Raw genomic sequence first — 144,179 nt, forward strand, 5'->3', positions numbered from 1 at the left:
CTACCTCAACGCGATCCAGTAGACGAGATGATCGCTCTCCGGCCAGCCGACCCTAACATACCTCAACGCGATCCAGCAGACGAGGTGCACCTCCCCAGCCGGCCGACCCTAGCCTACCTCAGTGCGATCCAATAGACAAGCTGCCGCTCCCTGGCCAGTCGACCCTAGCCTAGACTAGACACAGGATGCCAAATTCATGGTTTAATTTAAAGCTCGCTCCTTGATAAGCAAGATCGGCTCGCTCCCTGATAAGCAGGAACGACTGACTCTGCCTGATAAGCAAGAACGACTTGCTCCCTGATAAGCAAGAAGAATTCGCTCCTTGATAAGCAAGACCAACTGACTCCCTGATAAGCAAGAACGACTCAATTCCTGATAAGCAAGAATGACCCGCTCCCTGATAAGCAAGAACGGCTCGCTTCCTGATAAGCAAGAACGATTCACTCCCTGATAAGCAAGAACTACTCCATTCCTGATAAACAAGAACGAGTCACTCCCTGATAAGCAAGAAGAATTCGCTCCCTGATAAGCAAGAAGAATTCGATCCCCAATAAGAAGACCAACTGACTCCCTGATAAGCAAGAAAGGCTCACTCCCTGATAAGCAAGAACAACTCTCTCTCTGATAAGCAAGAACGACTCACTCCCTGATAAGCAAGAACGACTCACTCCCTGATAAGCAAGAACGGCTCACTCCCTGATAAGCAAGAACGGCTCACTCCCTGATAAGCAAGAACAACTCTCTCTCTGATAAGCAAGAACGACTCACTCCCTGGTAAGCAAGAACGACTCACTCCCTGATAAGCAAGAACGGCTCACTCCCTGATAAGCAAGAACGGCTCACTCCCTGATAAGCAAGAACAACTCTCTCCCTGATAAGCAAGAACGGCTCACTCCCTGATAAGCAAGAACGACTTACTCCTTGATAAGCAAGAACGGCTCGCTCTCTGATAAGCAAGAATGGCTCATTCCCTGATAAGCAAGAACGACTCAAACCCTGATAAGCAAGACCGACTCACTCCCTGATAAGCAAGAACGACACACACCGATAAGCAAGAACGACTCACTCCCTGATAAGCAAGAACGACACTCCCTGATACGAAGGAACGACTCGCTCCCTGATAAGCAAGAACGACTCGCACCCTGATAAGCAAGACCAACTGACTCTCTGATAAGCAAGAACGGCTCGCTTCCTGATAAGCAAGAATGGCTCACTCCCTGATAAGCAAGAATGGCTCTGCCTGATAAGCAAGAATGGCTCTCCCTGATAAGCAAGAACGACATACTCCCTGATACGAAGGAACGACTCGCTCCCTGATAAGCAAGAATGGCTCATTCCCTGATAAGCAAGAACGACTCGCTCCCTGATAAGCAAGACCAACTGACTCCCTGATAAGCAAGAATGGCTCGCTTCCTGATAAGCAAGAATGGCTCACTCCCTGATAAGCAAGAATGGCTCACTCCCTGATAAGGAAGAACGACTCGCTCCCTGATAATAAAGAACGGTTCGCTCTCTGACAAGCAAGAACGGCTCGCTCCCTGATAAGCAAGAACGGCTCGCTCTCTGACGAGCAAGAATGGCTCATTCCCTGATAAGCAAGAACGACTCGCTCTCTGATAAGCAATAGCTGCTCGCACCCTGATATGCAAGAACGGCTTGCACCCTGATAAGCAAGAACGACTCGCTCTTTGATAAGCAAGAACGACTCGTTCCCTGATAAGTAAGAACGCTTCTCTCTTTGATAAGCAAGATCGGCTCGCTCTCAGATAAGCAAGAACGGCTCGCTCTCTGATAAGCAAGAACGGCTCGCTCCCTGATAAGCAAGAAGGACTCGCTCTCTGATAAGCAAGAACCGCTCGCTCACTTATAAGCAAGAACGACTCGCTCCCTTATAAGCAAGAACGACTCGCTCCCTGATAAGCAAGAACGGCTTGCTCCCTGATAAGCAAAAACGGCTCGCTCCCTGATAAGCAAGAAAGACTCGCTCTCTGCAGCATCAAAGTCGCTCTTTCCAATGATGTCTCACCAGCTGACATACGTCAGCACCTCAGCCTGGCGCATATTGGAACGTCTCCTCCTGACACAGGACGTCAGCGCACGCACTCCAAGACTGACGACGACGCCAGACACATGTCGGCGCGATCCCTTCACTGACAGCTGTGTGTCAGCCACTGCCACAAGCTCGGTGCTGTATACTCCCTGACTCCCTACAGTGGTCCTCTCCCCCTCCCTGGGAGTCTACGGTAACTGGCTCCCTCTCACACAACCTCCCTCAAGATCGTATCACTCCCTGATAACCAACGCCCCGCCCCGCCCCGCCCCGCTCCGCTCCCTGACACAAGTGGGTAGCTCACGCCTCGACCCATCCAAGGTTTTCCCCCCCTCGTCAAACTTACCCCCTGACGTATGAAGGAGGGGCACGTGTCCTGACAGGCGACGGACGGCGGGCAGGTGGGGTGGGTCGCTCCTCCTTCCTCCTGACGGAGTGCTGTCATACTGGCTGACTGTCTCTGATGAAGCCAGCTGACAACGGAGGCTGACTGGTCTGTGGGCAGTTAGTGACTACCTACTCCCAACTCCGGAGTTTCACTGGAACTCAGCAAATGACCATCGTGCTAGTTTCCTACATTAATAGAAATATTTCATATAGGCATATTTATCTGTTGACGTTATATTTAGTTAAATTAACCTATTTTGTATTTAATATTTACCAGCGTTTCTGTGTTGGAAATAAGAGATCTTAAGTCATGGGTGTATTACACCTCTTCACTTTACTACTTTTGAAAATTATTCTTAAAATTAGCTGCATATTACAATATAAAATTACTCAATAACAATTCTAGTCTATCCATTTCTGTTAATCTATCCTTCCGTTTTCTTCCAATAGCACAAGGAGCATCAAAAGTTACCCATTGGTCTGCTACTGTATGTATATTGCAAACCCTAAACAAAATTAGCCATTTCGATGGTGAGCTAAACTGATAATTTATCCAAACAACTGTGTAATTGTAATAACCTGTGTGGCTGGTCACACGCTCCAGGACGACCAATCACGAGCTGTCACTTGAACGAATGATATACACTAAAAATGTCTGCCTAGTGACGTCATACATTTTCTATGTTCTGCCTGTGGTAACTACAAAATGAAACGTCATCTCTTCCCAGGACACCTAAAGTGAAACAGTTCATCAATCATTCAACAACTGGTTACAACCATTACAAATGGGACTCACAAACCTGGCTACAAGTACAACCTTTTGTTTATAGAAATATCAAGCATCTCCTAGCCGAGAACACGAAGCTAGCTGGGAGCTACCTAGCAAGCTGGGAGCTACCAATCCCGGCAGATAGCTAGGTAGGAGCTACCAAGCTGGCTGAGAGCTACATAGCTTGGCTGACAGCTAGCAAAGAGCTACCTAGCTGGTTGACAGCGACATAGCTTGGCTAAAAGCTAGGTAGGAGCTACCTAGCTAGCTGACAGCTATATAGCTTGGCTGGCAGCTACATGCTAACCGTCTGAAAGCTAAAGGTCAGGTTTACAGTCTCCAGTGGCCACTCCTACTAACCTTCTAACCGGTTACTCACTAGTCTCACTCACCTGAGTGGCTCAGTGACCAGCGCCGTACCTCTGTAGTTCCCTGGGTGACGGCTCCACCATGAGTCTTGCCGGACCACACAACCCTAACTCTCCACCACAACCGAACAAATAAAGACGCAGGAGCCAACAACGTAGTCACTATCACGGTTCCGAACATCGTAATGAACATAAGCGTTGTCTCAATCCGCCAAAATGACTTGCATACCCTTTATGTAACGTTCGTTTTGCACTACATACTACCCAATGAGGCCAACATAGTGGCCTGCAGGCATCCAAAAATATAGAGGGAAACTGAAGGTTTTATTCAAATCCCCTTTGGCGGCGCCGAACGCCATTACAGGGGAATAGCGGCATCCAAAGGGAAAGAGACAAATTGAAGGTTTACTTAAAAGACCCTTTGGGGGTGCCAAAGTCCAACAGAGTGGCATGGCGGCATCCAAAAATAAAAAGAGAAATTAAAGATTTAATTCAAATCCCCTTTGGAGGCGCCAAAGGCAATTAGAGGGGCATAGCGGCATCCAAAGGCAAAGAGATAAATGGAAGGTTTACTTTAATGGCCCTTTGGGAGTGCCAAAGGCCAATACAGTGGCGTGGAGGCATCCAAAAATATAAAGGGAAATTTAAGGTTTAATTTAAATCCCCTTTGGCGGCGCCAAACGCCATTACAGGGTAATAACGGCATCTAAAGGGAAAGAGATAAATTGAAAGTTTACTTTAAAGCCCCTTTGGAATTGCCAAAGGCCAACAGAGTGGCATGGTGGTATCCAAAAAATATAGAGAAAAATTGAAGGTCTAATCTAAATCTCCTTTGGCGGCGCCAAAGGGCATTACAGGGGCATCGGCATCCAAAAGCAAAGAGACAAATCGAAGGTTTATCATAAATCCCCCCTGGGGCTGCCGAAGGCCAATAGAGTGGCTTGAAGTTATCCAAAAATAAAGAGGGAAATTGAAGGTTTAATCTAAATCCCCTTTGGCGGCGCCAAAGGCCATTAAAGTAGCAAAGTGGCATCCAAAGGGAAAGAAACAGATTGAAAGTTTACCTTAAAGCCCCTTTGGGGATGGCAAAGGCCAGTAGTGGTGTGGCGGCATCCAAAAATAATGAGGGAAATTGAAGGTTTGATATAAATCCCCTTTGGCGGCGCCGAAGGCTATTACAGGGGCATAGCGGCGTCCAAAGGGAAAGATACAGATTGAAGGTTTACCATAAAGCCCCTTTCGGGGTGCCAAAGGCTAACAGAGTGGCGTGGCGGAATCCAAAAATAAAGAGAGAAGTTGAAGATTTAATTCAAATCCCCTTTGGCGGCACCAAAGGCCATTACAGGGGCATAGCGGTAGCCAAAGGGAAAGAGACAAATGGAAGGTTTACCTTAAAGCACCTTTTGGATGGTGGCAATGGCCAACAGAGTGGCGTGGCGGCATCAAAAAAAGAAAAAAAAAAACGAACGAAACTCAAGGTTTAATATAAATCTCTTTTGGCTTCGCCAGAGACCAATATAGGGACTGAGCGGCGTCAAAGGGGAATGAAACAGATTGAAGTTTACCTTACAGCTCCTATGGGGATGGGAAAGGCCAATAGAGTGGCGTGACGGCATCCAATGATAAAGAGGAAAATTGAAGGTTTGATATAAATCCCCTTTGGCGGCGCCATAGGCCATTACAGTGGCATAGCGGCGTAAAAAGTGAAAGAAAGAGATTGAAGGTTTACCTTAAAACTCCTATGGGGCTGCCAAAGGTCAGTAGAGTGGCGTAACGGCATCCAAAAATGAAGAGACAAATGAAAGGTTTACTTTAATGCCCCTTTGGGGGTGCCAAAGCATAATAGAGTGGCGTGGCGGCATCCAAAAATAAAGAAGCAATTTGAAGGTTAAAAAAAAAAGAAAAGAAATGCAGCAGAAACTCTGGAGGTGCATCAAACAACCTACAGGTGCGGCAGAAGGCAACCTAAAGGTACAGAAGAAGATAATCTGGAGGAGGAGGAAACAGGTTGGAGGTACAGCAGAAGACAACTTGGAGGTACAGAAGAGGACAACCTGGAAGTGCAGCAGAAGACAACCTGGAGGTACAGCAGAAGACAACCTGGAGGTGCAGCAGAAGACAACCTGGAGGTGCAGCAGAAGACAACCTGGAGGTGCATCAGAAGATAACCTGGAGATACAGCAGAAGACAACCTGGAGGTGCTGCAGAAGACAACCTGGAGGTGCAGTAGAAGAAAACCTGAAGATGGAGCAGAAGACAACTTAGAGGTACAGCAGAAGACAACCTGAAGGTACAGCAGAGGACAACCTGGAGGTACAGCACAAGACAACCTGAAGGTACAGTAGAAGACAACCTGGAGGTGCTGCAGAAGACAACCTGGAGGTGCTGCAGAAGACAACCTGGAGGTACAGCACAAGACAACCTGAAGGTACAGTAGAAGACAACCTGGAGGTGCTGCAGAAGATAACCTGGAGGTACAGCAGAAGACAACCTGGAGGTGCTGCAAAAGACAACCTGGAGGTACAGCACAAGACACCTGAAGGTGTGGCAGAAGACAACCTGGAGGTACGACAGAAGACAATCTGGAAGTGCAGCAGACAAATTGGAGATTCAGCAGAATACAACATGGAGGTACAGCAGAAGACAATCTGGAGGTGCTGCAGAAGACAACCTGGAGGTGCTGCAGAAGACAACCTGGAGGTGCTGCAGAAGACAACCTGAAGGTACAGCAGAAGATAACCTGGAGGTACAGCAGAAGACAACCTGGAGGTACAACAGAAGACAACCTGGAGGTGCTGCAGAAGACAGCCTGGAGGTGCTGCAGAAGATAACCTGGAGGTACAGCAGAAGACAACCTGGAGGTGCTGCAGAAAACAACCTGGAGGTACAGCAGAGGACAACGTGGAGGTACAGCAGAAGACAACCTGGAGGTACAGCAGAAGACAGCCTGGAGGTGCTGCAGAAGACAACCTGGAGGTGCTGCAGAGGACAACGTGGAGGTACAGCAGAAGACAACCTGGAGGTGCTGCAGAAGACAACCTGGAGGTAGAGTAGAGGACAACCTGGAGGTACAGCAGAAGACAATCTGGAAGTGCTTCAGAAGACAACCTGGAGGTACAGCAGAAGACAACCTGGAGGTACAGCAGAGGACATCCTGGAGGTACAGCAGAGGACAACCTGGAGGTACAGCAGAAGACAACCTGGAGGTACAGCAGAAGACAACCTGGAGGCACAGCAGAAGACAACCTGGAGGTACAGCAGAAGACAACCTGGAGGTACAGCACAGGACAACGTGGAGGTGCTGCAGAAGACAACCTGGAGGTGCTGCAGAAGACAACCTGGAGGTGCTGCAGAAGACAACCGGAGGTTCTGCAGAAGACAACCTGGAGGTACAGCAGAAGACAACCTGGAGGTACAGCAGAAGCCAACCTGGAGGTACAGTAGAAGACAACCTGGAGGTACAGCAGAGGACAACGTGGAGGTACAGCACAAGACAACGTGGAGGTGCTGCAGAAAACAACCTGGAGGTACTGCAGAAGTCAACGTGGAGGTACAGCAGAGGACAACCTGGAGGTACAGCAGAGGACAACCTGAAGGTGCTGCAGAAGACAACCTGGAGGTACAGCAGAAGACAGCCTGGAGGTGCTGCAGAAGACAACCTGGAGGTACAGCAGAAGACAACCTGGAGGTGCTGCAGAAGATAACCTGGAGGTACAGCAGAAGACAACCTGGAGGTGCTGCAGAAAACAACCTGGAGGTACAGCAGAGGACAACCTGGAGGTACAGCAGAAGACAACCTGGAGGTGCTGCAGAAGACAACCTGGAGATACAGCAGAAAACAGCCTGGAGGTACAGCAGAAGACAACCTGGAGGTACAGCAGAGGACAACCTGGAGGTACAGCAGAAGACAACCTGGAGGTGCTGCAGAAGACAATCTGGAGGTACAGCAGAAGACAATCTGGAGGTACAGCAGAAGACAATCTGGAGGTACAGCAGAGGACAACCTGGGGGTACAGCGGAAGACAATCTGGAGGTACAGCAGAAGATAACCTGGAGGTACAGCAGAAGACAACGTTGAGGTACAGCACAAGACAACCTGGAGGTGCTGCAGAAGACAACCTGGAGGTGCTGCAGAAGACAACCTGGAGGTGCTGCAAAAGACAACCTGGAGGTACAGCACAAGACACCTGAAGGTGTGGCAGAAGACAACCTGGAGGTACGACAGAAGACAATCTGGAAGTGCAGCAGACAAATTGGAGATTCAGCAGAATACAACATGGAGGTACAGCAGAAGACAATCTGGAGGTGCTGCAGAAGACAACCTGGAGGTGCTGCAGAAGACAACCTGGAGGTGCTGCAGAAGACAACCTGAAGGTACAGCAGAAGATAACCTGGAGGTGCTGCAGAAGATAACCTGGAGGTGCTGCAGAAGACAACCTGAAGGTACAGCAGAAGACAACCTGGAGGTGCTGCAGAAGACAACCTGGAGGTGCTGCAGAAGACAACCTGAAGGTACAGCAGAAGACAACTTGGAGGTACAGCAGAAGACAACCTGGAGGTGCTGCAAAAGACAACCTGAAGGTACAGCAGAAGACAACCTGGAGGTGCTGCAAAAGACAACCTGGAGGTACAGCAGAAGACAACCTGGAGGTGCTGCAGAAGACAACCTGAAGGTACAGCAGAAGACAACCTGGAGGTGCTGCAAAAGACAACCTGGAGGTACAGCACAAGACACCTGAAGGTGTGGCAGAAGACAACGTGGAGGTACGACAGAAGACAATCTGGAAGTGCAGCAGACAAATTGGAGATTCAGCAGAATACAACATGGAGGTACAGCAGAAGACAATCTGGAGGTGCTGCAGAAGACAACCTGGAGGTGCTGCAGAAGACAACCTGAAGGTACAGCAGAAGATAACCTGGAGGTGCTGCAGAAGATAACCTGGAGGTGCTGCAGAAGACAACCTGAAGGTACAGCAGAAGACAACCTGGAGGTACAGCACAAGACACCTGAAGGTGTGGCAGAAGACAACGTGGAGGTACGACAGAAGACAATCTGGAAGTGCAGCAGCCAAATTGGAGATTCAGCAGAATACAATATGGAGGTACAGCAGAGGACAATCTAGAGGTGCTGCAGAAGATAACCTGGAGGTGCTGCAGAAGATAACCTGGGGGTACAGCAGAGGACAACCTGGAGGTACAGCAGAGGACAATCTAGAGGTGCTGCAGAAGATAACCTGGGGGTACAGCAGAGGACAACCTGGTGTTGCTGCGGTGGCATTAGGGTCGAACACTGATACTACGATTCGCACGCGCACGGCCAAGCGACATGATGCATGTACTTGCCGAGGCATAGGTCTCCCCGTACCGTCGTCTCACAAACCAACAACACTTACCTTCTTTTAAGCAAACGACCTCAAACATAAAGGCCATGCTTTTTCTGCATTGTCATGTTCCAGGGCTCTCACACGGCACTCACGTTCTATCCACATTTTCATGTTCCAGGGCTCACACGGCACTCACGTTCTCTCCGCACTGGGACGTTCCGCGGCACTCACGTTCTCCGCATTATCGTGTTCCAGGGCTCTCACACGGTACTCACGTTCTCTCATTATCGTGTTCCAGGGCTCTCACACGGTACTCACGTTCTCTCATTATCGTGTTCCAGGGCTCTCACACGGCACTCACATTCTCTCCGCATCATCGTGTTCCAGGCCTTTCACACCGCACTCACATTCTCTCCGCATCATCGTGTTCCGGGCTCTCACACCGCACTCACGTTCTCTTATTATCGTGTTCCAGGCCTCTCACACGACACTCATGTTCTCTCCGCATTGTCATGTTCGTGGGTTCTCACACGACACTCACGTTCTCTCCGCATTGTCATGTTCGTGGGTTCTCACACGACACTCACGTTCTCTCCGCATTGTCATGTTCGTGGGTTCTCACACGACACCACGTTCTCTCCGCATTGTCATGTTCGTGGGTTCTCACACGACACTCATGTTCTTCGCATTAGCATGCTCCATGGCTCTCACGCGGCACTCACGTTCTCTCCGCATCACTCACATGCAGCCGTATATTAACAAAAACTTTCCACCAATCTGTCAACAATGCTAAGAAATCTTAACAATAGAACATTTACTCCTCTGATGCCACACTTTCAATCAACACAGGAAAAATATAATAACAGGAAAGGAAAAATATAACAACAGATAAAACATGTTTTAACATTGTCAATGTACTCGGGGACAACTCGTAGTACTATCGGCAAATTGAGTTCCAGAGAAATATATGAATTCTGAGTATGTTAATAGAGTAAATGATGAAAATTTGAAAATTCAGAAATTCTGGATATTTTCATTTTGTTTTGCCTTGTTACGAGCGATACATGCTATCTCTTGTAGGCTTTGCCAGTGGTAACTTTTCTGTATTTATTATTAATGGCGTAGTAGATATGCAACCATGTAAACTGAAGTTAATATCAAATTATGAGTAACATAATTCGTGTTAATAATATACAATTTAACGAATTCCACTCCTATCAGCTGTAGAAAAATTTAGTTTAAGCATTATACAGCAGTTTACCTCTCTCTCTCTCTCTCTCTCTCTCTCTCTCTCTCTCTCTCTCTATATATATATATATATATATATATATATATATATATATATATATATATATATATATATATATATATATATATCTTTCTTTTAAACTATTCGCCATTTCCCGCGTTAGCGAGGTAGCGTTAAGAACAGAGGACTGGGCCTTTTTAGGAATATCCTCACCTGGCCCCACTCTCTTCCTACTTTTGGAAAATTAAAAAAAAAAAGAGAGGGGAGGATTTCCAGCCCCCCGCTCCCTCCCCTTTTAGTCGCCTTCTACGACACGCAGGGAATACGTGGGAAGTATTCTTAATCCCCTATCCCCAGGGATATATATATATATATATATATATATATATATATATATATATATATATATATATATATATATATATATATATATATATTTTATACTTTGTCGCTGTCTCCCGCGTTTGCGAGGTAGCGCAAGGAAACAGACGAAAGAAATGGCCCAACCCCCCCCCCCATACACATGTATATACATACGTCCACACACGCAAATATACATACCTACACAGCTTTCCATGGTTTACCCCAGACGCTTCACATGCCTTGATTCAATCCACTGACAGCACGTCAACCCCGGTATACCACATCGCTCCAATTCACTCTATTCCTTGCCCTCCTTTCACCCTCCTGCATGTTCAGGCCCCGATCACACAAAATCTTTTTCACTCCATCTTTCCACCTCCAATTTGGTCTCCCTCTTCTCCTCGTTCCCTCCACCTCCGACACATATATCCTCTTGGTCAATCTTTCCTCACTCATTCTCTCCATGTGCCCAAACCACTTCAAAACACCCTCTTCTGCTCTCTCAACCACGCTCTTTTTATTTCCACACATCTCTCTTACCCTTACGTTACTCACTCGATCAAACCACCTCACACCACACATTGTCCTCAAACATCTCATTTCCAGCACATCCATCCTCCTGCGCACAACTCTATCCATGGCCCACGCCTCGCAACCATACAACATTGTTGGAACCACTATTCCTTCAAACATACCCATTTTTGCTTTCCGAGATAATGTTCTCGACTTCCACACATTCTTCAAGGCCCCCTGAATTTTCGCCCCCTCCCCCACCCTATGATCCACTTCCGCTTCCATGGTTCCATCCGCTGCCAGATCCACTCCCAGATATCTAAAACACTTCACTTCCTCCAGTTTTTCTCCATTCAAACTCACCTCCCAATTGACTTGACCCTCAACCCTACTGTACCTAATAACCTTGCTCTTATTCACATTTACTCTTAACTTTCTTCTTCCACACACTTTACCAAACTCAGTCACCAGCTTCTGCAGTTTCTCACATGAATCAGCCACCAGCGCTGTATCATCAGCGAACAACAACTGACTCACTTCCCAAGCTCTCTCATCCCCAACAGACTTCATACTTGCCCCTCTTTCCAAAACTCTTGCATTTACCTCCCTAACAACCCCATCCATAAACAAATTAAACAACCATGGAGACATCACACACCCCTGCCGCAAACCTACATTCACTGAGAACCAATCACTTTCCTCTCTTCCTACACGTACAAATGCCTTACATCCTCGATAAAAACTTTTCACTGCTTCTAACAACTTTCCTCCCACACCATATATTCTTAATACCTTCCACAGAGCATCTCTATCAAGTCTATCATATGCCTTCTCCAGATCCATAAATGCTACATACAAATCCATTTGCTTTTCTAAGTATTTCTCACATATATTCTTCAAAGCAAACACCTGATCCACACATCCTCTACCACTTCTGAAACCACACTGCTCTTCCCCAATCTGATGCTCTGTACATGCCTTCACCCTCTCAATCAATACCCTCCCATATAATTTACCAGGAATACTCAACAAACTTATACATCTGTAATTTGAGCACTCACTCTTATCCCCTTTGCCTTTGTACAATGGCACTATGCACGCATTCCGCCAATCCTCAGGCACCTCACCATGAGTCATACATACATTAAATAACCTTACCAACCAGTCAACAATACAGAGAAAACTTTGCCATTTTCTATGGTTGTCATATGAAGTTAGGGCTGCCTAACGTTGCTAGCAGCGCCCCCTGGCATCTGATAATAAACGTATTAATATAATTCTTGTATAACTTACTTTTCTTAGTTTATCATCCTTGTCCAGTGGCCAGCTGAAAGGCAAATAATAAACAAACTATTGACGAATGGGATTCCTGTAACCTTGCAGATTGTATTTGAATTTAGTGATTATTTTTCAGTCATATCTGTGAAGTGGATATGGAGGAGGAGAGTCATTTGAGCCCCTTTGTGTACTGGGCTCAGACTGATTTATCCATAACACTAAGAATTGAGCTCAGAAATGTTCAGGTGAGTCTCGTTCGGAGATTACTTAAAATAGCAACATACTGCCACAATTGTGCTGAACTAGGATTATTTGGGAACTGAATTTCTATATTTCATTGTATTTATTGCCCCATATTTGAAGTGGTACGTATGTTTTGGGGGTAGCAGAGATGTAAGGGGAAAAGTGTATCATATTTAGCTCCTCATCGTTATTTGCCTAAGGTATTGAATATTTTTTTCCATAATGACAGTGCAATGTTTAGAGGATAAAATAACATTTGCATAACATGAATTTGAACAATACATTTTTAGGTTTTATTTAGCAATTTTGTATAAAGTTATAATAGTGTATGAGGGAAAATGTGGAGTTGCACAAGTTTAAAGTAAATAATACACATGTTAAAATCAAAAGACTGTGAAAGGTTTAAATTACCTACTGACCAAGAATACTGATCTTAATATCTGATGTCCTAGTGGAATTGTAGTAGTCACGATCATGACTGATTACAGACAGATAGCACTGGATGTGAAACAAGCCATCAATCATTGTTTTATTATCGCCTAATTACTATTATAGTAATCCTAAGGATGGGCAGACACATATTAATAACAAACTAATACATGTAAATATACACATATAGATGTACCACATCAAACTTTACCATGACTATAAACATCTTCAAAGACAATGGAGATGTGGAATAAGATAGAATTTATGGTAATGCAAAAAGGAAGCAAGTGAATCACAACGCTAAGTAAACAAGATGACAACATCAGAGGGGGAACCTCACTAGACTAAGTAGCACTCCCCATTATCTTAGATATTTGCTCCCACCACAAATTTATTTCTCTCAGTTAGGTAAGACTTTTATCACTTGTTTCTGATTGTTTTATTGGCTTTGCTAACCAAAAAAATCTTAGATTGTTGCAGTAGGGTTTCTGAAATACACTTATGAAATTGTAAGAAACCCAGGAGACAAATTAACTTAGTTTTATGTTAGTTGGTTTAGGTTAGGTTTTGTTGATTCAATTAGGTTGGTTTGGTTAGGTTGTGTGGTGCTTAACACTGCACGGTAGGAAGTTTGGCATTGCATTATTGAAATATAGACCACAAAACAAAATCATGAAAACATACAAAAAAACAAAAACCTCGTATGGATCTAGTATGGTATTACAGGTGTACATATTGCACCAACTAAACTGCAATCTTCATGGATTTAGATGGATTTTGTTGTTTAGGGAGATACTTGTTTTACTGGCCTTATGTGATCTTCTTGTTTCTTAAGAGAGAAATATTTTTCATTTACCTATTGTAGTATATACACTGAATTTGGTGTTTAGGGAGACTGATCTGTTGAGAGCAGTAATGCAAAATAATTCCTTTTTTTTTCCATTACTTAAGAATCTCATTTTTTACACTAAGTTCTGCAAGCTTACAACTTCAGCAATGCAAATGGCATGTACTGTAATTCTGTTGTATTTTAGCATATTTCAGCACATATCTGGGTTTTCTCAAACCAAGATGTTACAGCAAGTGGTCACGCAATCCTCAGCAGTTGAACAATTTATCGTTGATATATATCTACTATCATTTCGGCTACTAGGTGAGCTTTTTATAGATTCTGTTGAATTTTTGCAAGTGTATTTCTTACTTTTCCATTAGATAATTCCACACTTTCCTAATACACATATCCCTCATAACCATCAAATTATATCATTTACTGAGATGTAAAGATTTACTCTGCAGTTGTGACTGTTTTCCCTGAAGGCTAAACTAGCATAGTAGAACAAAATCATTGAATAACCAAAGCCAAAAGCAATGCATTTGACCTTTGCTAAAGTAACATGAATTTAGAAAGAATGCATTTTCGTTGATCTCTTTGACATAGCTGTAGCAGAGGTGATTGATAATTTTCTAGAATAGTTCTGAATTGCAGTTAGTTTTGATTAATGACTGATTGTTTTTTGCATTGCTAATAGTGTAGTGTTTAGAGAATGCAGTAACATTCACACTAGCTGGATTTAGACCATTACATGTTATTGAACGTGTAAAATGAGGCGATATGTATTTGACCATCAAGGAAAATGTAGGGTTGATTTATGTAAAAGTTGGTAATACAATCATACAGTGTCAACAGAACATATGAAAACCTTAACTGATAGCTAGAATGATAGTAGAAATATACCACTATTACATTAGTCTCCTGTTGGGGATCATATGGCTGCTAGCTGTATCGTCTATTGATATCGGGTGCCATGTTGACAAAGCTTTTTCAAGAGTGTGAATGCTGCATTATGAATTGACTGTCATACACTTGGATCGTGGCTACTGGGCAGTTAGGTGAGGTTTTCATAGCTTCTTTCGAATTTTTATGTTTATTGTTATGCCTACTTTTACACTAATTAACCTCACAGTTTCTTAGGTATATTACTGTCAGCTTATTGAATATTGTTCTGCACAAAAGAATGTAGAGACACACTCTGGAAATATATTTGTTATCACAATGAACTACCTATGTAAAGGACCATAAACTCCAGTAGCCATTTAACCATGCTAATTTCAATGTGGAGTTGTAGTGTTTTAACCAAAGTTTTTTAAACCATTCTCACTTAATTTGGAGCATTGATTTCTTATCTTTTGATAAATGTGATTGGGGGGGTTATGAAAATCCGGGAAAATTGGGGCTGATTATCAGTAATTTATCAGCATAGCTCAACCACTCTAATGGCTTTGGATACTGAGAGATTTTACACTGGAAATGAAATGTTCAGATTAACAGAATAAGAGTAGTAGAGTGTGATTTGGAGTATTAGACTTAATGAGTTATGTTGCCAATGAGTTAGCACCAGTGTCGAATCTCATTTTCCCTTAAAAGTTTATTATTGATGTCATTTTCCCTGGCATCATCTCTGGGTCTTATTAAGGTAGGCTAGGGTTGTGGGGCTGGGTGGCAGAGCCTCCTGGTTGGGGGTTAGGTAAAGTTGATTGCTTTTGACTGTTTTAACCCATTCATGTTCTGTTATTTTCAAGATGGCCATGGGTATGAGTTCTCCTATGACCCCAGAGGACTTGGTGCAGCTGAAGTTGATATTTCTATGAAACATTGTATTTGCAAAAATGTTTAGAGGGAAGACAATAGATTAACTGCAAAAATGCAAATACAAGAAATTTCATTAGTCACCGAAATTTTGTTTGATACATTTAACCCTTTGTCTGCATCATTTTTATAAGTCCTACCAATCACCTGAACCCTCAATTGCAAAATTTGAATTTGTCTTGAGGCTACCAAAAAATTTTATGTATTTCTTTTTTTTTTTTTTTTTTTTTTTTTTTTTTTTTGCTTTATCGCTGTCTCCCGCGTTTGCGAGGTAGCGCAAGGAAACAGACGAAAGAAATGGCCCAACCCACCCCCATACACATGCCTTGATTCAATCCACTGACAGCACGTCAACCCCGGTATACCACATCGCTCCAATTCACTCTATTCTTTGCCCTCCTTTCACCCTCCTGCATGTTCAGGCCCCGATCACACAAAATCTTTTCACTCCATCTTTCCACCTCCAATTTGGTCTCCCTCTTCTCCTCGTTCCCTCCACCTCCGACACATATATCCTCTTGGTCAATCTTTCCTCACTCATTCTCTCCATGTGACCAAACCACTTCAAAACACCCTCTTCTGCTCTCTCAACCACGCTCTTTTTATTTCCACACATCTCTCTTACCCTTACGTTACTTACTCGATCAAACCACCTCACACCACACATTGTCCTCAAACATCTCATTTCCAGCACATCCATCCTCCTGCGCACAACTCTATCCATAGCCCACGCCTCGCAACCATACAACATTGTTGGAACCACTATTCCTTCAAACATACCCATTTTTGCTTTCCGAGATAATGTTCTCGACTTCCACACATTCTTCAAGGCTCCCAGAATTTTCGCCCCCTCCCCCACCCTATGATCCACTTCCGCTTCCATGGTTCCATCCGCTGCCAGATCCACTCCCAGATATCTAAAACACTTCACTTCCTCCAGTTTTTCTCCATTCAAACTCACCTCCCAATTGAATTGACCCTCAACCCTACTGTACCTAATAACCTTGCTCTTATTCACATTTACTCTTAACTTTCTTCTTTCACACACTTTACCAAACTCAGTCACCAGCTTCTGCAGTTTCTCACATGAATCAGCCACCAGCGCTGTATCATCAGTGAACAACAACTGACTCACTTCCCAAGCTCTCTCATCCCCAACAGACTTCATACTTGCCCCTCTTTCCAAAACTCTTGCATTCACCTCCCTAACAACCCCATCCATAAACAAATTAAACAACCATGGAGACATCACACACCCCTGCCGCAAACCTACATTCACTGAGAACCAATCACTTTCCTCTCTTCCTACACGTACACATGCCTTACATCCTCGATAAAAACTTTTCACTGCTTCGAACAACTTGCCTCCCACACCATATATTCTTAATACCTTCCACAGAGCATCTCTATCAACTCTATCATATGCCTTCTCCAGATCCATAAATGCTACATACAAATCCATTTGCTTTTCTAAGTATTTCTCACATACATTCTTCAAAGCAAACACCTGATCCACACATCCTCTACCACTTCTGAAACCACACTGCTCTTCCCCAATCTGATGCTCTGTACATGCCTTCACCCTCTCAATCAATACCCTCCCATATAATTTGCCAGGAATACTCAAGAAACTTATACCTCTGTAATTTGAGCACTCACTCTTATCCCCTTTGCCTTTGTACAATGGCACTATGCACGCATTCCGCCAATCCTCAGGCACCTCACCATGAGTCATACATACATTAAATAACCTTACCAACCAGTCAACAATACAGTCACCCCCTTTTTTAATAAATTCCACTGCAATACCATCCAAACCTGCTGCCTTGCCGGCTTTCATCTTCCGCAAAGCTTTTACTACCTCTTCTCTGTTTACCAACTCATTTTCCCTAACCCTCGCACTTTGCACACCACCTCGACCAAAACACCCTATATCTGCCACTCTATCATCAAACACATTCAACAAACCTTCAAAATACTCACTCCATCTCCTTCTCACATCACCACTACTTATTATCACCTCCCCATTTGCGCCCTTCACTGAAGTTCCCATTTGCTCCCTTGTCTTATGCACTTTATTTACCTCCTTCCAGAACATCTTTTTATTCTCCCTAAAATTTAATGATACTCTCTCACCCCAAGTCTCATTTGCCCTTTTTTTCACCTCTTGCACCTTTCTCTTGACCTCCTGTCTCTTTCTTTTATACATCTCCCACTCAATTTCATTATATATATATATATATATATATATATATATATATATATATATATATATATATATATATATATATATATATATATATATTTTTTTCATACTATTTGCCATTTCCCGCGTTAGCGAGGTAGCGTTAAGAACAGAGAACTGGGCCTTAGAGGGAATATCCTCACCTGACCCCCTTCTCTGTTCCTTCTTTTGGAAAATTAAAAAAAAAAACAAGAAAGGGGAGGATTTCCAGCCACCCGCTCCCTCCCCTTTTAGTCGCCTTCTACGACACGCAGGCAATACGTGGGAAGTATTCTTTCTCCCCTATCCCCAGGGATAATATATATATATATATATGTATATATATATATATATATATATATATATATATATATATATATATATATATATATATATAATGTTCACAGTGTAGCACAGTAAAAAAGAAAAAAGTGTATTAGCGTCACCATTTATGACGACTGGAGTTTAAGTATCAAAGCTATTACCATCTGTCTGGGCAGCCACTAGCCCAGTGACCACGGCGACCACAACTGAAACAACGCCCATAACCCAGATAGAAAGCATCGTCCTCCCCAGACACTGAAGAAGAATCTGAATTCATGGTTGTATCAGTGGTTTCAGTGTTGCTGCTCAGTGTAATTATTTCTGTGTTCTCAGTTTCACTTGTATGGAAGGCAGAGGCCAGATTATTAGTGCCTAGGTACTGATGATCAACTCTCTGGTGTTGAGGGTTTCCAGCATGGGGAGGAGCTTGATATTCATATCCCCAAGTCCTATTCCGTCCAGTCTGTGATCGCTCATGTCTTTGCCTCAAGCCTCTTCTGCCCTGATACCCTCGTCTTCCTCTTCTTCCTCTGTGTGCAGCTTCTACTGCTGCTTGAGCCTGTGCTAAAGCAGCAGCTTCCATTTCAGCTTTTCTCTCTGTAACAATTTCTGCTCTTCTCTTCTTCATTTCATCTGATAAAGTGGGTATAAGCTTTTCAATAAAGTTATCTATGACAAGAGATCTCGTCTCAGATGATATGGGTTTGCGACAGCTTGGACAGTCCTTCTTGTTCTTCTTCCACCGGTCAATGCAGTATCTACAGAATGTATGGCTGCAGCTCAACATCACAGCAGTGATAAAGAGTTCATTGCAGATGGGACACTGAAACTCATTTTCCAGGACATGAGAGACAGATTCCACTACTTCCTTCCTTGCATGTTCTGTAGCTACTGCTGTTGATGCAAGTTCCTGCTCTAGGGACATTTTCTGGGCTTCCACTACTTGAAGGGCTTCTTGTAAGTTACTCAATTCTGAATATATATATGTATACATATGTATATATATATATATATATATATATATATATATATATATATATATATATATATATATATTTATTTATATATTTATTATACTTTGTCGCTGTCTCCCACGTTTGCGAGGTAGCACAAGGAAACAGACGAAAGAAATGGCCCAACCCCCCCCATACACATGTATATACATACGTCCACACACGCAAATATACATACCTACACAGCTTTCCATGGCTTACCCCAGACGCTTCACATGCCTTGATTCAATCCACTGACAGCACGTCAACCCCGGTATACCACATCGCTCCAATTCACTCTATTCCTTGCCCTCCTTTCACCCTCCTGCATGTTCAGGCCCCGATCACACAAAATCTTTTTCACTCCATCTTTCCACCTCCAATTTGGTCTTCCTCTTCTCCTTGTTCCCTCCACCTCCGACACATATATCCTCTTGGTCAATCTTTCCTCACTCATCCTCTCCATGTGCCCAAGCCACTTCAAAACACCCTCTTCTGCTCTCTCAACCACGCTCTTTTTATTTCCACACATCTCTCTTACCCTTACGTTACTCACTCGATCAAACCACCTCACACCACACATTGTCCTCAAATATCTCATTTCCAGCACATCCATCCTCCTGCGCACAACTCTATCCATAGCCCACGCCTCGCAACCATACAACATTGTTGGAACCACTATTCCTTCAAACATACCCATTTTTGCTTTCCGAGATAATGTTCTCGACTTCCACACATTCTTCAAGGCCCCCAGAATTTTCGCCCCCTCCCCCACCCTATGATCCACTTCCGCTTCCATGGTTCCATCCGCTGCCAGATCCACTCCCAGATATCTAAAACACTTCACTTCCTCCAGTTTTTCTCCATTCAAACTCACCTCCCAATTGACTTGACCCTCAACCCTACTGTACCTAATAACCTTGCTCTTATTCACATTTACTCTTAACTTTCTTCTTCCACACACTTTACCAAACTCAGTCACCAGCTTCTGCAGTTTCTCACATGAATCAGCCACCAGCGCTGTATCATCAGCGAACAACAACTGACTCACTTCCCAAGCTCTCTCATCCCCAACAGACTTCATACTTGCCCCTCTTTCCAAAACTCTTGCATTTACCTCCCTAACAACCCCATCCATAAACAAATTAAACAACCATGGAGACATCACACACCCCTGCCGCAAACCTACATTCACTGAGAACCAATCACTTTCCTCTCTTCCTACACGTACACATGCCTTACATCCTCGATCAAAACTTTTCACTGCTTCTAACAACTTTCCTCCCACACCATATATTCTTAATACCTTCCACAGAGCATCTCTATCAACTCTATCATATGCCTTCTCCAGATCCATAAATGCTACATACAAATCCATTTGCTTTTCTAAGTATTTCTCACATACATTCTTCAAAGCAAACACCTGATCCACACATCCTCTACCACTTCTGAAACCACACTGCTCTTCCCCAATCTGATGCTCTGTACATGCCTTCACCCTCTCAATCAATACCCTCCCATATAATTTACCAGGAATACTCAACAAACTTATACCTCTGTAATTTGAGCACTCACTCTTATCCCCTTTGCCTTTGTACAATGGCACTATGCACGCATTCCGCCAATCCTCAGGCACCTCACCATGAGTCATACATACATTAAATAACCTTACCAACCAGTCAACAATACAGTCACCCCCTTTTTTAATAAATTCCACTGCAATACCATCCAAACCTGCTGCCTTGCCGGCTTTCATCTTCCGCAAAGCTTTCACTACCTCTTCTCTGTTTACCAAATCATTTTCCCTAACCCTCTCACTTTGCACACCACCTCGACCAAAACACCCTATATCTGCCACTCTATCATCAAACACATTCAACAAACCTTCAAAATACTCACTCCACCTCCTTCTCACATCACCACTACTTGTTATCACCTCCCCATTTGCGCCCTTCACTGAAGTTCCCATTTGCTCCCTTGTCTTACGCACTTTATTTACCTCCTTCCAGAACATCTTTTTATTCTCCCTAAAATTTAATGATACTCTCTCACCCCAACTCTCATTTGCCCTTTTTTTCACCTCTTGCACCTTTCTCTTGACCTCCTGTCTCTTTCTTTTATACATCTCCCACTCTATTGCATATATATATATATATATATATATATATATATATATATATATATATATATATATATATATATATATTTTGTCTCCCGCGTTTGCGAGGTAGCGCAAGGAAACAGACGAAAGAAATGGCTCAACCCACCCCCATACACATGTATATACATACGTCCACACACGCAAATATACATACCTACACAGCTTTCCATGGTTTACCCCAGACGCTTCACATGCCCTGATTCAATCCACTGACAGCACCTCAACCCCGGTATACCACATCGATCCAATTCACTCTATTCCTTGCCCTCCTTTCACCCTCCTGCATGTTCAGGCCCCGATCACACAAAATCTTTTTCACTCCATCTTTCCACCTCCAATTTGGTCTCCCACTTCTCCTCGTTCCCTCCACCTCCGACACATATATCCTCTTGGTCAATCTTTCCTCATTCATTCTCTCCATGTGCCCAAACCATTTCAAAACACCCTCTTCTGCTCTCTCAACCACACTCTTTTTATTTCCACACATCTCTCTTACCCTTACGTTACTTACTCGATCAAACCACCTCACACCACACATTGTCCTCAAACATCTCATTTCCAGCACATCCATCCTCCTGCGCACAACTCTATCCATAGCCCATGCCTCGCAACCGTACAACATTGTTGGAACCACTGTTCCTTCAAACATACCCATTTTTGCTTTCCGAGATAATGTTCTCGACTTCCACACATTCTTCAAGGCTCCCAGGATTTTTGCCCCCTCCCCCACTCTGTGACTCACTTCTGCTTCCATGGTTCCATCCGCTGCTAAATCCACTCCCGGATATCTAAAAACTTCACTTCCTCCAGTTTTTCTCCATTCAAACTTACATCCCAGTTGACTCGTCCCTCAACACTACTGAACCTGATAACCTTGCTCTTATTCACATTTACTCTCAGCTTTCTTCTCTCACACACTTTACCAAACTCAGTCACCAGCTTCTGCAGTTTCTCATCCGAATTAGCCACCAGCGCTGTATCATCAGCGAACAACAACGGACTCACTTCCCAAGCCCTCTCATCCACAACAGACTGCATACTTGCCCTTCTCTCCAAAACTCTTGCATTCACCTCCCTAACAACCCCATCCATAAACAAATTAAACAACCATGGAGACATCACACACCCCTGCCGCAAACCGACATTCAGTGGGAACCAATCACTTTCCTCTCTTCCTACTTGTACACATGCCTTACAGCCTTGATAAAAATTTTTCACTGCTTCTAGCAATGTACCTCCCACACCATATACTCTTAATACCTTCCACACAGCATCTCTATCAACTCTATCATATTCCCTCCTCAGATCCATAAATGCTACATACAAATCCTTTTGTTTTTCTAAGTATATCTCACATACATTCTTCAAAGTAAACACCTGATCCACACATCTACTACCACTTCTGAAACCGCACTGCTCTTCCCCAGTCTGATGCTCTGTACATGCCTTCACCCTATCAATCAATACCCTCCCATATAATTTCCCAGGAATACTCAACATACTTATACCTCTGTAATTTGAACACTCACCTTTAGCCCCTTTGCCTTTGTACAATGGCACTATGTATGCATTTCGCCAATCCTCAAGCACTTCACTATGAACCATACATACATTGAATATCCTCACAACCAGTCAACAACACAATCACCCCCTTTTTTTGATAAATTCCACTGCACTACCATCCAAACCTACCACCTTGCCGGCTTTCATTATCTGCAAAGCTTTCACTACCTCTTCTCTGTTTACCAAATCATTCTCCCTGACCCCTCACACTTCACACACCACCTCGAACAAAACTTCCTATATCTGCCACTCTGTCATCAAATACATTCAACAAACCTTCAAAATACTCACTCCATCTCCTCCTCACTTCACCACTACTTGTTATTACCTCCCCATTAGCCCCCTTCACCGATGTTCCCATTTGTTCTCTTGTCTTACGCACTTTATTTACCTCCTTCCAAAACATCTTTTTATTCTCCCTAAAATTTAATGATACTCTCACCCCAATTCTCATTTGCCCTCTTTTTCACCTCTTGCACCTTTCTCTTGACCTCGTGCCTCTTTCTTTTCTACATCTCCCAGTCATTTGCACTACCAAAAAATATTTTCCTTTAATGTGATGTGCAGAAATATTTGTAGGACCTTGAAACAACCACCATACAAGCACTTATGCAATCTTTGGTACTCTCATATTGTGATGGTTTACATTGAATGTATCCTGAGAATAACGTTGCTGATAAGTATATGTATTATACTTGGGTATGTGCTATCCTCAGTGAATTTGATACATATACAGTACCACAAATAAACAAATCTGCAGTGTTTCACTCTTCATGTGGCAATTGATGATCATTGTTTTTGATAGGTGTTCCATGTTCAACATCTACATCTGTATAAAGATATAAGTGATTTTGGTCTCTGTGATTTAAGAATACCCATATCTAGAACATTTATTGGAGAATACTTAGTCTTTTCTTTTCTTATTGAATAGTTATATCTAGAGCTTTTATTAGAGAATACCTAGTCTTTTCGTATTAAATAGTTCTTTTCCCTTATATAATATGGTGCGAGGTTTTTCTCTGCAGTAGCAAAAATGGATATGTTTGAAAGTATAGTAGTCCCAATAATATTATATGGATGCAAGGCATGGGCAGTAGATGAGAATTTGTAGGGATGATGGACATGTGAGGTGATAGTAGTGAGGGGTATGTATATTTGGAACAGTGTGAGGTTTAATGTAAACTTAGGCATATTACCTGTGAAATGGATATAGACATGATAAAGACCTCATCTAGCTGTTAAAATGATGGGAAAAATATTCTAAGTTATGTTCATTTGCTGCCAGGGATCACTTGGCCACTCACTGTGTCATTTGTTTGTTGACAAAGTAGTTTTTCAGTGCACTGAGTTATGGGTGTGACTGGTGTATATCAGGTAGAATGTGGGACATTAAGAATTTTTCTTGAGTGATAGAGAGGTTAGATTAGTTTTCTTAGGTTTTGATGATTTATTTTTTAGAAGTGTGTTAACATTTTTACTTTAATGAACTCCACATTTTCCTGTATACTGCTATTACCATATTTGATATAGTTCAATAAACTATAAAGCTTTAAGTATGCTCAGCAACTATTATTGTATTCTCTAAACACTTTACCAGCACTCAATATCCAATGTAAAGTGAATTTAGAATTTTACTAATTCATGTAACTGTAGGTGAAACATGAAAATTCAACCTATGAAATTAAAACAGCCAAACTTCCCATAGCAGTCAAGATTTATCTGTTTCCAGCATTTTAAGTGAAGTATGACAGACACCTATGACTGAGCACTTAAGCAAATGCCAACAAGCATATACAAATAGACCAAGTGGGTGTCTGTGCAACTCCCCAACATTCCCACAAGCAGCCATTCCTTAGGGTGTTAGTATATTTCTGCAATAAATCTCAACTCTTAGTGGAAGATAGGAGAGGATTTCAAAGTCCTATTGGTTTTCTTCTTAACTCATATTACCTACTTTTACATTAATTAACCCTGGATTTTCCCATGTATGTATATGCATCACCATTATGGTCATATTCAATATCCTAAGATGAAATACAATGCTCTAAATTATGATCTTACAATCTTAATCTAAACACCACATTACCTTTGCAAGACCAACATTCAACATCCAAAGCTATTAGAGTGGCAATACTTATTTAAAGGAAGGTCAGTAAAGAAACTCCAGAGGGATGACTGCTGAGCACTCCCAAAATGCCAGAGTTGGCATTTTCAAGAGGAGCAAGAGGATAAAAGATAGATGTGCTCGATTAAAAGTAATAGAAAGAAGATTGTGGTTGGAGGACCTTCAGTGGGTAGAAGTGTGTATGAATAGTGGGAGGGTTTGGAGGAAAAACAGAATGCAAATTTGATTCATGACATGTGGAAGCTCATGTAGTTTGTTTAATTATTTGTTTCAGATCGTTAACCCCTTAACATGTAACTGAGTTTTCCATTCCAGTCCCCAAAATTCACATTTTTTTCAAGTTTTTCAAAAATGTTTTAAAACATACAATATCAAAGATATTCATTTAACACTAAAAAAATCAGTAGAGTAAATTTTTGTAGCTGTTTCAGGACAAAATGAGCAGAAAGCATTGGAGTAAGGCCTGAGTGTATAGTGAGTTGCATTGTGCATATTCTATCATTGATTTCACTTACACTGCAAACTCGATCTCTGATTATTGTTTCACCTTATAAATCTTTTCTTGCTACACTCACTGTGATTCATTGTTCATTTATTCCTAATTGCAAACTTGTACAAGTTTGTAAAATTATCAGTTGCACCAGTCAGATCCAGGTTGTCAAGGTCTGGTGGGGGCTTGCAACATTGCCTCCACTTTTGCTAAAAGAAAAACCTTGTCCTGCTTCATCTTGGTCAACTTTTAATGCTGATAGTATCAATATCCATTAAACCATTCTCTACACCATGTCATCATATGATTTAGGGTCACCTGTTTGGTCCTCTTAATCCAGTCAAAAGCCACATATTATCCTATTTAGAAAACTCACAAACATTGGCATGGCAAGAGAATGACTGAATTTGGGGAGAAATTATCATGCACTGCCACCTCAGTTACCACCCAGACTCGGTGCACATTCTTGAAACAGAGGTGCTAAACTCGATGCATAAATATTTGTATAGAGGCATCTCTCATCTCCCATAAATATCTGTATGGATGTATTAAGCGGTTAAGAAGGGAAAAAGAAAAGACCTTAGCTCCAGCAAGATCTCCCTGGTTTGATCTCAACCAGTCTTTGTGGTGTGCATTGAAATCCCCTGCAATGAGGAGTTCTGCATGTGGATGCAAAGAGAACAGTGCTTTGTGGCAAGAGGTCAAATAGGTGAAGAGTTGTATGTAGTGTGAGGAATTGTGGGGAATGGGAGAGAAATAAATGAAACATAAAAGCAAGATGATGGAGAGTAGAAAGATTTTGAGCTAGATGACCTCAGTCTTAGGAGACACAAAATCTATTGAGCCGTAGGTGTTTCTGTAACACATTAGACACAAAAACCCATCCTTGAAGTAGAAACAACGTTATTTTCAATGAAAATCTTATAATGCAGAGGAGAAGCAGCCCTGGACAGTTGAGCTTTAGAGAAAAGATCAGAAGTACATATTTGCTGTTATACATGGGGGAGGTTAGATTAAGACTACAGTTGTTGCAGAAATGAAGAAAGAATGATCCAGGTCCAGGAGCTGTAGTTATGAAATGGGGATGAGTCTCGGATGCATGTTTGCAGTGAAGGAGGTCCTGGGTATTGCCTAGTCCTTTTCAACTTTTAGTGCCATTTCAGCTCAGTCTGGGGCGTTGTCAGATTTTATGAACGAAGGAAGAAAAAGAATAGGAAATGAGAATGTGTTGAGCTGTTATGTTGTTCATGAAATAAAGAGAGAAGTAGTTGGTAAGCCAGTGATCAGAGGTATATTACTAGTACTACCCACCTGGGTATTGGGAGAGTTAGTGACAGCTGTGTAGTGAACCAGCACTCCAGTGGATGTCAAGTTGCACTCCTCTGACCCAGATAGCTGTATTTTCTTTTTGCGTCACCTACATGTGGATGTCTGGCAGTCTGTCCAGAAACATACAATCTCTCCCTGTCCTACATAACACTTGCCATTACTGAACCCACACAGTTTTGTAACTCTATTTTCTTGAATTGAGCACTATGCACTAGCCTTGCCTTTTGACAAAATGGTAGGAGCAATAGATAGAAGTAGTAGGTAGGAACATTTAAGCTTGAGCATTAAGTAGAAGTTGTAAGTAGGAGCATTAGGTAAAAGTAGTAAGAAGGAACATTAGGTAGGAGCCTCTGCAAACACTGCCTTAGAGTTGCCCTCTGTCAGTGGCCTGTTAAGGGTGAGGCATTAAAGGCTAAGAAGGGGCAGTGGAGTTCATTAGTTCTGGAGACTTTTGACAGAATGGTAGTAGTACTAGATAGATGTAGTGGGTAGGAACATTTAGGCTTGAGCCTTAAGTAGAAGTTGTAAATAGGAGCATTAGATAGAAGTAGTCAGTAGGAACATTAGGTAGGAGCCTCTGCAAACACTGCCTTAGAGTTGCCCTCTGCAAGTGGCCTGTTAAGGGTGAGGCATTAAAGACTAAGAAGGGGTAGTGGAGTTCATTAGTTGTGGAGACTATTGCCTTTAATCCCTGCTCAAATCCCTGAGCTGACCCATAGTATTTTATATGCATCTTTATGTTTCCAGTTAGCACTGTTAGGATATAAAGTGTTTACAATCCTCCTTATCCATATTTATCTGATTTCATTTCCTAAATATTTTAGTTCCTTTTGCATAAAACTTGTTATTTAACAGTTTTTTTATGACTGTCCCTGTTTCTTTTGACTAAATAGTTATTTCATTTATTTCAGTCACCCTATGTGGATCTGCAGGAACAGAGCCTGATCTTCTGTGCTATTGGCCATGGTGCTCAAGGGGAAAAAAAATATGGATTTAATCTTAAACTTTTAAAAGAAATAGATACAGAGGTAGGTCTGCATTTAATTTTCTTTCGTAAATTTTTATTTATAAAGATTATGTGCAATTGATATAATTATTTTTTGGTTTGTTTATAAAGTATCCTTACCATTATTAAATGATTTGCATATTCTTTCAGAACAGTAGATACAGAGTGCTTGACCGCAGTGTTGAATTTAGTCTTATCAAAGTTAATGTTGAATTTTGGCCACGACTGCTTCAAGACACCAAAAAACCTGCCTGGCTCAAAGTAAGGAAATATAAACTCTATATTTCATGTGTCACTGCTACTTCTTTGCAGTGGCAGTAAGCTCTTCCCATCCAAACCATTCTATAACTAACCACCACCACCCAAGAAAAAATAAAATGCTTATACTCCTGCTTCATATGTCAGCAACCTTTGCTCACGGATCCTCTCCACCCATCCCCAGCCAACAGAACACATGCATACCAAAATGACCCAAAAAGCACCAAAATAGCTGCTTTCCCAACACAGTCAAATATGTAATCCCACCAAACATACACCCACCTATTTGAAACAAAACTTCCCTGAAATACCCAAATCATTATTCGATGTCACATTCTTAGATTCATGGGTAGGGTTTTCAAATTTAAGTCTAGGAAAATCATCCTTTATCTTTACAGTTCATTGGTGCATTCTCATCTTCTATACTGTGTTCAGCTTTGGTCTCCCTACTTGAAAAAAAAAGAGTAGAGAGTACAGCATAGACTTAAAAAGATGATTCTTGGACTGAGAAACAAATTCTGTGAAAGCCAACTAAACGACCTAAATCTCTTTAGCTTAGAAAGATGGTTAAGAGAGAATTTAGTACAGGTACACAGAATTATCAAAGGCATTGACATTATCAATATGAAGATGTACTTAAGATTTTAATTCATCTATTTCACTCATAGTAATGGATACAAACTTCTGGGTCAACATTATACCTTGAATGAGGCACAATACCTTTGCTTCAATAGGGTTGTTAAGATATGGAATGATTTACCAGTTAGTGTGGTTGAAAGCAGTACTATAGATACATTTAACAATAGACTTGATAAATATTTTCCTTAAAGTCCATGACTAGCATTATTTGCACCGATTTAGTCATATGAACAATTTACAGGCTTTTCTCTTTGAATTATCTCTGTGCCCTTTTATGTTTGTCACTCTTAAGCTGTGAGTTTTTAGTATCTTCCACAATCACAAACGTCCCCTAAAGGTTGCTTCTTGTCCAATCCATCTATCTCTGTCTTTGATGCCCATTCCTTGAGAACTCCCTTAAGACAGCTACCTTGCCTTGGCCAGTATACCAGTGACCTACTAACTGATCTTTTGGTGCTGGTGGGCTAATCCTGCAAGATTGAGGGATATTACATCCAAGGAGGATTCTAGGAAAAAAAGTGTTAAGCATCAGCATTACTAGCTTATGATAGATCATGATACAGGTACAGATACAGGTAGAGGACAAAATCACTTCATATCCCAGAGTCATCATTTGGGGATAGAGAAATCATCATTCCTTTAAGTACCATGTCTCATGTCCTATGGTGCGGCAGTTAGCGTTTCTGACAATGAAGCATTTCTAGACTGACCAGGATCAAGTTGATAGTTTTGAATCCTGTTTGTGGTACGTGGTTCACAGTTGACCCAGGTGTACATCCATCCCTAGGGGTTGGTCAATAAACTGGGTACCTAGCTCAGCAGAAGCAGAAGCTGGTGACTGAGTTTGGTAAAGTGTGAAAGAAGAAATCTGAGAGTAAATGTGAATAAGAGCAAGGTTATTAGGTACAGTAGGGTTGATAGACAAGTCAGTTAGGAGGTAAGTTTGAATGGAGAAAAACTGGAGAAAGTGAAGTGTTTTAGATATCTGGGAGTGGATTTGGCAGCAGATGGAACCATGGAAGTGGGAGTGAGTCACAGGTTGGGGAGGGGACAAAAGTTCTGGGAGCGTTGAAAAATGTGTGGAAGTCAAGAACATTATCTCAGAAAGCTAAAATGGGTAAGTTTGAAGGAATAGCGGTTCCAAAAATGTTATATGGTTGCGAGGCGTGGGCTATAGGTAGAGTTGTGCGGAGGAGGGTGGGTGTGTTGGAAATGAGATGTTTGAGGACAGTATGTGGTGTGAGGTGGTTTGATCATTAAGTAATGAAAGGGTAAGTGGGATGTGTGGTAATAAAAAGAGCTTGGTTGAGAGAGCAGAAGAGGGTGTATTGAAATGGTTTGGTCATATGGAGAGAATGAGTGAGGAAAGATTGACAAAGAGGATATATGTGTCAGAGGCGGAGGAAACGAGAAGAAGTGGGAGACCAAATTGGAAGTGGAAGGATGAGGTAAAAAAGATTTTGAGCGATCGGGGCCTGAACATGCAGGAGGGTGAAAGCATCTGGGGTAAAGCATGGAAAGTTTTGTGAGGCCTGGATGTGGAAAGGGCGCTGTGGTTTGGGTGCATTATACATGACAGCTAGAGACTGAGTGTGAACAAATGTGGCCTTGTTGTCTTTTTCTTGCGCTACCTTGCGCACCTGCAGGGGTAGGGGGTTGTCATTTCACGTGTGGCGGGATGGCAATGGGAATGAATAAAGGCAGAAAGTATGAATTATGTACATGTGTATATATGTATATGTCTGTGTATGTATATATATGTATACATTGAAATGTATAGGTGTGTATACGTGCATGTGTGGAAGTGTATGTATATACATGTGTCTGTAGGTGGGTTGGGCCGTTCTTTCATCTGTTTCCTTGTGCTGCCTTGCTAAAGCAGGAGACAGTGACAAAGTATAATAGATAAAATAAAAAGGGGAAGAGTAGTTTGGGAATGTTTGGGGAGTAAAGTCAGGGGTTGGTGAGAGGACAAGAGCAAGGGAAACAGGAGTGGTGGGAGTATGTGATATAGTGTAAGAAAGTAAAGTCTAGATTGATATGGGTAAAATTGAAAGTGGATGGAGAAAGATGGGTGATTATTGGTGCATATGCACCTGGGCATGAGAAGAAAGATCATGAAAGGCAAGTGTTTTGGGAGCAGCTGAGTGAGTGTCTTAGTAGTTTTGATGCATGTGACTGGGTTATAGTGATGGGTGATTTGAATGCAAAGGTGAGTAACGTGGCAGTTGAGGGAATAATTGGTGTACATAGGGTGTTCTGTGTTGTAAATGGAAATGGTGAAGAGCTTGTAGATTTATGTGCTGAAAAAGGACTGATGATTGGGAATACCTGGTTTAAAAAGAGAGATATAATAAGTATACATATGTAAGTAGGAGAGATGGCCAGAGAGTATTGGATTATGTGTTAATTGATAGGCACACGAAAGAGAGACTTTTGGATGTTAATGTGCTGAGAGGTGCAACTGGAGGGATGTCTGATCATTATCTTGTGGAGGCGAAGGTGAAGATTTGTAGAGGTTTTCAGAAAAGAGGAGAGAATGTTGGGGTGAAGAGAGTGGTGAGAGTAAGGGAGCTTGGGAAATAGACTTGTATGAGGAAGTACCAGGAGAGACTGAGTGCAGAATGGAAAAAGGTAAGAGCAAAGGACGTAAAGGGAGTGGGGGAGGAATGGGGTGTATTTAGGGAAGTAGTGATGGCTTGAGCAAAAGATGCTTGTGGCATGATAAGTGTAGGAGGTGGGCAGATTAGAAAGGGCAGTGAGTGGTGGGATGAAGAAGTAAGATTATTAGTGAGAGAGAAGAGAGAGGCATTTGGACGAGTTTTGCAGGGAAATAGTGCAAATGAGTGGGAGATGTATAAAAGAAAGAGGCAGGAGGTCAAGAGAAAGGTGCAAGAGGTGAAAAAGAGGGCAAATGAGAGTTTGGGTGAGAGTGTATCATTAAATTTTAGGGAGAATAAAAAGATGTTTTGGAAGGAGGTAAATAAAGTGCGTAAGACAAGAGAACAAATGGGAGCATTGATGAAGGGAGGTAATGGGGAGGTGATAACAAGTAACTGGTGATGAGGGAAGGAGATGGAGTGAGTATTTTGAAGGTTTGTTGAATGTGTTAGATGTTAGAGTGGTAGATATAGGGTGTTTTGGTCGAGGTGGTGTGCAAAGTGAGAGGGTTACAGAGAATGATTTGGTTAACAGAGAAGAGGTAGTAAAAGCTTTGCAGAAGATGAAAGCTGGCAAGGCAGCAGGTTTGGATGGTATTGCTGTGGAATTTATTAAAAAAAGGGGTGACTGTGTTGTTGACTGGTTGGTAAGGATATTTAATGTGTGTATGACTCATGGTGAGGTGCCTGAGGATTGGCGGAATGCATGCATAGTGCCATTGTACAAAGGCAAAGGGGATAAGAGTGAGTGCTCAAATTACAGAGGTATAAGTTTGTTGAGTATTCCTGGTAAATTATATGGGAGGGTATTGATTGAGAGGGTGAAGGCGTGTACAGAGCATCAGATTGGGGAAGAGCAGTGTGGTTTCAGAAGTGGTAGAGGATGTGTGGATCAGGTGTTTGCTTTGAAGAATGTATGTGAGAAATACTTAGAAAAGCAAATGGATTTGTATGTAGCATTTATGGATCTGGAGAAGGCATATGATAGAGTTGATAGAGATGCTCTGTGGAAGGTATTAAGAATATATGGTGTGGGTGGCAAGTTGTTAGAAGCAGTTAAAAGTTTTTATCGAGGATGTAAGGCATGTGTACGTGTAGGAAGAGAGGAAAGTGATTGGTTCTCAGTGAATGTAGGTTTGCGGCAGGGGTGTGTGATGTCTCCATGGTTGTTTAATTTGTTTATGGATGGGGTTGTAAGGGAGGTGAATGCAAGAGTTTTGGAAAGCGGGGCAAGAATGAAGTCTGTTGTGGATGAGAGAGCTTGGGAAGTGAGTCAGTTGTTGTTCGCTGATGATACAGCGCTGAAGGCTGATTCAAGTGAGAAACTGCAGAAGCTGGTGACTGAGTTTGGTAAAGTGTGTGAAAGAAGAAAGTTAAGAGTAAATGTGAATAAGAGCAAGGTTATTAGGTACAGTAGGGTTGAGGGTCAAGTCAATTGGGAGGTAAGTTTGAATGGAGAAAAACTGGAGGAATTAAGTGTTTTAGATATCTGGGAGTGGATCTGGCAGCGGATGGAACCATGGAAGCGGAAGTGAATCATAGGGTGGGGGAGGGGGTGAAAATCCTGGGAGCCTTGAAGAATGTGTGGAAGTCGAGAACATTATCTCAGAAAGCAAAAATGGGTATGTTTGAAGGAATAGTGGTTCCAACAATGTTGTATGGTTGCGAGGCATGGGCTGTGGATAGAGTTGTGCGCAGGAGGGTGGATGTGCTGGACATGAGATGTTTGAGGACAATGTGTGGTGTGAGGTGGTTTGATCGAGTAAGTAATGTAAGGGTAAGAGAGATGTGTGGTAATAAAAAGAGCGTGGTTGAGAGAGCAGAAGAGGGTGTATTGAAATGGTTTGGTCTCATGGAGAGAGTGAGTGAGGAAAGATTGACAAAGAGGATATATGTGTTAGAGGTGGAGGGAACGAGAAGTGGGAGACCAAATTGATGCTGAGCATTAGGAGAGCATTTGACAACTATGTGATTACTCATATATGCAGCACATGAAGGGAGTTGTTTATTCATGTTTGCATGATTACCTCTGTGCATATGGCAGAACTTTGCACTCATGAAACTCTGCTTGTTAACGACATTTCTGTTGGGATTACCTTTGAATTTTCTAAAGCTATCTGCCTTCATTTCATCTTTGCTTAGCTTGTTTCACTTGATCATAATTCTGAGAATGAGGAATTATTTCTGTATGTCCCTCAAAAGCTCCTATTGACACATTTCCTGTCTAGTTTCAAATCATATTCTTTTGTTGGGAGTAATTTCTAAGTGGAAAGAACTGTCTATATTAACATTATCATTGGTAATGTTTATTTCCCCATATCCTCATTTACTCTAATATAGGCCAATTGAAGCCTTCTCTTCTCTTCAGAACATTTCACTGTGTCACCACCAGTGTTGTCGCATTCTCTTGGATTAACCAGTTTTCATCACCAGTAAAAGAGTTATGATAAATTTTCTTTTTTATTTTCTTAGATTGATTTTGACAAATGGACACATGAAGAAGATTTATCAGATGAGTCACGAGACATTGCAGAGGACTATCCAGGACTGTATGAGAAGATGCAAGCAGAGGAAATGGGATGGACACCAAAGAGTAAGTGTATAGATCAGTGTGCATTAGAGATGCAGTGCTCAATCAGCAGAGTTTCAGCTAATGTTACTGAAAGATGGGGTAATACAGATTTCTGGGGCTGAATCTTAGTTTTTGATGACTTCCTTGGAGGACTTATTGTTGAAGCATTTAGTTATGGTAATGCAGACACAAAATATGCTTTAGGATTTTGATTTTCCATATGTGATCGCAGTTTCCCACATTAGTGAGGTAGCACCTTGAACAGACAAAGAAAGGCTGTATTTGCTCACATTCATTCTCTAGCTGTCATATGCAATGCACCAAAGCCATAGCTTCCTATCCAGAGCCAGGCCCCACAGACCTTTGCGTGGTTTCCTTCTACTGCTTCACATGCTCAGATTCAGTCCACTGATAGCATGTCAACACCTGTATACCACATTGTTCCAGTTCACTATATTCTGTGCATGCCTTTCTGCCTCCTGCATGTTCAGACCCTGATCACTCAAAATCGTTCCATCTCCAGTTTGGTCTCGTTCTTCCTCATGTCCCCTTCACTCCATTTATATTATGCTTTTCAACCTCTCCTCACTCAGTCTCTCCATATGACCAAACCATTTCAGCATGCCCCCTGTAACTCTCTCAACCACATCTCTTTCTAACCATTTTTTTTTTCAATTACTGGATTAAACCTCCTCACACCATATGTCCTCAAACATTTCATTCTTTACACATCCACCCTCCTCTGCGTATCCTCATCTATATCCCATACTTTGCATCTGTATAACATTGCTGGGACAATTATACACATTTTTGCCCTCCCAGATAATGACCTCTCTTTCCACACATTTTTCAGGTCTCCCAGAACTGTCACCCCATCACCCAAGCTATGACCCATTTGCTGCCATATTAACCCCAAGGTATCAAAAATATTTCTCTTCCTCCAAATTTTCTCCATTCAGACTCACATCACAGCAACCTTGTCCCTCTTCCCTGCTAAACCTAATAACCTTGCTTTTATCCACTTTTATCCTTAACTTCTTCCTTTCACACACTCTTCCAAACTCAGTCACCAATTTCTGCAGTTTCTCATCAGATCTGCCGCCAGTCATCAGCAAGTAAAACTGACTCGCCTCCCAAGCCCCCTTATCTCTTACAGACTACATATTTACACCTCTCTCCAAAACTCATGCATTTACCTCCTTCACCACTCCATCCATAAACAAATTTACAGCAATCACATACACCTTTGCCAGAGGCCAACCTTCACTTGGAACCACTTGCTTTCCTCTCTTCCAACTCATACACATGTCTTATCCTTGATTAAAATTTCTCACTTCTAGCAGCTTTCCTCATACAATATTTTTTTAAAACTTTCCACAAGGTATCTCAATCAACCCTATCTCCAGATCCATAAACGCCACATACAGATCCTTCCGTTTCTCTAAGTATTACTCACACACATTCTTTAAAGCAGACACCAGATCCACACATCTACCTACCATGTTTGGTTCACACACATTCTTTAAGGCGAACACCTGATCCACACATCTACCAACCACGTTTGAAACTACATTGTTCCTCTCCAGTCTGATGCTCTATGCATGCCTTCACACTCTCAATCACTCCACTCCCATACAACTTTCCAAACTTATACCTCTAGTTTGAACACTGATCTTTGTATTCCTTGCCTTTATACAGTAGCATTATTTGCACATTCTGCCAATCCTCAATACCTCACCATGATCCATACATATGATGAAAATCGTAACTAACCAATCAATGCAGCACCCCCATTCTTAAGAAATTTGATTACAGTACTAGCCATTCCATCCACTTTGCCACATTTCATCATATGACTCTCTCACTACAGATACCACCCTGACCCAAGTCACTCAATATCTGCCACCCTATCATCAAACACATTCAGCAGTCCTTCAAAATACTCACTCCATCACCTCACTTCATCTCTACCTATTACCACTTCCCCATTTGCCACCTTCACCAATGTTTCCATATGTTCTCTTGTTTTTCACACACTGTATACCTCCTTCCAAAACATCTTATTCTCACCCTAATTATCTTTTGCCCTCTTTTTCAACCCATTCACCTTACTGCCTGCCACTTTCTCTTATACATTTACTAATCATTTACACTCCTTTCCTGTAAGTACCACCCATATACTTCTCTTTTCCCTTATATTATTACTCACTACCCTTTTTCACCTGCCTACCTCCCACCTTATACATTCCATACAATCTCTCGCACATGCCAGCACTCCTTCCCCAAATACTTCTCATTTCTCACCCTTTCTCTTAGGTTCATTTACCTTCACCTTTTGCCATTCTACACTCAATCTCTCCAGGTATTTCTTCATGCAAGTCCCTTTTCCAAGCTCTTCTCACTCATAACTTTCCCCACTCTCTGCTCATCCAAGAACCTGTACAGATCTTCTCCCTTGCCTCCACAAGGCAATGATCAGACATCCCATCACCTGCTCCTCACAGCACATTCACATCCAAAATTCTCTTTTGCATACCGATCATATAGTATGTAATCTGATAATGCCTCCTGACCATCTTTCTTGCTGGCATATGTATACTTGTACAGATGCTTTCCAACATATGTCTGAGTTCCGTTCTGACTGACTGGTCATATCTGGAAATGGACATATGTCAGCATGGCATGTAGAATTTGTTTACCTATACAACATTCTTTTATCCAACTCAGCTTCTATCATGATTATCTCATTTTTCATTAACCAGCTTTATTATATGATTCTGTAGTTTCTTCTTACCTTTTAAGATTCTTTAGTTTATGGTTTGATTCATCCAAACTTTCAATGAACTTTTGGTAGCTCCTTTGTCAGCACTTGCTGCTTCATCTGTGACTCAAACGTTATGCAAGCTATATCTTTTTTTAAGTCTAGTGAACCAACTTTCTTTGAAGTTCTTGATGTAATTCTCTTCTGCTCACTCCTCGTAGTTTCACAAAGACTTCTAGCCTTTGCTCAAATTGTTTGTAAGCTTAGTGGTACACGTTTTTTAATTTGATCTTCAGTCCACAGTATCATCAACTTTTCCATTTCATGGATGGACCTTTTTTTTTTGCTTTGTTGTTATTGTAGACATCTTATTTGCTGAACCTTTCACTGCTTCACATATTTTTTATGTGTCCTTTAAAATTGTGGAGACCATTGAATGAGACAACTGTAGATCATGTACAATCACATAATCTTTTTTCCTCCTTCATATTGGGTGATTACCTTCATTTTCAGTTCCAAATTGAGCATCTTCCTTGGCCTCTTGCCAAATCTATCACATGTGATGGGTTTTTCCTTTTGCTCATCATCTTTAGGGTTTAATACAAAAATTGTTTAATCCAGCCTGAAAATTCGTCAGATTCACTTGAATACATGTGCTTACTGAATGTTAACTGAGAGTGAGAACTGAGATGCTGTGATGTACACAATGCTGGGATTGTCTGACATTCACTGTTGTACACATGCAGCCATTAGCAATGGCAAACATACAACCAAGTGTAATTTTTATATTTATTTTTTAATTTATATTTCTTTTCAGTAATACGTACTGATGGTCATAAGTCGCATTGGTCATAAGTCAGGGAACATATGTATATCTTCCTCTTTTTAAACCAGGTATTTCTGGTCACCAGACCTCTTCAGCACACAACTCCACAAGCTGTTCACCATTTCCATTCACATTACTGAATACCCCCATGCTTTCCATACCCTCAACTGCCACATTACTCACCTTTGCATGTAAATCGCCAGTCACAAATATCCAGTCTCTTGCATCAAAACTACTGACACACTCGCTTAGCTGCTCCCAAAACATTTGCTTCCCTTGATATTTTTTCTCATGGCCAGATGCATTAGCATGAATAATCACTTATATCACGATCCATTTTCATTTTTACCTGCATAAACCTGGAGCTCATTTCTTTACACTTTCACATGCTTTCACAGCTTCTACTTCAGCGGTGGTGGTACCCAAATTCTTTGCGTTTGCTCTCACGCCAACCCCGACTTTACCTCTAATACATTGCCATACCATTCTTCTTTACCCTTAAGCTTTGTTTCATTCAGAGCCAGAACATCCAGTTTCTAATCCTATAACATACTATGTATCTCTCCTTTCTTCTCATCTAGGTTACATCCACATACATTCAGACACCCCAGCCTGAATCTCCAAGAAAGATGAGCTCTCCCTGTTTAGCTAATTTTGAGAATGATTATAAAAAGAACCATCTTATTAAGAAATTCGATTTTCTGGCATTTAAAACATCAAGAAAACTGTAAATGTGTATTGCATTTACAGTGTCCGTAATAGGTAATGCACCATTTACTTCAAATATGCAATTCTTGGTCTGAGACATTGAGTAGAACCAAGTATTGTATTACTGTCTAGGAATCTCACCTTTGATACCAAATAAGGAAATGCAGCTACATACAGCAGTCTATACATGGAATATTCATTCCAGAGTGTGTTAATTTTTCACCATATGCATATAAAGTTCTGAAAGTGAATTGTTCTGGCTGAAGCAAGGATAAAACAAAAGTGTTTTATTGATTATTTTTAATTTAGGTATGTCATTGCTTAGTTTTTTAAATGAAGTTATTTCCTAAACACTTTTGCTGCAGCTGTGGCTTATACACTTTGAAAAATATCTTCTCTCGACTACAGTGGGAGGGGACTATGCTTGATAATATTTTACTGTTCACTTCAGCTGGCTTGTATTCATACTGCCATTAACCCCTTTCACTGAGGCTGGGGTATATACACTCCAGTAATTTTTTTTCTGGTCACTGTGGTTGGGGTAAACACATGATTAATTCTTGAATAATGAGACTAGAACAATTTGCAATATGTTTAACTTTCTTTCGTAATATCAACAATACATTTAGTTATTTATTTCAGGAGAAAATATGAAGAAAGTATACCTCTTCTTGTATAACCTGTGGCAGTTGGTTGGCTTCATATATATTTTGTCTGTAATGGCTATTCGCTACATCAGAGATGGTCCAGGTAAGTTGTTGCAATGTTTCGACTCTAGTTGGTTGTTTAAATCTGTTTAACTCTCTTATGTGTAAGGACTCATGTTCAGTGAGTATCCAAAACTTTTTGTGGAACTGGAACATCAAGTAGCTTACACTGCTACCCATTATTCCCATTTATGAACCTTCCTGTTACCTTACTCCATTGCTGTTCAAATGGAATGGATCTTTTGCATCCATACTCAGTTTACTGTTGCACATCCTCTTTTCAACATTTCCTTTTGACTGAAAAATTTACAGAATGAATGACCATGTAATGTGTGCATGGACCATCAGACAACTCAGGTTTTTATACTTCAGATTCAGTTTTTAGCTTATGTGACCTTGGATTTTGGGTTCCTATTCCTGAAGTGAATGTCTGAAGTTGAGTCATATACCACTATGTAAGAATATTGAGTTCTTAAAGGTTTTTTAATGGGCATGTTCAGTCACAGTTCAGAAGGAAAATCTCTCACAGGCTCTTCCTTGCTTTATATATCATTTTTTCCCATACTTGATCGCTGTTTCATATGTTAGTGAGGTAGTACCAGGAACAGTCGAAGAAAGGCTGCATCCACTCGCATCATTCTCTAGCTATCATGAGAAATGCACCAAAACCACAGCTCCCTATTCACAAACAGGTCCTACATACCTTTCCTTGGTTAGCCCCAGATGCTTCATGTCTGTATCCATACATATATTGAGATGATGAGAGGGTATGTAAAAGCACAGTAATTCATCACAACTTTCTGATCTCTTTTGACGGATCTATAATTCCACTACTTGACACAATGAATATAACTGGTTTTACCATAGCATTTAACCTATCTTGGAAACCTCATTACCTCATAGAAACTGTAAGTCCCGTTTAGCTATTGAAATTTATTATCTTCTGAGTGGTTGCTCTGTTCATAAAAAGGAATAATCCATCCTTCTGTGGGGTACTGCTGTCATATCTGGGATGGTTCTAGATCTACAACCTTACTAGACAGAATTGAGTCTAAAGCGGTCCACCTTATTAGCTCTCCTTCTTCCGTTCCCTATTTTATAAACTGAAGTAGCAGATATGTATGAAAAAAATTATTTATGTATTTATTATACTTAGTCGCTGTCTCACATGTTAGTGAGGTAGCACAAGGAAACGAATGAAAGAATGGCCCAACCCACCCACATACACATGCATATACATAAACGCCCACACACGCAGACACATACATACCTATAGATACACAGACATATACATATATACACATGTACATATTCATACTTGCTGCTTTCATCTACCAACCCGCCACACATGAAACAGCACCCCCATCCCCCCACTCGCGCGCAAGGTAGCACTAGGAAAAGACAACAAAGGCCACATTCATTTACACTCAGTCTCTAGCTGTCATGTATAATGCACCGAAACCCCAGCTCCCTTTCCACATTCAGGCCACACAAAACTTTCCATGGTTTACCCCAGACACTTCACATGCCCTGGTTCAATCCATTAACAGCATGTCAACCCTAGTATACCACATCGTTCCAATTCACTCTATTCCTTGCATGCCTTTCACCCTCCTGTATGTTCACGCCCCAATTGCTCAAAATCATTTTCACTCCGTCCATCCACCTCCAATTTGGTGTCCCACTTCTCCTTGTTCCCTTCACCTCTGACACATATATCCTCTTTGTCAGTCTTTCCTCACTCATTCTCTCCATGTGACCAAACCATTTCAATATACCCTCTTATGCTCTTTCAACCGCACTCTTTTTATTACCACATATCTCTTACCCTTTCATTACTTACTTGATCAAACCACCTTACAATACATAATGTCCTCATACATTTCATTTCCAACACATCCACCCTCCTCTGCACAACCTTATCTATAGCCCATGCCTCGCAACCATAAAACATTGTTGGAACCACTATTCCTTCAAACATACCCATTTTTGCTCCGAGATAACATTCTCGCCTTCCACACATTCTTCAATGCTCCCAAAACATTCGCCTCCTCCCCCAGTTTGTGACTCACTTCCGCTTCCATGGTTCCATCCACTGCTAAGTCCACTCCCAGATATCCAAAACACTTCAATTCCTCCAGTTTTTCCATTCAAACTTACCTCCCAATTAACTTGCCCCTCAACCTTACTGAACCTAATAACCTTGCTCTTATTCACATTTACTCTCAACTTTCTCCTTTCACACACTTTACCAAACTCAGGTCACCAACCTCTGTAGTTTCTCACCTGAATCAGCCACCAGTGCTGTATCTTCAGCAAACAACAAGTGACTCACTTCTTAAGCCCTCTCATCCACAAGAGACTGCATAATTGCCCCTCTCTCCAAAACTCTTGCATTCACTTCCCTAACCACCCCATTCATAAACAATTAAACACCCATGGAGACATCACATCCTTGCTGCAAACCAACATTCAGTGGGAACCAATCACTATCCTCTCTTCATACTCGTACACATGCCTTATATCCTTGATAAAAACTTTTCACTGCTTCTAGCAACTTACCTTCCACACCATATGCTTTAAAACCTTCCACAAAGCATCTCTTATCAACCCTATCATATGCCTTCTCCAGATCCATAAATGCTGCATACAAATCCATCTGTTTTTAAAGTATTTCTCGCATACATTCTTCAAAGCAAACACCTGATGCACATATCCTCTATGTTTATTGTTTTTTCATACAATTTGCCATTTCCCGCATTAGCGAGGTAGCATTAAGAACAGAGGACTGAGCCTTTGAGGGAATATCCTCACTTGGCCCCCTCTTCTGTTTCTTCTTTAGGAAAACTAAAAACGAGAGGGAAGGATTTCCAGCCCACCTCCCTTCCCTTTTAGTCGCCTTCTACGACACGCAGGGAATATGTGGGAAATATTCTTTCTCCCCTATCCCCAGGGATAACAACAATATCTCCCTCAAAAGTACTAAATTGAACCAGAAAATACATAAGTGGAAAAGTGGACCAGAAAATTAATTAAAGTTGTACTATAACAACTACAGTAAAAATTAACCAGGAAATACATATATGCTAAAGTGGACCAGGAAATAAATTATCATCCTCTCAACTGCAGTATAAGTTATGTTTGAAGGGTGAAATTACAAACTTTACATTTCTAAAGTTGGCTTCTAAAATGTGGACCACCATTGTAGCAATGACAAGCTCCTCATGCCATCCTCTAGTGCTCTACACCCATTTTACTCCACCTACTACTCATACATAGTACTATCGCCTGTATTAGTGAATATATATACAAAGTAAGTGGCATTTGGTAGGCAGCCACCAACGAAGGAAGTAAATTACTGGTATTACTCTTCTGGGAATTGGGAGGGTTAGTGACAGCTGCATAGTGAGTCAGCACTTTAGTGGATGTTAAGTTACATACCTTTGATCTGGGTAGATGTCTTTTCTTTCTGCCTCACCCACACATGGACTGCTGGCATTCTATCCACAAACATACATCTACTTGTCACATATAACACTTAACTCATACAATTAATTTTGATTTTTCTAAGGCGAGCACCATGCACTAGCCCTGCTTTTGCCTAATGGTAAGAGCAATGAATAGTAGTAGTAGGCAAGAACATTAGACAGGATCATTAGGTAGGAGTAGTAGGTCGGAGCATTGACTGGGAGCACTAGGTAGTAATAGTAGTAGTAAGTTGGATTGTTTGGCAGGAACATTAATAAGGCACTTTATGTAGAAGTTGGTGGGTGCATTAGGTAGGAGCCTCTGAAAACACTGTGGGAAAGTTGCCCTCTGCCTGTGGCCTGTTAAGGGTGAGGCACTAAAGGCTTTATGTGTATGTGTATATATGTGTGTGTGTGTGAGTACATATGTGAGTAGGAGAGATGGCAAGTGGGAATACTTTGATTACACATTAATTCACTGGCATGTAAAAGAAATTTTCAGTGTAAATATGCTGAGAATGGGAGTTTGTTGAATTTCTGATCACTATCTTGTGGAGGCAAGGTTGATTTGTAGAGGTTTTCAAGTAAAAGGAGACAGTGTTGGGAAGAAGGTGGTGGTAGGTGAATTTGGTAGAGACTTGTGTGAAGGGAATGAGTACCAGGAGAGATTGAATTTAGAATGGCAAAAGGTGCTAGTATCTGAAGCAAGGGGAGTGGGTGAGGAATGGGAAGTATTTAGGAAAGCAGTGCTTGCATATGCAATGCAGTAGATGGGAGATATGCAGATAAGGATGGGTAGTGAGTGTTGAGATGAAAAAATAAAGTTGCTAGTGAAAGAGAAAAGATAGGTGTTTGGGCACTACTTACAATGAAGGGGTGCAAATGAGAGTTGAGGTGAGAGTATCAGTAAACTTTAGGGAGAATAAAAAGTTTTGAAAGGAGGTAGATAATGTGTAAAAGACAAGGACAGTTGAGAACATCAGTGAAGGGTGCAAAAGGGCAAGTGATAATAGGTAGTGATGAAGTGAGGATGAGATGGAGTGAGTGCATTGAAGGACTGTTAAATGTGTTTGATGATAGAGTGGCAGATGTATTATCATAATCTGCATTGATATGCATAGTTCCTTTCTGCATCTTTTGATTTCAGTTACTGTTGTTAGTTTCATGTTTCTTCAGATGCCTTAGAATTTTTTTACGTAAATTGATAACAGTACTGTTATTATTGGCAGAATCCATGGAAGGGACATATGAATCAGTTGGATGGATGATGCATCTTTGCTTCATGACACAGTTCCTGGAAGTTCTACATCCATTAGTTGGATATACCAGTGGATCAGTGTTTGAAGCTGTAATACAGGTAGACTTTTGATTTTTTTTTTTCTAAGCATAAATACCATTGCATTTTCTGTAAAATACTGGAATGCCACAGTTTCTCATGTTGTATGACCTTTCTTATTTTTTGATGTATATGGTGTCTTGATTTCTTATTTGAAGAGATGACAGAATTTAAGTACTTGGGAGCTATCTTGGATAAGTTTGGTGTTATGAAATGAGAGATAAGGGAGAGAGTAGTACAATAGGTCCATTAATAGAATGATAAAGGGTAGAGATGTAAGTATGGAAGTGAAGAATGGATTAAGGGACAGCATAGTCCTCCTGACCCTGACCTACATGTATGCAGCCAAAACATGGACGTGGGATGAGTCGCAGGGTTCAAGAATCCTGGCTGTGGAAATAAGTTATTCAAGAGGAGTATGCAGTTTGACTATATGGAAAGCAGAAAGTAATGAAGTGGTGTATGAGAAGTTCGAGAAGGCAGGAAATGAATTGTGGAGTGGTAATTACGTGGGTGAAATGTTACACTATGTGATGGTTTGGGCATGTGGAAAGAATGCAAGGGGAGTGTATGATAATATGATTTAAGGATTTGTGTGAAAGGAAAACCACCTGTGACATAGGGAAATGGAGTTGAGGAGCATTGGACTGAGAGAAATGATGGAAGAATGCTTGGAATAGTGTATGCAAAGGAGGTATGTAAGGACAGTGATAAGTAGACTCTTTTGCTGCGACCATCCCCTTGATGGAAGTTCCCAAAGGGAATGGGCAGCAGAGATATAGATTGATAGAGTGGGTGAAATGCAATACTTTCAGGTTGTGTAGGCATGTGGAAAGAATGTAAGATGGAGAGTGTACAAGGAGAGTGTATGATGGTATGATTAAAGAGGGTTGTGGGCATGTGGAAAGAATGTAAGATGGGGAGTGTACAAGGAGAGTGTATGATGGTATGATTAAAGAGGGTTGTTTGAGAGAAAGACCACTTGTGGCATGGGGAAATAGAGTGGAAGAGTACTATAGGGAGAAAAATGGGGAGAGAATTCATTGTATGGTATATGTGAGGGATGCATGTAAGGATGGGATAAGTGGAGAACCTTTTGCTGTGGCTACTTCCTTGATGGGAGTTCCCAGAGGCAGTGGGTGGCAAAAGTTATAGATAGATAGATATATATTTTTTTTATGTTGAAAGTTCCAGTCATGAACAAAAGTTCATATAAAGGCCAGGCTCCAATTGAAATACAGAGACTTTAGAAACAAAAAGAAAAACCAAAGTAATACCTGTAGAAAGGGAAAGTGAACCAACATTATAGTATAAGGCAAAGGGGGTCAAGTTTGGAAGTACACCTGAGACAGTTTATAAGTTGGACTGCTTTTGACTCAACTCGAGTAAGTATACAGAGCTAGAACAATCCCAAACATGAGAGCAGTACTCCATACAAGGACAAATCAATCTCTTGTATAAACGGAGCAACTTTAAGAAGAGAAGTTTCAACATTTAAACAGGACACCTAGTTTCTTAGAGGCTGACTTGGCTATTCCTGTCATGTAGGATTTTCAAGAAAGAGTGGATATTACATTAATACCTGAGTATGTTCAATGAGTCAAGAGGTGGAATTACGGAACTGTCAAAGGAGAGACGAGAGTTGAGGAATTTTAGACAGAGAGGGGTAGAAATTGAGTCTTGGAGGCATTGAACTTAACAAGATTTTGTGTACCACACTGAGAATCCTGTCCAAGTCTGAGTTTATTGAGAAATCTTTGTCAAGACGAGATGCAGATTGAACGAAGGAAGATAGAGCAGAATTGAAGGATGTGGATGAATGCAGTGTTGAGTCATCAGCTTATGAGTGCATTGGATTATTTGTGGAGAGGGAATCGTTGAAAAAAAAGGAGAAAAAGTGTAGGAAACAGGACAGAACTTAGAGGGGCACGCTGTCGAAGGAGAAAAGGGGGAAGCTGATCCATCAACAACCACAGAGATAGATTGGCTGGTGAGGAGGAAGTTAGATATGAAGTAAAGAAGGAAGCCAAAAAAAGGGGAGCTTAGAGGTGAGACCCTGATGTCACACCCTGTCAAAAGCCTTAGGTATGTCAAGGGTATCTTACACACGACTCCCCAGGATCTTTCAGGGATGATGACTTGACATTAGTAAGATAGGAAAGAATATCACCAGTGGATATCACCTTACAGAGCCATACTGGTGATCAGAGAGAAGACTGTGATTTTCAAGGTATTCAAGGATATGGGAGTTGAAGAGGGATTCAAAGACTTTGGAAATGGTAGATGTCAAAGCAATAGGACGATTGGTAAAAGGATCACCCTTCTTAGGGATGGGTTCAAGTTCAGAGGCACTCTTTCAGTACATGGGGATGGATGCCATCAGGACCATTAACTTTGCTTACATCCAGAGAAAGAAGAGCTTTTTGGACAGTCCAAAATGAGACAACAGGAGGAGGCATAGGATTAGTAAGAGGAGCATCAGGGGATGAAGGAATGTTAGAGCCATCCAAGGTGGAGTTAGAGGAGAAATGGAAACCAAAGAGAGCTGCTATGTCATAGGGAGAGACAGCTATAGTACTATCAGAAGGAAAAAAGTGAAGGAAAGTTAGAGCAGCACAAGTTGTTAGAGATGCCCTTAGCTAAAGACCAGAAAGACCTATCAGAGGATGACGAGGAGAGGTTATCGTACTTCCTGTGAATAAAGGAATGCTATCTATGAATTTGCAACAATTATTAGAGTAACTATTTATATGCTATGGGCAAACATAGGTTAAGAAAGTGCCCAAATTGTGGACACTTCCATATACGAGGGTATTCATGTATCTGCAAATTTCTAATGAAATTTTGCATTTAGAAATCAGAAAATCCATAAACTCATTGCTCATGCTTAAGTATTAAGAGAGATAATTGTAAAGAAAATAAAAGCAAAAGTGTGCTATCCACACTCCCCTCTATCGTTTTTCTTTAGTACCTAAACCTTGTGAAAAACTGATCCACAAAAACAAAATATCCCACTCTCATCTTTGCAGTGTGACTTCAGACCCAACCACTCCACCACCACCCTACACATTTTCCTCATGCAACACATCCTAGATGTCTTCAACGAGCCAAAGTCACCTGTGCTGAACAATACCAATGGCAGTAGACATCAACAAAGCATATGACATTGTATCCCGACATATCCTCACACAAAAGATAATTAACATCTTCCTACACAACAAAAACAAAAAGTTGTTGGCCAGTTACATAGCTGATTGTCATGCCAGAGTCACTCACAGTGGCTTGACTTTTAAAACCAAGGAGCAGTTCTTACTCCAACCCCCTTCATTGTCTTCCTGCATGACCTCTCATTACATCCAGTAAACGACATTTTGAAGGTTCTCCCATATGCAGACGACCTCACAGTCACATCACAATATTCTAATGCCACCATGTAATGTTTGAGTGTGTGTTTATGATTACCATATAATGTTTGAGTGTGCATGATTATCAGATAATGTTTGAGTGTGAGTGTGCATGATTACCATATAATTGCCACAGTACTTACTTTTGTGTTGAAATCCTTCTTCTAATACCTTGTCTCTTATATCAACACTGCTGATGCACTCGCTGAGCTGCTCCCAAAACACTTGCCTCTCATGATCTTTCTTCTCATGGCCAGGCACATAAGCACTAATAATCAACCATCTTTTGCCATCCATCCACTTTCAGTTTTTTTTTTTTTTTTCTTTTTTTTTTTTATACTTTGTCGCTGTCTCCCGCGTTTGCGAGGTAGCGCAAGGAAACAGACGAAAGAAATGGCCCAACCCCCCCCCCCCATACACATGTACATACACACGTCCACACACGCAAATATACATACCTACACAGCTTTCCATGGTTTACCCCAGATGCTTCACATGCCTTGATTCAATCCACTGACAGCACGTCAACCCCTGTATACCACATCGCTCCAATTCACTCTATTCCTTGCCCTCCTTTCACCCTCCTGCATGTTCAGGCCCCGATCACACAAAATCCTTTTCACTCCATCTTTCCACCTCCAATTTGGTCTCCCTCTTCTCCTCGTTCCCTCCACCTCCGACACATATATCCTCTTGGTCAATCTTTCCTCACTCATTCTCTCCATGTGCCCAAACCATTTCAAAACACCCTCTTCTGCTCTCTCAACCACGCTCTTTTTATTTCCACACATCTCTCTTACCCTTACGTTACTTACTCGATCAAACCACCTCACACCACACATTGTCCTCAAACATCTCATTTCCAGCACATCCATCCTCCTGCGCACAACTCTATCCATAGCCCACGCCTCGCAACCATACAACATTGTTGGAACCACTACTCCTTCAAACATACCCATTTTTGCTTTCCGAGATAATGTTCTCGACTTCCACACATTTTTCAAGGCTCCCAAAATTTTCGCCCCCTCCCCCACCCTATGATCCACTTCCGCTTCCATGGTTCCATCCGCTGACAGATCCACTCCCAGATATCTAAAACACTTCACTTCCTCCAGTTTTTCTCCATTCAAACTCACCTCCCAATTGACTTGACCCTCAACCCTACTGTACCTAATAACCTTGCTCTTATTCACATTTACTCTTAACTTTCTTCTTCCACACACTTTACCAAACTCAGTCACCAGCTTCTGCAGTTTCTCACATGAATCAGCCACCAGCGCTGTATCATCAGCGAACAACAACTGACTCACTTCCCAAGCTCTCTCATCCCCAACAGACTTCATACTTGCCCCTCTTTCCAGGACTCTTGCATTTACCTCCCTAACAACCCCATCCATAAACAAATTAAACAACCATGGAGACATCACACACCCCTGCCGCAAACCTAAATTCACTGAGAACCAATCACTTTCCTCTCTTCCTACACGTACACATGCCTTACATCCTCGATGTAATATAGAATTTACTTCCTTACACTCTTATGATGCACTCCCATAACTCCTGCTTTAGGAGTAGTGCTACTCTTACTCCTTCCTTGACCCTTGTTCACTGACCAACCCTTGACTTTTCTGTTAAGACATTTCCAAACCATTCTTCCACTTTACTATTTAGCTTTGTTTTACTTAGAGCCAGAACATCCAGGTTTCTTTCCTCAAAGGTACCACCTATCTCTCATCTCTTTTCATCTTGGGTTACATTCACACACATTAAGACACCCATATCTGAGCCTTTGAGGAGGATAAGCACTCCCTTCCTAGCTCCTTCTTCTGTTTCCTCTTTTAGAAATTGAAATACAAGAAGGAGGTGTTTCAAGCCCTTTGTTCCTGCACCTTTATTTGCCTTCTACGACACACAGGGAATACATAGGTGGAATACTTTCTCCCCTACCATTTGTTGGTCAGGATTTTTTCCATCCCTATCTCCCTTGTCTATATACTCCTTACTCAAAATGATATTTCACATTCATCATTCTATTACCCTAGTTCAACTTACCACTATTGACATCATTCTATTTACTCTAGTTCAACTTACCACTATTGAAAATAAAAATGAATATTTATGCTTTGTAGTTTTCATGGTAGTTACTTATAGTAAAAATTTTAAACCTTGCCAGAACTGAGCTAGCATATTTATGGTACAGTTCACTGCTCAGTTGCACTGTTTAAGACATCATCAGGGTAACAGCCCACCAAAATGTCTCACTTGCATGCTGTCTGTGCTTCTGCACTGGAGTGAGTGATATCATATAACCTCCATTGGCAATATTGCTTTGAGACTTTCTTAAAACTGTAGATCATGAATGGAAAATGACTGGCAAGTTCTCCATGGGCACTCCCACTATAAAAGCTTGTCGCACTATTAATTTGGAAATAGAATTAGACGAGGTGAAATTGTACAAACATGGGAAGTGAAATGATGCAAACATGGGAAGCATTTAGTGGACATTGACCACATGCTTGGGCTATATATCTTCATTATGAGGACAGTTATTGCTAACACTCCCAAAATAGTTATTTATTAATTTATTTAGTTATGACTAGTATTTATATTTATTTATTGATTTATTTATAATACTTTGTCGCTGTCTCCAGCGTTAGCGAGGTAGCGCAAGGAAACAGACGAAAGAATGGCCCAACCCATCCACATACACATGTATGTACATGCACATCCACACATACATACCTACACATTTCAACGTATACATATATATACATACACAGACATATACATATATACACATGTACAAAATTCATACTTGCTGCCTTTATTCATTCTCCTCCCCACCCCGCCACATATGAAATGACAACACACACACCGCATGTGTGCAAGGTAGCACTAGAAAAAGACAACAAAGGCCACATTCGCTCACACTCAGTCTAGCTGTCATGTATAATGCACTGAAACCACAGCTCCCTTTCCGTATCCAGGCCCCACAAAACTTTCCATGATTTACCCCAGATGCTTCACATGCCCTGGTTCAATCCATTGACAGCACATCGACCCCGGTATAACACATCGTTCCAATTCACTCTATTCCTAGCATGCCTTTCACCCTCCTGCATCTTCAGGCCCCGATCGCTCAAAATCTTTTTCACTCTATCCTTCCACCTCCAATTTGGTCTCCCACTTCTCCTCTTTGTCAATCTTTCCTTACTCATTCTCTCCATGTGACCAAACCATTTCAAACCAACCTCTTCTGCTCTCTCAACCGCACTCTTTTTATAATCACACATCTCTCTTACCCTTTCATGACTTACTTGATCAAACCACCTCACACCACATATTGTCCTCAAACATCTCATTTCCCACACATCCACCTTTCTCCACACAACCCTATCAATAGCCCACGGATCGCAACCATATATCATTGTTGGAACCACTATTCCTCCAAACATACCCATTTTTGCCTTCCGAGATAATGTTCTCGACTTCCACACATTCTTCAACGCTCCCAGAACTTTCACCCCCTCCCCCACCCTGTGACTCACTTCCGCTTCCATGGCTCCATCCACTGCCAAATCCACTCCCAGGTATCTGAAACACTTCACTTCCTCCAGTTTTTCTCCATTCAAACTTATCTCCCAAATGATTTGACCCTCAACCCTACTGTGCCGAATAACCTTGCTCTTATTCACATTTACTCTCAGCTTTCTTCTTTCACACACTTTACCAAACTCAGTCACCAGCTTCTGCAGTTTCTCACCCGAATCAGCCACCAGCGCTGTATCATCAGCGAACAACAACGGACTCACTTCCCAAGCCCTCTCATCCACAACAGACTGCATACTTGCCCCTCTCTCCGAAACTCTTCTATTCACCTCCCTAACAACCCCATCCATAAACAAATTAAACAGCCATGGAGACATCACGCATGCCTGCCATAAACCGACATTCACTGAGAACCAATCACTTTCCTCTCTTCCTGCTCGTACACATGCCTTACATCCTCGATAAAAACTTTTCACTGCTTCAAGCAACTTGCCTCCCACACCATATATTCTTAATACCTTCCACAGAGCATCTCTATCAACTCTATCATATGCTTTCTCCAGATCCATAAAGCTACATACAAATCCATTTGTTTTTCTAAGTATTTCTCACACATTCTTCAAAGGAAACACCTGATCCACACATCCTCTACCACTTCTGAAACCACACTGCTCTTCCCTAATCTGATGCTCTGTACATGCCTTCACCTTCTCAGTCAATACCCTCCCATATAATTTCCCAGCAATACTCAACAAACATGTACCTGTGTAATTTGAGCACTCTTTTTTATCCTCTTTGCCTTTGTACAATGGCACTATGCATGCATTCCGCCAATCCTCAGGCACTTCACCATGAGGCATACATACATTGAATTCCTTACCAACCAGTCAACAGCACAGTCACCCCCTCTTGTAATAAATTCCACTGCAATACCTTCCAAACCCGCTGCCTTGCCGGCATTAATCTTCCACAAAGCTTTCACTACCTCTTTTCTGTTTACCAAATCATTCTCCCTAACCCTCTCATTTTGCAAACCACCTTGACCAGAACACCCTATATCTGCCACTCTGTCATCTTTCACATCCAACAACTTTCAAAATACTCACTCCATCTTCTCACATCACCACTACTTGTTATTACCTCCCCATTAGCCCCCTTCACTGATTACTGAGCATTGCCTCCCAAGAATGCAGCTTCATAACATGACTCATATTGGAGAAATGCTTTATTTATGCTTTTCAGTTTGCAATCAGGTTTTCAGAAGTGCAGCTCAAACATATAGTACAAGTTGTAAATGTGATATTGTATTATTCTGATCATTCCTTCATACTTTTCTTCTAGAACTTAATGTTACAAATATTCTGTTTAGTGAAATTTTGCATGAATGCATATTTATTATTAAGTGATAGATGCTTTCTAACATTTCAGATTGGTGGACGAGGTATAATTTTCTTTTGCTTGATCAAAGGAGAGGAGAGGATGCAGACAAAACCAGTCATCTTCTATCTTTTCCTTGTGTGGTCAATGATAGAAGTAGTAAGGTAGGCTTTGTGTTGTACAGTATTTCAGAGGCTGTTGTCAAAGATGTTGTAGGTCATATGCACTGGAAGCATTTTATTTATGAAGATGGGGGTGAGTGAAACAAACCTAACATCTCACCGTAGTGTGCAGAGTGCATATTGATAAAGCATTATTGTTTGTTTGCAAAACTTACCCTTTTTACAATGTACACATTCTTTTCTCTTTTTCTCACATATGCTATTTCCCACGTTAGTGAGGTAGTGAAGAAGAAATGGTCTCATTCAATTGCATCCACCCTCTAACTGCAATGTACTGTGCATTAAAATTAGAGCCCCCTAATGCAACCAGGCCCCACAGACCTTTCCTTGGTTCACCTTGACCACTCTACATACCCTGGTTAAGCCCATCAACAGCACATCTTTCCATGTATACCATATCGCTCCAATATGTTCTGTTTCTTGCACACCTCATGCTCCTCTTCATGTTCAAGCTCAGACCCTTCAAAAGCATTTTCCATTTCATCCTTCCACCTCCTTCTTGGTTTCTCCCTTTCCTTGTTCCCTTCACTTCTGACATATTTACTGTCTTGGTCATCCTTTCCTCACTCACCCTTTCCATACATCCAAACGATTTCAGCACATCCTATTCACCTGTTTCATACGTACTCCTCAACTACCACTCCTCTCTATTGCCCTATCATTTCTTTTACGATCAATCCTTCTTACAACATACATTGTCCTCAGATATGTAATTTCTAACACATTGTCTTAGTCCCACAACTCACATCTATACAGTACTGATGGGACTACTATACCACTAAACATACTCTTTTTTTGCCCTTAAAGAAAGTTATCTCACTTTCCACATGTTCCTCATTGCTCCCAAGATGTTTGCTGTCTTAACCACCCTGTGGCTTACTTCAACTCTCATAATTCTGTTCACTGCCATATCCATATGCAGGTTTCTAAAACACTTCCGTTTCCTCCAAGTTCTCTTCAAACTCACACTCCAAATAACCTGTCTCCTTTCACTCCTAAACTTAATAACCTTGCTTTTATTCACATTTACTCTCAACTTTTTCCTTTCACAACTCTGCCAAACTCAGGCACCATTATTGGTTTATGTTCATGCCTTTCCTTACCTTTCTGCCCCAGGAGACTCTTTTATTATCTCACGGGATCCCACAGGTGCTTTTCCTACCTTCAGCCTCATAATCACCCTTTTTACCTCTGTTCTTGCTATAGTCCCCTACACATGAATCCTTTTCCTTTCATCTTCCATACCCATGCATTTAACAACTGCCACACCTTTTCCTACACTCATTGGTTCTTCAAACAGTTATATCCAACTACTATGAGCAAATAGCTTTCAGACAGTTGTATCCAACTACTAGGAGTAAATGGGTCATTAAATCACACAGCCCTGCTTCACACCCGCATGTATATGGATTTTTTTTTCTCATCTCTATACGTATTCTTATACATACATTTGCTTCTCTGTAGAAGGCTTTCATGCTATCCAGTAGTTGTCTCCCCTACCCCATATCTCCTTAACACATCTCATAAAGCATTTCACTCAGTTTTGTCTTACATTTTCATAAAAGTTGCATACAAAACCTTTCGCTAGATACTTTTCTGCAATCTTTCACCACAAAAATGTGATCCACAGACCTCCTGCCTTTCCTAAAACTCCCTTGCTCCTCACTTGTTCTGCATTCAGTCACTTCCATAAAGTCACTTCCATAACTCTCTTAATCAAAACTGTTGCATACACTTTTCCTGGTATACTTGGACTTATTCCCCCATAATTTCTACACACATCCTTAGCACCTTATCCTTTGAATAAAGGAACAGTAAGAGCTTTCACTGAATCCTCAAGTACAGCCTTCTATTCTATGCTAATTTACATATCAAATTCATCCATTTTATCACACTTTCTCCTCCAAACTTCAACATTTCAACTGCAATCTCGTCCCTTCCAGGTGCTTTTCCAACTTTCAGCTCCATTTGTCTCCATTCTCCCGCATTCACCAGTGCTTCAAAATACTCTATCTATCTTTCTTTCACTTCCTTCTTATTCAGCAACTCCCCTTCCTTACGTCTCACATTTACATTCTTACGTCCACCTCTTTCCTTTTTCACCTACAATTTCTTATTGTCCTTCAACTTTTCTATCAATTTTTTTCCAAAAAATTTTTCTGATCTTCCCTTGCTTTCCTATATGAGCTTCTTAACATTCAACTTACACATTTTTTTCTTCCTTCCTCCTTTGCCGAACTTCCACTGGTACATCCCTTTCGAGCAATCTACCATGTTCCTTTTTCTTCTTTCCACTGTAATTTTCATCTAATCTGCCCTGCATGCATTTCCCCATTTATTTTTATATCTCGCAACCGTCTATTCAACTACTAGGAGTGAATGGGTCGGTTATCTCTTATGGTGGTATGTGATTGGCCAAAGGCAGGCAAAAAATGTGTGTGCCAATACCTGTTTGGAACAGTAGCAATGGGTAGGGAAGCCAGCGTTTCCCCACCAGAGATATGCAGAGTTACAAATGTTTTAAGTTTCCTAGAATATGTCCAACAGGATTTCTCTCCTGCTTGGAGGACACCATCGTTAAAAGTCTTTTGTTTTCAAACATACATATTTTGATAGTGAACTTGAAATCTTTTGTTCTGTTATGACCTTATCATATCCAATTTTTGTTCTGTTTTGTATAGAAGCAAATTTGACAGCATTTATGACTTTTCAGGTACCCTTATTACATGTTGCGAGTGTATGACGTACAACTAGGTTTCCTCACATGGCTTCGTTACACAATATGGATCCCACTCTATCCACTTGGTTTCATTTGTGAAGGTGTTGTTATTCTTCGGTAAGTTATAATTAATTCTTAATGTTAGATTCCAGTAGGCTGATACATTCAGCTATTGGTCTTGTTTACTGAAATTACTTTTATCATGTGATTCTTCATTCTAAGGATATTCATCTGGGCGTTTCTGAGGTTATTGGCAAATATGCCAGAAGGCTCCTCTTGAAATTCCTTGAAAAAATAAAGCAAAGAATAAATCCTTATGATGTTATTTGTTGTGTAAATAAAGTAGAAAAACTTGTGGTGGGATTGACAGAAAAGTTACAGGGTAATAAAAGACAAAAGAAACCTGGCAACACATGCTCTGATGCTTCATGGTTTTTTCTTACTCTATCTCAAGATAAGTAAAGTGTACTGTATTTTAGAACAAATATTTGGCAGTGTAGGGAATAGTCTGCTTGTGAGCATATTTTATATGCTTTTTGTGCTTCAAAAGGAGGCAGTTACATGGAGAACTTGTCTAAAAGATTTTATCCATCTGTATTTCCACACAGTATTGTTCACTTAAGACATTTGCAAAGTACTGTGCAAGTATTTTTTTTTCTATTATTATACGTTGTTGCTGTCTCCCACGTTAGCAAGGTAGCACAAGGAAGCAGATGAAAGAATGGCCCAACCCACCCACATACACATGTATATATACATACACTTCCACACACGTATATATACATACATATGCATTTCAGTGTAAACATACATATACATCTTTCTTTCTTTCAAACTATTCGCCATTTCCCGCATTAGCGAGGTAGCGTTAAGAACAGAGGACTGGGCCTTTGAGGGAATACCCTCACCTGGCCCAATTCTCCGTTCATTCTTTTGGAAAATTAAAAAAAAAACGAGAGGGGAGGATTTCCAGCCCCCCGCTCCCTCCCCTTTTAGTCGCCTTCTACGACACGCAGGGAATATGTGGGAAGTATTCTTTCTCCCCTATCCCCAGGGATAAATAAAAGGGTAAAATACAAGTGTGGCACTGAGAAGACTTTGACTGAGAGAGTTGAAGAGGGTGTACTGAAATGGTTTGGACATTTGGAAAGAATGAGAGATGAGAGGTTGATAAAGAGGATATATGTGTCAACAGGGGAGGGGACAAGGAGAAGGGGAAGACCAAACCAGAGGTGAAAGAATAAAGAGAAAAAGAATTTGAGTGCTTGGAGCCTGAACATGCAGGAGGGTGAATGGGGTGCATGAGCCAGAGCGATATGATATACAGCGGTTGAAGTGCTGTCAATGGAAAAAAACATGGTATATGAAGCAGAATGGGGGAAATCAAAGTCTGTGGGGCTTGATTGTGGATAGGGGGCTGTTGTATTGAAGTATTATACTTGACAGCTCGAGAATGGATGAAAGCAAATGAGGCCTTTTCTCTGTTTTGGTCATGCTACATCATTAATGCAGGAAACAGCAAAAAAAATCTCTTAAGTATACATGGTAAGTTGTATGGGAGGGAGGTGACTGTAAGGGTGGTGGCATGCATATATTTTGGGTAGAAGCAATGTGGCTTTTAAAGTGGTCGATGTGTGGACCAAGTGTCTCCTTTAAACAATTTGAGTTAGAAATACCTGAAAAAAAGAGAGGCAGTTGAATGTGGCATATATGTATTTGAAGAAATTGTATGATAGCAGTATAGGATGCCTCATGGAATGTGCAACAAATATATTGTGAGAAATGAAAGTTATTAGATGCAGTGTACAATTAGGAAAGGAGTATGGTGAGTCATCTGCATTAAGGGTGTATGATGCTACCATGATTGTTTAATCTGTTCATAGATGAGGTAGTGGGGGATGTAAATACAAGGGTCTTGGAGAATGGGGTAGGTCTAATGGATACTGGAGGTGAGGGACCTGAGAAGTATGGGGAAGTAAGACAGCTGCTGTTTGCAGATGACATGGCTATGGTGGCAGACTTCAGTGAGAAATCACAGAAGGTGGTGTCAGTATTTAAGAGACAGCATGAAAGGAGGAAGCTGAGTTAATGTGAATAAAAGTAAGGTTATGAGGTTTAGCAGGCAGATGAGAAACGATGGTATGAGTTTGACTGGGGAGGACCTGGAGGAAGCGAAGTGCTTTAGATACCTACATGTGATCACAGCAGTGAGTGGAACTATAGGAAATAAAGTGAACCAAAGGATGGGTGAGGGTCAGGTGTGTGTGTAACATCCTGGGTGCACTGACGAATATGTAGAATAGGCCACAATTTGTGAGGGCAAAGATCAATATACTTGATGGCATGGTAAAAAAAATTAAGTGTGTTGTAAGGAAGATTGGTCAAGTAAGGATTAACAATGTAAGCGAGAGGTGTGGTAGTAAAGTGGAGTATGACTGAGAGATCTAAACTGGGTGGGCTGAAATGGTCTACATACATAAAAAAGATATAAAAAGGGAAATGAAGATGATATACAAGTCAGAAGTGGACATGGAAAGGGGGAAGAACAAGAAGACAGGATAGAGTGAAAGAGGCTGAGTTACTAGGGCCTGAACATGCAGGAGAGTTGTGATATACAAAGGCTGACATGCTGTCATTGGACTGAACCAAGAAACATTGGGTGACCATAAAACTGTATGTGGGACTTGGCTGTGAAAAGGGGGCTCCAGTTTTGTTGCATTATACAGGATAGCTAGAGAGTGAAAGTGAACAAAGAAGGTCATTCTTCATCTGTTCCTGGTGCTACCTTGTTAATGCAGGAAACAGCAAAAATGTATTACAGAAAAAGACATAACAGTAAAAAGTATTATTTTTTTCAAATCTGTTGCAAGTACAGTGTTTTGTCCAAGTTGATAATGTGGCATAATTCTGAAGTACCTCAATAGCAAACTATCCCAAATCAGTGTTGCAAGTCAGGTACAGGTGCATTACTCAATATGCTATACACATCCTCTTAACATTACTGATCAAATTACTACAAAAAATTAAAACGGAAATTTATAAGTTGAGAAATAACTATTTCAAAAGGTAAGCAATGAAACAGGTACTACAGCATTCTTATTAAGAACAACTGCACTTCTGACTATGCCAGTATCTACATATCTTTTAGGTTTCTTACTTGTATGTTCCACAGATGAGACTGGTGATTTTTATTATATACATATACATATACATACACAGACAAATACATATATACACATGTACATATTCATACTTGCTGCCCTCAGCCATTCTTGTCCCCGCCCCGCCACACATAAAATGGCAGCCCCCTCACCCCGCACACATGCAAGGTAGCGCTAGGAAAAGACAACAAAGGCCACATTCGTTCACACTCATTCTCTAGCTGTCATGTGTAATGCACAGAAACCACACCTCCCTTTCCACATCTAGGCCCCACAAAACTTTCCATGGTTTACCCCAGACACTTCACATGCCGTGGTTCAATCCATTGACAGCACATCGACCCCGGTATACTACATCGTTCCAATTCACTCTATTCCTTGCACGCCTTTCACCCTCCTGCTTGTTCAGGCCCCGATCACTCAAAATCTTTTTCACTCCATCCTTCTACCTCCAACTTGGTCTCCCACTTCTCCTCGTTCCCTCCACCTATGACACATACATCCTCTTTGTCAATCTTTCCTCACTCATTCTATCCATGTGACTAAACCATTTCAATACACCCTCTTCTGCTCTCTCAACCACACTTTATCAAACCACCTCACACCACGTATTGTCCTCAAACATCTCATTTCCAACACATCCATCCTGCTCTGCACAACCCAATCTATAGCCCACACCTCGCAACCACATAACATTGTTGGAACCACTATTCCTTCAAACATACCCATTTTTGCTTTCTGAGATAACCCTCTTGCCTTCCACACATTCTTCAACACTCCTAGAACCTTCACCCCCTCCCCCACCCTGTGACTCTCTTCCGCTTCCATGGTTCCTTCCGCTGATAAATCCACTCCCAGATATCTAAAACACTTCACTTCTTCCAGTTTTTCTCCATTCAAACTTACCTCCCAATTGACTTATCCCCCAACCCTACTGTACCTAATAACCTTGCTCTTTTTCACATTTACTTTCAGCTTTCTTCTTTCACACATTTTTACCAACTTTATCAAACTCAATCACCAGCTTCTGCAGTTTCCCAACCGAATCAGCTACCAGTGCTGTATCATCAGCGAACAACAACTGACTCACTTCCTAAGTCCTCTCATTCACAACAGACTGCATAATTGCCCCTCTTTCAAAACTCCTGCATTTACCTCCCTAACAACCCCATCCATAAACAAATTAAATAACCATGGAGACAACACACACCCCTGCCGCAAACCACATTCATTGGAAACCAACCACTTTCCTCTCTTCCTACTCATACACATGCCTTACATCCTCGATAAAAATTTTTCACTGCTTCTAGCAACTTGCCTCCCACACCATATGCTCTTAATACCTTTCACAAAGCATCTCTATCAACTCTCCAGATCCATAAATGCTACATACAAATCCATTTGTTTTTCTAATTATTTCTCAGATACATTCTTCAAAGCAAACACCTGATCCACACATCCTCTACCACTTCTGAAACCACACTGCTCTTCCCCAATCAGTACTTTCCATATAATTTTCCAGGAATACTCAACAAACTTATACCTCTGTAAGAAGAGAGGAAAGTGATTGGTTTCCGGTGAATGTTGGTTTGTGGCAGGGGTGCTTGATGTCTCCATGATTCTTTGATTTGTTTATGAATGGGGTGGTTAGGGAGGTGAATGCAAGAGTTTTGGAGAGAGGGGCAAGTATGTAGTCTGTTCTGGATGAGAGGGCTCAGGAAGTGAGTCAGTTGTTGTTCGCTGATGATACAGTGCTGGTGGCTAATTCAGGTGAGAAACTGCAGAAGTTGGTGACTGAGTTTGGTAAAGTGTGTGAAAGAAGAAAGCTGGGAGTAAATGTGAATAAGAGCAAGGTTATTAGGTTCAGCAGGGGTGAGGGACAAGGTAATTGGAAGGTAAGTTGGAATGGAGAAAAACTGGAGGAAGTGAAATGTTTTAGATATCTGGGAGTGGACTTAGCAGCAGATGGAACTATGGAAATGGAAGCGAGTCACAGGGTGGGGGAAGGGCGAGGGTTCTGGGAGCATTGAAGGATGTATAGAAGGCGAGAATGTTATCTCGGAGAGGAAAAATGGGTATGTTTAAAGGAATAGTGGTTCCAACAATGTTATATGGTTGCGAGGGATGGGCTATAGATAGGGTTGTGCAGAGGAGGGTGGATGTGTTGGTAATGAAATGTTTGAGGACAATATGTGGTGTGAGGTGATTTGATTGAGTAAGTAATGAAAGGGTAAGAGAGATGTGTGGTAGTAAAAAAAGTGTGGTTGAGAGAGCAGAAGAGGGTGTGTTCAAATGGTTTGATCACATGGAGAGAATGAGTGAGGAAAGATTGACAAAGAGGATATATGTGTTAGATGTATAAGGAACAAGGAGAAGCGAGAACCCAAATTGGAGGTGGAAGGATGGAGTGAAAAGATTTTGAGCGATCGGGGCCTGAACATACACGAGGGTGAGAGGCATACAAGTAATAGAGTGAATTAGAACGATGTAGTATATCGGGGTCAACTTGCTGTCAATGGATTGAACCATGGCATGTGAAACGTCTAAGGTAAACCATGGAAAGGTCTGTGGGGCCTGGATGTGGAAAGGGAGCTGTGGTTTCGGTGCATTACACATGACAGCTAGAGACTGAGTGTGAATGAACGTGGCCATAATTGTCTTTTCCTGGCACTACCTCACTAGGGTAGGGTGGTGACGGGAATGGATGAAGGCAGTAAGTATGTATGTTCTTGTGTACATATGTATATGTCTGTGTATGTATATGTTGAAATGTAAATGTGCATGTATGGGTGTTTATGTACGTATGTGTTTATGTGGGTGGGTTGGGCCATTCCTCGTCTGTTTCCTTGCGCTACCTCGCTGACATAGGGGATGGCAATTAAGTATAATGAATATAAATGAATGAATAATATATTTATTTATTATACTTTGTTGCTGTCTCCCACGTCAGCAAGGTAGTGCAAGGAAACAGACGAAAGAATGGCCCAACCCACCCACATATACATGTATATACATACACGTCCACACACGCTCATATACATACCTATACATTTCAACGTATACATATATATATATACATACACATATATACACATGTACATAATTCATACTTGCTGCCTTTATTCATTCCCGTCGCCACCCCACCACACATGAAATGACACCCCCCTCCCCCACACGTGCATGAGGTAGCTCTAGAAAAAGACAACAAAGGCCACATTCATCCACACTTAGTCTCTAGCTGTCATGTATAATACTAAAACCATAATAATGATAATAATGAGTATTTTGAAGATTGTTCAGTGTGTTTCATGATAGAGTGGGAGATGTAGGGTGCTTTGGTTGGGGTGGTGTACAAAGTGAGAAAGTCAGGGAGAGTGGTTTGGTGAAGAGAGAGGTGGTGGTGAAAGCCTTGTGGAAGATGGTATTGCAGTTGAATTTATTAACAAACGAGGTGACTGTTGTTGATTGGTTGGTAAGGATATTCATTGTATGTATGAATCATGGTGAAGAGCCTGAGGATTTGTGGAATGTATGTATGGTGCCACTGTACAAAGGCAAATGGGATAAAGTTGGGTGTTCAAACTACAGAGGTATAAGTTTGTTGAGTTCGCCTGGAAAATTGTATTGGAGGGTATTGATTGAAAGGGAGAAGGCATGTACAGAAGATCAGACTGGGGAGAAGCAGTGTGGTTTCAGAAGTGGTAAAGGATGTGTGGATCAAGTGTTTACTTTGAAGGATACGTGTGAGAAATACTTAAAAAACAAATGCATTTGTATGTGGCATATATGGATCTGGAGAAGGCATGTGACAGGGCAGTAAAGATGTTTTGTTGAAGGTCTTAAGAATATATAGTGCTGGGGGTAAGCTGCTAAGGCAGAGAAGTATTTATCAAGGGTGTAATGCAAGTATACCTGTAGGAAGAGTGGAGAGTGATTGGTTCCCAGTGAAGATCAGTCTGTGGCAAGGGTGTGTGATGTCACAATGGATGTTTAATTTGTTTATGGATGTGGTGGTTAGGGAGATAAATACAAGTTTTGGAGAGAGGGGTGAGTATGCAGTCTTTTGGGGGTGAGAAGGCCTGGGAAGTGAGTCAGTTGTTATTTGCTGATGATGCAGCACTTGTGGCTGATTTGAATGAGAAACTGTAGAAGGTGGTGACTGAGTTTGGAAAAGTGCATAAAAGGAGAAAGTTGAGAGTAAAAGTAAATAAGAGCAAGGTTATTGGGTTCAGCAGTGTTGAGGGACAGGTTAGTTGGGATGTAAGTTTGAATGGAGAAAAATTGGAGGAAGTGAAGTGTTTTCAATATTGGAGTGGACGTGGCAGCAAATGGAACATTGGAGGCCGAAGTGAGTCATGGGATGGGGAATGAGGCGAAGGTTTCGGGGGCGATGAAGAATGTTTGGAGAGAATGTTATCTTTTGAGCAAAAATGGGTATGTTTGAATGATTAGTAGTTCCAATAATATTATATTGTTGTGAGGCATGGGCTATAGATAGGGTTTCAGGACAATATGTGAAGTGAGGTGGTGTGATTTAAGTAATGAGAGGGTAAGAGAGATGTGTGGTTATAAAAAGTGTGGTTGAGAGAGAAGAGGGTGTGTTGAAACGGTTTGGATAAATGGAACAAATGAGTGAGGAAAGGTTGACAAAGAGGATATATGTGTCTTGAGGTGGAGGGAGGGAACAAGGAGAAGCAGGAGACCAAATTGGAGGTGGAAGGATGGAATGAAAAAGATTTTGAGCAGTTGGGGCCTGAACATGCAGGAGGGTAAAAGGTGTGCACGGAATAGAGAATTGGAACAATGTGGTAGATTGGGGTTGACGTGCTGTCAGTGGACTGAACCAGGGCATGTGAGCATCTGGGGTACACCATGGAAAGGGAGCTGTGGTTTCAATGCCTTACACATGACAGCTAGAGAATGAATGTGAGCAGGTGTAGCCTTTTTCAGTCTTGTTTTCTGGCACTAACTCGCTGATGCGGGGCAGCACCGGGAATGGATGAAGGCGAGCAAGTATGAATATGTATGCTTATATATTTATGTATTTATATATATGTGTTTCCATGTTTATGTATGTATATGCACATGTATGTATATACTGTATATGTGTGTATGAGTGGTTGGGTCTTTCTTTGTCTGTTTCCTGGCACTACCTCACTAATGTGGGAAATGGCAATCAGTTATTATAACTAGATGAATAAATATGAATGATGAAAGAAAAGTAATTGATGTTATCTATTTAGATTTTTAGAAGTCTTTTTCTATAAGGTTCTGCATCAGAGATTGCTAGCAAAAATCACGTCACGGCATTGACAGGGTTCTACTTCAGTGGATAGGAATTGGTTAACTGGCCTTAAACAAAGAGTGGTGATTAATGGTCAAGTCTTAGAATGGTTAGATGTAACAAGTGGAGTGCCGCAAGGATCAGTCTTGGAACCGTTTATGTATCTCATATATAGTAATGACATTGGTAATGAGCTACATTGCAAGACATCAAAATTTGCTGGTGATACTGTCTGTCTCTCTTTATCTCTGATGCCTGTTCCCTCCTGGAACTCCTTTGAGGGGGTGGCCTCAGCAATAATCTCCATAACTAGTACTAGAACTCCAGTGCTGCTTCTTAGCTTTAGTGCCTAATGCTTTACAGGCTACTGGCAGAGTGCTGTGTTTGCAGAGGCTCCAACCTAATGTTCCAGCCTAATGTTCCTAACTGCTACTTAAACCTAATGTTTCTACCTAATAATCCTGCTTAAATTTTCCTACCTACTAGTTCTGTTTATTGCTCCTGCCACATTTTGCTAAAAGACAATGCTGGTGCATAATGCTTACTTTAGGAAAAGCTAAAGGTACAAAGAATGGGTTGTGTCAGTTAAGTGATTTCATTCACAACACTCAATAAATGTTTGCCCCCTCCTGAAAAAAAAAAAAAAAAAAAATAGGCCCACAACTGCCATACCATCCACTCTTGCACTCAAATCACTCATCACTAATAACACCTCACACACACAGTAAAAATCTAACTAACCAGTCAACATTTCAGTAGTCTCCTTTCTTGAGAATTTCTAATCCAATCCTACCCACTCCAGCTGCCTTGCCACACTTCATCTTAAGCAAAGGCTTTCTTTGACTCTTCTTTTCATGAAACCACTTCCCATGACTCACTTTGCATAACTCCTCAAAGCAAACACTCTACATTCATCATCGAATCATCAAGCATAGTCAATAGGCCCTCAGAATACTCCCTTCATCTTCTCTTCACATCTTCTCTGCCTGGTTTTCCACTTCCCCATCTGCTTCTTTCACTGATGCTCCCATTTGTTCTCAACACAATTAATTTCCTTCCAAAATTTTTTTCTTATTTTCCTTGAAGTATGCCCTCTTTCTCAGCTCCTGCATCTGCCTCTTGTCCTCCTGTTACTTTCTCTTGTACAGCTACTTCCACTCATTTCTGTCCTCCTCCTTTCCACATAAATGAATCTACAAATAAACTTGAATTTCAGCGCTTCAAACTGACATAAGCAAACTGATGAACTCGACTCATAAATAGCAAATGAATCTTAATATCTTTAAGTGCAGAGTTTTACATATCAATAGTAAAAACAAAATGGCAAGCTTCAGTATGAATTCTGTTGAACTTCAAAAGGTCAGTGAGGAAAAAGACTTGGGTGTAATAATCACCGGTGACCTAAAACCACGTAAGCAAAGCACAAAAGCAGTGAAAAGAGCGAACAAAATTCTTGGTTTCATAAGAGGAGCCTTCAAATGTAAGTCCACGAAAATCATCCATACCCTTTACAATTCATTGGTTCATCTACATCCTGAATATTGTGTTCACTTTTGGTCATCCTACCTAAATCAAGACATGGACTGAATGGACTCTGAGAGTACAGCGTCAAGCAACCAAGATGATTCCCAGACTGAGAAACAAATCATACGAGATCAGATTAAATGAGATGAATCTATTTAGATTTAAAAAGATAAGGTTAAGAGATGATATAATACTAGCATTCAAAATTATCAAAGACTATGATAATCATGATCTGTCAAATTACCTACGATTTGATTCATCTGATTTTACACATAGTAATGGATACAATCTCATGAGCAAATGATTTACCTTGAATGAAGTGAAGTACTTTTTTTTCAGAGGGATTATTCACATATGGAATGATTTGCCAATTACAGAGGTTGAATGCAGTACTATAGATACATTTTAGAACAGACTTGATAAATACTTTGCTTCAAGTCCAAGACTTTGATTACACTTGCCTCCATAATCGAAATGACAATTTGCAGTTTGTTTTCCTTGAAATATCTGTATGCCTTTTAACTTTTACCACAATATTCTGTGAGTTTCTGATATCTTCTACTATCACAAATAGCCTCGAAAGGACCCACTTGTCTGTTGCTGTTTGAATGTCCTTTTATTCCTTTGGTATTCCTTTGTAGCAAGATGTTAACAGAACACTATAAGGACTTTACCCATACAAGGCTCATGGTCCCAGTAATATTTCATCATGTGTGCCAAAGAGGTGTGTGGTTATATTAGAAAAACCACCTGAATCATTGCCCAAGATGTCAATGGAGAGAGCCATTGTGCCAAGAGAATAGAAAGTGGCAAACGTCATACCTGTTTACAAGACAGGTGACCGGGAACTGGCACTGAAGTACAGACCAGTCTCACAAAGGATTGTGGTGTGTAAGGTTCTGGATAAGATTATCAGAAAACAAGTGGGTGATTTTCTACGGAGGAGGAATCTTGTAAGTGCACAATAGCATGGTTTTAGAGAAAGGACATCTTGTGTAACTAACTTGGTTACTCGGGGTGAACCACCTTTGTGTGCCACCACTTTACATCAGAAGGTCAGCTGTTCAACCAATGTTATACCATTCTTGTTAATGAGTCAAGTTGTTGGGCAGTTTCTGGTTTTATTTAGAAAATAAGTTTATCCATTACAAATGGGGAACACAAGTGATTAAAACAAGACCTGCTTCATGCCATCTTTTTCAGTCATCTTCTGTCTGACCACAGCTGGTCATTGGGCCTGTCTTTAACCAGCCTTTTCATTGACCTGGATGTACAACATATCCAAGAGTAATATGGTTTATTAAGCATATTACATATTGTCCTCTAATCACAATAGTGTACATACATGCGACTTCAAGGAGGATATTAACCCTTTCAGTGTTCAATGGATTTTTTGCCTCCCCTTGTGTACACTAAAGAGCCAATTTTTTTTTACTAAAAAATATTAAATATTTTCTCATTAATTAAGATGCTGTAATCATGGTTATTTATGAGATACTCATTGCCTATAATCACTGCTTTGTAAGTACACAATTATATCAGAAGTTTTGTTTAATCCTGCTGGTCCCATCTGGAGCTTACTTTCTGTTCTTGCAAGTGTACCCTCCTCATGTTTGCCAGCATTATACAATTCCACTTCACACTGCTCATTAGATAGATCAGAATCAAGGATTTCATTACTCATTGATAAACTTATCCAGCACTCCCCTTATTTTTGATGGTTTGAAAATATTGGTTTGGATGGCAGGTACTTGGCCTGCTCTTAGAGGTCAGAGCACAGAGCAAATGGAGACACACCCTGGGTGTGGCAAGTCCTGAGGGAAGATGGGAGACTGCCTTTAATGATCACTAGAAGGATACTGAGGCCTCTAGGCTGTATAAACGAATGACTACTCTTTTGTTTGGGTTGCCATCTGTGGCCAGCAAATAGTCTACAGAATATAACATGTGTTGGGAAATGAAATATGTAGGGTGACTCCAGTAGCAACCTACCATGCAAAACTAGAATCATCAATGCACTAGTTAATTTAGTTGTTTGAAGAAAATGCAGTGAAATCCTGCATTCACTAATGAAAATTTTTTTGAAGACACTAACTATAATTTTCTTGACAGAGATATTCCATACTTTGATGAGACAGGAAAGTTTTCTGTCTATTTACCAAACAAATGGAACTTTGCTTTCCATTTCCCAACTCTTCTTAGATGCTACCTTCTCTTCTTCTTCTTTCCAGGTAAGTGCTGCTGCATTTCTATAATACATTGAACAGTATCAAAGCTTATTATGTAACCCTTACTGGATATCCTCCTTTTCAAAAATAAAACATGGCAATCCCTGGTACACTTCTCCATAATAATGTCTTTTGATAAATATGCTTACATCATTCAGTCTTCATGTTTTGATAAATGGATAACAATCCTTCCCACTGTATACTTCTCATGATATGCTCTTTTTACTCAAAAGCAGTGTACTCTGTTTTATCTAATCTCCTGAAACAGAGTACTAATAATGGGGGAGTTAAACCATAATGGGATTGAATAGGAGAAACCTATATTCATGAGGGAATGGGGGAATGATTAGCATACCAGAGCACATTAAACCTAGAGAAGATAAATTTTCAGTATGTACTTGATTTCACTTTTATGCAACATAGCCTGAAAAAACCTGGGCATGAGAAGACAGATCATGAGAGGCAAGTGTTTTAGGAGCAGCTGAGTGATTGTCTTAGTAGTTTTGATGCACGAGACCGGGTTATAGTGATGGGTGGTTTGAATGCAAATGTGAGTAATGTGGCAGTTGAGGGAATAATTGGTGTACATGGGGTGTTCAGTGATGTAAATGGTAATGGTGAAGAGCTTGTAGATTTATTTGCTGAAAAAGGACTGGTGATTGGAAATACCTGGTTTAAAAAGAGAGATATACATAAGTATACATATGCAAGTAGGAGAGATGGCCAAAGAGCATTATTGGATTATGTGTTAATTGACAGGCGCATGAAAGAGAGACTTTTGGATGTTAATGTGCTGAGAGGTGCAACTGGAGGAATGTCTGATCATTATCTTGTGGAGGCAAAGGTGAAGATTTGTAGAGGTTTTCAGAAAAGAAGAGAGACTGTTGGGGTGAAGAGAGTGGTGAGAGTAAGTGAGCTTGGGAAGGAGACTTGTGTGAGGAAGTACCAGGAGAGACTGAGTGCAGAATGGAAAAAGGTGAGAGCAAAGGAGTGGGGGAGGAATGGGATGTATTTAGGGAAGCAGTGATAGCGTGTGCAAAAGATGGTTGTGGCATGAGAAGCGTGGGAGGTGGGCAGATTAGAAAGGGTAGCGAATGGTGGGAAGAAGAAGTAAGATTATTAGCGAAAGAGAAGAGAGGCATTTGGACGATTTTTGCAGGGAAATAATGCAAATGAGTGGGAGATGTATAAAAGAAAGAGGCAGGAGGTCAAGAGAAAGGTGGAAGAGGCAAAAAAGAGGGCAAATGAGAGTTGGGGTGAGAGAGTATCATTAAAATTTAGGGAGAATAAAAAGATGTTTTGGAAGGAGGTAAATAAAGTGCATAAGACAAAGGAACAAATGGGAACATCAGTGAAGGGGGCTAAAGGGGAGGTGATAACAAGTAGTGGTGATGTGAGAAGGAGATGGAATGAGTATTTTTGAAGGTTTATTGAATGTGTTTGATGATAGAGTGGCAGATATAAGGTGTTTTGGTCGAGGTGGTGTGCAAAGTGAGAGGGTTAGGGAGAATGATTTGGTAAACAGAGAAGAGATAGTAAAAGCTTTGCGGAAGATGGAAGCTGGCAAGGCAGTGGGTTTGGGTGGTATTACAGTGGAATGGTTGCATAGTGCCATTGTACAAAGGCAAAGGGGATAAGAGTGAGTGCTCAAATTACAGAGGTATAAGTTTGTTGAGTATTCCTGGGAAATGATATGGGAGGGTATTGATTGAGAGGGTGAAGACATTTACATAGCATCAGATTGGGGAAGAGCAGTGTGGTTTCAGAAGTGGTAAAGGATGTGTGGACCAGGGGTTTGCTTTGAAAAATGTATGTGAGAAATATTTAGAAAAGCAAATGGAGTTGTATATAGCATTTATGGATCTGGAGAAGGCATACAATAAGAGTTGATAGAGATGCTCTGTGGAAGGTATTAAGAATATATGGTGTGGGAGGTAAGTTGTTAGAAGCAGTGAAAAGTTCTTATCGAAGATGTAAGGCATGTGTACATGTAGGAAGAGAGGAAAGTGATTGGTTCTCAATTAATGTTGGTTTGCGGCAGGGGCGCGTGATGTCTCCATGGTTGTTTAATTTGTTTATGGATGGGGTTGTTAGGGAGGTGAATGCAAGAGTTTTGGAAAGAGGGGCAAGTATGCAGTCTGTTGTGGATGAGAGAACTTGGGAAGTGAGTCAGTTGTTGTTCGCTGATGATACAGCACTGGTGGCTGATTCGGGTGAGGAACTGCAGAAGCTGGTGACTGAGTTTGGTAAAGTGTGTGAAAGAAGAAAGTTGAGAGTAAATGTGAATAAGAGCAAGGTTATTAGGTACAGTGCGGTTGAGGGACAAGTCAAGTGGGAGGTAAGTTTGAATGGAGAAAAACTGGAGGAAGTGAAGTTTTTTCAATATCTGGGAGTGGATTTGGCAGTGGATGGGGACCATAGAAGTGGAAGTGAATTATAGGGCGGGGGATTGAAGGAATAGTGGTTCCGACAATGTTATATTGTTGCGAGGCGTGGGCTATAGATAGAGTTGTGTGGAGGAGGGTGGATGTGCTGGAAATGAGATGTTTGAGGACAGTATGTGTTGTGAGGTGGTTTGATTGAGTAAGTAATGAAAGGGTAAGAGAGATGTGTGGTAATAAAAAGAGTGTGATTGAGAGAGCAGAAGAGGGTGTTTTGAAATGGTTTGGTCACAGGGAGAGAATGAGTCAGGAAAGATTGACAAAGACGATATATGTGTCAGAGGTGGAGGGAACGAGGAGAAGTGGGAGACCAAGTTGGAAGTGGAAAGATGGAGTGAAAAAGATTTTGAGTGATTGGGACCTGAACATGCAGGAGGGTGAAAGGTGTGCAAAGAATAGAGCGAATTGGAAGGATGTGGTATACCGGGGTCGACATGCTGTCAATGGATTGAACCAGGGTCATGTGAAGCGTCTGGGGTAAACCATGGAAAGTTTTGTGGGGCCTGGATGTGGAAAGGGAGCTGTGGTTTCGGTGCATTATACATGACAGCTAGAGACTGAGTGTGAACAAATGTGGCCTTTGTTGTCTTTTCCTAGCGCTACCTCACACACATGCGGGGGGAGGGGGGTTTTCATTTCATGTGTGGCGGGATGGCGACGGAGAATGAATAAGGGCAGACTATGAATTATGTACGTGTTTATATATGTATATGTCTGTGTGTGTATATATATGTATACGTTGAGATGTATAGGTATGTATATGTGCGTGTGTGGACATTTATGTATATACATGTGTATGTGGGTGGGTTGGGCCATTCTTTAATCTGTTCCCTTGCGCTACCTCGCTAACGTGGGAGACAGCGACAAAGTGTAATAAAAAAATAAAAAGCCTGAAAAAAGAAATGCCCTACTTGGTAATCTATTCATAGTGCTTGAATTTGAGGATATGGTCAACAAATAAATAATAATATTTGAGAGGAAACCAAATCCCAGGATGAGGAACAAGGTAGCTAACAGTACAGAGGTAAAGAATCTTTTGAGGTTATATACTGGGTATGGAAATTCCATTCAAAGGAAAAAGACAGGATCAGAAAAGAGTGAGTCATGGTTCTGTAGATGTCATAGAGCTAAATAGGATATAGTTGGTACAACACTTAGGACAGCTTTTTGATGAATTATATGAGGGCAAAAAATGAGTACAGTTAAGCCTTTCATTCTGGGCTTGGGAAAAAAATTGAAAAAAAGATGAGCCATTTAAATAGCCACTGCAATTTAAAACCAGTACATCATACATGTATAATATTCACTCAGTGTTAGACTTTGAAATTTTTCTGCATCACCACCATTTATAACTTTTGTGGACTCTGCAAAGTGGGTTCACTAGGGTAGTGCATTACCACTTCTTGCCATAGGTATCTTTATGCTCTTGAGAGACTTCAAAATTTTCCATATGGTTATTATTGTTGAGGATGAAACATGACATCTACACATGCCACCAGAAGGACTGGACCCATTCACATGCAAGCAGGAAGTTTAAAGAATTATATATATGTCCTCAGCACTTTCCTGCTTCCATGGTGATAAATTGGTAACAGTAAGGCCTGACAATTTTTCTTTTGACTCATTAAATAGGTGAATAACATCTATATGTGCCACTAGAAAGCATGATCCTACTTAGATGGGAATATGAGGACATAATAATGATTCTGAGTGATCGGGGCCTGAACATGCAGGAGAGTGAAAGGCGTGTCTAGAATAGAGTGAAGTGGATAGGGAGCAGTGTTTTGGTGCATTACACAGGACAGCTAGAGAATGAATGTGGGTGGATGCAGCCTTTCTCCATATGTTTCCTGGCACTACCTTGCAGTCGCAGAGGGTGGCAGTGCTGTTTCTTGTGGGGTAGAGTGGCACTGGGAAATGGATAAAGGCAAGCAAGTATGAATATGTACTTGTGTATATATGTATATGTAAGTATGTAGGGAAGTAGTGATGGCTTGTGCAAAAGATGCATGTGGCATGAGAAAGGTGGGAGGAGAGCAGATTAGAAAGGGTAGTGAGTGGTGAGATGAAGAAGTAAGGTTCTTAGTGAAAGAGAAAAGAGAGGCATTTAGACAAAACATGCATGGAAGGAAAGCAAATGGCTGGGAAATGTATAAAAGAAAGCAGCAGGAGGTCAAGAGAAAGGTGCAAGGGCTGAAAAAAGGGCAAATGAGAGTTGGGGTGTGAGTATCATTAAATTTTAGGGAGAGTAAAAAGATGTTTTGGAAGGAGGTAAATAATGTGCATAAGACAAAAGAACAAATGGGAACATCAGTGAAGGGGGCAAGTGGTGAAATAATAATAGGTAATGAATTAAGAAGGAGATGGAGTGAATATTTTGAAGGTTTGTTGAATGTGTTTGATGATAGTGTGCCAGATAGGGTGTTTTGGTTGGAGTGATGTGCAAAGTGAGAGAGTCAGGGTGAATGGTTTGGTTAAGAGAGAAGAGGAAGTGAAAGTTTTGTGGAAGATGAAATCCAGCAAGGCAATGGATTTGGATGGTATTGCAGTAGAATTTATTAAAAAAGGGGGTGACTGTGTTAGTGATTGGTTGGTAAGGATATTCATTGTATCTATGGACCATGCTGAAGTGTCAGAGGATTGGCAGAATGCATGCATAATGCCACTGTATAAAGGCAAAGGGGATGAAGGTGAATGTTCAAACTACAGAAGCATAAGTTTGTTGAGTATTCCTAAGAAATTATATGGGAGGATATTGATTGAGAGGGTGAAGGCATATACAGAGCATCAGACTGGGGAAGAGCAGTGTGGTTTCAGAAGTGGTAGAGGATGTGTGGATCAGGTGTTTGCTTTGAAGAATGTGTATAAGAAATACTTAGAAATACAGATGAGTTTGTATGTAGCATAAATGGATCTGGAAATGGCATATGATAGAGCTTATAGAGATGCTTTATGGAAGGTCTTAAGGGGTGTGTGATGTCCCCATGGTTGTTTAATTTGTTTACAGATATGGTAGTTAAGGAGGTAAATACAAAAGGTCTGGAGAGAGGGGCAAGTATGCAGTCTGTTGGGGATGGAAAGGCCTGGGAAGTGAATCATTTGTTGTTCGCCAGTGATACAGCTCTAGTGGGTGATTGGAGTGAGAAACTGCACAAGCTGGTGACTGAGTTTGGAAAAGTGTGTGAATGGAGAAAGTTGAGTATAAATATGAATAAAAGCAAGGTTATTAAGTTCAGTAGGGTTGAGGGACAAGTTAATTGGGATGTATGTTTGAATGGAGAAAAATTGGAGGAAGTGAAGTGTTTTAGATATCTGGGAGTGGACTTAGCAGCAAATGGATCCATAGAAGCTTAAGTGAGTCACAGGATAGGGGAGGGGGCAAAGATTCTGGGAAGCGATGAAGAATGTGTGGAAGGAGAGAAAATTATCTTGAAGAGCAAAAATGGGTATGTTTGAAGGAATAGTAGTTCCAACAATGTTATATGGTTGCAAAGCATGGGCTAGAGATAGGGTTGTACTGAGGAGGGTTGATGTGTTGGAAATGAAATATTTAAGGACAATATGTGGTGTGAGGTGGTTTGATTGAAGAAGTAATGAAAGGGTAAAAGATATGTGGAAATATAAAGAGTGTGGTTGAGAGAGCAGGTGTGTTGAAATGGTTTGGACATGTGGAGAGAATGAGTGAGGAAAGATTGACAGAGAAGATATATGCATCAGAGGTGGAGGGAAGAAGAAGCTTAAGACCAAATTGGAGGTGGAAGGATGGAGTGAAAAAGATTTTGAGCAATCAAGGCATGAACATACAGGGGGATGAAAGGCATGCAAGGAATAGTGACTTGGAAAGATATGGTATATCAGGGTCGACGTGCAGTCAGTGGACTGAACGAGGGCATGTGAAGCACCTGAGGTAAATCATGGAAAGGTGAACAGAGAGCTGTGGTTTCGGTGCATTACACATGACAGCTAGAGTCTGAGTGTGGACAAATGTGGCCTTTGTTGTCCTTTCCTAGCGCAACCTCGCACACACGCGGGGATCAGGGGGTGTCATTTCATGTGTGGCGGGGTCACTGCAGGATTGGATGAAGGCAGCATCCCCAAGGATGAAACAGAATATATGTGTTGGAATTGGAGTGGACAAGATGAGATAAACCAAATTAGAGATGAAAGGATGATGTGGAAAAGAGTTTGAGTGCTCGGGGCCTCAACATGCTGGAGGGTGAAAGGCATACACAGGAAATAGTGAACCGGAGTAATGTGATATACAGGGAGTGACATGCTGTCAGTGGACTGATTAAGTGCATTTAAAGCAGCTTGGGGAAGGCACAGGGGGCTGTGGCTTTGGTTCATTACACATGAAAGCCAGAGAATGGATGCGAGAGAATGAGGCCTTTTCTTCATCTGTTCCTGCCACTACATTACAAACACAAGAAATAGTAAACATTTATAAAAGAAAAAGCAGAAAATGCATAAATGAAATGATGGATGTGTTGAAATAAATGCTAAATTTCACTGTCATAACATTGAAGAATACAATTACTTTAACACTGAAGAAATGGGAAATGGTAGTAACCAGGAAAAATTTTAGGTTTCTTTGGAAAAACATAAGGGTAAGGAAGTTCAAGAGATGAGGTACCATGAGTATAAATTTTTATACTGTATTTCATAAACAGGTAATCATGAGCTTCTCTAAATCAACAATTTCCATCTTGTCCCCAAAAGTTATGCCTTCCACTTCAATCCCAAAATCCATATTTTTCTGTAAGGAAAAATACACACTTTGCACATAGCCTTACAACTTGTGTATATTACTCATACTATTGATATGCCATACTGTATGCTTATTTTTGATAATGTGACATGAAAAAAGAGGACCACTTTCTTTTACCACAACCTCTTTGCTATAAGAAATCAAATAGAAATGGAAATAGAATCTAAAACAAAATAATCATACACAAAATATATTTAAAGGAAAATTAGCATACACATAAAGTATTGAGTGGGAGAAGTATAAAAGAAAGAGACAGGAGGTCAAGAGAAAGGTGCAAGAGGTGAAAAAAAGGGCAAATGAGAGTTGGGGTGAGAGACTATCAGTAAATTTTAGGGAGAATAAAAAGATGTTCTGGAAGGAGGTAAATAGGGTGCGTAAGACAAGGGAGCAAATGGGAACTTCAGTGAAGGGCGTAAATGGGGAGGTGATAACAAGTAGCGGTGATGTGAGAAGGAGATGGAATGAGTATTTTGAAGGTTTGTTGAATGTGTCTGATGACAGAGTGGCAGATATAGGGTGTTTTGGTCGAGGTGGTGTGCAAAGTGAGAGGGTTAGGGAAAATGATTTGGTAAACAGAGAAGAGGTAGTAAAAGCTTTGCGGAAGATGAAAGCCGGCAAGGCAGCAGGTTTGGATGGTATTGCAGTGGAATTTATTAAAAAAGGGGGTGACTGTATCGTTGACTGGTTGGTAAGGTTATTTAATGTATGTATGACTCATGGTGAGGTGCCTGAGGATTGGCGGAATGCGTGCATAGTGCCATTGTACAAAGGCAAAGGGGATAAGAGTGAGTGCTCAAATTACAGAGGTATAAGTTTGTTGAGTATTCCTGGTAAATTATATGGGAGGGTATTGATTGAGAGGGTGAAAGCATGTACAGAGCATCAGATTGGGGAAGAGCAGTGCGGTTTCAGAAGTGGTAGAGGATGTGTGGATCAGGTGTTTGCTTTGAAGAATGTATGTGAGAAATACTTAGAAAAGCAAATGGATTTGTATGTAGCATTTATGGATCTGGAGAAGGCATATGATAGAGTTGATAGAGATGCTCTGTGGAAGGTATTAAGAATATATGGTGTGGGAGGCAAGTTGTTAGAAGCAGTGAAAAGTTTTTATCGAGGATGTAAGGCATGTGTACGTGTAGGAAGAGAGGAAAGTGATTGGTTCTCAGTGAATGTAGGTTTGCGGCAGGGATGTGTGATGTCTCCATGGTTGTTTAATTTGTTTATGGATGGGGTTGTAAGGGAGGTAAATGCAAGAGTCCTGGAAAGAGGGGCAAGTATGAAGTCTGTTGGGGATGAGAGAGCTTGGGAAGTGAGTCAGTTGTTGTTCGCTGATGATACAGCGCTGGTGGCTGATTCATGTGAGAAACTGCAGAAGCTGGTGACTGAGTTTGGTAAAGTGTGTGGAAGAAGAAAGTTGAGAGTAAATGTGAATAAGAGCAAGGTTATTAGGTACAGTAGGGGTGAGGGTCAAGTCAATTGGGAGGTGAGTTTGAATGGAGAAAAACTGGAGGAAGTGAAGTGTTTTAGATATCTGGGAGTGGATCTGTCAGCGGATGGAACCATGGAAGCGGAAGTGGATCATAGGGTGGGGGAGGGGGCGAAAATTTTGGGAGCCTTGAAAAATGTGTGGAAGTCGAGAACATTATCTCGGAAAGCAAAAATGGGTATGTTTGAGGGAATAGTGGTTCCAACAATGTTGTATGGTTGCGAGGCGTGGGCTATGGATAGAGATGTGCGCAGGAGGATGGATGTGCTGGAAATGAGATGTTTGAGGACAATGTGTGGTGTGAGGTGGTTTGATCGAGTAAGTAACGTAAGGGTAAGAGAGATGTGTGGAAATAAAAAGAGCGTGGTTGAGAGAGCAGAAGAGGGTGTTTTGAAATGGTTTGGGCACATGGAGAGAATGAGTGAGGAGAGATTGACCAAGAGGATATATGTGTCGGAGGTGGAGGGAACGAGGAGAAGAGGGAGACCAAATTGGAGGTGGAAAGATGGAGTGAAAAAGATTTTGTGTGATCGGGGCCTGAACATGCAGGAGGGTGAAAGGAGGGCAAGAAATAGAGTGAATTGGAGTCATGTGGTATACCGGGGTTGACGTGCTGTCAGTGGATTGAAGCAAGGCATGTGAAGCGTCTGGGGTAAACCATGGAAAGCTGTGTAGGTATGTATATTTGCGTGTGTGGACGTGTGTATGTACATGTGTATGGGGGGGGGGTTGGGCCATTTCTTTCGTCTGTTTCCTTGCGCTACCTCGCAAACGCGGGAGACAGCGACAAAGTATAAAAAAAAAAAAAAAAAAAAAAAAAAAAAATAAAGTATGCAATTTCTTGAGGACTTTGACATGAATTATATTGTCGTATTAAGTTGAAAAACCTCTGTCAACAATGAGAGTCACTAATAAATAGTTGTAGTATAAAATGCATAGCATACACTGTTGATCTTCCCTTTTTTTTTTTTTCTAGCAATGTACAAGATGATGAATCACATGTACCATCAGCGGGTTAAGAAATTAGGCCCTAAGAGCTGGAAGAAGAAGTTTGAGTAGTCAACCTGTTCTGCAGAGTCATTACTACAGTCAGATTGTATGAAAAAGAATTCTGAATAGTGCTGTTAAATCAAGTCCAAGCATGTAACCATTCAACAATTTTAGCTGTAATGTTTTGTGTGGTTATGTCAGATGAATCTTTGTTACATTAATGAGAGCTTTCATCAGTGTAATAACTGTGACAGTGGGGATGTCTTACTTTGAAGTGAGAGAAACATTTTTGAATGTTATGTATGTAGGCATGTATTGTGTGTGTTTAATTATCAATTTGTACAGTATGGAGAGGGAGTTTTACATTTGTAGGTCTGCATCTCGAATTTTCCTTACCCTCAAAAATTTCAGACATTTGAATGTTATCATCCACAGTTTGATCACTTTGTGTATTCCATTTATCTGCCTCCCAAATATTAAAAATGTACTTCTTGACATCCTTTTTAACAAGGTACTTGCTTTGCTTCTAGTCACCTGTGGTTGCTCTGCTGTTGCATTTCACAAAGTACCACACATTGACCTATTGTTGACATCAGGTTCATCACAAACTTAAAGCCTGTCATGAGGTCACTCCTTACTCTTCTCTTTTCAGTAGTAAGCAGATTTTATGGCCCCAAGCTTCTCACTTTAGCTCAGCTTTCTTAATACTTCTGTCATTTTTGCTGCTCCTCTGTGGACTCTCAAATTAACTTTTTATGCTTTAGCTCAGTGACTAGAGTTTAGAAGCATATTCTAGTTTGGGGATACTATGCATTGTGAATAATTTACCTTTTCCTTATCCCTGTTTTTAGATGATTATGATATTCACTTGCAAGTGTCAGAATTGTTCCTATCCACATATTTCATTGAGGAGGTATCAACTTTTGCAGTCATCCTTAAGGTATCCACAACCACTTAAATTTATAACAGGTCTGTCCTTGGCCAATATGTAACACTGTTGGGCTGACATATATCAACCAACCCCCTACCAGCTACTCAGCCCATATTTTCTCTAGGACCACCCACACATTTGGATATGCTACATGGCTTATATACTGGAGTCAGCCATCTTTAATGGATCAATATCCCCCCTTTTTTTTCATTTCATTACTTTGTTGTAGATATATATTTTCATTCTCACATACCTGTTCACCGTGTCCTGCATTAGCAAGGTAGTACCAGGAACAGATGAAGAGAAAAAAAACTCATTCACTCACATCCATTCTCTATCCAATCTCCATCTGTTATGTGTAATGAACTGAAACCACATACGATGTCAAGAACCAGACATAAATTTGTGTTTAAATTACCCATCATAAATACTGTCTCTTGCATCAACTGCTGATTTTCACTTAGCTGCTCCCAGAACACTTGCCTCTCTTCACTGTCCTCTTAGTCCGGTGCATAGCCACTATCACCAGTCTCTCATAATCCACTTTCATTTTTAGCCACATCAGTATGGGGCTCGCATCCCTTACACTCTTTCACACATTCCCAAAATTCCTGCTTCAGCGTTAGTGTTACCCCACCCTTAGCTCTTGCCCTCATACCAACCCTTAACTTTATCCCTAAGACTTTCCCAAACCCTTCTTCCCTTACCGTTTAGTTTTGTTTCTCTCTGAACCCTTTTCTTTCATACTTTTCTGCCTTTTGTTTCCCACATTTGCAAGGAAGCATCAGGAACAAACATAAAAGGCCTCATTCACTAAAGCCCCTTTTTCTAAAGAAGAAAATGAGGATACCCTACCTGCACAGACATATGAACCAGTTCAAGTTGTATTTTTAGAAAATTACAAATTTCTGTTCATATGTTAGTTGAAATACTTAGATGAATGCCAATTACAGATAGATAGTGTTATATATTTCATTAATCTATAGTAGTGAAGCATTATGTAGGAGCATTAAGTTGAAGGAGTAGGTTGCAACATGAGGCAGGAATATCAGGCAGACACATAAGATATAAGTAGTCAGTAGGAGCCTCTGAAAACACTACACTAGAGTTGCCCTCTGCCAGCTGCCTGTTAAGGGTGAGGCATAAAGGCTAAGAAGCAGCACAAGAGCTTAACAGCTATTGAGACTTTTACTGTGGCCATCCCCTTGAGGGAGTTCCCAAAGGGAACAAGCATCAGAGATATAAATAGATACTTAGGAAACAAATGAACCGTATAGCAATAAAAACTTTCTAGCTCTACTGTACCACAAAATCTTCCTGGGAGTGCCCAAATTACTTGAGGAATTTGATATCAATATTGCATTTAAGAACAGCAATACATTGAGAAATTTGCTAATAAAAAACTTGCATGAAGATTTAAATGGTTGTGTTTACCAGGTATATGGGAGGATTGCAATAAAGTTTACTTGGGTCAAAGTGGAAAAGAATTGAAGAATAAAGCAGCATCAGCATACAGTTTGGTTGGGCAACAATCATGTGCTCTATTCCTGTATATGCGAGACTTTGGCCAGCCTATAGATTGGAACAATACTCAGAAAACTATCTTGTCATTCAGTTGTGGATAGAATTATCACAGAATATAGCAGTATTAAACACAGCTTAATAATCTCAACATCAGTCTAGACATGTACAAATTAGATCCATTCATATTCAAACAAATTGTTAATGAGTACAAGTGTATGAGCTAATCCATGACCTGACACTTGCCTCTGATCACTCGACCCTTGGCTATTGTCATATGACACGTCTTTGGCCACCCAACCCTTGCTTTTAGTGACCCAACCCCTACCTTTGGTGATCACATTTCTTACTTGACCTTCAGGCCAGACCCTCACCTGATGAGGTGCCTTACATGTCATTTACCCATATACATATTCTTTTTTTCATACTTGACTGCTGTTTCCCACATTAGCAAGGGAGTGTCAGAAACAGATGAAGGGCTGCATCTGCTCACATCCATTCTCATGCACTGAAACCACAGCTCCTTATCCACAACCAGGGCCCAACACAACTTTCCAAGGTTTACCCTGGATGCTTTAGATGCCAAGGTTCATTCCACTGATATAGCACAATGAATCTAAATATATCACATCACTCTATTTATTTAAGATTTACCCTGGATGCTTTAAATGCCAAGGTTCATTCCACTGATATAGCACAATGAATCTAAATATATCACATCACTCTAATTCACTATCCCATGCATACTTTTCACCCTCCTGTATGTTCAGGCCCCGATTGCTCAAAATCTTTTCCACTCCATCCTTCTGTCTCTAATTAGGTCTCGTTCATTCTCCTTTTTCCCTCCACTTCAGACACAAATATCCTCTTATTCAACTTTTCCTTACTCATTCTCTTCCTGTGTCCAAAGCATTTCAGCACACCCTCCTTAACCCTCTCAACCATGTTCTTTTTGTAACAACACATCTCTTACCTTTTCAATACTTACTCGATCAAGCCATCTCACACCACAGCTTGTCCTCATACATTTCATTTCCAACACATCTACCCTTTTCTGCACAGCCATATCTAGCCCATGCCTTGCATCCACATAATATATTGTTGGGACTACTATTACTTCTAACATACCCATTTTTGCCCTCCTGGATATTTTCTCTTTCCATGCATTCTGAAGCACCCCCAAGACCTATGACCTTCTCACCCACCCTATTCCTCACTTCCACTTCCATGGTTCCATTTGCTGCTATGCCATGTCTACTCCCAGGTATCTATAACACTTCACTTTCTCCAATTTTTCTCCTTTCAAACTCACACCCCAACTAAACTGTCCCTCAACCCTAATAAACCTAATAATCTTGTTTTCATTCACATTTATTCTCAACTTTCTTCTTTCACACATTCTTCCATACTCAGTCATCAACTAATGCAGTTTCTCACTCAAATCTGCCACCAGTGCTATATCATGAGCAAACAGAAACTAACTCGCTTCCCAGGCCCTCTCATCCCCCACATACTGCATACTCGTTCCTCTCTCCAAGACTCTCACATATACCCTCACCACCCCATCCATAAACATATAGAACAACCATAGCAGAACCATACGCCCATGTTGCAGACCAACCTTTATTCTCCTCTCTTCCTATTCATACACTTGGCTTATACCATGATACAAACTTCTCTGCTTCTAGCATCTTTACTCCACACGATATATTGTTAAGACCTTCCACAAGGCCTCTGTATCAGTGCTGTTATGTGCTTTCTCCAGACCCATGAATGCCACATTCAAATCCATTTTAAGATTTTTTCAGACTATTCCTTTAAAGTAAACACCTGACCCACACATCCTCTACCCCTTCTGAAACCACATTGCTCCAGTCTGATGCTCAGCACATCTGAGGATTTTTCCCTCTCAGGCTCAGGCATCTGTTCTTGGCCTTACCTCACTAACATGGGAAATGGCAAATATGTATGAAAAAAAAATATTTATTTTATTATTTTTTTTATTTTCCTTTGTCGCTGTCTCCCGCGTTTGCGAGGTAGCGCAAGGAAACAGACGAAAGAAATGGCCCAACCCACCCCCATACACAATGTACACACACACACACACCCACACACGCAAATATACATACCTATACATCTCAATGTACACATATATATACACACACAGACACATACATATATGGTTTACCCCAGGCGCTTCACATGCCCCGATTCAATCCACTGACAGCACGTCAACCCCGGTATACCACATCAATCCAATTCACTCTATTCCTTGCTCGCCTTTCACCCTCCTGCATGTTCAGGCCCCGATCACACAAAATCTTTTTCACTCCATCTTTCCACCTCCAATTTGGTCTCCCACTTCTCCTCGTTCCCTCCACCTCCGACACATATATCCTCTTGGTCAATCTTTCCTCACTCATTCTCTCCATGTGCCCAACCATTTCAAAACACCCTCTTCTGCTCTCTCAACCACGCTCTTTTTATTTCCACACATCTCTCTTACCCTTACGTTACTCACTCGATCAAACCACTTCACACCACACATTGTCCTCAAACATCTCATTTCCAGCACATCCACCCTCCTGCGCACAACTCTATCCATAGCCCATGCCTCGCAACCATACAACATTGTTGGAACCACTATTCCTTCAAACATACCCATTTTTGCTTTCCGAGATAATGTTCTTGACTTCCACACATTCAAGGCTCCCAGGATTTTCGCCCCCTCCCCCACCCTATGATTCACTTCCGCTTCCATGGTTCCATCCGCTGCCAGATCCACTCCCAGATATCAAAACACTTTACTTCCTCCAGTTTTTCTCCATTCAAACTTACCTCCCAATTTACTTGACCCTCAACCCTACTGTACCTAATAACCTTGCTCTTATTCACATTTACTCTTAACTTTCTTCTTTCACACACTTTACCAAACTCGGTCACCAGCTTCTGCAGTTTCTCACATGAATCAGCCACCAGCGCTGTATCATCAGTGAACAACAACTGACTCACTTCCCAAGCGCTCTCATCCACAACAGACTTCATACTTGCCCCTCTTTCCAAAACTCTTGCATTCACCTCCCTAACAACCCCACCCATAAACAAATTAAACAACCATGGAGACATCACACATCCCTGCCACAAACCTACATTCACTGAGAACCAATCACTTTCCTCTTCCTACACGTTCACATGCCTTACATCCTCGATAAAAACTTTTCACTGCTTCTAACAACTTGCCTCCCACACCATATATTCTTAATACCTTCCACAGAGCATCTCTATCAACTCTATCATATGCCTTCTCCAGATCCATAAATGCTACATACAAATCCATTTGCTTTTCTAAGTATTTCTCACATACATTCTTCAAAGCAAACACCTGATCCCATATATATATATATATATATATATATATATATATTATCCCTGGGGATAGGGGATTAAGAATACTTCCCACGTATTTCCTGCGTGTCGTAGAAGGCGACTAAAAGGGGAGGGAGCGGGGGGCTGGAAATCCTCCCCTCTCGTTTTTTTTTTTAATTTTCCAAAAGAAGGAACAGAGAAGAGGGCCAGACGAGGATATTTCCTCAAAGGCCCAGTCCTCTGTTCTTAACGCTACCTCGCTGTCGCGGGAAATGGCGGATAGTTTGAAAAAAAAAAAAAAAAGAATATTTTTCATTTATTCATTATACTTTGTCGCTGTCTCCCGCGTTAGCAAGGTAGCGCAAGGAAACAGACGAAAGAATGGCCGCAACCCACCCACATACGCAAGTATATACATACATGTCCACACATACGCACATCTCTATCAACTCTTATCATATGCCTTCTGCTGATCCATAAATCCTACATAAAAATACATTTGCTTTTCTAAGTATGTCTCACATACATTTTTCAAATCAAACACCTGATCCACACACCCTCTACCACTTCTGAAACCACACTGCTCTTCCCCAATCTGATGCTCTGTACATGCCTTTAACCTCTCAGTTAATACCCTCTCATATAATTTCCCAGGAATACTCAACAAACTTATACCTCTGTAATTTGAGCACTCACTCTTATCCCCTTTGCCTTTGTACAATGGCACTATGCAAGCATTCCGCCAGTCCTCAGCACCTCACCTTGAGTCATACATACATTAAATAACCTGACCAACCAATCAACAATACAGTCACCCCCTTTTTTCAATAAATTCCACTGCAATACCATCCAAACCTGCTGCCTTGCCAGCTTTCATCTTCTGCAAAGCTTTTACTACCTCTTCTCTGTTTACCAAATCATTCTCCCTAACCATCTTACTTTCCACACCACCTCGACCAAAACGCCCTATATCTGCCATTCTGTCATCAAACACATTCAACAAACCTTCAAAATACTCACTCCATCTCCTTCTCACATCACCACTACTTGTTATCACCTCCCCATTAGCACCCTTCACTGATGTTCCCATTTGTTCCCTTGTCTTACGCACTTTATTTACCTCCTTCCAAAACATCTTTTTATTCTCCCTAAAATTTAATGATATACTCTCTCACCCCAACTCTCATTTGCCCTCTTTTTTGCCTCTTACACCTTTCTCTTGACCTCCTGCCTCTTTCTTTTGTACATCTCCCACTCATTTGCATTATTTCTCTGCAAAAATCGTCCAAATGCCTCTCTCTTCTCTTTCACTAATAATCTTACTTCTTCATCCCACCACTCATTACCCTTTCTAATCTGCCCACCTCCCACACTTCCCATGCCACAAGCATCTTTTGCACACGCCATCACTGCTTCCCTAAATACATCCCATTCCTCCCCAACTCCCCTTACATCCTTTGTTCTCACCTTTTTCCATTCTGTACTCAGTCTCTCCTGGTACTTCCTCACACAAGTCTCCTTCTCAAGCTCACTTACTCTCACCACTCTCTTCACCCAAACCTTCTCTCTTCTTTTCTGAAAACCTCTACAAATCTTCACCTTCGCCTCCACAAGATAATGATCAGACATCTCTCCAGTTGCACCTTTCAGCACATTAACATCCAAAAGTCTTTCTTTTGTGCGCCTATCAATTAACACATAATCCAATAACGCTCTCTGGCCATCTCCTACTTCCATACGTATACTTATGTATATCTCTCTTTTTAAACCACGTATTCCCAATCACCAGTCCTTTTTCAGCACATAAATCTACAAGCTCTTCACCATTTCCATTTACAGCAATGAACGCCCCAGTTATGCCAATTATTCGCTCAACTGCCACATTACTCACCTTTGCATTCAAATCACCCATCACTATAACCTGGTCTCGTGCATCAAAACTACTAACACCCTCATTTAGCTGCTCCCAAAACACTTGCCTCTAATGATCTTTCTTCTCATGCCCAGGTGCATATGCACCAATAATCACCCATCTCTCTCCATCCACCTTCAGTTTTACCCATATCAATCTAGAGTTTACTTTCTTACACTCTATCACATACTCCCACCACTCCTGTTTCAGGAGCAGTGCTACTCCTTCCCTTGCTCTTGTCCTCTCACTAACCCCTGACTTCACTCCCAAGACATTCCCAAACCACTCTTCCCCTTTACCGTTGAGCTTCGTTTCACTCAGAGCCAAAACATCCACGTTCCTTTCCTCAAACATACTACCTATCTCTCCTTTTTTCTCATCTATATATATACATAAATACCCATATACATATCAACATATACTTACATATACATGCACACATACAGACATATACATATGTACACATGTATATATTCGTACTTGCTTGCCTTCCACAGGAAACATCATCGTTACCCTCTGCTTCATTGAGGTAGCCCAAGAAAAACAGACAAAAGAGCAGAAGAGGGTGCGTTGATGGTTTGGACACATGGAGAGAATGAGTGAGGAAGGGTTGACATAAAGGATGTATGTGTCAGAGATGGAGGGAACAAGGAGAAACAGGAAACCAAAGTGGAGGTGGAAGGATGGGGTGAAAAAGACTTTCAGCGATCAGGGCCTGAACATACAGGAGACTGAGAGGCTTTCAAAGAATTGAGCGGAATTGGAATGATGTGGTACACCAGGGATGATGTGCTGTCAATGGACTGAAACAGGGTATGTGAAACACCTGGGATAAGCCATGGAAAGGTCTGTGGGGCCAGGATGTGGATAGGGAGCTGTGGGTTCAATGCATTACACATGACAGCTAGAGGATGAGTGTAAATGAATGTGGGGCGTGATGGCACTGGAAATGGACTGAAGGCAAGCAAGTATGAATATGTACATGTGTATAAATGTATGTCTGTGTATGTATTTGTTAATTATATGTAAATGTATGGGCATTTATGTATATATATGCTCTGTGGAAGGTATTAAGAATATATGGTGTGGGAGGCAAGTTGTTAGAAGCAGTGAAAAGTTTTTATCGAGGATGTAAGGCATGTGTAGGTGTAGGAAGAGAGGAAAGTGATTGGTTCTCAGTGAATGTAGGTTTGCAGCAGGGGTGTGTGAGGTCTCCATGGTTGTTTAATTTCTTCATGGATGGGGTTGTTAGGGAGGTGAATGCAAGAGTTTTGGAAAGAGGGGCAAGTATGAAGTTGTTGAGAATGAGAGAGCTTGGGAAGTGAGTCAGTTGTTGTTTGCTGATGATACAGCACTGGTGGCTGATTCATGTGAGAAACTGCAGAAGCTGGTGACTGAGTTTGGTAAAGTGTGTGAAAGAAGAAAGTTAAGAGTAAATGTGAATAAGAGCAAGGTTATTAGGTACAGTAGGGTTGAGGGTCAAGTCAATTGGGAGGTAAGTTTGAATGGAGAAAAACTGGAGGAAGTAAAGTGTTTTAGATATCTGGGAGTGGATCTGGGAGCAGATGGAACCATGGAAGCGGAAGTGGATCATAGGGTGGGGGAGGGGGCGAAATTCTGGGAGCCTTGAAGAATGTGTGGAAGTCGAGAACATTATCTCGGAAAGCAAAAATGGGTATGTTTGAAGGAATAGTGGTTCCAACAATGTTGTATGGTTGCGAGGCGTGGGCTATGGATAGAGTTGTGCGCAGGAGGATGGATGTGCTGGAAATGAGATGTTTGAGGACAATGTGTGGTGTGAGGTGGTTTGATCGAGTAATTAACGTAAGGGTAAGAGAGATGTGTGGAAATAAAAAGAGCGTGGTTGAGAGAGCAGAAGAGGGTGTTTCGAAATGGTTTGGGCACATGGAGAGAATGAGTGAGGAAAGATTGACCAAGAGGATATATGTGTCGGAGGTGGAAGGAACGAGAAGTGGGAGACCAAATTGGAGGTGGAAAGATGGAGTGAAAAAGATTTTGTGTGATCGGGGCCTGAACATACAGGAGGGTGAAAGGAGGGCAAGGAATAGAGTGAATTGGATCGATGTAGTATACCGGGGTTGACGTGCTGTCAGTGGATTGAATCAGGGCATGTGAAGCGTCTGGGGTAAACCATGGAAAGCTGTGTAGGTATGTATATTTGTGTGTGTGGACGTATGTATATACATGTGTATGGGGGTGGGTTGGGCCATTTCTTTCGTCTGTTTCCTTGCGCTACCTCGCAAACGCGGGACACAGCGACAAAGCAAAAAATATATATATATATATATATATATATATATATATATATATATATATATATATATATATATATATATATATATATATATATATATCTTATCCCTGGGGATAGGGGATTAAGAGTACTTCCCACGTATTCCCTGCGTGTCGTAGAAGGCGGCTAAAAGGGGAGGGAGCGGGGGGGCTGGAAATCCTCCCCTCTCGTTTTTTTTTTTTTTTTTTTTTTTTTTTTTTTTTTTTTTTTTTTTTTTCCAAAAGAAGGAACAGAGAATTGGGCCAGGTGAGGGTATTCCCTCAAAGGCCCAGTCCTCTGTTCTTAACGCTACCTCGCTAATGCGGGAAATGGCGAATAGTTTGAAAGAAAGAAAAGATCTTTATATTTATTCATTATACTTTGTCGCTGTCTCCTGCGTTAGCAATACACATGTACATAATTCATACTTACTGCCTTTATTCATTCCCATCGCCTCCCCACTACACATGAAATGAAATGCTTTCATGCGAGTTAGCACCAGGAAAAGACAGCAAGGGCCACATTCATTCACATCAGTCTCTGGCTGTCATGTATAATGCACAGAAACCACAGCTTCCTTTCCACATCCAGGCCCCACAAAACTTTCCATGGTTTACCCCAGATGCTTCACATGCCCTGGTTCAATCCACTGACAGCACATCAACCCCGGTATACCACATCATTCCAATTCACTCTATTCCTTGCACACCTTTCACCCTCCTGCATGTTAGGCCCCGCTCGCTCAAAATCTTTTTCACTCCATCCTTCGACCACCAATTTGGTCTCCCACTTCTCCTTGTTCCCTCCACCTCAGACACATATATCCTCTTTGTCAATCTTTCCTCACTCATTCTCTCCATATGACCAAACCATTTCAAAACACCCTCTTCTGCTCTCAACCACACTTTTTATTACCACACATTTCACTTAACCTTTCATTGCTTACTCGATCAAACCTCCTCACACCACATATTGTCCTCAGACATCTCATTTCCAACACATCCACCCTCCTCCGCCCAACTCTATCTACAGCCCATGCCTCGCAACCATATAACATTGTTGGAACCAATATTCCTTCAAACATACCCATTTTTGCTTTCCGAGATAATGTTCTCGCCTTCCACACATTTTTCAATGCTCCCAGAACTCCCCCCTCCCCCCACCCTGTGACTCACTTCTGCTTCTATGGCTCCATCCGCTGCCAAATCCACTCCCAGATATCTAAAACACTTCACTTCCTCCACAACAGACTGCATACTTGCCCCCCTCTCCAAAACTCTTCCATTCACCTCCCTAACAGCTCCATCCATAGACAAATTAAACAACCATGTAGACATCGCACACCCGTGCCGCAAACCGACATTCAGTAAGAACCAATCACTTTCTTCCTACTCGTACACATGCCTTACATCCTCGATAAAAACTTTTCACTGCTTCTAGCAACTTGCCTCCCACACCATATATTCTTAATACCTTCCACAGAGCATCTCTATCAACTGTATCATATGCCTTCTCTAGATCCACAAATGCTACATACAAATCCATTTCTTTTTCTAAGTATTTCTCACATACATTCTTCAAGCAAACACCTGATCCACACACCCTCTACCACTTCTGAAACTACACCACTCTTCCCCAATCTGATGCTCTGTACGTGCCTTCATCCTTTCAATTAATACCCTCCCATATAATTTCCTAAGAATATTCAACAAACTTATACCTCTGTAATTTGAATACTCACCTTTATCCTTATCCACTTTGCCTTTGTACAATGGCACTATCCATGCATTCCACCAATCCTCAGGCACCTCACCATGAGCCACACTTACATTAGATATCCTTACCAACCAGTCAACAAGACAGTCCCCCCATTTTTAATAAATTACACTGCAATACCATGCAAACCCACTGCCTTGCTGGCTTTCATCTTCCGCAAAGCTTTTACTACCTCTTCTCTGTTTACTAAATCATTCTCCCTAACCCTCTCACTTCCCACTCCACCTTGACTGAAACACCCTATATCTGCCTCTCTGTCATCTAACACATTCAACAAACCTTCAAAATACTCACTCAATCTCCTTCTCACATCACCACTACTTGTTATTACCTCCTCATTAGCCCCTTCACCGATGTTCCCATTTGTTCTCATCTTACGCCCTTTATTTACCTCCTTCCAAAACATCTTGGGAAGTAAGTTTGAATGGAGAAAAATTGGAGCAAGAGAAGTGTTTTAGATATCTGGGAGTGGATTTGGCAGCAGATGGAACCATGGAAGCAGAAGTGAGTCACAGGGTGGGGGAGGGGGCGAAAGTTCTGGGAGCCTTGAAAAATGTGTGAAAGGCGAGAATATTATCTCGGAAAGCAAAAATGGGTATGTTTGAAGGAAAAGTGGTTCCAACAATGTTATATGGTTGCGAGGTGTGGGCTATAGGTAGAGTTGTGCGGAGGAGGGTGGATGTGTTGGAAATGAGATGTTTGAGGACAATATGTGGTGTGAGGTGGTTTGATTAAGTAATGAAATGGTAAGAGATATGTGTGGTAATAAAAAGAGTGTGGTTAAGAGAGCAGAAGAGAGTGTTTTGAAATGGTTTGGTCACATAGAGAAGTGAATGAGGAAAGATTGACAAAGAGGATATATGTGTCAGAGGTGGTGGGAATGAGAAGTGGGAGACCAAATTGGAGGTGGAAGGATGGAGTGAAAAAGATTTTGAGCGATCGGGGCCTGAACATGCAGGAGGGTGAAAGGCTTGAAAGGAATAGAGTGAATTGGAACAATGTGGTATACCGGGGTCAACATGCTGTCAATGAACTGAACCAAGGCATGTGAAGTGTCTTGGATAAACCATGGAAAGTTTAGTGGGACCTGGATGTGGAAAGGGAGTTGTGGTTTTGGTGCATTATACATGACAACTAGAGACTGAGTGTGAACAAATGTGACCTTTGTTGTCTTTTCCTAGCACTACCTCGCACACATGCGGTTGGAGGGGGGTGTCATTTCATGTGTGGCGGGGTGGCGACAGGAATGAATAAGGGCAGCAAGTATGAATTATGTACATGTGTATATATGTATATGTCTGTGTATTTATATGTATGTATATGTTGAAATGTATAGGTATGTATATGTGCATGTGTGGACGTGTATATATATACATGTGTATGTGGGTGGGTTGAGCTATTTTTTGTCTGTTTCCTTGCACTACTTTGCTAATGCATGAGACAGCAACAAAGTATAATAAAAAGAAAATATAATATATATATATTGTTGTTATTATACTTAATTGCTGTCTCCCACATTAGCGAGGTAGCGCAAGGAAACAGACTAAAGAATGTCCTAACCCACCCACATACACGTTATTTTATTTTTTATTATACTTTGTCACTGTCTCCCATGTTAGCGAGGTAGCACAAGGAAACAGACAAAAGAATGGCCCAACCCACCCACATACACATGTATATACATACACATCTACACACGCACATATACATACCTATACATCTCAACGTATACACATAAACACAGACATATACATATATACACATGTACATAATTCATAGTCTGCCCTTATTCATTCCCATCGCCAACCCGCCACATATGAAATAACAACCCCCTCCCCCTGCATGTGCGCGAGGTGGTGCTAGAAAAAGACAACAAAGGTCTCATTCATTCACACATGTATATACATAGATATATGTAATATTTATTTTGCACTCTCCATGCTTAATTTCTGCACATCGGGCAAGAACAATTCAGTTTTATTTTCCCTGACCTAAGTGAATGCTATATTATTATAAACAAGTTGATTGAAGAATGTTATATTAATAAAGGAAATTAAACAATGTACTTATTCTTTCCTGGGTATGCTTTTTTTAATATTTGTCATTTAAGAAGGGGAGGGAGAGAATGGTATGTTGCTGGTTAGCTCAAATATGCCAATAATGACTCATTTTTCTGCTCCAAATACTGCAAGAATACATGAAGACATACTTGTATGGCTTGCCTCTTACCACCTCATTTAAACCGTTAGTTGTGCTTTATCAATACATAAAGATGCCTCACTTTACAAACAACTGTAGTTAGTACTGGCAAAACTCCTAGAATAACAAGGAGCTTGTACAGCCAACAGTGTCCACCCAAAAGATGTAGTTTACCTTTTCTCACCACCAGTTCTGCTCATTGGACATGCTTGGCTTTACAAACACTGAGGGGATAGATCCTGAGGCATGAAGGCAAGGTAAGTTGAGATACATCTAAGCCAATACCAGGTGCCTATTTATCAACTTATCCTATAGGGAGGATTAACAGCTGGGATGGCCGACACCATATATGTTTTTCTACTTGAACCATATGAGGAGGATCAGCAGCTGAGTTGCCTGAGCAATTAAAGTTCAGAAAGCATTTTCAACATTTATGTTTTTCCTCTCAAAAAGCAATTTTCAACACATATTCAAATGCACTAATCTAAGCAAGAAAAAAAATAAATAAATTGGAGTGTCTGAATGTGTGTGGATGTAACCAAGATGAGAAGGAGAGATAGGTAGCATGTCACAGGAAAGAAACCTGGAAGTTTTGGCTCTGAATGAAATGAAACTCAAGGGTAAAGGGAAAGAGTGGTTTGGGAATGTCTTGGGAGTAGAGTCAGGGGTTGGTGAGAGGACAAGAGCAAAGGAAGGAGTAGCACTACTCCTGAAGCAGGAGTTAAAAGAGTATGTGACAGAGTGTAAGAAAGTAAATGGAGTGTAAGAAAGTGGATGGAGAGAGATGGGTGATTATTAGTGCCTATGCACCTGGTCATAAGAAAGATCATGAGGCAAATGTTTTGGGACAGGCTGAATGTACGTGTCACCAGCTTTGATGCACGCAACCAGGTTATAGTGATGGACAATTTGAATGCAAAGGTGAGTAATGTGGCAGTTGAGGGTATAATTTGTGAATATGGGGTGTTCAGTGTTGTAAATGGAAATGGTGAAGAGCTTGTGGATTTACGTGCTGAAAAAGGACTGGTGACTGGGAATACCTGGTTCAAAAGGGGAGATATACATAAGTATACATATGTGAGTAGGAGAGATGGTCAAAGGGCATTATTGGATTGTGTGTTAATGGATAGGCATGTAAAAAAGAGACTTTTGGAAGTAACTGTTCTAAGAGGGGCAGCTGGAGGGACATCTGATCACTATCTTGTGGAGGCGAAGGTGAAGACTTGTAGAGGTTTGCAGAGAAGAATAGAGAATGTTGGGGAGAAGAGAGTGGTGAGAGTACGTAAGCTTGGAAGGGAGACTTGTGTGAGGAAGTACCAGAAGATTGTGTGCAGAATGGCAAAACGTAAGAGCCAATGACTCAGAGGAGTGGGGGAGGAATGGGATGTATTTAGGGAAGCAGTGATAGCTAGCACAAAAGATGCATGAGAAAGGTGGGAGGTGGGTAGATTAGAAAGGGTAGTAAAGTGGTGGGATGAAGAAGTAAGGTTGTTAATGAAAGAAAAGAGAGAGGTGTTTGGATGATTTTTGCAAGGAAGTAGTGCAAAAGACTGGGAGATGTATAAAAGAAAGCAGCATGAGGTCAAGAGAAAGGTGCAAGAGATGAAAAAGAGGGCAAATGAGAGTTGGGGTGAGAGGATCAAATGTCAGGAAGAATAAAAAGTTTTAGAAGGAGGTAAATGACATGTGTAAGAGGAAAATGAATGGGAACATCAGTGAAGTGGGGCAAATGGCAAGGTAATAACAGGTAGTGATGAAGTGAGGAGATGGAGTCATTATTTTGAAGGTCTGTTGAATGTGTTTGATGATAAGAGTGGTGGATACAGGTTGTTTTGGTCGGGATGGTGTGTGAAGAGAGAGGGTCAGGGAGAATGGTTTGGTAAATAGAGAAGAGGTAGTGAAAGCTTTACAGAATATGAAAGCTGGCAAGGCAGTGAGTTTCGATGGTACTGCAGTGGAATTTATTAGAAAAGGGGTTGACTGTGTTGTTGACTGGTTGGTAAGGATATTCAATGTATGTATGGATCATGGTGGTGCCTGAGGATTGGTGGAATGCATGCATAGTGCCATTGTACAAAGGGAAAGGGGATAGAGATGAGTGTTCAAATTACAGAGGCATAAGTCTGTTAAGTATTCCGGGGAAATTATATGGAAGGATACTGATTCAGAGGGTAAAGGCATTTACAGAGCATCAGATTGGGGAAGAGCAATGTGGTTTCCGAAGTGGTAGAGGATGTGTGGATCAGATGGTTGCTTTGAAGAATGTGTGAGAAATACTCAGAAAAACAGATGAACTTGTATGTAGCATTTATGGATCAGGAGAAGGCATATGATAGGGTTGATAGTGATGCTTTGTGGAAAGTTTTAAGAGTATATGGTGTAGGGGGTAAATTGCCAGAAGCAGTGGAAGGTTTTTACCAAGGATGTAAGGCATGTGTACGAGTAGGAAGGGAGGAAAGTGATTGGTTCCCAGTGAGTGTCAGTTTGTGGCAGGGGTGCATGATGTCTCTATGGTTGTTAAATTTGTTTATGGATGGGATCATTTGAGAAGTGAATGCAAGAGTTTTGGAGAGAGGGACAAGTATGCAATCTGCTGTGGATGAGAGGGCTTGGAAGTGAGTCAGTTATTGTTCGTTGACGATACAGCACTGGTGGCTGATTCAGGTTAGAAACTGCAGAGGTTGGAGACTGAGTTTGCAAAAGTGTGTGAATGGAGAAAGTTGAGTATAAATGTGAATAAAAGCAAGGTTATTGTACAGTAGGGTTGAGGGACAAGTTAATTGGAAAAAATGAGGAAGTGAAGTGTTTTAGATATCTGGGAGTAGACTTAGCAGCGGATGGAACCATGGAAGCGGAAGTGAGTCACAAGGTGGGGGAGGGTGTGAAGGTTCTGGGAGTGTTAAAAATGTGTGGAAGGCAAGAACATTACCTTGAAGAGCAAAAGTGGGTATGTTTGAAGGAATATTGATTCCAACAATGTTATATAGTTGTGAGGCATGGGCTACAGATAGGGTTGTGTAGAGGAGGGTGGATGTTTTGGAAATGAAATGTTTGAGGACAATATGTGGTGTGAGGTGGTTTGATTAAGTAATGAAAGGGTAAGAGGGATGTGTGGTAATAAAAAAAGAGTGGTTGAGAGAGTGGAAGAGGGTGTGTTGAAATGGTTTGGCCACATGGAGAGAGTGAGTGAGGAAAGGTTAACGAAGAGGATATATGTGTCAGAGGTGGAGGGAAGAAGAAGCAGGAGACCAACTGGAAGGATGGAGTGAAAAAGATTTTGAGTGATCGGGGCCTGAACTTAGAGGAGGGTGAAAGGAGTGCAAGGAATAGAATGAATCAAAACGATGTGGTATACTGAGGTCGACAAGCTGTCAACAGATTGAACCAGAGCATGTGAAGCATCTGCTGTAAACCATGAATAGGTGTGTGGGGCCTGGTTGTGAAAAGAAAGCTGTGGTTTCAGTGCATTACACATGACAGCTAGAGACTGAGTGTGAACGAATGTGGCCTTTTCTGTCTTTTCCTAGAGCTACCTTGGGGGGGGGCTATTTAATTTCCAACACATCCACCCTTCTGCACAACCCTAGCTATAGCCCATGCTTCACAACCATATAACATTGTTGGAACCACTATTCCTGCAAACATACCCATTTTTGCTCTCCGAGATAACATTCTTGCCTTCCACACATACTTCAACGCTCCCACAACCTTCACCCCTCTCCCACCCTGTGACCCACTTCTGCTTTCATGGTTCCATCCACTGCTAAATCCACTCCCAGATATCTAAAACACTTCAATTCCTCCAGTTTTTCTCCATCCAAACTTACATCCCAATTAACTTGTCCCTCAACCCTACTGAACCTAATAACCTTGCTCTTCTTCACATTTACTTTTAGCTTTCTTGTTTCACACACTTACCAAACTTAGCCACCAACTTCTGCAATTTCACACCCAAATCGGCCACCAGCACTGTATCATCAGCGAACAAGTGACTCACTTCCCAAGCCTTATCATCCAGAACAGACTGCAAACTTGCCCCTCTCAAAACTCTTGCATTCACCTCCCTAACCACCACATCCATAAACAAATCAAACAACCATGGAGACATCACGCACCCCTGCTGCAAACCAACATTCACTGGAAACCAATCACTCTCCTCTCTTCTTACATGTACACATGCCTTACATCCTTGGTAAAAACTTTTCACTGCTTCTAGCAACTTACCTTCCATAAAGCATCTCTATCAACCCTATCATACGTCATATGCCTTCTCCAGATCCATAAATGCTACATACTAACCCATCTGTTTTTCTAAGTATTTCTCACATACATTCTTCAAAGCAAACACCTGATCCATACATCCTCTACCACTTCTGAATCCACACTGCTCTTTTCAAATCTGTAGTGATGTAGTGATGAAGCAAGGAGATGGAGTATTTTGAAGGTCTATCAAATGTGTTTAACGACAGGTGGTAGATAGTGGGTGTTTTGTTCAGGGTGGTGTGCAAAGTGAGAGGGTCAGGGAGAATGGTTTGTTAAGCAGAGAAGAGGTAGTGAAAACTTTGTGGAAGATGAAAGCCGGCAAGGCAGCAGATTTGGATGGTATTGCAGTGGAATTTATTAAAAAGGGTTAACTATGTTGTTGATTGGTTGGTAAGGATATTCAATGTATGTATGGATCATGGTGAAGTGCCTGAGGATTGGCAGAATGCATGCATAGCGCCATTGTACAAAGGCAAAGGGGACAAAGATGAGTGTTCACACTACAGAGGCATAAGTTTGTTGAGTATTCCTGGGAAATTATATGGGAGGATATTGACTGAGAGGGTGAAGGCATGTACAGAGCATAAGACTGGGGAAGAGCATAAGATTGGGGAAGAGCAGTGTAGTTTCAGAAGTGGTGTATGATGTCCCCATGGTTGTTTAATTTGTTTATGGATAGGATAGTTAGGGAGGTAAACTGCATTTTCCTCCCTAACCACCCTATCCATAAACAAATTAAATAACCATGGGGACATTACACAACCCTGCTGCATAACGACCTTCACTGGGAACCAATCACTCTCCTCTCTTCCTACTCAACCACATGCCTTACACCTTTGGTAAAAACTTTTCACTGCTACTAGTAACTTACCTCCCACACCATATACTTAATCGCAGTTTCCCATGATGGCAAGGTAGCACGTGGAAACAGATGAGGAATGGCCCATCTACTCATATACACATTTCATATTATTATACCATTATTACCACTACACCACTACTCCTGAAACAGGAGTGGTGGGAGTATGTGATAGAGTGTAAGAAAGTAAACTCGAGATTAATATGGGTAAAACTGAAAGTGGATGGAGAGAGATGGGTGATTATTGGTGCATATGCACCTGGGCATGAGAAGAAAGATCATGAGAGGCAAGTGTTTTGGGAGAAGCTGAGTGAGTGTATTAGTAGTTTTGATGCACGAGACTGGGTTATAGTGATGGGTGATTTGAATGCAAAGGTGAGTAATGTGGCAGTTGAGGGAATAATTGGTGTACATGGGGTGTTCAGTGTTGTAAATGGAAATGGTGAAGAGCTTGTAGATTTATGTGTTGAAAAGGACTGGTGATTGGGAATACCTGGTTTAAAAAGAGAGATATACATAAGTATATGTATGTAAGAAGGAGAGATGGACAGGGAGCGTTATTGGATTACGTGTTAATTGATAGGCGCGCGAAAGAGAGACTTTTGCATGTTAATGTGCTGAGAGGTACAACTGGAGGGATGTCTGATCATTATCTTGTGGAGGCAAAGGTGAAGATTTGTAGAGGTTTTCAGAAATGAAGAGAGAATGTTGGGGATGAAAAGAGTGGTGACAGTAAGTGAGCTTGGGAAGGAGACTTGTGTAAGGAAGTACCAGGAGAGGCTGAGTACAGAATGGAAAAAGGTGAGAACTAAGGACATAAGGGGAGTGGGGAAGGAATGGGATGTTTTTAGGGAAGCAGTGATGGCTTGCGCAAAAGATGATTGTGGCATGAGAAGCGTGGGAGGTGGGCAGATTAGAAAGGGTAGTGAGTGGTGGGATGAAGCAGTAAGATTTTTAGTGAAAGAGAAGAGAGAGAGGCATTTACACGATTTTTGCAGGGAAATAATGCAAATGACTGGGAGATGTATAAAAGAAAGAGGCAGGAGGTCAAGAGAAAGGTGCAACAGGTGAAAAAGAGGGCAAATGAGACTTTAGGTGAGAGAGTATCATTAAATTTTATGGTGAGAGAGTATCATTAAATTTTAGGGAGAATAAGAAGATGTTTTGGAAGGAGGTAAATAAAGTGCGTAACACAAGGGAACAAATGGGAACTTAAGTGAAGGGCGCAAATGGGGAGGTGATAACAAGTAGTGGTGATGTGAGAAGGAGATAGAGTGAGTATTTTGAAGGTTTGTTGAATGTGTTTGACGACAGAGTGGCAGATATAGGGTGTTTTGGTCGAGGTGGTGTGCAAAGTGAGAGGGTTAGGGAAAATGATTTGGTAAACAGAGAAGAGGTAGTAAAAGCTTTGCGGAAGATGAAAGCTGGCAAGGCAGCGGGTTTGGATGGTATTGCAGTGGAATTTATTAAAAAAGGGGGTGACTGTATTGTTGACTGGTTGGTAAGGTTATTTAATGTATGTATGTCTTATGGTGAGGTGCCTGAGGATTGGCAGACTGCTTGCATAATGCCATTGTACAAAGGCAAAGGGAATAAAAGTGAGTGCTCAAATTACAGAGGTATAAGTTTGTTGAGTATTCCTGGGAAATTATATGGGAGGGTACTGATTGAGAGGGTGAAGGCATGTACAGAGCATCAGATTGGGGAAGAGCAGTGGGGTTTCAGAAGTGGTAGAGGATGTGTAGATCAGGTGTTTGCTTTGAAGAATGTATGCGAGAAATACTTGGAAAAGCAAATGGCTTTGTATGTAGCATTTACGGACCTAGAGAGAGCATATGATAGAGTTGATAGAGATGCTCTGTGGAAGGTATTAATAATATACAGTGAGAGATGCAAGTTGTTAGAAGCAGTGAAAAGTTTTTATCAAGGATGTAAGGCATGTGTACGTGTAGGAAGAGAGGAAAGTGATTGTCTCTCAGTGAATGTAGGTTTGCGGCAGGGGTGTGTGATGTCTCCATGGTTGTTTAATTTGTGTATGGATGGGGTTGTTAGGGAGGTGAATGCAAGAGTTTTGGAAAGAGGGGCAAGTATGCAGTCTGTTGTGGATGAGAGAGCTTGGGAAGTGAGTCAGTTGTTGTTCGCTGATGATACACTGCTGGTGGCTGATTTGTGTGAGAAACTGCAGAAGCTGGTGACTGAGTTTGGTAAAGTATGTGAAAGAAGAAAGCTGAGAGTAAATGTGAATAAGAGCAAGGTTATTAGGTACAGTAGGGTTGAGGGACATGTCAACTGGGAGGTAAGTTTGAATGGAGAAAAACTGGAGGAAGTGAAGTGTTTTAGATATCTGGGATTGGATTTGGCAGTGGATGGAACCATGGAAGCGGAAGTGAATCATAGGGTGGGGGAGGGGGCGAAAGTTCTGGGAGCATTGAAGAATGTTTGGAAGTCGAGAACATTATCTCGGAAAGCAAAAATGGGTATGTTTGAAGGAATAGTGGTTCCAACAATGTTATATGGTAGCAAGGCGTGGGCTATGGATAGAGTTATGCGGAGGAGGGTGGATGTGCTGGAAATAAGATGTTTGGGGACAATATGTGTTGTGAGATGGTTTGATCAAATAAGTAATAATAGGGTAAGAGAGATGTGTGGTAATAAAAAGAGTGTGGTTGAGAAAGCAGAAGAGGGTGTTTTGAAATGGTTTGGTTGCATGGAGAGAATGAGTGAGGAAACATTGACCAAGAGGATATATGTGTCAGAGGTGGAGGGAACGAGGAGAAGTGGGAGACCCAATTGGAGGTGGAAAGATGGAGTGAAAAAGATTTTGAGTGATCAGGGCCTGAACATGCAGGAGGGTGAAAGGAGTGCAAGGAATAGAGTGAATTGGAACGATGTGGTATACCGGGGTCGACATGCTGTCAATGGACTGAACCAGGGCATGTGAAGCATCTGGGGTAAACCATGGAAAGTTCTGTGGGGCCTGGATATGGAAAGGGAGCTGTAGTTTTGGTGCATTATTACATGACAGCTAGAGACTGTGAACGAATGTGGCCTTTGTTGTCTTCCTAGCGCTACCTCGTGCACATGAGGAAGGATGGGGTTGTTATTTCAAGCGTGGCGGGGTGGCGATGGGAATGAATAAAGGCAGACAGTATGAAGTACGTCCGTGTATATATGTATATGTCTGAGTGTGTATATATATGTATACGGTGAGATGTATAGGTATGTATATTTGCGTGTGTGGACGTGTATGTATATACATGTGTATGTGGGTGGGCTGGGCCATTTCTTTCGTCTGTTTCCTTGTGCTACCTCACTAACGCAGGAGACAGCGACAAAGCAAAATAAATAAATGAATAAACATACCATTATTATGGGAGCGGGTGGCTAGAAATCCTCCCCTCTCGTTTTTTTTTTCAATTTTCCAAAAGAAGGAACAGAGAAGGGGGCCAGGTGAGGATATTCCCTCAAAGGCCCAGTCCTCTATTCTTAATGTTACCTCGCTAATGTGGGAAATGGCAAATAGTATGAAAAAAAATATTATTATTATTATACTTTATCATTGTCTCCGAAGTTAGTGAAGTAACACAAGGAAACAGAAGAAAAAATGGCCCAAACCAACCACATACACATGTATATACATATACGACCACACGCACATATACATACCCATACATTTCAACATATACATACATATACATACACAGACATATACATATATACACATGTACATATTCATACTTGTTGCCTTTATTCATTCCCATCGCCACCCAGCCATACATGAAACAGCATCCCTCCCGCCACGAAGCACTAGGAAAAGACAAAAGGCCACATTCGTTCACACTTAGTCTCTAGGTGTCATGCATAATGCACCAAAACCACAGGTCCCTTTCCACATCCAGGCCCCACAAAACTTTCCATGGTTTACCCCAACCACTTCAAATGCCCTGGTTCAATCCACTGACAGCACGTCGACTCCAGTATACATCATTCCAATTCACTCTATTCTTTGCACGCCTTTCACCCTCCTGTATGTTCAGGTACCAGATCACTCAAAATCTTTTTCACTTCATCCTTCCACTTCTCCTCAATCCCTCCACCTCTGACATATATATCCTCTTTGTCAATCTTTCCTCACTCATTCTCTCCATGTGACCAAACCATTTCAATACACCCTCTTCTGCTCTCTCAACCACACTCTTTTTATTACCACACATCTCTACTTACTCGATCAAAGCACCTAAAACCATATATTGTCCTCAAACATTTCATTTCCAACACATCCACCCTCCTCCACACAACCCTATCTATATCCCATGCCTCACAACCATATAACATTGTTGGACCCACTATTCCTTCAAACATACCCATTTTTGCTCTCCGAGATAACGTTCTCGCCTTCCACACATTCTTCAACACTCCCAGAACCTTCGCCCCCTCCCCCATCTGAGACTCGCTTCCTCTTCCATGGTTACATCCACTTCCTAATCCACTCCCAGATTTTTTTTTTTTTTTTTTTTTTTTTTTTTTTTTTTTTTTTTTATACCTCGTCGCTGTCTCCCGCGTTTGCGAGGTAGCGCAAGGAAACAGACGAAAGAAATGGCCCAACCCCCCCCATACACATGTACATACATACGTCCTCACACGCAAACATACATACCTACACAGCTTTCCATGGTTTACCCCAGACGCTTCACATGCCTTGATTCAATCCACTGACAGCACGTCAACCCCTGTATACCACATCGCTCCAATTCACTCTATTCCTTGCCCTCCTTTCACCCTCCTGCATGTTCAGGCCCCGATCACACAAAATCCTTTTCACTCCATCTTTCCACCTCCAATTTGGTCTCCCTCTTCTCCTCGTTCCCTCCACCTCCGACACATATATCCTCTTGGTCAATCTTTCCTCACTCATTCTCTCCATGTGCCCAAACCACTTCAAAACACCCTCTTCTGCTCTCTCAACCACGCTCTTTTTATTTCCACACATCTCTCTTACCCTTACGTTACTTACTCGATCAAACCACCTCACACCACACATTGTCCTCAAACATCTCATTTCCAGCACATCCATCCTCCTGCGCACAACTCTATCCATAGCCCACGCCTCGCAACCATACAACATTGTTGGAACCACTATTCCTTCAAACATACCCATTTTTGCTTTCCGGGATAATGTTCTCGACTTCCACACATTTTTCAAGGCTCCCAAAATTTTTGCCCCCTCCCCCACCCTATGATCCACTTCCGCTTCCATGGTTCCATCCGCTGACAGATCCACTCCCAGATATCTAAAACACTTCACTTCCTCCAGTTTTTCTCCATTCAAACTCACCTCCCAATTGACTTGACCCTCAACCCTACTGTACCTAATAACCTTGCTCTTATTCACATTTACTCTTAACTTTCTTCTTCCACACACTTTACCAAACTCCGTCACCAGCTTCTGCAGTTTCTCACATGAATCCGCCACCAGCGCTGTATCATCAGCGAACAACAACTGACTCACTTCCCAAGCTCTCTCATCCCCAACAGACTTCATACTTGCCCCTCTTTCCAAGACTCTTGCATTTACCTCCCTAACAACCCCATCCATAAACAAATTAAACAACCATGGAGACATCACACACCCCTGCCGCAAACCTACATTCACTGAGAACCAGATATAAGTATATTATTATACTTAATCACTGTTTCCTGCATCAGCGACGCAGCACCAGGAAACAGACGAAGAATGGTCCATCCACTTATATACAAATACATATACATAAACGCCCATATAAATTTATTCATATTTATTATACTTAATCGCCATCTCCCACATTAGCGATGTAGCGCAAGGAAACAGACGAGGATGGCCCAACCCACCCACATGCACATGTATATACATAAACACCCACACACGGACATATACATACATATACATTTCAAGATATACACACGTATACATACACAGGCATATACATATATATTTTCTATTTTATTTTATTATACTTTGTCGCTGTCTCCCACGTTAGCGACGTAGCGCAAGGAAACAGATGAAACAATGGCCCAACCCACCCACATACACATGTATAGACATACACGTCCACACACGCACATATACATACCTATACATCTCAACGTATACATATATATATACACACACAGACATATACATATATACACATGCACATAATTCACAGTCTGCCTTTATTAATTCCCGTCGCCACCCCGCCACACATGAAATGAAAACCCCCTTCCCCCACATGTGCACGACATAGCGCTAGGAAAGTCAACAAAGGCCACATTCATTCACACTCAGTCTCTACCTGTCATGTATAATGCACCGAAACCACAGCTCCCTTTCCACATCCAGGCCCCACAGAACTTTCCATGGTTTACCCCAGACGCTTCACATGCCCTGGTTCAATCCACTGACAGCACGACTACCCCGATATACCACATCGTTCCAATTCACTCTATTCCTTGCATGCCTCTAACCCTCCTGCATGTTCAGGCCCCGATCACTCAAAATCAATTTTCACTCCATCTTTCCACCTCCAATTTGGTCTCCCACTTCTCATTCCCTCCACCTCTGACACATATATCCACCTTGTCAAATCTTTCCTCACTCTTTCTTTCCATGTGACCAAACCATTTCAAAACACCCTCTTCTGCTCTCTCAACCACACTCTTGTTATTACCAAACATCTCTCTTACCTTTTCATTACTTACTCGATCAAAGCACCTCAAACCACATATTGTCCTCAAACATTTCATTTCCAACACATCTACCCTCCTCCACACAACCATATCTATAGCCCATGCCTCACAACCATATAACACTGTTGGAACCACTATTCCTTCAAACATACCTATTTTTTGCTCTCCGAGATAATGTTCTCGCCTTCCACACATTCTTCAACACTCCCAGAACCTTCGCCCCCTCCCCCATCTGAGACTCACTTCCTCTTCCATGGTTCCATCCACTTCCTAATCCACTCCCAGATATATTATTATACTTAATCGCTGTTTCCTGCATCAGCAACGCAGCACCAGGAAACAGATGAAGAATGGTCCATCCACTTATATACAAATATATATACATAAACACCCATATTCATTTATTCATATTTATTATACTTAATCACCATCTCCAACGTTAGCAATGTTGCGCAGGGAAACAGACAAGGATGGCCCAACCCACCCACATGCATATACATAAACACCCACACACGGACATATACATACATATACATTTCAACATATACACACATATATATTTTTTATTTCATTTAATTATAATCTGTTGCTGTCTCCCACGTTAGCGAGGTAGCGCAAGGAAACAGATGAAACAATGGCCCAACCCACCCACATACTCATGTATATCCATACACGTCCACACATGCACATATATATACCTATACATCTCAATGTATACATATACATAAACACACACAGACATGTACATATATACACATGTACATAATTCATAGTCTGCCCTTATTAATTCCCGTCACCACCCCGCCACACATGAAATGAAAACCCCCTCCCCCCACATGCACGACGTAGCGCTAGGAAAGTCAACAAAGGCCACATTCGTTCACACTCAGTCTCTAGCTGTCATGTATAATGCACCGAAACAACAGCTCCCTTTCCACATCCAGGCCCCACACAAATTTCCATGGTTTACCCCAGATGCTTCACATGCCCTTTTCCAATCCATTGACAGCCCATCAATCCCGGTATACCACATCATTCCAATTCACTCTATTCCTTGCATGCCTTTCACCCTCCTGCATGTTCAGGCCCCGATCACCCAAAATCTTTTTCACTCCATCTTTCCACCTCCAATTAGGTCTCCCACTTCTCCTCATTCCCTCCACCTCTGACACATATATCCTCCTTGTCAAATCTTTCCTCACTCATTCTCTCCATGTGACCAATCCATTTCAAAACACCCTCTTCTGCTTTCTCAACCACACTCTTTTTATTACCACACATCTCTCTTACCCTATTATTACTTACTCGATCAAACCACCTCACACCACATATTGTCCTCAAACATCTCATTTCCAGCACATCCACCCTCCTCTGCACAACTCCATCTACAGCCCACGCCTCGCAACCATATAACATTGTTGGAACCATTATTCCTTCAAACATACTATTTTTGCTTTCCAAGATAATGTTCTCGATTTCCACACATTTTTCAATGCTCCCAATACTTTCACCCCCTTCCCCACCCTATGATTCACTTCCGCTTCCATGGTTCCATCCACTGCCAAATCCACTCCCAGATATCTAAAACACTTCACTTCCTCCAGTTTTTCTTCATTCAAACTTACCTCCCAATTGACTTGTCCTTCATCCTACTGTACCTAATAACCTTGCTCTTATTCACATTTACTCTCAGCTTTCTTCTTTCACACACTTTACCAAACTCAGTCACCAGCTTCTGCAGTCTCTCACCCAAATCAGCCACCAGTGCTGTATCATCAGCAAACAACAATTGACTCACTTCCCAAGCTCTCTCATCCACAACAGACTGCATACTTGCCCCTCTTTCTAAAACTCTTGCATTCACCTCCCATGGTTGTTTAAACAAATTAAACAACCATGGCGACATCACACATCCATGCCACAAACCAACATTCACCGAGAACCAATCACTTTCCTCTCTTCCTACACGTACACATGCCTTACATTCTCGATAAAAACTTTTCACTGCTTCTAACAACTAACAACAACTTCTAACAACCTCCCACACCATATATTCTTAATACCTTCCACAGAGCATCTCTATCAACTCTATCATGTGCCTTCTCCAGATCCATAAATGCTACATACAAATCCATTTGCTTTTCTAAGTATTTCTCACATACATTTTACAAGCAAACACCTGATCCACACATCCTCTACCACTTCTGAAACCACACTGCTCTTCCCCAATCTGATGTTCTGTACATGCCTTCACCCTCTCAATCAATACCCTCCCATATAATTTCCCAGGAATACTCAACAAACTTATACCTCTGTAATTTGATCACTCACTCTTATCCCCTTTGCCTTTGTACAATGGCACTATGCAAGCATTCCGCCAGTCCTCAGGTACCTCACCATGAGTCATACATACATTAAATATCCTCACCAACCAGTCAACAATACAGTCACCCCCTTTTTTAATAAATTCCACTGCAATACCACCCAAACCTGCTGCCTTGCCAGCTTTCACCTTCCGCAAAGCTTTTACTACCTCTTCTCTGTTTACCAAATCATTCTCCCTGACCCTCTCATTTTGCACACCACCTCGACCAAAACACCCTATATCTGCCATTCTATTATCAAGCACATTCAACAAACCTTCAAAATACTCACTCCATCTCCTTCTCACATCACCACTACTTGTTATCACCTCCCCATTAGCCCCCTTCACTGATGTTCCCATTTGTTCCCTATATACATGCAGAAATACATGTACATATACTTGCTGCCTTCATCCAATCCCATAGCCACCCTACCACACATGAAACAGCATCCCCCCCAAGCGAGGTAGCACTAGGAAAAGACAAAAAAGGCCACATTCATTCACACTCAGTCTCTGTCTGTCATGTGTAATGCACCGAAACCACAGCTCCCTTTCCACATCCAGGCCCCACAGACCTTTCCATAGTTTACCCCAGATGCTTCACATGCCCTGGTTCAATCAAATGACATGCTTATATACATATAATTCAGAGAGATATACATATACACACATGTACATATTCATACTTGCTTGCCTTCATCCATTCCTCTCGCTACCTCACCCCATAGGAAAATAGCATTGCTACGCCCTGCTTCAACAAGGTAGTGCCAGGAAAAAAAGACAAAAAATGCCACATTCATTCACACTCGGTCTCTAGCTGTCATGTGTAATGCACCGAAACCACAGCTCCCTATCCTCATCCAGTACCCACAGACCTTTCCATGGTTTAGCCCAGTCATTTCACATGCCCTGGTTCAGTCCGTTAACAGTACGTCAACATTATATTTTTTTCAAGGTGCTCTAATTACTTCTTAGGCCCAAGGAATATCATTAAAGAAAAATTTGCCTTTATAATATGAAAAGACTGGAAAAGATTGAGATAACAATGAAACACGACATTATTAACACTGATTTCTTTTATATTCAAAGTTTTCTATTATCAATTCCAGTTCCATTCTCATAACATGTTACACTTCCACTTCCTCCAGCTAAAAAATAATATTCTTATGCGCACCATTTCATTTTATCATTCTGAGCTACTTTTGTTATGCTTTGTCTCATAATGTACACTCTATGTAGATTTACAACATTGACTCAAGTGTTCATGCTACAATTAGGTTTTGTACAAGCCACATTAAGGTAGCTGGTATACACACTTTTATACCTGAAGACCCCCTTCATTTATCAAACTATTTCCAAGCCCCAAACTTTCCAGCTTGAACATTTGGTGCCACTCTTTTTCTTCCTATCAACTCCACACACCTACTTACATTTAATTCTTCTGTTTGGATTAGCTTCCCCACTGACAACATAAATCCTTACTGTACAAGGCAAGCTGCATTTGCTTGTTATGCTGACAATTTAAAAAAAGGTTTGAGCACTTGAAAAATGTTGATGGGGTTCAAGGAGTCAAGAGACAAAGTATGGTAAAAAAAATTTCAAAGGTATTATCTCATTCCACAATTATCACTTTGAAAAATACAATACATATAAAATATGAACATGATAAGTGATGAAAGGCTGTCAAAATCAAATGAAAAACATCTATAAACCAAATACTCTGATGGAAATTTGTTTTCGAATATCCATTTTATTTATTCTATATTTATTTTGCTTTGTCGCTGTCTCCCATGTTAGCGAGGTAGCGCAAGGAAACAGACAAAACAATGGCCCAACCCACTCACATACACATGTATATACATACACGTCCACACAGGTAAATATACATACCTATACATCTCCACGTATACATACATATATACACACAGACATATACATATAAACACATGTACATAATTCATATTATCTGCCTTATTTATTCCCATCGCCACCCAGCCGCACAAGAAATAACAACCCCCTCCACCCGCATGTGCGCAAGGTAGCCCTAGGAAAAGACAACAAAGGCCACATTCATTCCCACTCAGTCACTAGCTATCATGTATAATGCACTGAAATCACAGCACCCTTTCCACATCCAGGGCCCACAGAACTTTCCATGGTTTACCCAGACGCTTCATACGCCCTGGTTCAATCCATTGACAGCATGTAGACCCCAGTATACCACATTGTTCCAATTCATTCTATTCCTTGCACGCCTTTCACCCTCCTGCATGTTCAGGCCCTGATCACTCAAAATCTTTTTCACTCCATCTTTCCACCTCCAATTTGGTCTCCCACTTCTCTTCGTTCCCTCCACCTCCGACACATATATCCTCTTGGTCAATCTTTCCTTACTAATTCTCTCCATGTGACCAAACCATTTCAAAACACCCTCTTCTGCTTTCTCAACCACACTCTTTTTATTACCACACATCTCTCTTACCCTATTATTACTTACTCGATCAAACCATCTCACACCACATATTGTCCTCAAAAATCTCATTTCCAGCACATCCACCCTCCTCCACACAACTCTATCTATAGCCCATACTTTGAAACCATATAAAATTGTTGGAACCATTATTCCTTCAAACATACCCATTTTTGCTTTCTGAGATAATGTTCTCTACTTCCACACATTCTTCAACGCTCCCAGAATTTTCGCCCCATCCCCCACCCTATTATTCACTTTTGCTTCCATGGTTCCATCCGCTGCCAAATCCACTCCCAGATATCTAAAACACTTCACTTCATCCAGTTTTTCTCCACTCAAACTTACCTCCCAGTTGACTTGACCCTCAACCCTACTGTACCTTGCTCTTATTCACATTTACTCTCAGCTTTCTTCTTTCACACACTTTACCAAACTCAGTCACCAGCTTCTGCAGTTTCTCACATGAATCAGCCACCAGCGCTGTATCATCAGCGAACAACAACTGACTCACTTCCCAAGCTCTCCCAACCACAACAGACTGCATACTTGCCCCTCTTTCCAAAACTCTTGCATTCACCTCCCTAACAACCCCATCCATAAACAAATTAAACAACCATGGAGACATCACACACCCCTGCCGCAAACCAACATTCACTGAGAACCAATCACTTTCCTCTCTTCCTACACGTACACATGCCTTACATCCTCAATAACAACTTTTCACTGCTTCTAACAACTTGCCCCCACACCATATATTCTTAATACCTTCCACAGAGCATCTCTATCAACTCTATCATATGCTCTCTCCAGATCCATAAATGCTACATACTAATCCATTTGCTTTTCTAAGTATTTCTCACATACATTCTTCAAAGCAAACACCTGATCCACACATCCTCTACCACTTCTGAAACCACACTGCTCTTCCGCAATCTGATGCTCTGTACATGCCTTCACCCTCTCAATCAATACCCTCCCATATAATTTCCCAGGAATACTCAACAAACTTATACCTCTACAATTTGAGCATTCGCTTTTATCCCCTTTGCCTTTGTACAATGGCATTATGCAAGCATTCCTCCAATCCTCAGGCACCTCACCATGAGTCATCCATACATTAAATAACCTTACCAACCAGTCAACAATACAGTCACCCCCCTTTTTTTAATAAATTCCACTGCAATACCATCCAAACCCGCAGCCTTGCCAGCTTTCATCTACCGCAAAGCTTTTACTACCTCTTCTCTGTTTACCAAATCATTCTCCCTGACCCTCTCACTTTGCACACCACCACGACCTAAACACCCTAAATCTGCCAATCTATCATCAAACACATTCAACAAATCTTCAAAATACTCACTCCATCTCCTTCTCACATTACCACTACTTGTTATCACCTCCCCATTAGCCCCCTTCACTGATGTTCCCATTTGTTCCCTTGTCTTACACACTTTATTTACCTCCTTCCAAAACATCTTTTTATTCTCCTAAAATTTAATGATACTCTCTCACCCCAACTCTCATTTGCCCTCTTTCTCACTTCTTGCACCTTTCTCTTAACCTCCTGCCTCTTTCTTTTATACATCTCCCACTCATTTGCATTATTTCCCTGCAAAAATCGTCCAAATGCCTCTCTCTTCTCTTTCACTAATAATCTTACTACTTCATCCCACCACTCACTACCCTTTCTAATCTACCCACCTCCCATGCTTCTCATGCAACAAGCATCTTTTGCGTAAGCCATCAGTGCTTCCCTAAATACATCCCATTCCTCCCCCACTCCCCTTACCTCCTTTGTTCTCACCTTTTTCCATTCTGTACTCAGTCTCTCCTGGTACTTCCTCACACAAGTCTATTTCCCAAGCTCACTTACTCTCAACACTCTCTTCACACCAACATTCTCTCTTCTTTTCTGAAAACCTCTACAAATCTTCACCTTCACAAGATAATGATCAGACATCCCTCCAGTTGCAACTCTCAGCACATTAACATCCAAAAGTCTGTCTTTCGCGCATCTATCAATTAACACATAATCCAATAACGCTCTCTGGCATCTCTCCTACTTACATATATATACTTATGAATAACTCTCTTTTTAAACCAGGTATTCCCTATCACCAGTCCTTTTTCAGCACATAAATCTACAAGCTCTTCACCATTTCCATTTACAACACTGAACACCCCATGTACACCAATTATTCCCTCAACTGCCACATTACTCACCTTTGCATTCAAATCACCCATCACTATAACCAGGTCTTGTGCATCAAAAATACTAACACACTCACTCAGCTGCTCCCAAAACACTTGCCTCTCATGATCTTTCTTCTCATGCCCAGGTGCATATGCACCAATAATCACCCATCTCTCTCCATCCACTTTCAGTTTTACCTATATCAATCTAGAGTTTACTTTCTTACACTCTATCACATACTCCCACCACTCCTGTTTCAGGAGTAGTGCTACTCCTTCCCTTGCTCTTGTCCTCTCACTAACCCCTGACTTTACTCCCAAGACATTCCCAAACCACTCTTCTCCTTTACCCTTGAGCTTCGTTTCACTCAGAGCCAAAACAACCAGGTTCCTTTCCTCAAACATACTACCTATCTCTCCTTTTTTCTCATCTTGGTTACATCCACACACATTTAGACACCCCAATCTGAGCCTTCAGGGAGGATGAGAACTCCCCGCGCGACTCCTTCTTCTGTTTCCCCTTTTAGAAAGTTAAGATACAAGGAGGGGAGGGTTTCCTTCTACAACACGTGAGGAATGCGTGGGAAGTATTCTTTCTCCCCTATCCCCATGAAATTATAAACTAATAACCAGTGCTAGATATTTTTATGAAATGAGAAAAAGTCATATATATCAGGTATATTTTTCATGACTTTGTGAATATCTTTGGTAAAAGCTTCTAAATCAAGTGATGTGTACAATGATACAAACATTCTTCGCATGTTCACTTCCCAAATATACACATCTGGGTAGTTACCATCATACCAGATTTCTAGTCCCATTTCTTGTATGACCTTACATATATCATCAAATGGGTCTCCAGAGCTTCTATAGTTTTCATCCACATCATGCAACCATTGTTTTGTTAACATTGTTAATATGTAAACTTTTTTCCGATACTGCTTACATGTGTCACTGGTCTCTCTCAACTCAAAAGTTTCTGTTTTCACAACATCCTTAGACTTTTTAACATCTAAAGTAAAGTACTGGACAAAATTTTCAACCACAGATTCATTAACTGGATAACTGGTAAACACTGAAACATTTCCTGGTTCTGTTTTGGCAAATGTTGGAGTATTATCATCTGAAGCACTTTCATTGGCCATTATCCCATTTAAGTTGTTTTCCAAGTTACAGCTTTTGAAGTTCTGTGAACCTCTCATCTCCCTACTATTCTCATCTGATAACTCAAGTGCTTTGGTGGGGTGTTCCATATTATCAGAACTAACTAATGCACTTTCATCAGTCCTCCTCCTCTTTGCCTTCTTTTCCTTCTCATATGGGTCTGAAGACTTATATGGAGTACCTTCACTTTTCAAATGCTTCACTTCAGATCCCGTATTTTTCTCATTCCAATCTGTTGGTACATCTAAAGACTTTTTTCCTTCATCTACATCTGTTGATGACTTATTACTTACATCCTGAAAATCTTTGGTAAAACCTTCTATGAGGCGATATTGAGAGGAATTCATATGTTTATGCTCAGAAGCTTCAGAAATCCTCTTGTCACTTTCCTGATTTTCTTTCTCTCTTAAGCTGAATTTACTTACATCATTTGTACCACTTTTCCCTTTAACATCATCATTAACTTGAAAATTTTCCTTTTTTTTTTGCTTACTTCTTTCTTTGTCTTTTTCCCTTCTTTGAACATTACAACTGCCATGGCTATTTTTAATGATAACGAGATCCTCCCCATTGTTCACATTTTTTTTTTCCTCTCTCAAGTTGAATTCATAAGCATTATTTTCATCATAAATGCCACCTTTCTGCTTCCCACCATGGCCACTACTATTACTAAAGGAAAGTTTTTCACTTTTCTTTTTCTTCTTGTACTTATTTCTTTGTTTGTCTTTTTCTCTACCAAGAACAGTTGTTGTGCTTCCGTCCCTATTGCTTACAGTCTTATTTGTGAAACTTTCATTTTTTCTAGATAGTGTACCTGTACTTGAATTAATCTTTTTCATGTCTACAAACAAACTTTTTATTTCTGTAACATTACATGACACAAATGAGTTACTTCCCTTGGAACTCTCATTCCTAACAGTTGTGGTCTTCTTTTTCTCTTGAACTTGGTTTTCTTTTCTTACCTTTTTCAGCTCTACCACAGACCTGTTTTCTTTGCATTCTCTTTGGTCTTGGTCATTTTTTACTACATTTTCTGATACACTGGTTTCAGTTCTCTTATGTGTATTAACAAGACTACCATTATTTGGGACAGCACCAATTCTGGATTTTGAATTTTCAGTGCAAGTTTCTTTACTAAAAAGACTCTTTGTACTGCAAGTAGTTTTAAAAACAGTTCTGTTGTTATTCTGCACCTCTTTTATAACTGGAGCTATCTGATTGTGATTATCAGTACCTTGATTACTTGTCGCAACTGAACATGCATCTCGTTCCGAAGTCTTCCTCCGCGGTGTTCCTACAGGCTTTGGCTTCGAAATTTTTAATTTTCCAATAAATTCTAAAGAACTCACTTGACTGTGGTGGTTTGCTTTCATGGCTGCTGCAGTTTTCTGTCCGGTTTTTAACAAACTTGGTAGGGTCCCTACTGAATCCTCTTGCAAAGGGCTTTCCTCAAAACTGTCAGTATTTACAATGATTTTTTCACAAGGATGCTTGAACAAACATACTGCTGCAGTTCTTGAACATTTACCCAGTTGAAATTCCTTGCAGATTACATTGTCTGTTTTTGGTAAGATATGCAAAAATGAACAATAATCACCTCTAGAGCATTTCAGATCAGTCAAGTATTTTCTACACCTGAGGTGCTTATTCATGTCTTCAGTATCTTCAAGAGCAACATCTGGAATTTCAACATCGAGAACTCTTCCCTCTGGCTCTGGTACACTAAATATAGCTTCTGACTGGGAATCACTTGACTGACTTCTGTCAGATTTCTCCACTGAGCCAAAAGTCATGACTGGGCATAGTACTGGTGAAGTTTCATATTCATTAGAACTTAAATTCACTGGCCCTTCTGTCAAGGCTTTATAATTGCTTTCTGGCTTTCCTTGTATGCTTTGACTCATGTCTATAAAAGTTTCCTCTAAAATTTCTCCAAGCTCTTCAATATTAGACAGGTTGTCGTCTATGCTTGAATCAGAGACATTATCATTCCTACCTGATTTATCAAAGTTCAGAGTTCTGAAGCCTAAGAATTCCGGAACTGTGTTTGAATCTGCACTAATACCATCCATAACTATTTTTTGAGGACTTAAAGTTCTGCCCTTGACAGGACTCTGATCTGAAATGCTTCCCACCTTAACAACAGTCATGGGTGCTTTAAACTTATCAGCCATTTTCTGTCCAGGTATTATTTCTCTCTGCCAGGCATTTTTTAAAATCAGTGTTTCATTTTCCATTAAAAATACTGACAACCCCAAATGTGTTTTTTTCAACACATCTTTTTGTATTTTCTGATTAGAATAACGGTTACTAAACCCTCTAAATACCAAAGCAGCATGATCTCTTTCATATTTACTTTCCTGATTATCCAGCTTATTTTGTCTGCATTTTATATATCCATCAAAATGTCTATTTCCTTTAACTTTTTCCCAATGCTGCTCCTGATACCTCTCTTTGTTTCCATGTTGATTGTAATTCATAGGTTGCTTGGTAAGCTGAATGCACCCAGATGGGGTTCTGTTTTCTAGTGAAGTAATAGGAGATGAATTCTTTGTTTCCTCTCCAACCTGGGGAACATACATCTGGTTGTGAATATGAACATATTGTTCTTGATGTACTCTACCTCTAAAGAAATTTGTGCTTGGTGACTGAGGACATCCTGGATAATGAGAAAAGTCCTGGTAATTGTTGTGAGAGACTGCAGTTGATAGATGTCCATTCATTAATCTTTCATTTGTAGTATTGTGAAACCCAGTGGCCGACGGCACTGTCAACAGTTCATTTGTTTTTAGGTACAGATACTTGCACTGCCCCTTCTTTGCATACCTTCTTGTTTTACCAGTGTTGAAAATAACAGACTCTTCATCACTGTTCTGCTCCCATTCCTGTTGTAGAGAAATTTTTCGGATCAGTAACCAATTCATAACATACTCCAAAAATTTGCATTTTACTTCATCAAAGTACTGCCTCTCAACATTCAGTTTGAGTGTGTAATTAACACAAAAAATCCTATATTATAACTTTTATACATCATAAACATGATAGAATCAATGTTAGTCTTTAAGCAACCACAAATCCTTAGCACTTACACAATGAAAGAAACATCCTCCCAATACAATAAACATGACAGAATCAATATTAGTCTTAGCAACTACAAATACTCTACACTTACACAATGAAACAAACATCCTCCCCATTAGAAATAAAAAGCCTTCTCATGCCTCTCACATCAGCATACTCTATTCTCAGATGCCATCACCAAATAGGTATAACAGTGACAAAATACAAGCACACTAGAATGACCCAGCAAGAACTAAACAACAGCCCTCTCACTCCAAATTTTAAACACCACCCCACCAAACATACAACAGAAACCACACTCCTCTGACAAACATGAATCATACTTTCCTCTCTATGCTAGTCTAGATATCATCCATTACTACATAACTACAAAAACACTTTCAACATCCCAAGACCCTCTATGCCCACAATGCAAGAACCACAATGAAGGCACAGAACACTTACTGCTCAGATTCCCTGCACTCTCCAAATAGATACATACATAATATCACTACACTTTATGACCTATGTTCTCACCAGGTGGGTATGGCCACCTTCTTGACTGCAGTGGGAGTTTTATGAAGACAAAAAGGACTACTGGGGCGGTAAGTAAGCAAGCAAGTAGTAAGATTTGTTCTGCAAATGAAACCAGAAGTATAAATGTCTAACTCTAAATGATTCTTTTTTCTTGCAAAGACTGCAGACTGCCAAATAAAAAAATTATATATTTTTATTATACTTTGTTGCTGTCTCCTGTGTTAGCAAGGCAGTGCAAGGAAACAGACAAAAGAATGGCCCAACCCACCCACATACACATGTATATACATAAATGCCCACACACACACATATATTCAAAACTATACACTTCAATGTATACATACATATACATACACTTACATCTACATACATACACATGTTTATATTCATACTTGCTGCCCTCATCCATTCCCGTCGCCACTCCACCACATGTGAAATAACAACTCCCCTTCCCAGGCGTGTGCACGCAAAGTAGCACTAGGAAAAGACAACAAAGGCCACACTCGTTCACACTCAGTCTCCAGCTGTCATGCATAATGCACCAAAACCACACCTCCCTTTCCACATCCAGGCCCCACAAAACTTTACATAGTTTACTCCAGATGCTTCACATGCCATGGTTCAATCCAATGACAGCAAGTCGACCCTGGTATACCACATCATTCCAATTCACTATTCCTTACACGCCTTTCACACTCCTGCATGTTCAGGCCCCAATCGCTCAAAATTGTTTTCACTCCATCCTTCCACCTCCAATTTGGTCTCCCACTTCTCCTCATTCCCTATAACTGTTTTTCATGTGTGGCAGAGTGGTGACGGGAATGGATGAAGGCAGCAAGTATGAATGTGTACATGTGTATATATGTTTGTGTCTGTGTATGTATATGTATGTATATGTTGAAATGTATAGGTATGTATATGTGTGTGGGTGGGTGTTTATGTATAATGTGTATGTGGGTGGATTGGGCCATTCTTTCATCTGTTTCCTTGCGCTACCTCACTGATGTGTGTCATAGAAGGCAACTAAAGGGGACGAGAGCGGGAGGCTGGAAACCCTCCCCTCCTTGTATTTCAACTTCCTATCTCTGGGGATAGGAGAAAAAGAATACTTCCCACACATTCCTCACGTGTCATAGAAGGCGACTAAAGGGGACGGGAGCGGGGGGATGGAAATCCTCCCCTCCTTGTATCTTAACTTTCTAAAAGGGGAAACAGAAGAAGGAGTCACGCGGGGAGTGCTCATCCTCCTCGAAGGCTCAGATTGGGATGTCTAAATGTGTGTGGATGTAACCAAGATGAGAAAAAAGGATAGATAGATAGTATGTTTGAGGAAAGGAACTTGGATGTTTTGGCTCTGAGTGAAGTGAAGCTCAAGGGTAAAGGGGAAGAGTGGTTTGGGAATGTCTTGGGAGTGAAGTCAGAGGTTAGTGAGAGGACAAGAGCAAGGGAAGGAGTAGCACCACTCCTGAAACAGGAGTGGTGGGAGTATGTGATATAGTGTAAGAAAGTAAACTCTAGATTGATATGGGTAAAACTGAAAATGGATGGAGAGAGATGGGTGATTATTGGTGCATATACACCTAGGCATGAGAAGAAAGATCATGAGGGGCAAGTGTTTTGGGAGCAGCTGAGTGAGTGTGTTAGTAGTTTGGATACATGAGACGGGGTTATAGTGATGGGTGATTTGAATGCAGAGTAATGTGGCAGTTGAGGGAATAATTGGTTTAGATGGGGTGTTCAAGTGTTCTAAATGGAAATGGTGAAGAGCTTGTAGATTTATGTGCTGAAAATGGACTGGTGATTGGGAATACCTGGTTTAAAAAGAGATATATACATAGGTATACATAGGTAAGTAGGAGAGATGGCCAGAAAACGTTATTGGATTATGTGTTAATTGACAGGTGCGCAAAAGAGAGACTTTTGGTTGTTAATGTGCTGAGAGGTACAACTGGAGGGATGTCTGATCATTATCTTGTGGAGGCAAAGGTGAAGATTTATAGAGGTTTTCAGAAAAGAAGAGAGAATGTTGGAGTGAAAAGAGTGGTGAGAGTAAGTGAGCTTGGGAGGGAGACTTGAGTGAGAAAGTACCAGGAGAGACTGAGTACAGAATGGAAAAAGGTGAGAACAAAGGAGGTAAGGGGAGTGGGGGAGGAATGGGATGTATTCAGGGAAGCAGTGATGGCTTGCGCAAAAGATGCTTGTGGCATGAGAAGCGTAGGAGGTGGGCAGATTAAAAATAGTAGTGAGTGGTGGGATGAAGAAGTAAGATTGTAAGTGAAAGAAAAGAGAGAGGCATTTGGACGATTTTTGCAAGGAAATAATGCAAATGACTGGGAGATGTATAAAAGAAAGAGGCAGGAGGTCAAGAGAAAGGTACAAGAGGTGAAAAAGAGGGCAAATGAGAGTTGGGGTGAGATAGTATCATTAAATTTTAGGGAAAATAAAAAGATGTTTTGGAGGAGGTAAATAAAGTGCGTAAGACAAGGGAACAAATGGGAACTTCAGTGAAAGGGGATAATGGGGAGATGATAACAAGAACTGGTGATGTGGGAAGGAGATGGAGTGAGTATTTTGAAGGTTTGTTAAAAGTGTTTGATGATAGAGTGGCAGATATAGGATGTTTTGGTCGAGGTGGTGTGCAAAGTGAGAGGGTTAGGGAGAATGATTTGGTAAGCTTTGTGGAAGATGAAAGCCGGCAAGGGCAGCAGGTTTGGATGGTATTGCAGTGGAATTCATTAAAAAAGGGGGTGACTGTATTGTTGACTGGTTGGTAAGGTTATTTAATGTATGTATGACTCATGGTGAGGTGCCTGAGGACTGGCAGAATGCTTGCATAGTGCCATCGTACAAAGAAAAAGGGGATAAGAGTGAGCGCTCAAATTACAGAGGTATAAGTTTGTAGAGTATTCCTGGTAAATTATATGGGAGGGTATTGATTGAGAGGGTGAAGGCAGGTACAGAGCATCAGATTGGGGAAGAGCAGTGTGGTTTCAGAAGTGGTAGAGGATGTGTGGATCAGGTGTTTGCTTTGAAAAATGTATGTGAGGAATACTTAGAAAAGCAAATGGATTTGTATGTAGCATTTATGGATCTAGAGAATGCATATGATAGGAGTTGATAGAGATGCTCTGTGGAAGGTATTAAGAATATATGGTGTGGAAGGCGAGTTGTTAGAAGCAGTGAAAAGTTTTTATCGAGGATGTAAGGCATGTGTACATGTAGGAAGAGAGGAAAATGAGTGGTTCTCAGTGAATGTTGGTTTGTGGCAGGGGTGCCTGATGTCTACATGGTTGTTTAACTTGTTTATGGATGGGGTTTTGTGAGGGAGGTGAGTGCAAGAGTTTTGGAAAGAGGGGCAATTATGCAGACTGTTGTGGATGAGAGAGCTTGGGAAGTGAGTCAGTTGTTGTTCGCTGATGATACAGCGCTGGTGGCTGATTCAGGTGAGAAACTGCAGAAGCTGGTGACTGAGTTTGGTAAAGTGTGTGAAAGAAGAAAACTGAGAGTAAATGTCAATAAGAGCAAGGTTATCAGGTACAGTAGGATTGAGGGACAAGTCAATTGGGAGGTAAGTTTAAATGAGGAAAAGTGGAGGAAGTGAAGTGTTTTAGATATCTTGGAGTGGATTTGGCAGAAGATGGAACCATGGAAGCGGAAGTGAGTCTCAGGGTGAGGGTGGGGGTGGGGGTGGGGGTGGGGGAGGGGGTGAAAGTTCTGGGAACGTGGAACAATGTGTGGAAGGTGAGAACATTATCTCAAAAAGCAAAAATGGGTATGTTTGAAGGAATAGTGGTTCCAACAGTGTTATATGGTTGCAAGGCATGGGCTATAGAGTTGTGCAGAGGAGGGTGGATGTATTGGAAATGAGATGTTTGAGGACAATATGCGGTGAGAGATGGTTTGATCGAGTAAGTAATGAAAGGGTAACAGAGATGTGTGGTAATAAAAAGAGTGTGGCTGAGAGAGCAGAAGAGGGTGTTTTGAAATGTTTTGGTCACATGGAGAGAGTGAGCGAGGAAAGATTGACAAAGAAGATATATGTGTCAGAGGTGGAGGAAACAAGAAGTGGAAGACCAAATTGGAGGTGGAAAGATGGAGTGAAAAAGATTTTGAGCAATCAGGACCTGACCATGCAGGAGGGTGAAAGGCGTGCAGGGAATAGAGTGCATTGGAACGATGTGGTATACTGGGATTGACATGCTGTCAATGGATTAAACAAGGGCATGTTTAGCATCTGGGGTAAACCAAGGAAAGTTTTGTGGGGCCTGGATGTGGAAAGGGAGCTGTGGTTTCGGTGCATTATACATGACAGGTAGAGACTGTGGGAACGAATGTGGACTTTGTTGTCTTTCCTAGCACTACCTCACACGCACGTGAGGGAAGGGGGTTGTCATTTCATGTGTGGCAGGGTGGCGATGGGAATATATAATGGCAGCAAGTATGAATTATGTACATGTGTATATATGTCTTTGTATGCATATATATGTATACGTTGAAATGTATAGGTATGTATATGTGGGTGTGTGGGCGTATATGTATATACATGCGTATGTGGGTGGGTTGGGCCATTCTTTCATCTGTTTCCTTGCGCTACCTCGCAGACGTGGGAGACAGCAACAAAGTATAATGACAACCCCCTCCCCCCGCATGTGCACGAGGTAGCACTAGGAAAAGACAACAAAGGCCACATTTGTTCACACTCAGTCTCTAGCTGTCATGTATAAAGCAACAAAATCACAGTTCCCTTTCCACATCTAGACCCCATAAAACGTTCCATGGTTTACCCCAGACGCTTCACATGCCGTGGTTCAATCCACTGACAGCACGCTGACCCTGGTATACGCACGCCTTTCTCCCTCCTAGGAGTATGTCTAGGCCCCTATCGCTCAAAATCTTTTTCACTCCATTCTCCCATCTCCAATTTGGCCTCCCACTTCTCCTGGGTCCCTCCACCTCTGACACACACACACACACACATTATATATTTTTTTTATATCATACTTTGTTCCTGTCGCCCGTGTTAGCGAGGTTGTGCAAGGAGACAGATGAAAGAATGGCCCAACCCATCCACATATACGTCCACACATGCACATATACATACCTATACATCTCAACGTATACATATTTTCATGTGTGGCGGAGTGGAGACGGGAATGGATAAAGGCAGCAAGTATGGATATGTACATGTATATATATATATATATATATATTTATTATATATTTATTTATTTTATTATACTTTGTTGCTGTCTCCCGCGTTTGCGAGGTAGCACAAGGAAACAGACAAAAGAAATGGCCCAACCCCCCCCATACACATGTATATACATACGTCCACACACGCAAATATACATACCTACACAGCTTTCCATGGTTTACCCCAGACGCTTCACATGCCTTGATTCAATCCACTGACATCACGTCAACCCCGGTATACCACATCGCTCCAATTCACTCTATTCCTTGCCCTCCTTTCACCCTCCTGCATGTTCAGGCCCCGATCACACAAAATCTTTTTCACTCCATCTTTCCACCTCCAATTTGGTCTCCCTCTTCTCCTCGTTCCCTCCATATATATATCTTTTTTCTTTTAAACTATTCGCCATTTCCCGCATTAGCGAGGTAGCGTTAAGAACAGAGGACTGGGCCTTTGATGGAATATCCTCACCTGGCCCCCTTCTCTGTTCCTTCTTTTGGAAAATCAAAAAAAAAAAAAAAAACGAGAGGAGAGGATTTCCAGCCCCCCGCTCCCTTCCCTTTTAGTCGCCTTCTATGACACGCAGGGAATACGTGGGAAGTATTCTTTATCCCCTATATATATATATATACACACACACACACACACATACGGGGGGGGGGGGGGGGGGGGAATCTAGCCATCAGATTAAATTACCCTTTGAGAAAAGAACATCCAGGCAAGACACAAGGTTCTTTCAACTTAAGGCAAATTTCCTTACTTCTAAAGAAAAAAATGATACAAAATCCATAGTCTATGAAAATCGGTGTTAATAATTGACATTTCTGGAGTGCTTAATAACCCAGAAATTTGTTAAACCAGAAGATAATTGATGTGAAAAAAATCCTGTTATAAAATACCTTTACTCCACAAAAATTTACTCTAGAAAGTGACCTGCCTGAAAGCACAAGATGCTGCCAATATCTGAAATCTTTTGAAGTTATTTACACATCTGAATTAATAGCAAATGATCTTATTATCTTTTAATATACTTATAATTACCTTGGGGCCAATTTCTATGAAAGAATCCTGGTGTTACCCAGGATCTCTTTCTAAAAGCTCCTGCAGCCTAAGGTTGTGCTTCTCCCAGATGCATGGAAATGTTGATTCTTTTGGAGTGATATATATATATATATATATATATATATATATATATATATATATATAGAGTGAATTGGAGCGATGTGGTATACAGGGGTTGACGTGCTGTCAGTGGATTGAATCAGGGCATGTGAAGCGTCCGGGGTAAACCATGGAAGGCTGTGTAGGTATGTATATTTCCGTGTGTGGACGTGTGTATGTACATGTGTATGGGGGGGGGTTGGGCCATTTCTTTCGTCTGTTTCCTTGCGCTACCTCGCAAACGCGGGAGACAGCGACAAAGTATAAAAAAAAAAAAAAAAAAAATATATATATATATATATATATATATATATATATATATATATATATATATATATATATATATATATATATACATGTACATTGTCCTCTCACTAACCCCTGACTTTACTCCCAAGACATTCCCAAACCACTCTTCCCCTTTACCCTTGAGCTTCGTTTCACTTAGAGCCAAAACATCTGGCCCCCCGGGAGCGGTGGGCCAGAAATCCTCCCCTCCTTGTATTTTTAACTTTCTAAAATGGGAAACAGAAGAAGGAGTCACGCGGGGAGTGCTCATCCTCCTCGAAGGCTCAGATTAGGGTGTCTAAATGTGTGTGGATGTAACCAAGATGTTAAAAAAGGAGAGATAGGTAGTATGTTTGAGGAAAGGAACCTGGATGTTTTGGCTCTAAGTGAAACAGAGCTCAAGGGTAAAGGGGAAGAGTGGTTTGGGAATGTCTTGGGAGTAAAGTCAGGGGTTAGTGAGAGGACAAGAGCAAGGGAAGGAGTAGCAGTACTCCTGAAACACGAGTTGTGGGAGTATGTGATAGAATGTAAGAAAGTAAATTCTCGATTAATATAGGTAAAACTGAAAGTTGATGGAGAGAGATGGGTGATTATTGGTGCATATGCACCTGGGCATGAGAAGAAAGATCATGAGAGGCAAGTGTTTTGGGAGCAGCTGAATGAGTGTGTTAGTGGTTTTGATGCACAAGACGGGGTTATAGTGATGGGTGATTTGAATGCAAAGGTGAGTAATGTGGCAGTTGAGGGGATAATTGGTATACATGGGGTGTTCAGTGTTGTAAATGGAAATGGTGAAGAGCTTATAGATTTATGTGCTGAAAAAGGACTGGTGATTGGGAATACCTGGTTTAAAAAGCGAGATATACATAAGTATACGTATGTAAGAAGGAGAGATGGCCAGAGAGCTTTATTGGATTACGTGTTAATTGACAGGCGCGCGAAAGAGAGACTTTTGGATGTTAATGTGCTGAGAGGTGCAACTGGAAGGATGTCTGATCATCATCTTGTGGAGGCTAAGGTGAAGATTTGTATGGGTTTTCAGAAAAGAAGAGTGAATGTTGGGGTGAAGAGGGTGGTGAGAGTAAGTGAGCTTGGGAAGGAGACTTGTGTGAGGAAGTACCAAGAGAGACTGAGTACAGAATGGAAAAAGGTGAGAACAATGGAAGTAAGGGGAGTGGGGGAGGAATGGGATGTATTTAGGGAATCAGTGATGGATTGCACAAAAGATGCTTGTGGCATGAGAAGAGTGGGAGGTGGGTTGATTAGAAAGGGTAGTGAGTGGAGGGATGATGAAGTAAGATTATTAGTGAAAGAGAAGAGAGAGGCATTTGGACGATTTTGGCAGGGAAAAAATGCAATTGAGTGGGAGATGTATAAAAGAAAGAGACAGGAGGTCAAGAGAAAGGTGCAAGAGGTGAAAAAAAGGACAAATGAGAGTTGGGGTGAGAGACTATCAGTAAATTTTAGGGAGAATAAAAAGATGTTCTGGAAGGAGGTAAATAAGGGTGCGTAAGACAAGGGAGCAAATGGGAACTTCAGTGAAGGGCGTAAATGGGAGGTGATAACAAGTAGTGGTGATGTGAGAAGGAGATGGAGTGAGTACTTTGAAGGTTTGTTGAATGTGTTTGATGACAGAGTGGCAGATATAGGGTGTTTTGGTCGAGGTGGTGTGCAAAGTGAGAGGGTTAGGGAAAATGATTTGGTAAACAGAGAAGAGGTAGTAAAAGCTTTGCGGAAGATGAAAGCCGGCAAGGCAGCAGGTTTGGATGGTATTGCAGTGGAATTTATTAAAAAAGGGGGTGACTGTATTGTTGACTGGTTGGTAAGGTTATTTAATGTATGTATGACTCATGGTGAGGTGCCTGAGGATTGGCGGAATGCGTGCATAGTGCCATTGTACAAAGGCAAAGGGGATAAGAGTGAGTGCTCAAATTACAGAGGTATAAGTTTGTTGAGTATTCCTGGTAAATTATATGCGAGGGTATTGATTGAGAGGGTGAAGGCATGTACAGAGCATCAGATTGGGGAAGAGCAGTGTGGTTTCAGAAGTGGTAGAGGATGTGTGGATCAGGTGTTTGCTTTGAAGAATGTATGTGAGAAATACTTAGAAAAGCAAATGGATTTGTATGTAGCATTTATGGATCTGGAGAAGGAATATGATAGAGTTGATAGAGATGCTCTGTGGAAGGTATTAAGAATATATGGTGTGGGAGGCAAGTTGTTAGAAGCAGTGAAAAGTTTTTATCGAGGATGTAAGGCATGTGTACGTGTAGGAAGAGAGGAAAGTGATTGGTTCTCAGTGAATGTAGGTTTGCGGCAGGGGTGTGTGATGTCTCCATGGTTGTTTAATTTGTTTATGGATGGGGTTGTAAGGGAGGTAAATGCAAGAGTCCTGGAAAGAGGGGCAAGTATGAAGTCTGTTGGGGATGAGAGAGCTTGGGAAGTGAGTCAGTTGTTGTTCGCTGATGATACAGCGCTGGTGGCTGATTCATGTGAGAAACTGCAGAAGCTGGTGACTGAGTTTGGTAAAGTGTGTTGAAGAAGAAAGTTGAGAGTAAATGTGAATAAGAGCAAGGTTATTAGGTACAGTAGGGGTGAGGGTCAAGTCAATTGGGAGGTGAGTTTGAATGGAGAAAAACTGGAGGAAGTGAAGTGTTTTAGATATCTGGGAGTGGATCTGTCAGCGGATGGAACCATGGAAGCGGAAGTGGATCATAGGGTGGGGGAGGGGGCGAAAATTCTGGGAGCCTTGAAAGAATGTGTGGAAGTCGAGAACATTATCTCGGAAAGCAAAAATGGGTATGTTTGAGGGAATAGTGGTTCCAACAATGTTGTATGGTTGCGAGGCGTGGGCTATGGATAGAGATGTGCGCAGGAGGATGGATGTGCTGGAAATGAGATGTTTGAGGACAATGTGTGGTGTGAGGTGGTTTGATCGAGTAAGTAACGTAAGGGTAAGAGAGATGTGTGGAAATAAAAAGAGCGTGGTTGAGAGAGCAGAAGAGGGTGTTTTGAAATGGTTTGGGCACATGGAGAGAATGAGTGAGGAGAGATTGACCAAGAGGATATATGTGTCGGAGGTGGAGGGAACGAGGAGAAGAGGGAGACCAAATTGGAGGTGGAAAGATGGAGTGAAAAAGATTTTGTGTGATCGGGGCCTGAACATGCAGGAGGGTGAAAGGAGGGCAAGAAATAGAGTGAATTGGAGTCATGTGGTATACAGGGGTTGACGTGCTGTCAGTGGATTGAAGCAAGGCATGTGAAGCGTCTGGGGTAAACCATGGAAAGCTGTGTAGGTATGTATATTTGCGTGTGTGGACGTGTGTATGTACATGTGTATGGGGGGGGGGGTTGGGCCATTTCTTTCGTCTGTTTCCTTGCGCTACCTCGCAAACGCGGGAGACAGCGACAAAGTATAAAAAAAAAAAAAAAAAAAAAAAAAAAAAAATATATATATATATATATATATATATATATATATATATATATATATATATATATATCTGTGTGTGTGTGTGTGTGTGTATACATATGAATACGTTGAAATGTATAGGTATGTATATGTCTGTGTGTCGGCATTTATGTATATACATGTGTATGTGGGTTAGTTGAGCCATTCTTTCATCTGTTTCCTTGCTCTACCTCACTAACACAGGACACAGCAACTAAGTATAATAAATAAAAAATAATAAATGTGTATGAGTGGATGGGCCATTCTTCGTCTGTTTCCTGGCACTACCTAGTTGATGCTGGAAACAGCTATCATATACAACAAATAATATATATGTGCATAAAACCAGAAAATAAAATACGAACAAGTTCCTACGTGAACTTGGGAACTTATTATGCTTCATTTTCCTAAAAGCTTTACGCATATAATAGATCACATGCACCACTTTGACCTCTTGCAATATCAATATCATGCTTGCCTTCATCCATTCCCAGCACCACCTTACCCCACAGGAAACAGCATTGCAACTCCCTGAGTCAGCGAGGTATCGCAAAGAAACATGAAAAAAAGGCCACATCTGCTCACACTCATTCTTTAGCTATCCATGCTCCAAAAACCTTTCCATGGCTTACCCCAAACACTTCACATATCCTGGTTCAGTCCACTGACAGCACATCTACCCAGTATACCACATCATTCCAATTCACCCTAACACACAAGCCTTTCACCCTTCATATTCAGGCCCTGTTCTCTCAAAATCTGTTTCACTCCATCCTTCCATCTCCAATTTGGTCTCCTAGTTCTCCTTGTTCCTTCACTTCTGACACATATATCCTCTTTGTCAACCTTTCCTCACTCATTCTCTCCATATGTCCAAACCATTTCAACACACCCTCTCAACACTCTCTCTTTATTTCCACATATCTCTTTATTTCCACATATCTCTCTCTTACCCTTTCATTACTTACTTGATCAAACCACCTCATACCAAGTATTGTCCTCAAACATTTCATTTACAACATATCCAACCTCCTCCACACAACCCTATCTACAGCCATGCCTTGCAACCATATAATATTGTTGGAACTACCATTCCTTGAAACGTAACCATTTTTGCTCACTGAGATAACATTCTCTCTTTCCACACATTCTTCATCGCTTCCAGAACCTTCGCCCACTCCCCCACCCTCTGACTCACTTCAGCTTCCATGATTATATTTGCTGTCATGTCCACTCCTGAATATCTAAAACAACTTCACTTTTTCCAGTTTTCCCCCATTCAAACTCACATCCCAATTAACCTGTCCCTCAACTTTGCTGAACCTAATAACCTTGCTTTCATTTACAATCACTCTCAACTTTCTCCTTTCACACATTTTTCCAAACTCAGTCACCAGCTTCTGCAGTTTCTCAGTCAAATCAGTCACCAGAGCTGTATTGTCAGCGAACAACAACTGACTTGCTTCCCAGGAGCCTCTCATCCCCAACAGACTGTATACTCACCCCTTTCTCTTGCCTTTACCTCCTTCACCACCCCATCCATAAATAAATTAAACCATGGTGACATCACACACCCCCACTGTACACCGACTTTCTATGGGAACTATTCACTCTCCTCTCTTCCTACTCATACACTTATACGCTTGATAAAAACTCACTGCTTCTAATAGCTTACTTCCCACACCATATATTCTTAATACCTTATAAAAAGTATCTCTATCGACCCTATCACATGCTTTCTCCAGATCAGTAAATGCCACATACAAATCCATCTGTTCCTTTAAATATTTCTCAAACATTCTTTAAAGCAAACACCTGAACCCCACAGCCTCAACCACTTCTGAAACGACACTGCTCCTCCCCCACTCTGATGCTCTGTCCATTCCTTCACCTTCTCAATATGACCCCATACATTTTACCAGGCAACAAATTCATACCTCTGGAGTTTGAACACTGGCTTTTATCCCCCTTGCCTTTACACAATGGCACTATACATGCATTTTAACATTCCTCAGGCAACTTACCATGATCCATACATGAACTGATATTCATTAACAGGCAATCAACAACACAGTTACCCCGATTCTTAAAAAATTCAGTTGCAATACCATCCACTCCAGCCGCCTTTCTACATTTCATCTTAAGAAAGGCTTTAGCCACCTCTTCTCATCATCAAACAACTTTCCATGACTCTCACTTCACATATCACCCTGACCCAAACAATCTACATCTGCCACTCTATATCATCAAAAATATTCAATAGTCCATCAAAATGCTCACTCCATCCCCTCATTTCATCACTACCTATTACCACTCCTCCTTTTGCCCCTATCATCAATATTCTTATTTCTTCTCTTGTTTTTTGCCTTATTCCTGCCAGGTAATCCAACTCCTTAATCAGCCTCACATGCAGTACAGGATCAAATGCTTTCTGGCAGTCCAGATACAGACAGTCCACCCAGCCTTCCCTTTTGTTCAGAACTTTTCCCTAAAACCATGTTGTCTTTTGTTGAGAAATTTTTCCTCATAGAAAGTCATTCACTTCCTTTCTTAAATTTTTTTTCTAGAACCCTACACACCACTCTTACTAGTGAGACCAGTCTGTAGTTCAATATATGTTCCTGGTCTTCTTTCTGAAGTAAAGGTATGACATATGCCCTTTGCCATTCCCTTGGCACTTTGCCCCTATCAAGTGATATCTTGAACAGTAATTCAAGTGGTCTATCTAGCGTCTGCACACATCCTTAGCACATTTGATGAAATTTCATCATCTCCTGAGCCTTATAAGGGTCAAGTCCTTTTAGTATTAACATCTTTTCTAGATATCTAAGTAATTTCCAAAATCTCCTTCCCATTCCATCTCACCAGTGTTGTGGATAGCGTCTTCTACTATGAAAATACTTATGACTAACTTCTGACATAACTAAAAAATATAAGGATTTCTTTTATTTTCAGCAATATGCTTTTTGCCCTAAAATTTACTTTGATTCATATGTGTCTTAGCTTCTAAGCAAATTTAAGTAATCTTATCTTTTATGTTGCTTATTGGTCCCTAAGTTTATGTGCAATTCTCTTGGACAAAGAGGCACTTCTTTAATGTCATTGCTCTACCACTGCAGCCTCATTTTGGAAGAAAAAAAATTTACTCATGAAACTGGAGCCTGGAAATGATTCCTACTGAGCATTACATGTAGGCACTTCAAACTAAATAATGTTCAAACTTTACTATATACTTGAAAAATATTCTGACATTGTTTATAATTAATAGTTCACTTGTTGCATAATGGTAAATGAATACATCTTAATCACTGTAGATGAACATTTGAAAACAGTTCATTTACTATGTACTCTATTCTATACTTCATTTCATGCAGCCCCATCACTAGCAAACATATTTCTGTGTAACTTATGCTTCAATTATTGAGACAGTCTCTACACCTTATGTGTGCCCACAATATCTTTTTTTGCATTTTGCACCAACCATCATCCACATGATGGGTAGGAATGAATGATAAATTTGCTGCTCATGATGCAAAAAATGAAGATATGTTAGGATCTGTTTAAACAACAACATCCACAAAAATCAAAGACTGCATTATGGTTGATTAGATACACTTCAAATATTCTGAAAAATCCTATCAGACAACTGAATTTTTTTCTCATCGGTTTACTAGTTTTCTGTAAGGATTTTAATGTGGTTTTGCAATTTCTATCCCGATAATGCAATGTTATATTTCCTGCTGTGTAGTGGTAGGCACTGTAGAACCTAACCTAACTTTAAACTGCTAATAAAGCACATATTTCATTAGTTATCAGGATCCTCTTCTAAATCATAGGAATATTTCACTGACCATATTACAATCATCAGTAAAGTTTGGTTCTGCTTCCCATCAAACCTTACTTTATATAGTTTATTGTGAATACTGATGTACCTGCACAGCAGGATTTACACTATCACACTTACTGAACCTTATCAAATAAGGTGATAAGTTAAAAATTTCCGGGGATCTTAAGACATGAAAATATATCAAAGCTAGAATAATGACAATACCTTACTCAGTAAAGAAAATACATAAAATATGCCAATATCATACTAGTCAATTCATATTTGTTTACATCCTGCGACATTCATGAATGTGATATTATTTTTGATTAAATCATTGAAACTCATGATAAGTCATAATGCTAGAAAGGATTCTTTAGTAATGTATCACCCATCTTCTATTCAACTATACACGCAATCCTGCACATCATATTAAATAGGTTTATATGTAATCATAAGAGCACCTGCAATATGAATAGCCATTTCCTAAATGCTAGTTTCCACGCGGAGCCAAACTGATTTCCAAACATTTCGTTATGGCTAACTATAAATTACTTTCGTCGCGCCTCTGAGGAAATGATTACCTACATGTAATAATCACTGATTATATATGATATCAAGCAAGTTTCAGTGGTTAACATGCTTAGTAAAAGTTCCACGCACATTTCGTAAATAAAGACAGTGCAATTACTAGTTAATACTAGAGATAATTACTTTGTTTACATTACTAACCCTTGTGAAACCACCTGAATATCTGAATAAAAACGAAAATTGATACCATTTCAACATTACCTTATTCATATTACGCCTGGATACAGATTCATACACGACGAAAATTCACCACAAGTTTAAAAGTTCACCAGATATATGCAGACTGGGTGGAGGTTTGCTGCTCAACTATCTCATTTAGAGAATTTGTCGTTAAACCTTGCTCTTCCCAGCTCCAACAAATATGTATGTAGAAAAAGTAACTTCTCAGATATGTGTTAGGTTAGGTCAAAAGCAATATCTTGTATCTTGTTAGTTAATAGCTGAACGTTAGATGGCAGTGGCACCTTCCCTTGTAGTACGACTCGAGACTCTCAACAAGAAACATGGATTTTCGTGCAGGGAAGAAATGGTGTGTCTGCAGACTACTTAGATTTACTTTTACATCAAAACGTTACACCGATTTCCTGTCACTTTCAGATGGTAAATTGTTGATGTTTATTATAAGCGACAATATCTAGTAAAGTACGGATATTTAATCATTTAGTGAAGGAAGTATGGTTATGCATTGCCGTTATTGAACTTGGTAATATTCCAGACTTTTAGTGATCCTATGACTAATAGGAAGTCTTTGTATTGTATTGCAAGTTGAGTGAGACACTAATTTTCTGAACATGTTCAAATAGTCATAAATTGTTCATTAAAAGAAAATTCCTTAAGTCTTCCTTGCTAAAGTTCTGTTTTAGGGGCACCACCACAATGGCTATCTAAATTGAAAGTAAAACATGTGAATTGATTCCGTATACTTAGTGCATTTGATCTGGGGAGCATGAACAGTAACAATTCTTGTTGGAAGTGCTAAGTGGGATATGCTGATCAAGGAGAAGAACGTTGAAGACTGAAATGATAGCATGGAAGTGCTAGCGGGGGGGGGGGGGGGGGGTAATGCTGATCAAGGAAGAAAACGTTAAAGTCTATGGAACAGTAACACAAATAAATGCGACAGATGAAAATCTTACAACCTCACCAAGGAACCCACTTTTATTCAGTAGTACTATGATTAGAAGTTACACAGCACAGTATTGACCTTTTTTCTGCCTTTTTTTCCAGGAAAAATTGAAGGCTTTTGTCCTTTTTCTATTAAGTGGATCTCTATTTTGGTACCAGATGTTTTGCTTTCGTCTTCACTTTCTCTCTTAGTTCTTTACATTACCTTACTGCACGTAGAACTAGGGTCCTGTACACTACTGCAAGTAGATCCAAGAAGCTGTACAATACTTTAAGCACAACCAGGGTCCTGTACATTACTGCAAGTAGAACCAGGGCGCTGTACACTACTGCAAGTAGAACAAGATGCTGTCCACTGCTGAAAGTAGAACCAAGGCCCTGTTTACTGCTGCAAATTAAACTAGGTCGTTGTTTACTACTGCAAGTTAAATCAATGTACTGTACACTGCTGCATGTTGAACCAATTAGCTGTACACTGCTACAGATTGAACCAGTGCACTGTTCACTGCTGTAAGTTGAACCAGCACAGTGTACAGTGTTCGCTGAATCAGCAAGCTGTACACTGCTGCAAGTTGGACCAGTGCACTGTACACAATAGCAAGTTTGACCAGTGCACTGTTCACTGTAGCAAGTTGAACAAATGTACTGTACACCGTAGCAAGTTGGACCAGTGCACTGTACACTGTAGCGGGTTGGACCAATGCACTGTTCAGTGTAGCAAGTTGGACCAGTGCACTGTTCACTGTAGCAAATTGGACCAGTGCACTGTAGCAAATTGGACCAGTGCACTATAGCAAGTTGGACCAGTGCACTCTTCACTGTAGCAAGTTGGACCAATGTACTGTACACCGTAGCAAGTTGGACAAATGCACTGTTCACTGTAGCGAGTTGGACCAGTGCACTGTTCAATGTAGCAAGTTGGACCAGTGCTCTGTTCTCTGCATCAGGTTGCATTCACTTAACGGATTTTTCTGGCGCGATGATGTTTGGGGGTAGCGTGGGCGTGGTGGTTGGGGGCAGCGTGGGCGTGGTGATTGGAGGCAGCGTAGGCGTGACGATTGGAGGCAGCGTAGGCGTGGTTTAGTCAAAACCTCCGGCATTGGGATGAGACTCTTGGCAGCAGACGCCATTGGTTATGGATAAATCCAGTACAAGGCAGGGCTGGTGAAGGTAGAGTCAGGTGTTATTTGACTGGCAGACTCATACTTCCTCATAATGTAAATTTGCCTCATACTAACCCCACACCATACACACTGAGACAGTCTATCACAGTAAGTTGGCCTCATACTAACCCCACACCACACACACTGAAACAGTCTATCACAGTAAGTTGACCTCATACTAACCCTACATATACCCACTGAGACAGTCTATCACAGGAAGTTGGCCTCGTACTAACCCCACACTATACACACTGAGACAGTATCACAGTAAGTTGGCCTCATACTAACCCCACACTATACACACTGAGAAAGTATCAAAGTAAGTTGGCCTCATACTAACCCCACACTATACACACTGAGACAGTCTATCACAGTAATTTGGCCTCGTACTAATACCAAACTGAGGCAGAAAGATGATGGAGGCTTGGGTGCCATGTTGTGACCAGCAGAGTGAGGTATCAGGTTGTCACTAGGAGGAGGGTGGAGTACCAGGTATTGAACAGGAGGATGGAGTACCAGGTGTTGAACAAGGGGGCGAGGGCACCAGGTGCTGAGCAGGGGGGCTAGGATACCAGGTGTTGAGCACGAGGATGGGGTACCAGATGTTGAGCAGGAAGGAGGGGGTACCAGATGTTGAGCAGATGGGTGGGGTACCAGGTGTTGAGCAGGGGGGTGGGGTATCAGGAGGGTGGATGCTAGTACTGGAATATTACTAACCAGGAGGATGGATACTGGTACTGGAATGTTACTAACCAGGAGGATGGATACTGGTACTGGAATGTTACTAACCAGGAGGATGGATACTGGTACTGGAATGTTACTAATCAGGAGAATGGATACTGGTACTGGAATGTTACTAACCAGGAGGATGGATACTGGTACTGGAATGTTACTAACCAGGAGAATGGATACTGGTACTGGAATGTTACTAACCAGGAGTGGGACAGTTGGAGCGTCGGGCCACACGGCCATCAGTTGGGTGTTATCTCTGATGATGAAGCCAGTGTAAGGGTTACACTGGCTCTGCTGTACACAGTAGGTACCTGCGCTGCACGACCCGGATCTCATGGCCATACCCATCATACCCATCCCCCCCATCATGGGAATGGGTCTGCGGCTGGCAGGACTAACCAGACCTATGGGGCTGCTGACAGGAAGCTGTACGTTGGCCTGGTCAGGTGTCACAGGTCTTGCCTGTTGGGCTGGCTGTGTGGGGACCTGACCGGGGGTGTCAGGTTTGTCCTGGCTGAAGCTGGTAGGTTGCGGTCTGGGTCCAGGGATGGGCACCCTGTCCGTTTCGCCTGGTGACTGAAAACTTGTCGAACCTTGAGGGTAGGATGGTTTTTGAGTAGGTCCAACGACGATCCCAGACTGAGTTGTTTGTGGGCTTGTGCCTGGCTGGGGTTGTGGGAGTGGAATCGTTTCAGGATTGTTTTTAGTGCCGATTGGAGGTTGTGAGTTGGAGGTGGGTGCAGGGAGTGGGAGTATACCTTTAGAGTGAGGTGGCTGAGGGTTGGGAGGGCTCTGTTGGTGTTGGCCTGAAGTTGGCAGGATGGAAGGTACACCACAACACAACATGTCGCCGCCACAACTGGTGTACGAGGCCGCAACCTGCCACAGAAAAAGAATTAGAAGATGATGGTTGGTGAAGGGCATTGGTGCACCTGTATAATGTATCTAGCAAAGATCCTAGTTAGCATCTTGTGTCTGCCTAATTACTCTTTCTCAATGGTAACATAGTGTAAATGTCAATAATGGTGAAATCCAAAGATATGGTAAAGTAAAGGTTTGCTATTGAACAACACACTTCACTGATACTAATGGCGTATCACCGCTAAACGTGATAATAAGACTCATCAGTAATGATACTTTATCCTCAGCAATATGCATCTACTCGTGAGTATTAGTAAGATTGGACAGGAGCACATACACTGGTTCTCGATTGTAAGTTATGTCAATGTAGTTTACTAGTAGTAAATCACTTCAAACATACCAAAAATTTATTGTCCATTACTTTATAAATGATTATTGTGCTTGATTAATCACAAGTATGATGTGCGCTTCGCTAACTTATATGGGTCGGGGTGTGTGGTGTGATGACTGACCGGGGGCGGGATGTGGGTTCGCTGACTTATCTGGGTGGTTTTGTGACTGACCAAGAGCGACATATCTGGGATGCTGACTTGCTTCAGGTGGGATATGCAGTATACCGATTTATCTGGGGCGGGATGTGCGGTGTCCTGACTGACGTGGGCAGCATTTGCAGTGTAATGAATGACTTAGGTGGGATATGAAGTGTACTGACAGACCTGGGACGGGATGTGCGGGTTGGTGACTGACGTGGGACGGGATTTGTGGGTTGATGACTGACCTGAGGTGGGATGTCCTTCAGCAACTTGTTGATGACGCCCGTACCATCTGTAATAACGTAACCCTCTCGACACAGCTGCCACTGGACACACACGAAGCCGGCCGGACAGATACCCATGGGTGGCACCAGCACATTATGAGTGGTGGGTGGCTGAGGCTGGTGGTGGGTTGCGGCAGGGGATTGTTGATGTGGTGTTCCTGGCTGTGGAGGAGGGCAGGTACCGCCAGGACATTGGGTATGGTGGTTAGCGGGGAGCCGGAAAGGATTGTTCTCTCCCTCCCACCAGTACTTACCAGTAGATGATGGAGAAGGCTCAGGTCTACTACACCTGCACTCACCATCACACCTGTCGTTACCGCTGCAGGGAGGTGTTTGTGTGGTAGCCACCTGAGCGTGGGAGGACTGGCAGCCACTACCGCAGCTGCCAGAGCCTGGACAGCCTCCCTCACTACCGCAGGAACTGGGTATGAAGGGGTTGTTAACAGGCGGCGGCGGACCGTAAGCCGCCGCCACCGCCGCCATCATCACCAGCGTCAGCATCTGTACCTGCAGACCAGACACCTGTTACTGGTACTACACCTGCACCTCTGTCATCATGCTGGACAAGGTTCAACCGTTACACTACACCTGAAGCATGTTGTACAAGCTTCAACCATCACGCCTTACCTCACCACTCGCTGCAACGTCACAGGACCTCCTATGTCACCACATCTGCTGCAGTGTCACACCACACCTGCGTCACGCTACTCCTGGTACAACCGTCACACCGCACCTGCGTCACAGTACCCCTGCTTCAACTGATATACTACACCTGCTGCAACATCACCACACTTGTGTCTCGCTACCCCTGCTACAGTGTCACAGAACAGCTGTGTCACTCTACCCCCTGCTAAAACCTTCACACTACATGTGATACAATGCCACACCACACTTCTGTCACGCTATTGCTGCCACAACCGTCACACCAAACCCAGTTTTAGCAAGAGAGATTTCATTGGATACACCAAGAAGCCCAGACAACCTTCACACAAGAAGTTCCCGTACGCCAAACTCAATAACAACCCTTTCCATCAAGATGGAAAAATGGAATGAGTAACGGTGGTTGTAACTCCACTGGCAGATGTAAAGTCTCCGGGTCTCTGATTGTTGTTCCTTTTCCTTTACTTCAGAACAACATAATATGGCAGGATCATAACTGTACTGCAGAGTGATGTACTTGTGAGGTGATCATAACTGTACTGCAGAGTGATGTACTTGTGAGGTGATCATAACTGTACTGCAGAGTGATGTACTTGTGAGGTGATCATAACTGTACTGCAGAGTGATGTACTTGTGAGGTGATCATAACTGTATTGCAGAGTGATGTACTTGTGAGGTGATCATAACTGTACTGCAGAGTGATGTACTTGTGAGGTGATCATAACTGTACTGCAGAGTGATGTACTTGTGAGGTGATCATAACTGTACTGCAGAGTGATGTACTTGTGAGGGGATCATAACTGTATTGCAGAGTGATGTACTTGTGAGGTGATCATAACTGTATTGCAGAGTGATGTACTTGTGAGGTGATCATAACTGTACTGCAGAGTGATGTACTTGTGAGGTGATCATAACTGTACTGCAGAGTGATGTACTTGTGAGGGGATCATAACTGTATTGCAGAGTGATGTACTTGTGAGGTGATCATAACTGTACTGCAGAGTGATGTACTTGTGAGGTGATCATAACTGTACTGCAGAGTGATGTACTTGTGAGGTGATCATAACTGTACTGCAGAGTGATGTACTTGTGAGGGGATCATAACTGTATTGCAGAGTGATGTACTTGTGAGGTGATCATAACTGTATTGCAGAGTGATGTACTTGTGAGGTGATCATAACTGTACTGCAGAGTGATGTACTTGTGAGGTGATCATAACTGTATTGCAGAGTGATGTACTTGTGAGGTGATCATAACTGTACTGCAGAGTGATGTACTTGTGAGGTGATCATAACTGTACTGCAGAGTGATGTACTTGTGAGGTGATCATAACTGTACTGCAGAGTGATGTACTTGTGAGGTGATCATAACTGTACTGCAGAGTGATGTACTTGTGAGGTGATCATAACTGTACTGCAGAGTGATGTACTTGTGAGGTGATCATAACTGTACTGCAGAGTGATGTACTTGTGAGGTGATCATAACTGTACTGCAGAGTGATGTACTTGTGAGGTGATCATAACTGTACTGCAGAGTGATGTACTTGTGAGGTGATCATAACTGTACTGCAGAGTGATGTACTTGTGAGGTGATCATAACTGTACTGCAGAGTGATGTACTTGTGAGGTGATCATAACTGTACTGCAGAGTGATGTACTTGTGAGGTGATCATAACTGTACTGCAGAGTGATGTACTTGTGAGGTGATCATAACTGTATTGCAGAGTGATGTACTTGTGAGGTGATCATAACTGTACTGCAGAGTGATGTACTTGTGAGGTGATCATAACTGTACTGCAGAGTGATGTACTTGTGAGGTGATCATAACTGTATTGCAGAGTGATGTACTTGTGAGGTGATCATAACTGTATTGCAGAGTGATGTACTTGTGAGGTGATCATAACTGTACTGCAGAGTGATGTACTTGTGAGGTGATCATAACTGTATTGCAGAGTGATGTACTTGTGAGGTGATCATAACTGTATTGCAGAGTGATGTACTTGTGAGGTGATCATAACTGTACTGCAGAGTGATGTACTTGTGAGGTGATCATAACTGTACTGCAGAGTGATGTACTTGTGAGGTGATCATAACTGTACTGCAGAGTGATGTACTTGTGAGGTGATCATAACTGTACTGCAGAGTGATGTACTTGTGAGGTGATCATAACTGTACTGCAGAGTGATGTACTTGTGAGGTGATCATAACTGTACTGCAGAGTGATGTACTTGTGAGGTGATCATAACTGTACTGCAGAGTGATGTACTTGTGAGGTGATCATAACTGTATTGCAGAGTGATGTACTTGTGAGGTGATCATAACTGTACTGCAGAGTGATGTATACTGCAGAGTGATGTACTTGTGAGGTGATCATAACTGTACTGCAGAGTGATGTACTTGTGAGGTGATCATAACTGTACTGCAGAGTGATGTACTTGTGAGGTGATCATAACTGTACTGCAGAGTGATGTACTTGTGAGGTGATCATAACTGTACTGCAGAGTGATGTACTTGTGAGGTGATCATAACTGTATTGCAGAGTGATGTACTTGTGAGGTGATCATAACTGTACTGCAGAGTGATGTACTTGTGAGGTGTCATAACTTTACTGCAGAGTGATGTACTTGTGAGGGGATCATAACTGTATTGCAGAGTGATGTACTTGTGAGGTGATCATAACTGTATTGCAGAGTGATGTACTTGTGAGGTGATCATAACTGTATTGCAGAGTGATGTACTTGTGAGGTGATCATAACTGTATTGCAGGGTGATGTACTTGTGAGGTGATCATAACTGTACTGCAGGGTGATGTACTTGTGAGGTGATCATAACTGTACTGCAGAGTGATGTACTTGTGAGGTGATCATAACTGTACTGCAGAGTGATGTACTTGTGAGGTGATCATAACTGTATTGCAGGGTGATGTACTTGTGAGGTGATCATAACTGTATTGCAGGGTGATGTACTTGTGAGGTGATCATAACTGTACTGCAGGGTGATGTACTTGTGAGGTGAACTGTAATGATGACAGTTGGCTCTCCAGCTGGTAATCATTCTACGTCCTTTGCCACTGTTGAAAATGACTTTGGTTTCGGTGTTTTGGAACATTATGGTTTATGTAATTATGACTAAGATAATTACATGGAACAAATATGTTTGGTAATATCTCCTGTAGTAATGAATTCAGTCCTAGAAGGAGCTGGATACTGATATTGAAGGATCAAGTCTAGGATGATTCTTTAGGTGCTTGTCAGGCAGGTGGCGCAGGGTTCCTAGGAAAGGATTTAATGGGAAGGAAATCATGGAGGAGCATGGAAGCAAACGAACGAGGAAAAGTTACAGCTCAGTACAGGTGAAACAAAAATCTTGTTTACACATGCGACGCACAGTATATAGTACAAATTTAACAAAACATGGATCAGACTCTCTTAATATCCTCACAAAGGATTCACCTAAATTATCGGTCACTTGAAGAAAGATGGAGTAATGAATCACGTTACTTTACAAAATCATTTGAGATGGAAAACACACATTAACATGTGGTAGGAAGGTACGCAACCCTTCACCCTCAGTAACCCAAGACGCACGTTGAGGTCACCAGGTTGTCCCACCTGTTAAACTTAACGGGAGAAAGAATGCACTTTGCTTGCCCACCAGTCAACGATGATAACGTATTATGATAACCCTGGCTACCAGCACTTCCTCTCCTAATGTATTTTGTCATAGAGTTCATGACGCAGTCTGTACCATCCGCAGAGTTCATGACGCAGTCTGTATCTTCCGCAGAGTTCATGACGCAGTCTGTATCATCCGCAGAGTTCATGACGCAGTCTGTACCATCCGCAGAGTTCATGACGCAGTCTGTACCATCCTCAGAGTTCATGACGCAGTCTGTACCATCCTCAGAGTTCATGACGCAGTCTGTACCATCCTTAGAGTTCATGACGCAGTCTTCACCACTTTCTATGGATCATGTGGAGATCATTTACAGCGGCGCGTGTACGTCATCAACACAAGTACATCTCTACAGCAAGTGCACATTATCAGTATCACTTGTACATCATGTGCAGCGCGCGTAGATCACAGCATTATATCATCAATATCATGTGGCCTTCATCAGCAGTACACACGTTTTCATCATGTACAGCAAGAACACGTCACCATTATTACCTGTACATCATCTACAGCACTTGTACATCATCAGTATCACGTTTATATAATTAATATCACATGTACATCATATACAATACGTGCACATCATATGCACAACACTTACATCATCAGTATCACATATGCATCATCTACAGCACTTGTACATAATCATATGTACATCATCTGTAGCATTTGTACATAATCATATGTACATCATCTGCAGCATTTGTACATAATCTTATGCACATCATCTGCAGCACTTGTACATCAAGAGCATACTTTCATCATGTGCAGCACATGTACTTCATCTACTGCACGTACACATCAATATATTTTGTCAAGTAAAGTGAACAACAAAACATTTGTGTAGAAAAAGATTAAAGAAAGATAACATATTATGTACTGACGTATTTCAAGCGTTTGCGAGAGGCAGAACTTACCCCAAACGAATCCCTTGCCACGGAATGTCTGCCCCTGCCGGATCCCAGGTACCAGGTGTCTGCCCCTGCCGGATCCCAGGTACCAGGTGTCTGCCCCTGCCGGATCCCAGGTACCAGGTGTCTGCCCCTGCCGGATCCCAGGTACCAGGTGTCTGCCCCTGCCGGATCCCAGGTACCGCGTGTCTGCCCCTGCCGGATCCCAGGTACCGCGTGTCTGCCCCTGCCGTATTCCAGGTACCACAACAACTGGCAGTGTGAGCGCGGTGCCTCCTTTATATAACCTTCCCGTCCGTACCTTCATCCGGTTAACCAGTCTCATATGATTTTCTGGTCGTAATTATTCAACTCTCGTTTTGGCTGTAGTTTCTTATAAATGTTGTGCGTCATTGGTCAAAATCCTTATTTGCTACAAATTTTGTAACATAGTAACTGATGATTACTATAAAAATATAAATGGTCAAATGAAATTAATGATTTAAAACCCTGAAAAGGTTTCAAGTCCTTAACACTAGCCTAGGGTACAACAGCCATGCTACACTAGCCCAGGGTACCACAGCCATGCTACACTAGCCCAGGTTACCCAGCCATGCTACACTAGCCCAGGGCACCCCCAGCCATGCTACACTAACCAAGGATACCCCAGCCATGCTACACTAGCTCAGGGTACCACAGCCATGCTACACTAGCCCAGGTTACCCAGCCATGCTACACTAGCCCAGGGCACCCCCAGCCATGCTACACTAGCCAAAGATACCCCAGCCATGCTACACTAGCTCAGGGTACCACAGCCATGCTACACTAGCCCAGGTTACCTAGCCATTCTACACTAGCCCAGGGTACCCCAGCCATGCTACACTAGCTCAGGGTACCCCAGCCATGCTACACTAGCCCAGGGTACCCCAGCCATGCTACACTAGCTCAGGGTACCACAGCCATGCTACACTAGCCCAGGTTACCCAGCCATGCTACACAAGCCCAGGGTACCCCAGCCATGCTACACTAGCTCAGGGTACCCCAGCCATGCTACACTAGCCCAGGGTACACCAGCCATGCTACACTAGCTCAGGTTACCCCAGCCATGCTACACTAGCCCAGGGTACACCAGCCATGCTACACTACCCCAGGGTACCCCAGCCATGCTACACTAGCCAGGCTACCCCCAGCCATGCTACACTAGCCAAGGGTACCCCAGCCATGCTACACTAGCTCAGGGTACCCCAGCCATGCTACACTACCCCAGGGTACACCAGCCGTGCTACACTTGCCAGGGTACACCAGCTATGCTACACTAGCCCAAGGTACCCCAGCCATGCTACACTAGCCAAGGATACCCCAGCCATGCTACACTAGCCCAGGGTACCCCAGCCGTGCTACACTAGCCAGGGTACACCAGCCATGCTACACTAGCCCAAGGTACCCCAGCCATGCTACACTAGCCAAGGGTACCCCAGCCATGCTACACTAGCCCAGGGTACCCCAGCCATGCTACACTAGCTCAGGGTACCCAAGCCATGCTACACTAGCTAGGGTACCCCAGCCATGCTACACTAGCTCAGGGTACCCCAGCCAGTGCTACACTAGCCTCAGGGTACACCAGCCATGCTACACTAGCTCAGGGTACCCCAGCCATGCTACACTAGCTAGGGTACACCAGCCGTGCTACACTAGCCCAGGGTACACCAGCCATGCTACACTAGCCCAGGGTACACCAGCCATGCTACACTAGCTCAGGGTACACCAGCCATGCTACACTAGCCAGGGTACACCAGCCGTGCTACACTAGCCCAGGGTACACCAGCCATGCTACACTAGCCCAGGGTACACCAGCCATGCTACACTAGCCAGGGTACACCAGCCGTGCTACACTAGCCCAGGGTACACCAGCCGTGCTACACTAGCCCAGGGTACACCAGCCATGCTACACTAGCCCAGGGTACACCAGCCATGCTACACTAGCCCAGGGTACACCAGCCATGCTACACTAGCCAGGGTACACCAGCCATGCTACACTAGCCAAGGGCACACCAGCCATGATACACTAGCCCAGGGTACACCAGCCATGCTACACTTGCCAGGGTACACCAGCCGTGCTACACTAGCCCAGGGTACACCAGCCATGCTACACTAGCCCAGGGTACACCAGCCATGCTACACTAGCCCAGGGTACACCAGCCATGCTACACTAGCCCAGGGTACACCAGCCGTGCTACACTAGCCCAGGGTACACCAGCCGTGCTACACTAGCCCAGGGTACACCAGCCGTGCTACACTACCAGGGTACACCAGCCAGGCTACACTAATCCAGGGTACCAGCGTGCTACACTAGCCCAGGGTACACCAGCCATGCTACACTAGCCCAGGGTACACCAGCCGTGCTACACTAGCCCAGGGTACACCAGCCGTGTTACACTAGCCCAGGGTACACCAGCCTTGCTACACTAGCCCAGGGTACACCAGCCATGCTACACTAGCCCAGGGTACCCCAGCCCATGCTACACTAGCCCCAGGGTACACCAGCCATGCTACACTAGCCCAGGGTACACCAGCCGTGCTACACTAGCCCAGGGTACACCAGCCATGCTACACTAGCCCAGGGTACACCAGCCGTGCTACACTAGCCAGGGTACACCAGCCATGCTACACTAGCCCAGGGTACACCAGCCATGCTACACTAGCCCAGGGTACACCAGCCGTGTTACACTAGCCCAGGGTACACCAGCCGTGCTACACTAGCCCAGGGTACACCAGCCATGCTACACTAGCCCAGGGTACACCAGCCATGCTACACTAGCCCAGGGTACACCAGCCGTGCTACACTAGCCCAGGGTACACCAGCCGTGCTACACTAGCCAGGGTACACCAGCCATGCTACACTAGCCCAGGGTACACCAGCCATGCTACACTAGCCCAGGGTACACCAGCCATGCTACACTAGCCCAGGGTACACCAGCCTTGCTACACTAGCCCAGGGTACACCAGCCATGCTACACTAGCCCAGGGTACACCAGCCGTGCTACACTAGCCCAGGGTACACCAGCCATGCTACACTAGCCCAGGGTACACCAGCCATGCTACACTAGCCCAGGGTACACCAGCCGTGCTACACTAGCCCAGGGTACACCAGCCTTGCTACACTAGCCCAGGGTACACCAGCCATGCTACACTAGCCCAGGGTACACCAGCCATGCTACACTAGCCCAGGGTACACCAGCCGTGCTACACTAGCCCAGGGTACACCAGCCATGCTACACTAGCCCAGGGTACACCAGCCATGCTACACTAGCCCAGGGTACCCCAGCCATGCTACACTAGCCCAGGATACACCAGCCGTGCTACACTAGCCCAGGGTACACCAGCCATGCCACACTAGCCAAGGGTACACCAGCCATGCTAAACTTGCCAGGGTAAAGCCGTGCTACATTAGCCCAGGGTACACAAGCCGTGTTACACTACCCCAGGGTACCCCAGCCATGCTACACTAGCCCAGGGTACACCAGCCATGCTACACTAGCCAAGGGTACACCAGCCATGCTACACTAGCCCAGGGTGCACCAGTCGTGCTACACTAGCCCAGGGTACACAAGCCGTGTTACACTACCCCAGGGTACCCCAGCCATGCTACATTAGCCCAGGGTACACCAGCCATGCTACACTAGCCAAGGGTACACCAGTCATGCTACACTATCCCAGGGTACACCAGCCATGCCACACTAGCCCAGGGTACACCAGCCATGTTACACTAGCCCAGGGTACACCAGCTATGCTACACTTGCTAGGTACACCAGCCGTGCTACACTAGTCCAGGGTACAACAGCCGTGCTACACTAGCCCAGGGTACACCAGCCATGTTACACTAGCCCAGGGTCCCCCAGCCATGCTACACTAGCCCAGGGTACATCAGCCGTGCTACACTAGCCAAGGGTACCCCAGCCATGCTACACTAGCCCAGGGTACACCAGCCATACTACACTAGCCCAGGGTACACCAGCCATGCTACACTAGCCAAGGGTACACCAGCCATGCTACACTAGCCCAGGGTGCACCAGTCGTGCTACACTAGCCCAGGGTACACAAGCCGTGTTACACTACCCCAGAGTACCCCAGCCATGCTACATTAGCCCAGGGTACACCAGCCATGCTACACTAGCCCAGGGTACACCAGTCATGCTACACTATCCCAGGGTACACCAGCCATGCTACTAGCTCAGGGTACACCAGCCATGCTACACTAGCCCAGGGTACACCAGCTATGCCACACTTGCTAGGTACACCAGCCGTGCTACACTAGCCCAGGGTACATCAGCCGTGCTACACTCCCCCAGGGTACACCAGCCGTGCTACACTAGCCCAGGGTACACCAGCCATGCTACACTAGCCCAGGGTACACCAGTCGTGCTACACTAGCCCAGGGTACACCAGCCGTGCTACACTAGCCCAGGGTACTCCAGCCATGCTACACTAGCCCAGGGTACACCAGCCATGCTACACTAGCCCAAGGTACACCAACCGTGCTACACTAGGCCAGGGTACACCAGCCGTGCTACACTAGCCCAGGGCACATCAGCCATGCTACACTAGCCCAGGGTACCCCAGCCATGCTACACTAGCCCAGGGTACATCAGCCGTGCTACACTAGCCAAGGGTACCCCAGCCATGCTACACTAGCCCAGGGTACACCAGCCATGCTACACTAGCCCAGGGTACTCCAGCCATGCTACACTAGCCCAGGGTACACCAGCCATGCCACACTAGCCCAGGGTACACCAGCCGTGCTACACGAGCCCAGGGTACACCAGCCATGCTATACTAGCCCAGGGTACACCAGCCATGCTTCACTAGCCCAGGGTACACCAGCCATGCTACACTAGCCCAGGTTACACCAGCCGTGCTATACTAGCCCAGGGTACACCAGCCATGCTTCACTAGTCCAGGTACACCAGTCATGCTACACTTGCCCAGGGTACCTCAGCTATGCTACACTAGCCCAGGGTACACCAGCCGTGCTACACTAGCCCAGGGTACACCAGCCATGCTACACTAGCCCAGGGTACACCAGCCGTGCTACACTAGCCAAGGGTACACCAGCCTTGCTACACTAGCCCAGGGTACACCAGCCGTGCTTCACTAGCCCAGGGTACCCCAGCCATGCTACACTAGCCCAGGGTACACGAGCCGTGCTACACTAGCCCAGGGTACTCCAGCCATGCTACACTAGCCCAGGGTA

General features: G+C 42.0%; 4 protein-coding genes across 4 annotated transcripts; 1 reads left to right on the forward strand and 3 right to left on the reverse strand.

Moving 5' to 3' along the window:
* The first annotated feature begins 12,340 nt into the window (after positions 1-12,340).
* On the forward strand, positions 12,341-77,098 carry Hacd2 (3-hydroxyacyl-CoA dehydratase 2). The gene is made up of 10 exons (XM_071661920.1): positions 12,341-12,546; positions 27,740-27,856; positions 27,985-28,095; positions 33,864-33,984; positions 38,901-39,008; positions 43,662-43,789; positions 52,150-52,262; positions 54,994-55,116; positions 67,081-67,199; positions 76,868-77,098. The coding sequence occupies exons 1-10, from the start codon at positions 12,457-12,459 to the stop codon at positions 76,948-76,950; spliced, it is 1,113 nt and encodes a 370-aa protein (XP_071518021.1). The 5' UTR covers positions 12,341-12,456; the 3' UTR covers positions 76,951-77,098.
* Positions 18,200-19,162, reverse strand: LOC139746942 (uncharacterized). Its single transcript, XM_071658637.1, has one exon. It carries the CDS (start codon positions 19,160-19,162, stop codon positions 18,326-18,328), a length of 837 nt encoding a protein of 278 aa, XP_071514738.1. The 3' UTR covers positions 18,200-18,325.
* A 33,174-nt stretch (positions 77,099-110,272) lies between the features above and the next one.
* On the reverse strand, positions 110,273-129,552 carry LOC139748662 (uncharacterized). The gene is made up of 2 exons (XM_071661921.1): positions 129,208-129,552; positions 110,273-113,786 (listed from the first exon to the last, which is right to left on the reverse strand). The coding sequence occupies exons 1-2, from the start codon at positions 129,214-129,216 to the stop codon at positions 110,373-110,375; spliced, it is 3,423 nt and encodes a 1,140-aa protein (XP_071518022.1). The 5' UTR covers positions 129,217-129,552; the 3' UTR covers positions 110,273-110,372.
* A 597-nt stretch (positions 129,553-130,149) lies between these two features.
* Positions 130,150-139,198, reverse strand: LOC139748663 (uncharacterized). Its single transcript, XM_071661922.1, has 4 exons — positions 138,956-139,198; positions 133,666-134,211; positions 132,228-132,905; positions 130,150-131,292 (listed from the first exon to the last, which is right to left on the reverse strand). The coding sequence occupies exons 2-4, from the start codon at positions 134,203-134,205 to the stop codon at positions 131,212-131,214; spliced, it is 1,299 nt and encodes a 432-aa protein (XP_071518023.1). The 5' UTR covers positions 134,206-134,211; positions 138,956-139,198; the 3' UTR covers positions 130,150-131,211.
* Between the last annotated feature and the right edge of the window lie 4,981 nt (positions 139,199-144,179).

The sequence above is a fragment of the Panulirus ornatus genome, chromosome 5, assembly GCF_036320965.1.
Source record: "Panulirus ornatus isolate Po-2019 chromosome 5, ASM3632096v1, whole genome shotgun sequence".
Classification (NCBI taxonomy): Eukaryota; Metazoa; Arthropoda; class Malacostraca; order Decapoda; family Palinuridae; genus Panulirus; species Panulirus ornatus.

What these genes read in the sequence shown, in the direction of transcription:
- Hacd2 (XM_071661920.1), top strand. Translation starts at nt 12,457, where the DNA reads ATGGAGGAGGAGAGTCATTTGAGCCCCTTTGTGTACTGGGCTCAGACT. An exon ending in AATGGGATGGACACCAAAGA is followed by an intron (nt 33,985 to 38,900) that starts GTAAGTGTATAG and finishes TATTTATTTCAG; the next exon opens with GAGAAAATATGAAGAAAGTA. An exon ending in GAAGGTGTTGTTATTCTTCG is followed by an intron (nt 55,117 to 67,080) that starts GTAAGTTATAAT and finishes TTTTCTTGACAG; the next exon opens with AGATATTCCATACTTTGATG.
- LOC139746942 (XM_071658637.1), bottom strand. Translation starts at nt 19,162, where the DNA reads ATGTATACATATATATATTCAGAATTGAGTAACTTACAAGAAGCCCTT.
- LOC139748663 (XM_071661922.1), bottom strand. Translation starts at nt 134,205, where the DNA reads ATGCTGACGCTGGTGATGATGGCGGCGGTGGCGGCGGCTTACGGTCCG. An exon ending in TGAAGGACATCCCACCTCAG is followed by an intron (nt 132,906 to 133,665) that starts GTCAGTCATCAA and finishes TTTCTGTGGCAG; the next exon opens with GTTGCGGCCTCGTACACCAG. An exon ending in CTCCAACTGTCCCACTCCTG is followed by an intron (nt 131,293 to 132,227) that starts GTTAGTAACATT and finishes TACCTTCACCAG; the next exon opens with CCCTGCCTTGTACTGGATTT.